Here is a 137535-nt window from a genome sequence, read left to right as displayed (position 1 = left end):
GGCCACACTGGAACTTGAAGGCTTGTCTTGGGCCACACATTAAATACACAAACACTAACAAAAACTGATGAGCACAAAAAAGGTTTTAAATAAATTTTCGATTTTGTGTTGTGCCGCATGCATAGAGAAATCTAACTGCTTTCAGTACCTCCTTGTGATAGAGAATACTGATGCTGGTAAATACGTTGATGTTGAAGAATAAAGTGGGTTTTTTTTTGTGCTGTGAGTCGTTTCCCTGCCGTGCTGAAGCTTCTCTTCTCGTTCTGTCCTCTTGGTTCACACACACTCCAGAGAACTCAATCTCTCTCCAGTATCTTCTTTTTAGTCACAAGTATTGACATGTACACCGAATTGTTCCCAGTGAATATAGTTTCCTCTGCACTGTCAGCGACCTCGTTCCTCCATGTTCAAGTCCCTCTGCCAGTTCTGCTCTCTTTGTTTGCAAACACTTTCGGAAAACCTTTTCCCCAGCATCTCTGTTTAGTCACAAAGATTGATGTTGATAAATGAAGTGTTGCTGATAAACAAACTGTCCTTTTGCATTGTACATTATCCCCTCCACACATACAGTCACTCTGCTAGTTCTGGTGGTTTAAAAGATTTTATTTATTTGTTTTTAGACAAAGGGGAAGGGAGGGAGAAAGAGAGGGAGAGAAACATCAATGTGTGGTTGCCTCTCGTGCACGCCCCACTGGAGACCCAGCCCACAACCCAGGCATGTGCCCTGACTGGGATTCCAACCGGTGACCCTTTGGTTTGCAGGCCGGTGCTCCACTGAGCCACACCAGCCAGGGCTGATTGTTTTGTTTTTTTTTAAAACAAACAGTTTAGAGGGAGTATGAGAGTGCTCACCCAGATGGAGCAGAACAAGCATGGATTCCATAGAAACAAATGGATGGTCGTAGGTTATTTTTGGATTATTGGGGGGAGAGAAACCGGGGTCAAGAGGCTCTCTCCCCTGCCTCAACTCTTGTCTCACTTGCAAGATGGGAATTCAAGTGAGAGACAAACGTGTATAGTGGAAAGCGATAGCAAGTCTATCTATCTATAAAACATAGATGAGAACAAAGCTGCAAGCAGGCACCCAGCTAGTCTGAGTGCCCCACGTACAGAGGGAAGAAAGTTGTTCACAAGTTTGTTCTATACACTTGAGCCGAGGCTACAAGTGCGCACTCAGCTAATCTAAGTAGGCCGGCTGTTGGGGTTCGGGTGTTATATACCTCAGCTGGCTTCTAGGTTCCCCTCCTTCTCCCCTTGGGCATAATGCACAGCTACAAAGCCTTTCTTCCTCAGCTAGTAAAGGCTCTTTGTCTTAGTGAAATTGTTACAGAAGCCCCTTTCCCAGCACAGAGTCTCAAGGACCCCCACCCCCTTCCTGTAAGATTCCTACTTGTGAAGTTCAGGACACCCCACAGTCTTAGTGAGATTGTTACGGAAGTCCCCTTCCCTCAGCACAGTCTCGAGGCCTCCCCTCCTCCTGTGCTATTTTGCTTGTGAGGCTCGGGACACCTGGCCACCTTATCAAGCCGGGCTCAGGACTGCTGAGTGAATTGGGGAGACCTGTCTTATTTTCAAGATCCATCCATGTTGTTGCAAGCGGCAGTCAGGAGTTCATCTTTTTTCTTCTCGGCTTGTAGGATTCCTTCGCATACAGGTGCCACCATTTCTCCACCCCGCCATCTCTCGGAGGACACTGAGGTTGTCTCCACGGCTTGGCCACTGTGACTAATGCTGCAGTGAACATAGGTGCACAGACATCTTTCTGAACAAATGTTTTCAAATTTTTGGAGTACATACCCAAAAAAGGGGGTTGCTAAGACACGTGGTAAATCAATTTTTTATTCTTTAGGACCCTCCCTGCTGTTTTCCATAGTGGCTGTACCAGTTTGCATTCCCACCAGCAGTTGAATGAGGGTTCCCTTTATTCCGCAACCTCTGCAACGCTTGTTACTTCCCCTCTTACTGATCGTGGCCACTGCGACAGGCATGGGGTGGTATCACGTTGTGGTTTTGACTTGAATTTCCCCAATAGCTAGTGAAGTTGAGCATCTGTTTTCATTTGGTTGTTTGTTTTTCACTGACAGACATCACCTGTCTGGTTCACTACTAGTCCACAACACTTTGAATAAGTCCTTGAACATAGTAGGTGTTCAGTACATGTTTGCTGCAAAAACAATGGGAAGAACATGGGCTGTAATATGTACATAGAAGTAGGGTTTTCAACTATGGGACATTTACACAATGGAATACTACTCAGCTGAAAAAAAAAGAAGAAAAATTTCCCCTTTGCAACAGTATGGATGGACCTGGAGAACATCATGCTAAGTGAAATAAGCCAGGCAGAGAAAGACAAATGCCATATGCTTTCACTCATATGTGGAAGCTAATGAACAAACTGAACTAACATGCAAAATAGAGACAGACTCAGAGATGGAGAGGAGGCTGACTGCTAAGCAGAGGGAGGTGAGGGGGTGGAGGGATCGAGCAAAAAGGGTAATCGACTCATGGACACGGACAACAGTGTGGTGACTATGGGGGGTGGGGGGGTGCAAAAGGACTAAATGGTAATGCGAAAAATACAATAAAAATAAAAAGACATATTTTTTTTAATTTTTAAAGAGAAATAGGGTTTTTCTTTCTTTCTCCTGCCCCTTTTAGAAGGAAATTGATACTGTTGGACTATTTTTCTATTTGCTTTTGCTTTTTTTTCCACTCAAGAATTCTCCTTGAGCTTTTTCTGCATCAATTTATAGACACCAACTCGTTTAGTTGCCATCAACCCACAGTGTCCAGGAATGTTTATGAGGAGCAGACAGGGTGAGTTCAGAGACCAGGGAAGGACGGCTGTGGCCCTCCGGTCCTGCGTGACTGGAACTGAACCACTTCACTCGCCACTTTCTCACCCCACCACCCGCCTGCTCCATAAAAGCTCCTCAGACCAAGAGACCATAGAGCAGGGCTGACAATTCCATCATTGCATCAAGAGCTTATTAAGGAGTTAGCACACCTAGGGATAAAAGCATCTGATTTTTTTTTTTCAAAAACAGGCTTTCTGAAGGGAACTTACAATTGAGGAAAGATAACGGCAAGATGGCATGGATACCCTCCACCTGCGTGGCAGGCGCAAAGGCATTACACGGAAGAGGCAGGGTGGATAGGGGGCTGGGGTGAAACCTGCCCCAGACTAGTGGGCAATGCTTCATACTTGCCCAGGGCAGGGAGAAGGCCTGTTGCAGGAAACCAGCACAAAATAGCATAGGAGGGGCCCGCCAGACCGTCTCTGAGGGTACAGGGAAGCAATCTCTGTCCGGACCGGGCCTCGCTGGACCTAGCTTAAGGGTCCAGCAGACAACATGTCATGGGACAGCCTCTCCCCAACACCATCTTTTGCGTGTTTGTTTGTTTTTAATCCCCTCCAATCTCTGCCCTGTCAACTCCCTGCCAGCCCTGAAACAAGGTGGGATGCATGATCAAATTACAAGTGAATTGGCATTCTTCTCCCTCCTGAGAAGTCATGGTGCTTATTCATAGGTGATGTGCTCTTTGTTTGGGGAGCGAAAGGACAGGAAACAAAGCGTATTCAGGCTGCTACCTTAATGAAGTCACTGCATGTGGTCCTCCTCAGCATGTGTGAGGTACTCACTACCATCCTCATGTCGGAGTGATGGAAATGAGCCACAGCACAAGAGATTCGGGGCAATTTGGGGGAGTAGCTGATGTGGAGCCAGTGTGACTTGTGCAGGCTCTCCCAAACCATGTCAAGAGTGGTATCCAGGGACTCGAGCCCAAGCCCCCCACCCCCGGGGCACTAGGTCTGCTTCGCTGAATGAAGAGTTCCACTGAAAATACAAGGGGGGGACCCAAAAACTCAGGATTTACTTATTTAAAAATGTGTATTTATCCTTACATGTTTAAATTTCAATCACCTTCAAAGTGCTCTCCATTTGATGCAACACACCTGTTGAGACATCGTTTCCCACAGCTCAAAACAGTTTTGAAGTCGTTGATTTTGAACCCTCCCAGGGCTTCGGCCTTTTCTTGTCCTTTTACCTCTTCCACATCAGCAAAATGTTGTCCTTTGAGGGCTTTTTTCATCGGGGAAACAAAAATAAAGTCACTCTGGGCAAGACTCAGTGAGTAGGGAGGGTGGGGCACTGGGGTCACGCCATTTTGGGTCAAAAACTGCTGAACACAGGGCAGTGTGGTTGGGTGTGCTCGTAAATCGCCCATCATGAAAGGGGCAAACGCGGTGAAAGAGTCTTCAAAACAATTCACTGAAGCCAAATCCAGCCTCTCACAGCAACGCCAGCTGGTGCACTGACACAGAAGGGTTCCTAGAACACTCACCTCTCGGGGGAGGCCTGTACTACAAAGGGACCTGCCGTCCCGAAGATAATTCCATTTTTGGGTCCCCCCTTGTATGCCCTGATTGTATGATTTTTTCCCCATGTTCCTCTCTGACCTTCACAGCTAGGTACAGTGGAACACAAAATCAAAAACCAGAACCAAATCATCAGCTCTACATAAATTTAAAACTTATTAACAGCAAAGGCACCATAAATAAAATTAAAAGGTGAAAGCCAAACGGGGTAAAAATGTTTTAAATTTATCTACCTACTTTATCTCCCTTACAATATTAAAAAGGCCTTCCACATGTATAAGAATTAAATGCCAGGGAAGAAAAATTAACAAAGACACATGAAGTCAGTTCATAAATGAAGTCATACAAATAGCCAATGATCACGAGCAAAGATTATTATCCTCAATAATCGACAGTAATGACCAATTTAAACTACATATCTTTAAATACATATACTCTCACTATATGTTATACATAACACATCAGAATAAATTATTTTTAACCTATCGGGTTGCCAAAATGTACCAGCTCTGTTTTGAGTGAAGAGGCTGGAGAGCCAGAGCAGTGTAGGCTCCGCCTCCAGGTCAGCCCCAGGAGCCCCCATTTCCACCCGGGCGGGTGGTTCCACTCACATGCTCTCCCTACTTCCCCCCTCCGCAGTGGTTCTTTTTACCCATCGGGGGCTCCTGCGACCCTCCCAAGTTTCGCCGACAGCCCCACAAGACCCCAACTTGGTCCCCTGGAACTGGGTTTTCTCTGGGATCCCTTCCACCCCCAGCGCCATCCTCAACACTGCTGTCTGTCCTCTGGCCAGGTGTGGGGTACCGGCCCTGCAACCCGGAAGTGCAACTTCAGTCCACTTATGGTTTGTACGTCTCCCTCCTGGAGCCTCCCCTGTGGAGACAGGACATTCCCAAAGCCTTCTTGGGGTGCTTAGCCCCAGAATTTCAGCCTTTCAACCCCATCACCCCCTATTTAGTGAACCGCACCCAAGCCACTGACCCTCAGCACCTATGGCCCCTGTGGACATCTTTTCCTCCACCCCAAAGGTCTCCCCCAACTGGGGACCCCCTCTCCGTGGGGGTAGGCCCCTCCCTCTGAGCCTCACAGTGGAGGGAAGTGAGCTAAGAAACAGACGGCAATGCTGCATGGGCTCCATTTGCTAACACTGTGTTTATTAGGGTCTTACAAGTGTTACTGAGATATAATGGCCATAGAAAATTACATTAGTTTCAATGGTACCACACCATGATTTGGTATTTGTATATACTGGAAATGATCCTTATCACAGGTCTACTTAACATCCAACGCCACAAATAGTTATAAATTTTTTCCTTGTGTTGATAAATATTAAGATCTCCTCTCAGCTGCTTCCAAACACGTATTACACTGGCATCAACTATAGTGACCACCTGTACTGGGTAGATGGCCGTGGTCTTCCCCGGGACATCTGGAAGAAGCCTGCAGGGGAGGAGATGGGCCTCCTCTCACTTGCTGGCCACGTGGGTGCGAGATTTCTGGAATGGTCGATTAGTAAGTGCTGTAATGTCCAGTCACTGGGGTGTACTCCTGAAAGCAATGTAATAATGTATATCAACTGTAACTGAAAAATAAAAAATAATTTAATTTAATAAATGTTAAGCCCATCCAGAAACTGCCTTTACAGAAACATCTACAATAATATTTGCCTAAATGTCTGGGCACCGTGGCCCAGCAAAATTGAGACATATAATTAACTGTCACATCCCACCCTCACCCCTGCCCAATGAGCTCCCTGGAGCTCTCCTTCTCATTCTCCTGCCACTTCCCCACCAGGCTGGGCTGACCCTGAGTCTCTCCCCTGGCCTGATCTACCCGAAGAGGCCCCCAAAACTTGAACTTTTCCTTCCTGGACTTTTCTGGTTTTAGACGGGTCTATCCCATCACATTGGCAGCTCGCAGAAATATATTTTCCTCCAGAGCCCCTCCACATGGCATCAAGGGCTGGTGGCCGAGCCCATGGGACAGAAGTGGCCCTCCCTGCCCCTCCTCCTGCTCCTCCTTCCCCTGCACAATAGCCAGCCTGCACCAGGCAGGAAGCAAGCCTTAGAGAGGAACCCATTACCTTGCTTTATTTTCTTCTAGAGATCTGCACCAAGTGAAGTTACAGTATTGTTCTGCCTGTTCATTGTTTCTCTGTCTCCTACCAAAATCTAAGCTCCAGGAGGGCAGGGACTGTACCTCCGTGGCCCAGCCCAACACCTAGCACAGAGCGGGTTTCAGGATATTGGTTGATAGAACAAAAAACAATTATTTAATTTCTCCTTTGTTCGGCCCATGTTGTGCCAAGCTGTGCACACAAGCTAGTTCAGCCGTTTACAGTTTCTGAGTATGTCGGCACTCATGCCCAGCACATTTGTTTCTCTCTCCTTGGCAGCTAGGCCCTCCCTTCCCTGAGGAAGACAATCACCTGCCTTCCTCTCTCCTGGCGTCTTCCCACAGATGACATGAGACTGTATGTACAGACCCCTGAAGATTCCACCAAGAAACTACTAGAATGCATTAAAAATTCAGTCAAGTAGCAGGACACTAAAGTAATATCCAGAAATGAGTTGCATTTTTATATTCCAACAATGAACTATCAGAAAAGGAAAGTAGGAAACATTTCCACTCACAATTGTTTAAAAAGAATAAAATACCTACGAATAAATCTAACCAAGTATCTAACGGATTTTTAATCTAAGAAAACAGCACTGGCCAAGTGACTTAGAGGAATGGGATGGCTGAGGATGCAAAGAAAACTTTACTTAATAATAGCAATTTAGTGTCAACATCAACAATTTGGACTAAAGCCCTGGCTGATGTGGCTCAGTGGATTGAGCACCAGCCTGCCAACCAAAGGGTCGCTAGTTCCATTCCCAGCCAGGGCACATGCCTGGGTTACAGGCCAGGTCCCCAAGGAGGGGGTGCACAAGAGACAACCACACATTGATGTTTCTCTCCTTCTCTTTCTCCCTCCCTTTCCTTCTCTAAAAATAAATAAATAAAACCTTTAAAATTTTTTGGACTAAAGAGGAGATATTAGACAAAGACAGATTTTTCTAAAATGTTTGTAAACAAAGAGGATAAAACAAGAAGAGGGACTTGGCCTGGTGAGGGAATGATTGGCAGTGCAAAAGACACCTCATCGTCAACACTTTATTTGTCAACATTCTGGCAAGAAAGATTTGCTTAGGACCTAGGGCCTCACCTCTCAAGTCCAAAACATAGATCCAAATATTGATCAATTTCTCTCTTCCCTCCTAGTCTCACTCTTATCCTTCTGGAGCCCGCCCACCACTGCCCAACTCACTGTAGAGTCAGTACCGCCCAGTGCTGCCGAAGGGAAGGATGTGCTTCTCCTTGTCCACGGTCTGCCTGAGAATCTCTCAGACTATGCCTGGTAGAAGGGAAAGTGTGCATGACAACCATTCTATCTTATCACGTGTGATAGACACTCAAGAAATTACACGCAGGACTGCATACAGTGGTCAAGAGACAATGTACCCCAGTATATGGGGTACATTGATCCCTACTATTGCAGAAGGTCACCATGAAGGACACAGGACACTATACTCTACAAGCCATAAAGAAAAATTTTCAGCTCTGGCTAGTGTGGCTCAGTGGATTGAGTGCCAACATGTCGCGGGCTGCGGATCAGGTCCCCCTAGGCCAGGTCCCCAGTAGGGGTGCATAAGAGGCATCCACACATTGATTTCTCTCCTTCTGTTTCTCCCTTCCTTCCCCTCTGCCTAAACATAAATAAATTAATCAATTAAAATATATAATTGGAATATATATTTGGAATATAATTGGAATATAAATTTTCTTTAAAAAAAAGAAAAAGAAAAATTTTCAGAGTGAAGAAGGAACTAGACACCCCCATGTATACCATGAGTAATTCCTCCCTGACCTGTGGGTGTCAGGTGGGGTTAATTCTCCAGTTCTCCTTCACACACAGGACCGACAGCCCTGGATCAATCTCCATCCCTCTCTGCATCATGTCCCAGGTTGGGTTTGGGCATTTAGTGCAGGACACACACAGTGGAGACAAACTTCCTAAGATCAGAGTTCTCCTCCCGGATTCCAGCCCTGCAGACATTCACCACAGAGACAAGGACCAGTCTGATGGGAATAACTCAGCAGAGAGAGACCGTCTCAGTCCAGCCCCAACACACCACGAGCAGCAGCTGATCCACGTCCCTGGAGGTCTGTCTGCAGTCACAGCCCCATCCCTTCTCCACCCCAGGGGCCTTACTAGGTATCTATGGATCCCTAGACCAACCACCGGTTCAGATCTTTTCTTCTTAGGCATCCTCAGCCCAGAGGGAGAGATTCTGGTCTGGAAATGAAAGCAAATGGAGAATTAATCTGTTTTTACTCCAGAACCAAAGAACCTGCAGTAACAATCAGAGTCCGTGCTGGGAACGCCCAGGCCTCCCCCTCAGGGGGCCGGTCCAACCTCCCTGCCCTGGCCTTGAAATCCCTTCTTTGCTTCCTCATGTGCTGGTGTCACTCCCACTGGTCATGAAGGGAAGGACTGTGCCTTCTCACCCCTCACCCCACATCTGCAACCAGCTCAGGGACAAGCAGCCGATGGCTCTTCCCTGTAAGAGAGAGGAGTGAGTGGTGAATGAAGGAATGGAGGAATGATCTGAAATCTCTTTACAGACAGGAAACTAAGTGCAGAGTCCTCAGAATTCTGGCCACACGAGACACTGTCTGTGTCCCTCCAGGAGCTGAGACCCAAGTCTCAGATGCTCTGCTGCTCTCTAGAGAAATATCCCTTCCTGCAGTCAAAGGAGAGCTCGCTTCAAGCTAAGATGACTTTCCCAGAGAAAAGGAAAAGTAGAGAAGACTCATTAATGCCTTTAATGGGGCAGCAGAACCTTCATGTCAGCACCAGACCAGGAGGGAATGAGGGAGTAAAAGTGCAGGCCCGTCTCACCAACAGAGATGAAAAATCCCTAAAGGAAACACTACCAAGATCCATCAGGATTTACCAAGTTGGCTTTGGTCTCCAGAAATGCAAAATGGGCTTATGAGTCATGAGTCAACTAGACTCTTTTACCACGTTTACAGCTCAAGTAGAAAATAATGTACAGTGATGACAAGAGAGGCTAAGTGGCCTTTGGTGGCACTCCACACCCACTAGGACAAGGACAAGGCAGGCACCGATGGCGAACGAGGAGAGGGGAGCCCCTGGGCCTCAGAGAGGCACCCACAACACTGCAGCTCTCAGAGACCCTGGAGAGTCCCTGATGCATCACACTGGTCAGGAGGGAGAATGGCTGTCTGTGCTCACCCCCTGGACTCCAAGCCTCTGGGCCTCCACCTCCTACAAGGCTAACCCAAGGGGACAACTCAAGGGCAGGGGCAGAACCACACTCAGGCTGGGGACAGAAGCCCTGCTTGGGATCAGAGCATCCAGAGGAGACCTGGGCCTCAGGCAGGGCAGCTCCTGGGGCGGGAGGACCAGGCTCGCGGCTCAGGCCTCAGACCAAACACGAGAGGAGCTGGTGCTTGGGTCTTTCCTGAAAGTGACAGTGAGGGGACCTCAGGCCTGTAACACACAGCAGGTTTCCTGAAGGCACCAGAGACAGAAGGAGCCACCATGGGCCACTGTTCTTGTACCTGATTGGGGCAAACAAGGAAACTCTGAGCTTCCTATGTCCTGGCTGGACCCAACCCAGAGCTGGGGCTTATCCAGGGACAAATCAGGGAGGGGTGGACGGTCTCCTCCCTAGAGGGGGAACAGCCAGGTCTCTGAGGAAGGGAGCAGCTATCTATTCTACTGTGGGGAAGGCAGGGACAGGTAAGGGGGTGACCCAATCCTTTATGGCCATGGCCTCACGGTCACTTCCCCCAGTGCCCACATACAGGGCGGGGACATCAGGGCCCTGAGTCTCCTGCCTACACTGCTTCCCCTTTGCTTAATGACTCGGATCCAGAGTTGGTTTTGGATTCCAGTCTTTGCTGCCAAATCTCCAATGCGAGGTTCTTCTTGGGGACACTGGTGTCTGTCCCAGGAGCTCTACCCTGAGAAAATCTAAAGAGCATTGGAGAGCTGGGGCTGGGGCAGTAACACATTTGCGTTTATTTGTCTCAGGTGATGACAAAGGACCGCAGGGTTTCAAGGAAGAGCACGAGCGCCCCCTAGTGGATGTGGATGATTCCTGCTAGAAGAGTAAAATGGGAGGGACTGTTGAGGGGTTAGGGCTGACCTTGGACAAAGGGCACATTCAGGGTCAGAAGGACTGGAATTGAAGATACAATAGGATAGGGACTGGAGGAGGGCAAGGTTGGGAGAGATGAGAACCACAGGGCCAGGGAGGCCTCCTGGGAACGCTGGGGGCAGGACACACAGCAGGGCTCTCATTTCCTCAACAGGGACCTTTGGGGCTGGCCATTCTGGTTGGGAGCTGTCCTGTGTGCTGTGGGGTGATTAGCACCATCCCAAGGCCTCTGCCCACTAGAGGCCAGTGGAACTCTCCACCCCCCCCCACCCCGAGTGTGAAGAGCATTTCCTCTGACATTGCTGTGTGTCCTGGGGAAAGGGGAGAAAAAGTGGGACCATCACCCCTGGTCGGGAACCACTGATCTGCACTCATCTCCAGCATCAACTGAGCAAACGATGCCCTGCACCTCTCTGGGAGTGAAGAAGGAAAGAGATAAACATCATCACTGTGTAAGAACAATGAACTCTAATCAACCAGAAGTTCATCTGTCAGTTGCAGGCATATTTAGAGGAGATTAACTGACGTCTGCCTGGAGCTCAGCAGCTGCAGGACTGGGGTGGTCAAAGGTGTCGCCTCAGGTCAGAGCAACAGCACTGGGCTGTGCTGCAGGCAGATGAGGGAGGTTCTGCAGACACTGGGAAGAGGAGACACAGAGCAGATCCGCACGCAGTGTCGTTACACCGTCTACTCTGATGTCCTTACCGTCTTAACCAGAGTGAATGCAATGGATGCAGGGTCCCCACTGTCATTTGGAAGAAACTTGTTATTAAGAAGATATTATATCATAAAAGCTTCTCTGTATTTTCAGAATCATACACTGTGGCATCATTCCTTACACATGAACACGCCAGTGTAAACTTTGTTGGTGACTAGACAGTGTTGGGTTTTACTCCCACGCCAGTGGCTGACAGCAGCCCAACTCCATCCCTGGCCCCTCTCTGAACCACAGCACCTTTGATGCCCCCTCATTTAGAGGCCCGGAGGTGTCTTTGTAGCGTCTTCACCAGTCATCCGTCCATTCTCAGACTCTGGAAGATTCTGTTGTCCATTCTTGAATGTGATATTTAAATTACTGATCTCTAATTCGTCCTTCCATCCATCCCACCATGTGACAGGCCCAGGAGGTGTCTTCTGCATGTGATTTTGAGGGAAAAGTTCTCAAAAACAGTTGCGTTCGCCCACCTTGCACAGACCTGCACCTTGAGTGCCGTCGTCATTACCAGAAGTGTTTGGACACCTTCCTTTTCTCACGGCGTTCAGTCCTTCCCAGCTCCGGGGAAGTGTGACTCTGCATACAGGGATGAGTGACAGAAACGCACAGAGAGAAATCGCATTAGTGTTGAAAACAACCAGAAGTGACATAAAACCGAACTGTATGGAAGTCCGACAACCAAGGAGTTAAAGAAGACACATTCATCCAGACCGGTAGAAGGGGTGGAAATAGGCAGCTGGACAGAGAGGACTTGTGGCAAGGCAGTATCTAGAGGACCAGAGAGTCCCACATTTGCATGCAGATAAACTGGGAGGAATAACTGGGGATCGAGACAGACCACACAACCCAGGGTTCCAGTGTGGGGAAATAAAGCCTCAAATTCCCTGACTGGAAACACCTGTGGGAGTTGAGGTGCGAGCAGGAGAAACTCCCAGCCTCACAGGAGAGTTCACTGGAGAGACCCACAGGGTCCTAGAACGTACACAGACCCACCCACCCGGGAATCAGCACCAGAAGGACCCAATTTGATTGTAGGGAGCAGCAGAAGTGATTGAAAGCCGAGAGCTGAGCAAGTGGCACTATTCCCTCTCCGACCACTCCCCCACTGACATCACCACAACACAGCTCCCTGGGCTGCCCTGGTGAACACCTAAGGCTCTGCTCCTTACTATGTAACAGGTGCTCTGAGCCAAAGAAAAGAAACAAATGGTCCAAATGAAAGAACAGATCAAAGCTCCAGTAAAAATACAACTAAGCAATGAAGAGATAACCAACCTATCACATGCAGAGTTCAAAACACTGGTAATCGGGATGCTCACAGAAATGGTTGAGTATGGTCAAAAAATAGAGTAAAAAAATGAAGGCTATGAAAAGTGAAATAAAGGAAAATGTACAGGGAACCAACAGTGAAGGGAAAGGAACTGGGACTCAAATCAGTGGTTTGGAGCAGAAGGAAGAAAGAAACATTCAACCAGAACAGAATGAAGAAACAAGAATTCAAAAAAATGAGGAGAGGCTTAGGAACCTCCAGGACATCTTGAAATCTTCCAACATCTGAATTATAGGGGTGCCAGAAGGACAAGAGGAAGAACAAAAAATTGAAAACTTATTTGAACAAATAATGAAGGAGAACTTCCCCAGTCTGGCAAAGGAAATAGACTTCCAGGAAGTCCAGGAAGCTCAGAGAGTCCCAAAGAAGCTGGACCCAAGGAGGAACACACCAAGGCACATCATAATTACATTACCCAAGATTACACAGAAGGAGAGAATCTTAGAAGCAGCAAGAGAAAAGGACACAGTTACCTACAAAGGAGTTCCCATAAGACTGTCAGCTGATTTCTCAAAAGAAACCTTATAGGCAAGAAGGGGCTGGAAAGCAGTATTCCAAGTCATGAAAGGCAAGGACCTACATCCAAGATTATTCTATCCAGCAAAGCTATCATTTAGAATGGAAGGGCAGACAAAGTGCTTCTCAGATAAGGTCAAGTTAAAGGAGTTCATCATCACCAAGCCCTTATTATATGAAATATTGAAGGGACTTATCTAAGAAAAAGAAGAAGATAAAAGATATGAACAGTAAAATGACATCAAACTCACAACTATCAATAACTAACCTAAAAAATAAATAAAAAACAAAAACAAACTAAGCAAACAACTAGAAAAGGAACAGATTCACAGAAATGGAGATCACATGGTAGCTTACCAAAGGGGAAGGGAAGCGGGGAGAATGGGGGAAAAGGTACAGGGAATAAGAATTATAAAATGGTAGGTACAAAATAGACAGGGGGAGGGTAAGAATAGTATGGGAAATGGAGAAGTCAAAGAACTTGTATGTACGACCCATGGACATGAACTAAGATGGGGGAATGCAGGTGGGAGGGGTGGTACAGGGTGGAGTGACATAAAGGAGAGAGAAAAGTGGAACAATTGTAATAGCATAATGAATAAAATACATTAAAAAAGAAATTCCTACATATCAATAAGAAAAAATAAACAAAGTTATAGAAAAAAGAGACTCAAAAATCCCTAAAATAGGCATCTTACAAAAGAAGTACAGCCAATAACATATGTAGAAAAAAGAAGTTCAACCTACTTAGTAATCAGGAGATTAAAAGTCAGACCACAGTGAGGTGCCATCTTACATCCACCAGATAGGCAAAAACTAAAAAGTCGGAAGAACTAGAGGGCATGTGGATCAGCAGGAATTCCTCACTCTCTCACCAGTAATGTGCGATTGCCACAACCCCTTTGGAAAACACTTTGGCATTGTCTCACAGAGCTGAACAAATCTTACGGCCCAGCTATTCCACTCCTGGGCGCGCACCCAGGAGGGACTCTCACACACAACCACAGGGGCGCGTGTAAAAGAATATTCGTAGCAGCAATGGCCTTGAGAACCCTAAACACCGGCGGAAGGGGGAATGTGAGCATGAGAATCGCATTGTGATTCCACGCAATGGGCGGTAAACGGATCAGTGAGAATGGAAGAGCAAAACCATACACTGGAACATAGATGAATATTAGAAACATGATAATGAGTTTTTAAAAAGCAAGTCCCAGAAACGACATATAACATTTTTACATAAGTCAAAAGCAAACAAATGGAAACCACATTTATTGTTCAAACATATTACACAGATGTGATTGAAGTATATAAAAATCCAAGCAAGTAAAATGGTGGTTACCTCCTGGAAGAAGGCAAAGAGATGGGATGGGAACAAACATATAGGTAAAATGCAGGTAAAAAGTAATATCCTATTTCTTTTTAATGTTAAGTTGTATGAATTCCTTATATATTTTGAATATTAACCCCTTATCAGATATATCATTTTTTTCTTTTCCTCCCAGCTTTATTAATTGACAGTGAGAATTATGTGTCTTTAAGGTGTACAACTTGATTATGTGATATACATTGATAAATAATCATCTCTCTCAACATAATCAACATATGCATCACCTCACATGGCTACCTTTTTCTTGTGTGTGTTTCTTTGTTTATTTTTTTCCTTTTCCCACTCAGTAGGTTGTCACATTCGCTATGCCGTGCTTCACATCCCTGTGCCTATTCTGTAACTACCAATTTGTAGTTGTTAATCCCTCCACATTTTTTACCCAGCCCCTAACCCCTCTCTCATATAGCAACCATCAGTTTGTTCTCTGCATCTGTGGCTCTGTATTTGTTTTGTTTGTTCATTACGTTCCACATATAATTCATTAGATTGTTCATTGTTCATTAGATTCCACACCTATGATTCCACACATGAGTGAAGTCATATGGTAATTGTCTCTATTTGACTTACTTCACTCAGCATAATAACTTCTACATCCATTCATGTTTTTTGCAAATGGTAAGGTTTCATTTTTTTATGGCCAAGTAACATTCTATTACACACGCACACACACACACACATATATACCACCTCTTCTTTATCCAATCATCTATGTTGGACACTTAGGTTAGTTCAATGTATTGGCTATTATGAATAATGTTGCAATAAATATAGGAATGCACATACCTTTTCAAATTAGTGTTTTGGATTTCTTAGGACAAATACCCAGTAGTGGGATTGCTGGGTCATATGGTAGCTCAACTCACAATTTTTTGAGGAACCTCCGTACACTTTTCCATAGGGGCTGCACCAATTTGCAATTCCCCCAACAGTGCATAAGGGTCTCTTTTTCCCCACATCCTCACCAACACCTGTTTTTTGTTGATTTATTAATGATAACCATTCTGATGAGTTTGAGGTGACATCTCCTTGTGGTTTTAATTGGCATTTCTCTGATGGTTAGTGACATTGAACATTTTTTCATATGTCTATTGGCCATTTGGATGTACCCTTTGTAAAATAAGCTTGAAGGCCTTCCTTTCTCTTGAACTCTTTGGAATAGTTTGAGAAAAGGTGTTAATTCTCTTCTGAATGTTTGCTAAAATTCACCTGTGAATCAAACTGGTCCAGGACTTTTGTTTGTTGGGAGGGTTTTTTTTAATTATTACTGATTCAATTTCATTAGTAGCAATCAATCTGTTCAGATGTCTTATTTCTTTTTAATTCATTCTTGGAAGATTGTATGTTTCTAGACATTTATCCATTTCTTCCACATTGTCCAATTTGTTATCATGTAAGTGTTCATAGTATTTTCTTATCATCTCTTGCATTTCTGTGGTGTCAGGTGTCACTTCTCCTCTTTCATTTTTTTTCAGCTTTAACATTTATTTATTTTTAATATATTTTATTGATTATGCTATTACAGTTGTCCCATTTTCCCCCTTTTATTACCCTCCGCCCTGCACCCGCCTCCCCCCCACACACACACCCTTAGCTCATGTCCATGGGTCGTATATATGAGTCCTGTGTCTTCTCCATTTCCTATACTATTCTTATTCTCCCCGTCTGTTTTGTACCTACCATTTATGCTACTTATTCTCTGTACCTTTTCCCCCTCTATCCCCCTGCCCCCTCCCTGCTGATAAGCCTCCATGTGATCTCCACTTCTGTGGTTCTGTTCCTGTTCTAGTTGTTTGCTTAGTTCGTTTTTGGTTTTGGTTTTGTTTTTTTAGGTTTGGTTGTTGATAGTGGTAAGTTTGTTGTCATTTTACTGTTTGTATTTTTGATCTTCTTTTACTTAGATAAGTCCCTTTAACATTTCATATAATAAGGGCTTGGTGATGATGAACTCCTTTAACTTGACCTTATCTGAGAAGCACTTTGTCTGCCCTTCCATTCTAAATGATAGCTTTGCTGGAGAGAATAATCTTGGATGTAGGTCCTTGCCTTTCATGACTTGGAATACTGCTTTCCAGCCCCTTCTTGCCTATAAGGTTTCTTTTGAGAAATCAGCTGACAGTCTTATGGGAACTCCTTTGTAGGTAACTGTGTCCTTTTCTCTTGCTGCTTCTAAGATTCTCTCCTTCTGTGTAATCTTGGGTAATGTAATTATGATGTGCCTTGGTGTGTGCTTCCTTGGGTCCAACTTCTTTGGGACTCTCTGAGCTTCCTAGACTTCCTGGAAGTCTATTTCCTTTGCCAGATTGGGGAAGTCCTCCTTCATTATTTTTTCAAATAAGTTTTCAATTTCTTCCTCTTCCTCTTCCCCTTCTGGTACCCCTATAATTCAGATGTTGGAACGTTTAAAGATGTCCCAGAGGTTCCTAAGCCTCTCCTCATTTTCTTTTTTTTACTTCCTCTGTCTTCATTCTGTTGTAGTTGAATCCTTATTTCTTCCTTTTGGTGCAAACAGTTGATTTGAGTCCCAGTTTCCTTCCCTTCACTGTTGGTTCCCTGTGCATTTTCCTTTATTTCACTATTCATAGCCTCCACATCTTCCTCTATTTTGCAACCATACTCAATCAATTCTGTGAGCATCCTGATTACTGGTGTTTTGAACTCTGTATCTGATAGGTTGGCTACCTCTTCATCGCTTAGTTCTATTTCTGGAGCTTTGATCTGTTCTTTCATTTGGGCCATATTTTTTTGTCTTGGCATGTCTGTTATGTAGTAAGGGTCAGAGCCTTAGGTATTCTCCAGGGTGGGGCAACCCATGTTGCCGTGTTGTGGCGCTTGGGGGGGGGGGGTGGCGAGAGGGAACAATGCCTCTTCCTCTGGTCTTGGTGGGCTTTCAGTCACTTCCTCCGCTACCCACAAGCAAATTGGGCCCTTCTGGTGCCAATTCCCAGGTGTGTGGGTTTGTGTATGTTCTAGGACCCTGTCAATCTCTCCAGTGAACTCTCCTGTGAGTCTGGGAGTTTCTCCCACTGCTGCCTCAACCCCCACAGGTGTTTTCAGTGAGAGGCTTTGAGGCTTTATTTCCCTGTACTGGAACACTGGGTTGCGTCTCTCTCCCCAGTTGTTCCTCCTGGTTTATGTGCACACAAATGTGGGACCTCCAGCTCTTCCAGCCACTGCCTCACCCAGTTGGCCAGCCACTCTTTCGCCTGCCCCAGGCCTCCAGCCACAGCCTTGCTGCTTGTCCTCTCCACCCCGGCTGCCCATCTCCACCCCTCCTACCCATCTGGATGAAAGTTTCTTCTTTAACTCCTTGGTTGTCAGACTTCCATACAGTTTGATTTCCTGGCAGTTTAAAGGCACAGGGCACCCCAAGGGCTGCCACCACCTGGCCCATAAGGCTCAGCTGCTAAAAAAGGCTCAGGCAGGTTGTTTTTTATTTTTAAGTTTGTTGTTGTCCTTTTGGTTGTGGGAGGAGACAAAGTGTATCTAGCTGTGCCTCCAGCTTGGCAGGACTAGCTCCTTCATTTTTTATTTATTTGGATTCTCTCTGTTTTTTTTTCTTTTGTTTTTTAATTAGCAATAAATCTTTTTTGAGATTTTTTTAAAATAATTTTTAAAAGTAAAAGCCCCCACATGTAAACTAGAAAGTAAATAAAGTTAGTTGGCATTACTATGTACATCCAAGAATCAAAAGCGTTCTGGGTAATTCTATAATCTGGTAAAATCTTTTGACCAATTAATGCAGGGCAACAGTATTTAATACTACTGTATAATGGAACCATATCTTTGAATATTATAAAATGGATTATAAACTATATTGTTTAGCTTTTCATTCTTTCCCCCAATCCACATGACACATGTATGCCAGTTCTGAAATGTATTCATATCGTCAATATTAATCCAAAATACCCATCATCCCAAATTAATCAGGTTACATCTACACAATCTCCTCCAGGATTTTTATGGTGGAATGTGCTAGAATCCATATATTACACCACCATTTTTCAAACCTAACCTAATTCTAAATTCTATCTCTATAATCTGCTACTTCATTTCTTCTCACTTTCAGTATATCCATTAAATTCCAAAGCAATGTTACCTTTAAAAATACTGCTATGATGTTAACACACATTTAGGCAATAATTTCTTACAAAGTTTTAGTTTATTTACCAAGAAAAAAGTACTAATGTTTATTTTAGAATTTAGCTAGAGTACTGCCAAAGCACTGTTACTTATTTGAAAATGATGGCTTCAATTTAGAGGGTTCAATGTACCTGTTAATAAAGTTCAAAATTAAGCAGAGATTAAATAATAATTCACATTGAAAAAATCTCCTTACACCTTTGAAAGAAAGACCAAAATATATCACTCTATTACTACAAAATATTATTAATTCAGAATCTGTTTTTGTTAATACATTCAATTCACTTTTATAAGCTTTACAAAGACAGCCTGAAAAATTTTTATAAGAGGCCCAATTTTAGTTTAAAATGTAATCCTTCTCTGTCAGTTACAATAACTTAAAGATGTGCACAATATGTTTGTGTTGTTTAAGGCAGGTGCCAAGCACATTTCCAAAGGTAATAAACTTATCAACTAGAATGTCCTCCCAAAGGGAAAACGAAAGCTCATGAACAGTTTTTGTTGAAGACTGATGTTTAAATAGCACTCTTCTTTCAGATCATTTAAAGATAATTTGGCAGCTAACTCACCTGTGGTCATAACATATTGCTTACAGAGGACAGGCAACAGATACATAATTAATGATACACTTTTAATATTTGTACAGGAATCTTTAAGTTGATGCCTAGTGGCATTTAACAAGATTTTTGTATTCAGTGTAAAAAGATTTAGAACATAGACTACACTAAGTAATGAATATAATTTCTCTATGCCAGCAGAAAAGTTGTCAACTTTTTACACATCATCACTCCTAAACAGTTCTAATTAAAACCCAAAGAGTTCCCATTTTGCACCGTTATCGTTCTTTGGCAAAGGAGTCAAACAGCCATGGGTTAGGAAACAACTGTTCACTCATGGTCTTCACTTCTGCAAAATAAATATGTTTTGTAAAAGGAAAATGGCAATATGCTTGGTTTGTAATTATAACTAAATAGTTATAAATATGCAAAATATTACAGCTTTTTTGACTAATCTACTCCTAAAGCTTTGAGTTGTCGTTCAATCTCTTCATCGGAGATTGTAGCCTTTGAAGTAGAGGCAGATGGTAAGCTTCGGGCAGCGGATGGAGCTTTGGCCATCTTTCCAGAGATTTCAATGCTGATTTCTTCAAGCACTTGACTCACAATATCTTGGCTTTCTTCTTCATCATCAGAGCCATCAAAGATGTTGTTGAGCATGTCATTAATCATTTCTTCAGTCATGTCTACCTTCATGTTTTCCTTCTGGAAATTCTGCATTGTTTGTAATGTCTTTTGTGGATCCATCTTCTTGTTAACTGCCTGCATTGTCTTTGCTGTAGTAGACACTGCACCTGCCATCTTCATCTGGGAGTCCATCACTTTTGTTTGTGTGGACACAGAAGTGACTTTAGAACTTACAGCAAAAGTTCTTGTTTTTTGTTTCCGTAGTTGTATGAGCTGTTTGGCTAAAACTCTGCGAGCTTCTTTATTCCAATTTTGGCCATCTTCTTAATTTTTAATTCCAGCTGTTTTTCTTGTTTCTCTCAAGCTGCTCAATCTCTGCTTATAGCCCTCTGTGTACCTCATAACTCCTGATTCTGTTCCTTTATTACATCATCCACAGTTTTCTTCTTAAAGAGGGATGCCATGGTCCAGAACTGCGCCCAGGCGGCCCAGCTCGGCCCAGTCCGGTGCACAAATGGGAAAGGACAGAAAGGAAAGGACTAGCCCTTGGAGGGTTTGGGGCAGTGAAGCCAAAGAACAAGAAAAAGAGGGCAAGGTCTCCATGTAGGACCTGCAGAACTCGGTGTCCCTAAAGCCTATGGCAGCTGAACCTCCTGGAGCTCCTCTCTCTCTTTTTTTCTTGATGAGTCTGATTAAAGGCTTAACAATCTTGTTTAATTTTTCAAAGAGCCAGCTCTTGTTTTCATTGACCTTTGGGGTTTTCTTAGGTTCTATTTTCCTTATTTCCACTCCGATCTTTAGTATTTCCTTCCTTCTACTCACTTTGGACTTTGTTGTCCTTTTCCTAGTTTCTTTAGGCACAAAGTTAGATTGTTTATTTGAGATTTTTCTTCTTTATTGATGTAGGCCTATATGGCTGTGAATTTCCCTCTTAGGACTGCTTTTGCTCTGTCCAGTAGATTTGGGGTTGTTGTGTTTTCATTTTCATATGTCTCAAGGTATCTTTTAATTTCTTCTTTGATCTCATTGTTAACGTCTTCGTTGTTATTTAGCCTCAATGTGTTTGCGTGTTTTTGAGTTTTCATCTTGTAATTGGTTTCTAGTTCATACCCTTGTGGTTGTGGAAGATGTTCGATATGATTTCAATCTTCTTCAATTTACTGAGACTTTTTCTGTGCCCTATCCTGGAAAATGTTCCATGTGCACTTGAAAAGAATGTTATGTTCTGCTGCTTTGGGGTGAAATGCTCTAAAAATATCAATTTTATTCATCTGGTCTAGAGTATCATATAAGGCTACTGTTTTCTTGTTGAATTTCTGTCTGGAAGATCTACCCATTGATGTCAAGGGGGTGTCAAAGTCCTCTACTATGACTGTATTACTGCTGATCTCCCCCTGTATGTCCATCAAAATTTACTTTATACATTTAGTTGCTCCTATGTTAGAGGCATAAATGTTAAAGGGTTACATTCTCTTTTTGGATTGATTCCTTTATCCTTATGAAATGTCCTTTGTCTCTTATTATAGCCTTTGTTTTAAAGTCTATTTGTCTGATATGATTATTGCTATGCCAGCTTTTTTTCTATTTGTATAAAATAACATTTTCCATTCTTTTTTTAAATTTTTATGTTTTTTAGTATTAATGTTTGAATACAGTTGTTTTCCATTTTCCCATCACCACTTTCCCCTGCCCTACCCACCCCGACCTCCCACCCTCTAAACTACCCCCCCCTTGGCTTTGTCCATGGGTCCTTTATACATGTTCATTTAAGACCCTTCCCCTTCTTTCCCACATTATTTCCCTCCCCCCTCCCATCTGCTTACTGTCAGTTTATTCTTAATTTCAATATCTCTGGTTACATTTTGCTTGCTTGTTTGTTTTGTTAATTAGGTTCCACTTATAAGTGAGATCATATGGTATCTGTCTTTCACCACCTGGCTTATTTCACTTAGCATAATGCTCTCCACTTCCATCCATGCTGTCGCAAAGGGTAGGAGCTCCTTCTTTCTGCTGCATAGTACTCCATTGTGTAAATGTACCACAGTTTTTTGACCCACTCATTCGCTGATGGGCACCTAGGCTGATTCCAGCACTGGGTTATTGTAAATTGTGCTGCTATGAACATTGGGGCACATAGGTTCTTTTGAATTGGTGTTTCAGGATTCTTAGGGTATAATCCCAGCAGTGGAATTGCCAGGTCAAAAGGCAGTTTCATTTTTAGTTTTGTGAGGAAATTCCATACTGTATTCCACAGTGGCTGCATCATTCTGCATCCCCACCAACAGTGTACTAGGGTTCCCTTTTCTCCACATCCTCTCCAACACTTGTTTGTTGATTTATTTGTGATGGCCATTCTGACCATTGTGAAGTGGTATCTCATTGTTGTTTTAATTTGCATCTCTCTGATGGCTAGTGATGCTGAGCATCCTTTCATATGTCTCTGGGCCCTCTGAATGTCTTCCTTGGAGAAGTGTCTGTTCAGGTCCTTTGCCCATTTTTTAATTGGGTTGTTTAAAAATATGGAAGGCGCCTGGCTGGTGTAGCTCAGTGGATTGAGCGCGGGCTTGCAAACCAAAGGGTTGCTGGTTCGATTCCCAGTCAGGGCACATGCCTGGGTTGCAGGCCAGGTCCCCAGTTGGGGACACATGAGGGGCAACCACACATTGGTGTTTCTCTCCCTCTCTTTCTCCTTCCCTTCCCCTCTCTCTAAATAAATAAATAAAATATTTTTTAAAAAATATGGAAGGCTTCAGGAATTTGCATGTCATCCTTAGGCAGGGGCCATGCTAATCTCTCTGTATTGTTCCAATTTTAGTATATGTGCTGCCAAATCAAGCACCATTTTCCATTCTTTTACTTTCAATCTGTGTATGCCTTTCAGTCTGAAATTCATCTCTTGTATACAGCACATGTATGGGTCTTGTTTTTTTTTAATCCATCAGCTACCTTATCTTTTGATTGGGCCACTTAATCCATTTACATTTAAAATGATTATTGATAGATACATAGTTATTGCTATTTTATTATTCATATTTTTTAAGGATTTATTTATTTATTTTTAGAGAGCAAGTGGTCTGCACCAGGTTAATTCAGATTTAGATATGGCACCAGTGCTGAACCTGGGGTCACTCTGCAAAAGTCACAGTGTACACCAAGGTCAGCTGCCACCCACCTGGGGCCTGTGGGTCTCTGATACTTTTTTTTAATCCTCACCTGAGGATATTTTTCTTAACTGATTTTAGATAGAGAGAAAAGGAGAGAGAGCGTGAGAGAGAGAGAAAAACAGAGAAAGGAACATCGACATGAGAGAGAAATATTGATCGGTTGCCTCCCATAAGCACTGTGCCCTGACCGAGGATCAAACCCACGACCTAGGTATGTGCCCTGACTGGGAATATAACCTGAACCTTTTGATGTAGAGGATGAAACTCCAACTAACTGAGCCACCGGCCAGGGTTCTTTGAGACTTTTTAAAGAAAGGCTGCAGCATGGGCCAAGGCCAGATGCCTGTTGCCAAAGGAGCCTCTGGCAGCGTGCAACTTGGGGCAAGATCTCAGGGAATCACCAGAGTAAAGCAAGCGGAGCTCTCAGATTCAGATTTGGCCGCAGGAAAGATGGCACCCACTTGCCTGCTGTGTGGTGAAAGGGCTCAACACAAGGGTCAATGGTGGCTGTCCCTCCAGCCCTCGCCCTGAAGCCACAGAACTCAGTTTCCCTCTATCTGTCTCTGGCGCCTCCCACCCCCAAGCCACTGCCCCTTCACACATGACCGAGTCTGTGCACAGGCCCTTTGAGAGGACTCCTGGGTTTCCAGCAGTCCTCCATCTCACCCAGACAGACGGAATCCCTGCTGATTTTCACAGCCATATGCTGTGGGGGCTCCTCTCTGCAGCACTGTTGCTCCAGGCTGGGAAGCCCAGTGTGGAGCTCAGACCCCTCACTCTTCAGGGGAGACCTCTGCAGCTGAGATGCCCCTCCCAATTCTTGACTGCCACACGTGAGTATGGAGCCAGCATATTTTGTGTCTCCCCCCACCTCCTACCAATCTCAACATGGCTTCTCTATGTCCTTAGTTATAGGACTTCTGTTCGACTAGGCTTCGGGTGGTCCTCCAGGTTGATTGTTCTATAATGTAGTTGTGGTTTTGATGTGGACTTGGAAGGAGGCAAGCACAGTGTTGACCTACTCTGCCATCTTGATCAGAACCCCTTCATGTCTGATATCCTATTTCTTAGGTGAAGTGATAAGTTTGTAGGGTTCATTAAGTCACACTCCATATCCAATATTTTTGTTCCATATATCTTTTGTTCATAGTAAATTTGTCCCATCTCTGGTGTTATGATTGGTGCTACCCATTTGGAACACCTAAGGATACTGCTGCCTTTGACTTTCCAATTCCTTTTGAAGGTTATTAATGTCCTCAGCACCTTGCCTAGTAGGATTCAATGAAATATGCCATGGCCCACCGAAGCCTCAGCTTAGCCCTTTAAAATTATCTACTAGCACTTCTACTTGTAATGAGTACAGGATGAGTAAAGCTCACTGATAAAACTTGCCCAAAAAGCTGTCCTTCTGTGACCTAACAACCTCTTGCCACAGGCTTCTGGTCTCCACTCGGACCTAGTCCACTTCCCGTGACCTTCGTTAGCTTCCTAACCAGCTTTCCAAAGCCTGTCCACAGTAATTGAAGTCTTCATGCCAGTCCCTCTTCTGAGGTCAACTGCAGGCACCTATGCTTCAGATAGCAGTTGCCCAAGCTGTTAACAAAGGTGGCCTCTGGGGCCTCAGGTAGTTGAGCCTGTTTCTTCATTTGTAAAGTGGAAATACGGAAGTGACCATATCTGTTTAGTAAGATTGTGGTAAGAAGAATGAGGTAATGCACAGAAAATATTTAACCTGTAGTAAAAGAATCCTTAGTGTCTCCTTCCCTACTTCATAATACAGTGGAGGAAATTAAACTGAGTTCAAACATGTAAATGGCCTAGTGCACAGACTCTCCCTTTCATATTCCCCGTGACACACACCTCTACTTTGAAGGCATTAAATTGCAAGATGAGTGCATCTTCTGCCCCCTTATGGCCAGAGGGAGGAGTTACACTGTCCTCCTCTCTCAGGAGCTTAGAACCTGAAGTTTGGGTTTTGGTAGAAAGGAACTAAGATCAGCAGTGGTACTTCCTCTTTCCTCTGAATTTGCCAACTTACACAAAGAAACAACTACTGGACAGAGGGAAGCAGCTCATGACTCCAAATTTCTCAAAATTTCCTCAGCAGGGAAAGAGATCTGCAGGGGAGGCAAGAGGGATTCTACTCTGGGCAAATAATTTAACCCGCAAGAACAAGTTTCTTCCTGGCAACATAGGGATAAAAGCTATATCTCACTGAGATCTGGAGAGGATATAATATTTTTATGCTTTTTTTTCTATTTTTTTATTGTTGTTCCAGTACAGTTGTCTCCATTTTCCCCTTACTGCTCCTCCCTGCCCCACCCATCCCCACCTCCCACCCTCGATCTTGAGAGGATCTAAATGAGATCCTAATACTAGCACAGTAACTGACACATCCAGAGTAGACACCCAATAAGTAATCATATTTTTAAATCACCCTGACGAGACGCAGCCCTAATTCATAAGGTGCTCTATTTTACAGGGGAGGAAACTGAGGGCCAAAAAAGGGGAGAGATCTGGCCAGGATTTCTAAGTCAGTGGCTGAACCCAGGCTAGTGCTCAGGTTCCCAGAGGAAGTGGGAGGGGAAAAGGAGTACTTGGGTTCCTCCTCATTGCTGAGCATCGCACTGTCACTTTGCCAGTGATACTCCTCCTCCCCCAACCCCTGCTTTTGCTCACTTCACACAAACACTGCCCACTGCCTGCCTCTCCCCTCCACCTCCCTGGCCATGTGCTTGGTCCTCCTCACACCTTCCATGCCTCCATAACTCTCATGGACCACAGTACAAAGCAGAAAGGCAACTCTGACTTTATCTGATCATGTGAAACGTTCTGGATGTTTGTCCAGTCCACTACATCGTCAGCCCCTAAAGGCAAGCAGGAGGCCTGCCAGGATGCCCCAAGCAGGACCCGGACTGGAGGGCTCTGCACCAGCAAGCTGGGCCTTCTCTAAGGTGTTGAGAGCCTCAGTCACCCTGATGGTCCCAATACGGTGAAAATCTGCTAAAATCTTGTGTTGTTCACGAGCACAGCCCATGAGGAGGAAGGTGGTATTGAGAAACCCTGTAAGGAAGAGAGGGAGGAGTCAGGGACACTTTCAAGACTCAATTGTCCCATCCCTCCTTCCAGACACCCCTCACAAACCAGGACATCTGCTCTCCCACCAAAAACTTGGGCACCAGGCACCCTCCACCTTGGAACTCGTGTGCCTGGTGCCTGCAACCCTAATCCCCTCTCCAGATCCCACCAGCCTCCCTCAGCAATGGGAAGGTACCAGACAGCACCTGGCATAGAGTAGGCATTTGATAAAGTGTCTCTCCTCTCACCTGCCTGAAATTTTAAGGTGGAACTGTAACACTTAGATGCGGTGTCAGGGCAAGAATCGGTGGTGACAAAATTTGGGAGACAGTCCTTAGAGTGCTCACCCACACAGGTTGGGCAACTAAGGGACGAAAATGCTCTAGGCTTGGGAGTGTTCTTGAGTTTCATAAAAGGATCCAAGCTGGTGAGATTGTTGCAGAGATAGGTCCGGCAGACACGGCTATAGGATGCAATGGACAATCCAGGCGGTGAAACAAGGTAGGAGATGCGCGGGGGGTAAGATGGGGCTGGGCTGCAGCCTTTAAAACCCACAACTCCTCTTCTGGTCCCTGAGGAGCAGAGATTAGAGAGCTCTGAGCAGTGCCGTTGGCCACACCCAGAATCCACCCTCCCACCCTCCACCCTACTCTTGCCGCTTGCTCTGCCCCATCGCCAACTTTGCCTCTCCCCCACTGTGCACTCCCGGCAGCTGCACAGGGCTCAGATGTCAGGGCCTCCACCTGTTTTGCCTCACTCCTCTCCCCTTGGCTCCTCTCTCCTTGTGTCCCAGCTTTTCTTCACTCCCAGATTGCCTCACTTCCCCTAGGATCTACCCACCTCTTGTCCAACCCACACCACAACCAGCTGGATCCTGCCCCTCTCCTGCCAGTGTCTTGACATTATTTCCCAAAATATAATAGGATAAATATCTAGAATTCAAGTCCAGAGTCCCTGGGTGCTGGGGATGGAGGTAGGGGTCAGAAGAACAAGCAAAAAATAAAAAAGTATCAAAGTCACTTCCCTTCACTTGTCTCGATGAGCACCAGCGTCTCCTCGCAGCCCTCGCTCAGCTTACACACCATGCTCCTCAAAAGAAGCCATTTCCAGTTGTGGAAAGAAACAGCTCTGAAGAGTGAGGACGTCGCTTCATAGCACAAAAGAGCCCCAGCCCCTAAACAGAGAATTATATTCCAGTTATTTGTCCCTCACTATACCCAGACCACCCCTGAAATGCCAACCAAGTGCTCAGCCCCCAAAATCCTGTCCCTTGAGCAACACAGATATCCAGCCCCCTCCCTTGGGGGTCCCAAAGCATCCAGCACCACAGGACATACAAGGCAGAATGGAAATGGCCCCCAGGAGGCACAGCAGCTGCACAGGTCTCAAATGCTGACGTCCCATGGTCCTGTGTCAGGGTTCTAGGTGCTAGAGGTCAGTCCGGAACCAATTTCAGCCTAGATCTCAAGCTTGCTTCTTGTCAGTCCCTGGATTCTCCGTCCACCTGCCTCTGGGTTACTGTTTCTAAAGCAGAAAGTTGATTATCGTTTTCTGTGACACAGGCTCCCAGAGACTTTGAGCGATACAGGGCTTCTCATCTCCATAGTCTCCCCTCCAACGTAATCTGGACCTCCCCACATTAGATTCTCAAATCACAACTCTCATTCTCCTGTTTGGATGCTGACATAGGATCCTGGCTTATTCAAAGGATCACTATTCTCTAGAGACAATGAGATAGGAACAACAAATGTGTGTTGAAGTTAATTGATGTTAATATGTCAGTTAATAAATAATAATCCTTGGTTCAAAAAGGAAATTTAAAACTGTTTCAGACTGGCCCTGGCTGGGTGGCTCAGTTGGTTGGAGCATCATCCTGTATACCAAAAGGTTGTAGGTTTGATTCCCAGTCAGGGTGTGTATGGGAGGCAACCAATCAATGTTTCTCTCTCACATGGATGTTTCTCTCACCCTCTCCCTTGCTCTCTCTAAAGTCAACAAACATATCCTAGTGAGGATTTTTTTAGAGTAGTTAGAACTGGATAACATTGAACATACTACACGTCACACAAACACATACACAAGTACATGTAAAACCTGGTGAATACTGAATTAAGGTCTGTAGCCTAGTTAAGTGTATTGTACCAATGTCAATGTCCTGCTTATATACTACAGTCATATAAGATGTCCCTATGGGGAAGACGGAGGAAGGGTTTAAGGGACTCTATCTACAATTTTTGCAACTTCCTGTGAGCTAGCAATAATCCCCAAATCAAAAGTTTTTGAACTAATCAAAATTTTGGACAACTCTAAAACAGTATTTAGAAGTAATTTATACTTTAGATATATTTACCAAGAAACAACAAGCATCAAATATATATTTATGAATTAACTCAAGAAGTTACATAACAAGCAACAAAGCATCACTGTCTCCCCCCCAAAAAAAAATAGAAATAAAGATGATGGTAAAAAAATAAAATAGAAAATAACAACAAATCATTGCAGAAAATTAATATTTGTTCAAATATTTGACAAATTAATAAGGTAATTCACCAGCAACTCCAATCAGAAAAAAAGAGGAGATGCAAAAAATGCAGAATGAAAAATAGGAATAGACATCAAGTGTTTTAAAAATAATAGAAGTATCATTAACAACTTTACATTTATAAATTTGAAAACCCAGATGAAGTACATAAATTTCTAAAATAATACGAAATGCCAGAATTGGCATAGAAGAATATATGCAATGTCTTTTTTTTTTTTTAATATATTTATTGATTATGCTATTACAGTTGTCCCATTTCCCCCCCCACTCCACTCCATCCTGCCCACCCCCCTCCCTCCCACATTCCCCTCCCCCATAGTTCATGTCCATGGGTCATACTTATAAGTTCTTTGGCTTCTACATTTCCTACACTATTTTTACCCTCCCCCTGTCTATTTTCCACCTATCATCTATGCTACTTATTCTCTGTACCTTTACCCCCCTCTCCCCCTCCCACTCCCTTATTGACAACCCTCATGTTCTAGTTGTTTGCCTAGTTTGCTCTCGTTTTTGTTTTAGGTGTGGTCGTTAATAACTGTGAGTTTGCTGTCATTTTTACTGTTCCTATTTTTTATCTTCTTTTTCTTAGGTAACTCCCTTTAACATTTCATATAATAAGGGCTTGGTGATGATGAGCTTCTTTAACTTGACCTTATCTGAGAAGCACTTTATCTTCCCTTCCATTCTAAATGATAGCTTTGCTGGATACAGTAATCTTGGATGTAGGTCCTTGCGTTTAATCTTCGGTAATGGAATTATGATGTGCCTTGGCGTGTTCCTCCTTGGGTCCAGCTTCTTTGGGACTCTCTGAGCTTCCTGGACTTCCCGGAAGTCTATTCCCTTTGCCAGATCGGGGAAGTTCTCCATTATTTGTTCAAATAAGTTTTCAATTTTTTGTTCTTCTTCTGCTCCTTCTGGCACCCCTATAATTCGGACGTTGGAACGTTTCAAGGTGTCCTGGAGGTTCATAAGCCTCTCCTCATTTTTCCAAGTTCTTGTTTCTTCATTCTTTTCTGGTTGGATGTTTGTTTCTTCCTTCTGGTCCATACCATTGATTTGAGTCCCAGTTTCCTTCTCATCACTATTGGTTCCCTGTACATTTTCCTTTGTTTCTCTTAGCATAGGCTTCATTTTTTCATCTGTTTTTCGAATAGATTCAACCAAGTCTGTGAGCATATTGATAACCAGTGCTTTGAACTGTGCATCCGATAGGTTGGCTATCTCTTCGTCGCTTAGTTGTATTTTTTCTGGAGCTTTGAAGTGTTCTGTCATTTGGGCCTTTTTTTTTTTTTTTTTTGTCTTGGAGTGTCTGTTACTTTAAGGGGCGGAGCCTTAGGTGTTCACCGGGGCGGGGTAATGCTGGTCGCTGCGCTGTGACGCTGTATGTGGGGGAGGGGCCGAGTGGGAGCAATGGCGCCCGCCTCACTCTCCTCCGGATTTCAATCTTCCACTCTGATACCCACAATCAAACTGGGCCACTCTGGTGCTGGTTCCCGAGTAAGTGGGCCTGTGCACACTCTAGGCCCCTGTGGGTCTCTCCAACGACCTCTCCTGTGAGGCTGGGAATCTCTCCTGCTGCCCCAACCCCCAGGGGCACTTTCAATCAGAGGTTTGAGGCTTTATTTCCCCGAGCTGGAGCCCTAGGTTGCGCAGCGGTCTGCTTCTCTGCCCGCCGTTCGTCCGGTTTATCTGTGGGCTGGGCGAATGTGGTGCCGCAAGGTGCTACCTGCCACTCTGCCTGCCCCACTCTCCGCCACTCTGAGTCCGGCCCTCTGGGTTTATCTGTGCAAATGTGGGGCCGCAGGGTCTGCTAGTGCTCGGACTGCCTGCGCCATTCGTCCCACACTCCGCCAGTCTCAGTCCCGCCACAGCCACGAGAGTCTTCTCCACCCCGGTGCCCGTCTCCGCCCCTCCTACCAGTCTGGATGAATGATTATTTTCTGTTTCCTTGGTGTCAGTCCCCCTTGCTGTTTGATTCTCTGTCAGTTCTGGTTGTGCGAGGAGGCGCAGTGTGTCTACCTACGCCGCCATCTTGGTTCCCCTATATGCAATGTCTTAAACCAATGAGAATGAGCAAGGAACTCTGCACCAGGCCAAGCAGATGAGGAAGCAATTCTCAAAAGAGCAAATCAAAAGGCTAACAAACGTGGAGACACTGGGAGTCAACGATAATGAGAGAAATGAAATCTATCAAACTGTGCATCCATCAGACTGGCAAAGGATCAGAAAGCTAGAAATGGAGGAGTGCTGGCAGAAATGGGGGGATACAGAGCCCCTGGCATGTGGCTGCTCTTGGGTGGTTGGGGTAGGGGTGGAAGAGGGCCCCCTTCTGGATCCTGAGGAGAAAAGGAGAGTTCTGATCAGTGTCTCAGGACTCTGGCAATAATTAGTTAAATGAGGTTTACAAATACCCATTTCTGGTATATCTTAGGTACACATAACAGATTTCTACCTTCACCTACAACGGAACACATACGAGTATACAGCATTATTGTGGTGACAGTAAGTTGAAGGCAATGTGGGCATCCTTCCCTAAGACCCAGTGAACACTCAGGCAACAGGGCATGCGCACCATGGAGTATCACTCAGCAGTTAGAAGAAACGAATTAGATGCACACATAACATGTACATGGATGGATGCTAAAAGCACAGTACTAATTATCTTAAGTAGTAAAGAACACAGGATCACTTGCATGAATCAAAACCTCATGCACACAAAATGCACCACATCTGGCACGAACATGCACAAACCACAAGATCTGTGTCAGCCACCTGAAATGAGTGTATATGGGAGGGCTAGGGAATGAGTGGGGAATGGGGATTACTGGAAATAACTAACCCAATGTAGGTGGTACAAAGTTCACAGACTTTGGACTCAAAGGTAGACCAAGGTGGAAACCTTCACCTCCACTTACTAGCTGTGCAACCGAGAACACATTTATAAAGTAGGTTAATAATGCATCTCATAGGGCCATTGTTGAAAAAAATAGATTAACATAAATAGCAGGCAAGGGATGAGCTCTCCATAAATGGTTTCTTTTCCTTCCCCTTTTTCTTTTTCTTTCTCTTTCCCTTTCTCTTTCCCTTCTTTCTTCCCTCCCTCCCCCCCCCTAAAGAATCAAGGTCTCCCTGGCCAGTGTGGCTCAGTTGGTTGGAGTGTCCCGCACACCAAAAGGTCGCCTGTTAGATCCCGGGTCAGGACACATGCCTAGGCTGCAGGTTTGATCCCCAGTCATGAGGGAGGCGACAGATCTTTCTTTCTCTTTCTCTCTCTTTCTCTCTCTCTCTCTCATGAGAATAAAATAAATCTTTAAAAAATAAATCAATAAATAAATGTTTTAGAAAAGAACCAGGGTCAGCCTCTTCAGCTGACATTGAAGCCTCCCGCCCAACCGGCCCCAGAGTTGCCCCAAGCAACCTTTCCAACGGTGCCTAGCGCTGCTCCCCTGCACAGCAGTCCAGGTAGGGTCGCCCACAGCTACCGTTTTCTGTCCAGAATGCCTAACACGCAAGGCCTGTACCCCCGAAATCTGTGACCGATGCAGGGGCCAAGGCGAACAGAGCAGGGAAGGAAATGAAGGCGGGCACGAAGGGATTGGGCCAATCAGAGAAGACAGCACCCACCAGCCTGGAATGCACAGCGACAGGAGCCAACAGCCCGCACACAGGCGAGACACGACCACCAAAACTGGAATGAAATCCTCAAGGGAAAGCAGCCGAGTGGGGTTGGAGGAGACGCTACCCCTGGGGAAGAGAAACCGTGCGGAGGCGGCGCAGGCGGAGGGTTGGAAGCTGGCAGGGGTTCAGAGGAAGACCAGTAGGGGGCACAAGCAGAGCTGCAGGAAAATGAAGCGCGGGGCACAAAGACGGGGTCTGGGGCGGGGGAGACCCTCTTTGAGGGCGAGAGGGAGAAAAGGAGACAGGGCAGAACACAAAGGGGCCAACAGAGGACTGGGCAGGAAAACGTGAGGTGGGTCAAATACGCGGAGAAGGCAGCCAGGTACAGAGTGCCGAGAGGTGGGTGAAATCTGGGAGGGAGAGGCACACAAGGGGTGGAAAGGGCTGAAGAGACAAAACACTACAGACACGGTGAGGTAAGTGGGGAAGGGGGCAGGCCGTGCAGGAAGCAGGCACGGGGAGAGAGGTAGTCCAGGAGTCCGCGCGATGGACGGGCAGACGGACCACGAGAGAATGGGAAAACCGGGTTAGGAAAATCGGCTCAGACGCGCACAAGAGGAGACGAAGGAAACTGAGGAGTCACAGGTGGGGAACTGGAGCATCAGAAGAGAAGTAAGAGGAAACACGAGGATCCGTGCAGCGAAGAGCAGCCACGCAGAGCTGAGGCCAAGAGCACCGGAAGCGCGGCCACCCAGTACAGGCCGGAGGGCGAGGCCGCGCCTGCGCAGCCGGGTGCAGGTCAGCGCCCCCAGCGTGCAGCCGCCTTGGCTGTGCCTGGGGGGCAGGGCCAGCCTCGTCCTGGACGCTACCTTCGACGCCCCATTGGCCACCTGCCCCAAAAGGGGAAGGACAATCTGGAATGGCAACCCACAGGGAGATGGCGATGCGGCACAAGACTCAACTCGAGGCGCTATTGGCTGGCCTGCCAGCTCCCTGCATGGGGAAGCGGCCTGGAGGTAAGGGGTGAGCCGTCAGTGAAGGATCTTGAAGCTCATTGGTTGCTCGCCTGGGGGCAAGAGACGGCGCTCGAAGCTCATTGGTCCTTCTGGGAAGGGGCAGGAAAACCAGCGCGAGCACAGCCGTTCCTTAGGTCACTTCCTCACCGCGTCCTGTCGCCTCCTCCTGACTGAGTCAGACTCAGCTCGAGGCTGTGGTAACCGCGGGCCTAGGACTCGAACACGACCCCGCCCCTCCCTGTTCCACCTCCTTCTTTCTTGCGCAGGACCACCCTCTCCCCTCCCCCCGCATCCCCTCGCCTCCCCCCCCCCCCCCCCGACTTCCCCCCTGAGCTCCGCGCGCCCCTCGCCTCCCCTCCCCCACACTGTGGTCTCCGAGCTCGCTCCCGTGCAGGCCTCCTTCCTGGGACCCTGGAATGGGCCACAGTCTAGCTTTTGAAGGGAGAGCGGTGGCAACGGGGTGCATCTAGTAGCAGCTGCGTGAGGGGGTGCACCGCGGGAGCCGGGAGGGACCTGACGTCGATTGTGGGGCGTGGGCAATGGCACAGGCCCCATGGGGTGCCACGATGCACGGGTTTGCATCAGAGTTCGGGGACCGTGCGGGGTGCGAGAGCGAGATTCCTCCAGGGAAGAGAGAGCTAGATGAGGGCCTGGCACATGGCAGGGGCTCCAAATGCATTTGTTGAGCGAATGAAAATAATTATTGGAAGAGGGGCAAGGAATCCGTGAGAACAATGGAATTCCTGTGGGTGCAAGAGAGCGATCTACTCAAAGTGGGTGCAAAGGGGAAATCGAATTGCAGGGCATACGTGAGGCTATGAGGTGGAAGGGGAGCATGGAATGTCCGTGGGAATTGGATAAATGCAGGAAGGAAGGATGAGCATTGTTGAGGAGGAAGCCAGAAAAAACTGTTGGACCAGGGCGATTGTGGAAAGGGGGGTAGGATTCCTTGCGGGGGGGCATGAGAGTGCAGGAGTATGCCTAAAACTGGTATAGAGGAGCAGAAGAGAATAATGCTTGGACTGAAAGAATAGGTAAGAAAGGAAGGAGGAGAAGCGTTCTTGGGAAGAAGGTTCACTGGGAAGGAGGGCGCCTGAGGAAGGTAGTGGGGTGACGAAGGGAGAAGCAAGGGTGACAGCGGAGCCCAGAGTGGGTGGGACGGAGGACCACCTCAGGTGTGGCCTCCCAGGGCAGCAGAGCTGGTCAGGAGGGGCCCGCGTGGCCACCTGACCTCCACTCCCGCCCCCAGATCCATGGAACGTGAGGAAATGCTTGCTGCCCACCGCTGCCCCTCAGACTCTGCCACGGGGGCGGAGGCCGGCGTCTCCCAGGGCACGGAGCTTATCCCCAAGAGAGCCGGTGGTCGCTCTCCAACCTGTGCCCGCTGCCGCAACCACGGTGTCACTGCCCACCTCAAGGGCCACAAGCGCCTCTGCCTCTTTCAGGCTTGCAAGTGTCACAAATGCATCCTCATCTTGTGCGTATGCGATGCAGGAAGGGAGGATAATGGCTTGCGTCTCAAGGGTGGCTGACTTTTGACTCACGACCGCCCTTTTAGGGAGCGCCGAAGGGTCATGGCTGCCCAGGTGGCCTTGCGCAGGCAGCAGGAGTCACAGCTAAAGAGGCACCTGGCTCACAGACTGATGAGAGACGCGGCTTCTCCCAAAGCTCACAGCCACATCAAGAAGGGAGCCAGGCGACCAGGGGTCCCCCGTGAGTGTCCCTGCCTAGAGATGGGTCAGGGATTTGGATGGAGAAAGCACGAGTAGGGAAGAGTCCAAGACCTGCCACCGAACTGGTGTGTGTCCTTGGGCAAGGTGTTTTTATTCTCTGGGCCTCAGTCTCCCCACCTTTAAAATGTGATCAAGTGTTGGGAGGGTGCATTGAGATCTGTGGGTGGAAAGGGGCCCATAGGAAGGTGAGAACTCAGTTTTCAGTTGGAGTGGGATGCGGGTCAGGAGAAAGGACTCACCAAAGCTCTCCCTGGCCCCTCACAGCTGGAAAGGAGAACTTAGCGCCCCAGCCTCAGACCCTCCGTGGGGCACTCCCACTGGCCCTGACACCCCCCGGGAAGGTAAGGAGAGCCTGGGTCCTGAGGGAGTCACTCCTCTCCTAGCCCTGCCGAGGCCCCTTCCTCTCTGACCTTGAGATGTGCGTTCTAGGTCCAACCCTGACTTGCTGCATCATCTTGGGCAAATCTCTTCTCTCCATGGGCAAAATGAGGAGGTGGGATTTTACAAGTCTGGGGGTCCTACCCGCATCCTAGAATATACCCATTCCTTCCCCAGCCTTGTATCCAAATCCAGCCTGTGTCCTCTGCTCTTGCAGGAGAATTCCCAGGGGCCTCTGCTGCTCAGCCATCCCCCAGAAGCTTTGCCTTTGCCCTGCACTCCAGTGCCTCCAGGTGCTTGGACCCCCGGACACTGGCTGCCTCCAGGCCTTCCCATGCCACCCCCAGTGGTGTGCTGCTTGCTGTGCCAAAAACCTGCTGTCCCTCTGCATCCCTTTCCTGGTAAGATGAATTCAACAGGTATTTGAATGCCTGTGTCCCACTGTTTCAGAAAAAGAAGAAGAAGAGAATACAGGGTAGGAAGAGGAAGGACAGAAGCTATGACCTCTGACCCTTACACACTCTGCATTCTCTTCCCCTCCTTAGGCTTTGACCCTGTCACCTCCCTCTGGCTGCCCACTTATGGGCCCCTCCCAACCTGCCCAGGATCTCACCCAATACTGACGGCTCCCCTTTCTGGAGAATATGAGGGGCCCTCTGCCCTGCCCCGAACGTGAGTAGGGAGAGAAGATAATGTGTTTACCACGTGCCTAACCCTGTGCTTGATATCGCAGTAGATGATAAGGAAGAAGAAAAGGTCTCAGACTAGTGCATGAAGCAGAGATCTCCTAGCTCTGCCTTTGCCTGGCTGTGAACGTTTGTACAAATATTTTTATTTTTACCTCTCTGAGCCTATTTTTCTACCAGTAAACCAGAGACACTATTACTTCTCGGGTTGTCATGAGATTTAGCAATAACAATACCTAATACACCTAGCACAGGCCCTGGCCTTGAACAAATAGTAGCTATTAAAATCTCTTAAACAGATAAGATGAGGTCGAATTGCCTGCTGAAACAGGGCGTGTGGGGGCAGGGTGGGGAGGGACGTGAAGATAGTGTCAGAGCCCATTGGAGAAAGCTTCCTACAGGTGGGGCAAGCTGCTCCTCCAATTCCTTGAGGATTAGGGAACTAGGGGGAGGGAAGCGAGACTCTGGTAAGGTAGGGACAGTCATCCCGTTTCCTCTAGATGGTTTGTCAGTTTTTAAAAAATTGATACCAGTGATTCCCATAATCCTCACGGTAACCCTGGGAGAAAGAAGCTGGCAGGCATTGTCATTTTACAGAAAATAAAGCAGGCTAACCAAGGGACAGGGACTTACCCAAGGCCACAAAGTCTAATGACCCAGCAGTCACTCAGATTCCCAGGTTAGAATACAGTCACGAGCCACTTAATGACAGGGATACACGCTCTGCGCAATTTCGTCGTTGTGCGAACGTCGTAGCGTGCCTGTACGCAACCTGGATGGGACAGCCTACTACATGCTGAGGCTGCATGGTACAGGCAATTGCTACTAGGCTACAAACCTGTACGTCGTGTTACTGTACTGAATACGGTAGGCAGCTGTAACACAGCAGTGAATATTTGTAGGTCTAAACATAGAAAAGGCACAGTAAAAAATATGGTACAAGAGCTTTAAAAAAACAGCACACCTGTGTAGGGCAACTTACCATGAATGGAGCTTGTGGACCAGAGGTCGCTCTGGGTGAGTCAGTCAGTGAGCAGTGAGTGAATGTGAAGGCCCAGGACATTACTGTGCACTACTGTAGACTTCATAAAGACTGCACACTTAGGTTGCACTAAATTTATTGAACAAAATTAGATTAAATCAAGCCCAAGAGAAAATGATGCTATCAGGAGTCACAGTAAACACCAGATGTGCGAGGCTGCTGCTGGCCTAACACAAGCATACAGTTTTACAGCCAGCTTTGTTTCATGAGTAGAAAAGGACACTCTAAAAAGTATAGTATAGTAAATACATAAAACAGTAACATAGTGGTTTATTATCATTATCAAGTATTATGTACTGTACCTAACTGTATACTTTCACGTGACTGTAAGCACAGCAGGTTTGTTTATACTGGCATCACCACATAATGCATCGCACTATGGGCTTACGATGGCTACAACATCAGAGGCAATAGGAATTTTTCTGCCCCATTATGATCTTATGGGCCCAAGGTTGTATATGTGGTTCATCGTTCACCTAAACATTGTCATGCAGTACATGGCGGTGTAACAAAATCCTTCCCTCTTTCCATGTGGACATGTCTGCCCGTGTGTTTAATATTCCTGGCATCTTCTCTGCTTGTTTTTAGATGCTCAACTTTGATACTTCAGCCCTGTGGCACCCCAGACCCTCTTCTACTACCGCCACAGGTCCTGGGAGAAAAGTGGGATCCAGGACCCTGGGAGGAAGTTGACCTCGGGAAGGGAAGAGTAGGAGATAGTTAGTAACTGGGGGCTGAGGGAGCACTTGGAGGGTGGGTAGAAGGAGGGGTTCCCAGTCTGCTTCTCTCCTTTTCCTTTGCAGGCCTCCAGAGCCTCTCTCCTGGCCTGGACCTCTGCCCCCTCAGAGCAGCAGCTGCAGCAGGAAGCAGCTGAGGCTCTTGTGGGGCTGAAAGATTCATCCCAGGCTCCCCGCCTGACCCCTTCAGTCCCTCCCAGCTCTGCTTGGATCTCACTGCTCCATGCCTGTGGCCCACCAGGTAAACTGTTTCCTGAAAAGAGAGGATGGGGTAGGGATGGTTGGGAAATGGAGGTACTGAAGTACACAGGGACTAGCCAAGGTTATCAGGAGGTCAGCAGTGTGAATGTGCTCAGGACCAGGCCCCAAGCTTCTCAATTTAGCTTCTGGGATTGCAGGTGAGAGTTATTCAGTGGACCAGTTTTATCAGTTTTGTGCTCAAGCAAATGTCCAGTGCCCTGATGGCAAGGAAAGTGAGGTCCTGGGAGAGGCAAGGACTTGCTTAAGGACTCAAAGCAAGACAGCGGCAGAGCCTGGTCTCCTGGCTCTAGGCCAAGGCTTTCTCTGGACACGAGCTGCCTGCTGAAGTCTGGAGAGGAGCTGAAGAGGAAACAAGGGTTTGGCTTGGAAGGAGATCTGATAACTGCCTTTGAGAAGCTTCCATTCTACTTGGAGAAGCTGGATGCCTTCACAAAGCTCAGTGACAACTCCAGAGAGAACTACAGGAATCTTGAGGAATGGAAAACACCTATGGGGACAGAAAGGGAAGGCTGAGAATTATCCTGTCCAAAATGGTGGGTTGGGCATGGTGTGTGGGTTAGGAAACCGTCCTGGAGGAACGGATAGAACAGGAGGAGATGAGCTAGAAAGGCTTTTCTGATCATGGAGGTCTGCATGCCAGTCTTAGGAGTGTAGACCAGAAACTGTGTGTGAAGGGGAGCCAGAGAATGTTTCTGAGCTAGGCAGAGGCATAGTCAGAGGACCTAAGCTTTAGAAAGACAGGTGTGGTTAATGTAATGGAGGGATTCGAGGAGGCAAGACTGGAGTGAGGAAAATCAGTGGAAAGGAAGGGCTTGCTGTAATCCAGGAGAGCAAGGACCAGGCCTGGATTGGACGGGGTAAATAGAGGGGGTTGCTGGGTTAAGAAATGGATGTAACCTGGTCCTGCCTCCTTTCTTCCTGCCTATAGGTCTTACTGGAGGAAGAGGATTCCAGCCTGTTGGCCCCTCTCTCCGACCCAGCCCAGCCCCCTCCGTGGCTCTGCATATTGGGCATCTGGGTTCCATCTCCCTCCTAAGCTAGAAGCCCAGAGGTGGGGGCCTCACTGGGGCAGGGTGCAACAACCTGCAGGCACTGAATATTTGGTATTTTGTTTATGAATTTATGCATGGAATTTAACGTACTACAAGCTGAAGGGTTTTTTTAAGCCTTCAGGTGCTTTGTTAGCTTTTGGTTCTTTTTGTAGCGTACACATTTTCTTGGCCCACGGTGGATATTCTCTAAGCCCCTTGGTTCTTTGGACCTTTTTAATATCCCAACAAAGAATGAGTTGTGCAATTTAAACTTCTAAGTAGATTTTTGCATGAATTCATATTTCAGGTTATTTATTTGACATGTAATTCTATACATACCTGTGCACTTATGTCTGTCTCCATGTATGCAAAAATGGGAGATTATTTTCATTTTGTGTCTAAGTTTGTATGAATAAGGAAGAAATAAAGCTTTGTTGTGTTAAGCCACTGAGATTTGGGGATTGCTGGTTACCACAGCCTAACCTAGTCTGTCCTGACGGACAAAAAGGACTTGTTCATTTCACTTCTCAAAGTGAAAATCGGTTGTTCAGTAACTACCACAGATAAATACAAACATGGGCTTCTTTTTTTTTTTAAGATTTTATTTATTTTTAGAGAGGGGGAAAGGAAGGAGAGAGGGAGAAAAATATCAATATGTGGTTGCCTCTTGCACGCCCCCTACTGGGGACCTGGCCCACAACCCAGACAGGTGCCCTGACAGGAAATTGAACCGGCAACCATTTGGTTCTCAGCCCTGCACTCAACCCACTGAGCTACACCAGCCAGAGCCACACACGGATTTCTTATGGTCAGACAAGAAAGAGTGGTAGAGGGGGGACAGTGGGAGATTCACTGATTCAATAATTAAGTGCCTGCTCTGTGTCTGGCATAGACAGTTTCCAGCTGTCCAGAGGGCTACAAACTCAAGTGCCTACAGGGCCAACCAGATCCCATAAGCTAGGAAAGAGGGCCATGGGAGCCCTAGAAAACTGAGAAAACACGCATTACCTAACCGGACAGCCTCCTTTTGACCCTAGCAGATTATTGCCAGGCAGGAATGCATGCTCAGTATTGCCACATCTGATTTTTCAAGAGGATCTGGAAAACTAGATTTCTGTGTAAAACATCTTAATTTTCAAATGTTGACTCAGTTTTCTTCCTTAAATTTTACATGAGCCAAACAATGTATGTCTTCAGGTCAGCTTTAGCCAATGGAATGCCAATTTAATGCTATTCCAACATTCTTCAAATGGGGAAACTGAGGCCAAGAAGGACAGGAAGAATCAACTTAGTCATTATTAAGGGTTTTCCTGAACTAGGGAGGTTCATGTGTCTAAGTTCTGAAGGACCTATAAAAGGTTAGGGACAATTATTACCCTTTACTGATTACACACTGTATGTGATTCACATATATCCTCACAGCAACTCTGTAAACTATGCACGATTACTCCCACTTCACAAATGAAGGAACAAGCTTAGAGAGGTAAAGTGACTTGCCCAAGTATTTTAGGGAAAATGTCTAGGCAGATATTGGGGGAAGCTTCCTTCTCCTTGCCAGGCCTGAAATCAATTAGTAGGTAATTTTTAAAAAACATAAAGTGAAAGATTCAGGTCTCCAGGAGTCCCAAAGCTCTTTCAAAAAGTCTTATTTTTCTACTCAGTATATCATTAAGTGATATTAAGATCTTACCTACATTTGTTTCTTGGTCAGCTGCTATCAAGTCCTTCCCCTTGAACCATTCCGAATATATGAAGACTCGTTGAGCTATTCCAAAGATTTTTAGACCTGGAGACCCTCATCCCCATGCCCACCCTTAGAAAGGGCAAACAGAAAGCTCAAGGGATATGCCTGATCACTGATTCTTTTTCCTGGTGTTACCTACACCTCTCTTTTTATTCAAGATGATTGATGGTGATTGCACCCAATTATAAGTTGTTCTTCCTTGTTTGGGGAGTTGGAAAGGTGCACTACTCCCTAACAAATTACAGAGTAACAAATCCCCAACACTTAGCGCACGATACTCAAAGTGGGAAACTTCGTCTCACAGCTTCCTTCACTCCCCTTGTTATACTTTAGATATATGACTGCCCCTTAATAGATCTGCCTAAGCTTTGCTGTGCCGTGCTCTCCAGTGACCAAGCCCACGCAATCACAGAGGAGGGAAGAATTGCAACTTGCAACCTGGCTAAGGCCCTGCTACTTGGACCTGACCAAAGGTCCCCGGTACACCAAGCTCCCACAGCTGGGAGGAGTAAAAGAGAAAGTATAATTTGGGGCTGAAGGATGACATTAGAACCCTGGCTGGTGTGGCTCAGTAGGTTGAGTGCTGGCCTGTGAACCAAAGGGTCACTGGTTCAATTCCCAGTCAGGGCACATGCCTGGGTTGCAGGCCAGGTTCCCATAGGGGGCACGTGAGAGGCAACCACACATTGATGTTTCTCTCCCTCTCCCTCCCTTCCCCTCCCTCTAAAGATAAATAAATAAATAAATAAAAAGATGGCATTAGAAAGGAGCAAAAAGAGAAAGTGATGGAGACAGGGAGGAGGAGCTAGGGGCAGGCCCTTTCCTGTAGCCCACCTCCCCTTACTGCCAGACCTGGCCAGTCTTTTCATGCCCCTACCTAGGCATGTTGGGGACCACTCTGTGTGGTTTTGGAGTCTGTAGCCCCATGCGAGCAGGCCTTGAAAGAGGCCAGTAAGTCTCGACTGGAAAGCCTGGAAAGCCAGAAAGGCAGGTGGCAGGCACAAGCAGACACTAACACCTAGGGTTCCTGTGGGAAATCAGTTCTGATAAATACATTGTATCCTTTGAAGCTTGCTTTGCTTTGTATAGCCCTGTTGATATAAGCCAGACATTTAAGTTCAAAGCATAAGGAGTGAACTCCTTGCTTCATGAAATATGCCTTTACAACCATCTGGCATCAGCAAGTCTCACAGACCCTGACCTGAGACCATCTCTGTGTTTCTTCAATTGTCATCATCTAAGATAATGTCAGTTTTTTATGACTCTAGCCTTTTAGACATTGATTGATAAGCTATGCATGTATGCTGTATTCCCCTGCACATTCCGATCCTAATAAAAGTGGTTTCAGAGGAGGGCTCAGGGCATTCTCCACTAGAGGGAATAGCCACCCCCTTTCCTGCCGGAACAACAGATTGTATCCAGGACGATTTATTCTCATCCACAGAAGCCGGGAGAGCTCCGCAGGACTCAGCATCCCACACGGGCCTATGTGTCTATCAAATTGTTAGCGCTTCCCCATTGGTGCCTGAGAGAGGGGGCGTAGGCCAGCTTGGGAGAAAAGGTCAGATGTAAGAATTGCTCATGCTGTTATGTACTTGCCCTTTTGGGTACAGCAGGCTTCACCTGCAGGCCAATGGGCTCCTGTCCTCTGACCAGCCCTTAGAGATTACAGTCAAGGGACTGTGAGCACTGTTTCATATTTTCCACCTCTTTTCCATTTCCCATCACAGGGCAAAGAAAGGTGGTTTGGTTCCTCCAATAGGGCATATCTCTTCTAAGCTTCCTCCATGCACCACCCTAACGTTCTGCAAAAATAACCAATGAGATTCCAAAGTTGGAGTACCATCCCTGCCCCTGTCTCTCCAAATAAGACTTCTCCCTTTACTTCTCGCTGGTAAAGCCACCCAGGTTTTACCTCAGGAACTCATTTCACATTTTGTCCTTTGGGAATCCACACTCCTTTCACTTCAGCCCTTTGTGAAGCTGGTCTAGTCCTGACCGCTCTCCCTGTCCAGTGCAGAACTGACATCACAACGGCCATCTCCATCCAGGTTCTACTCAGATGCCAATTGCCTAGTCCATATAGTCCTTATTCTGCACCCCTGTCCTATTGCGTAGCTGGGTTTGCAGCCCCCCAGCATGTTTGCATAGACCTGCCCTGCATAGACCCGCGTGAGACCCTGAGCTCTTCCCAAAAGCAAGATTCCTCCTTTTCACCTAACTTAATATCTCTGACAAGCCCCTCAGGCAGAGTTCTCTACAACTCCTTAGGAGCCCTTGCCCATTTTCCCACAGGCCTGGTCATCTTGAGCTGTGCCTATCTCTGTCCCACTCTATCTCCCTATCCAAGAATAAGTGCTTGCACACAGCAGGACCTGCATTCCTTTCCTCTCTGGGCTCAGAATAAGTGACTTAACAACACACAGCCTGTCTGATTCCTTAGGAATAGGGTTTTTCCTACGTGGTTAGTACACTCCAAAGCCACCTCTCTCCCTCATCACAACATCAACAGCTTCTTGCCCTCAAGCTATTTTCTAAATAGTTTATTCTTTAGAGCAGTTTTCGTTTCACAGTAAAAGTGAGAGGACAGTACAGCAATTTCCCATATCCCCTGCCCCACACATGCACAGCCTCCCCAGTTAACCACAGTCTACACCAGAGGGGTACATTTGTTCCAACTGAGAAATCTACATGGACATCATTATCACCTAAAGTGTACGGTTTATGTTAGGGTTCATTCTCGGTGCTGTACATTCTATGGGTTTGGACAAATGTACATGTATAATGAGATGTACCCGTCATTATAGTATCACGCAGATGATACTATACTATACTATATGTATACTATACTAGATGATACTATACTATAGTTCCACTGCCCTAAAATTTTCTGTGCTCCACCTATTTATTCCTCCCTCCCCCACCTCCACTCTTAGTAACCACTGATCTTTTTTCTGTTTTCATAGTTTAGCTTTCTTTCAGAATGTCATATAGCTGGAATGATACAGTATGTTTTTAAGATTGGCTTTTATCACTCTAGTTGAATAGCTCAGTTGGTTAGAGTGTCATCCTGGTATACCAAGGTTGTGGGTTCAATCCTCAGTCAGGGCACATACAAGAATCAACCAATGAATGTATAAGTAAGTAGAACAACAAACCAATCTCTCTCTCTCCTCTCTCTCTCTCTCTCTCTCTCTCATCAATTTTTTTTAAATTGACTTCTGTCACTCAATAATATGTATCTAAGCTCCCTTCATGTCTTTTCATGGTCTGGTATCTCCTTTCTTTTTAGAACTGAATAGTATCCCATTGTCAGGATGTACCACAGCCTCAAACCATTTTTAAAGTCTCTGTTGATAGAGTTACTGAAGGAGATAGAGCAGTCATCAGTTGTAGATTCAAATCCCAGATCAGGCTTTAACCTTGCCCTTGGTTAAGGGTAAGAGAGTTGAGGCTTTAAATCTCTAAGCCTCAGTTGCCTGGTCTGTAACAACCTCACAGAGTTGTTGAGGTTATGAACCTGTAAAAAACTAACACCTACACAAATTAACACCAAGGACACAGTGCTGAGAAATCATGTTATCTAAAATCATAGACTGTCAGAAAGTTTTGCTTTTTGAAATCACAAATTGTGAGAATGGGACATCTCGCTTTTGCCTGGAGGGTCTAAGTCACTTTGACACACAGATGCAGTCATGACTTAAAACCCAGGTGCAGAGTTTCAAAGGGGGATTTCAAGAGATAACATTGCACATTTATCTTAACCTTGTAATTTCCAAGGAAACAGGACCCTGTGTCTTCTTCTCAACCTAGGCATAATGTTGACTCAATTGCATAAATTCTGCTTTGCCTTGTGTCTACCAGAAAACTGCTTAATAAAATTTTACCTAAGCTTCACCTTTCCCCAAATCCTATATTAACCCTGTCTCTTCCTTTGATGAGGTACTACACAGTTCTTCTGGAGAGCTCTTCTTTTTTTTTTCTTTTTAAAGAAATGTTTAGTGAATTGACTCAAGGGAATTAAGTTTAAATGATTCAGCATTGATATTAGAAATGTACAGCAGAAATGTATAAAAATTGAATATAAATACCCAAGTATAAGCAAATAAAAACCAAAAAACTCTAGTATATGGACATTTATAGTTACACATGGGTACCAGTACAAACTCAACATACATGTTGATTCTGGGGGAGAAATCTGAGATACTAAATCTATCCTCAAGCTTTATAAACAATGCAAAATAGGTTTCAACAACATTCTACAATGTAAAGGCCCTAATTTAAATACATGATATTATCATGCTAGAAGCATGGTTGGTGTTACAAACTGAATGTTCATGTTGTTCCCCCCCCACCCCCGCCAATTAGTATGTTGAAACCTAATCCCCAATTTAACAGTACTTGGAGGTGGTGCCTTTGGGAGGTGATTAGGGTGATTAGGGAGGAGGACTCATCCTCACGAGGGTGGAGTTCTAGTAGTGCCCTCATAAAGGAGGCCTCAGAGAGCTTACTTCCCCTATTTTGCCATGACCACACACAAAAAAAGATGGTTGTCTATGAACAAGGAAGCGGGCCCTCACTAGACACCGTATCTGCTGGCACCTTGATTTCAGACTTCTGAGCCTCCAGAACTGTGAAACATAAATTCCTGTTGTTTACAAGCCACCCAGGCTGGGATATTTTTTTACAGCTGCCTAAACCAACCAAAACAGTTGGTTTTAATTATAACAGATATGGGTATAACATATTGGCTTAATAATTAAGGCATTGTGCATACACAGTATCTCACTGTGGAAAAAAATTACTGTTCGCTCTGATGGTTTAAAATCTCAGTCTTTTAAACATAAGAAAATAGCTATGGGAACACATTTAAATGTTTCCACTTCTGCAGCAAGCTAACGGTTTCATCAGACCATTGGTGTGTCTTTCCTGTAAGGATTAAACGCGAGTGCGCAGGTAATAATACTACATAATGTTTACCTGTGCCTGGCACACAGTAGGCATACACAAAAAAAAATTGTTGCTATAATTCGTACGTGATGCACCGTGTACAGAAGCGGTCACTTAAAAGAGACAAACGATTGGGATCTCGGTGTTTGCATTTAAATTCTTTCACTTTTTTTAATGGAGAGACTTAAGACTTGACAGGGGAAATGGACAGCCTAAAGCTGCACAGGTCAGTAAGATAGATAAACATAAATAAGCAAGTAAGAGTAAGGACTAAGCGAACAGATTCAGGCACTAGGAGGCAGAACTGAACTAGTTCCTCTCGTTGTCCCGCCTCCGCCCCTTAGTCCCTGCCCTTATCTCCTCCCAGCCTCCAGCCTGGGCAGTAGTGAAGCAATTTCCGCCCTAAGAAGGGTGCGGCTTCCGTCGGCTGATCTCGCGAGTACTAGTGGTTGAAGCCGGAAAGGTGGTTGACATACTTGTTACTTGCGCTTCCTTTAGGTTCCCCATCAGAGTTCCGCCCTCACTATCCCCACTTCCGGCCAGTAAAGCCACTTCCACTCAGAAGAGGGGTGGGTCGTCGCCCCTTTAGACAACGGAAGTAACTATGTCTTTTTTATTCCTGTCCACCGAACTTCTCCATAACTTCCGCCATCACAGTGTCCTCCGCTGCTATTTTGATCAACGCAAGCGAAACTAGATCTCCCCCGCTGGAGACAAGAACGCTCTCTCCTCTCTATTACGCTCCAAGAGGAGGGACGAAGAAACAGGTCTTCAGGCCCGTCCCCCTAGCTTTTTCCTTTGCCTTCCCACTCCCTCACTACACACCCTCCCACCTCGGCGGAAACGAAGCCCATTCGCCCTGAGATAGGCGGAGCCGCCTTTTCTAACCCTGTTCTCGCGAGCTCTCGGGCTTCTCGCGAGACCCGACGCCCGACTTGTGCGCCCGGGAAACCCCGTCGCTCCCTTTCCCCTGGCTGGCAGCGCGGAGGCCGCACGGTAAGGAAGGCGCTCTGGGCTGGGCTGTGTACGAATGGCTTTGACCCGACACCCCAACCCGAAACTCCTGCCTAGGAGCTCCGGGGTGTCCGCGCGGCGTCGCCCCGCCCCCTGAAGCTGCAGCCACGTGCGAGTGGCAGGCCCGGACTTGCCGGTTCGGCGCGGTACGGGAGTCGAGATTGGGCCTGGTGGGCAGCCGAGAGTGCGGGGAGCCCTAGAATCAGAGACTGGAGTCACACAGCGTCTCTGCAAACGCGGGCGGAAGTCAAGGGAGCGCAGCGGTTTAGGTCGCGTTGGGCCCCTGTCCGTCTTCTCCACCGGTTCAGTTCCCGTGTTCACGTGCTTGGTCCTTCTCGCAGATGCCCGGAGTTACTGTAAAAGACGTGAACCAGCAGGAGTTCGTCAGAGCTCTGGCAGCCTTCCTCAAAAAGTGAGTTTGGGGCAGGGGTTCCAAGTGAATGGAGGCTGTGGTCTTTGCCTGATTCTTGTGTCCGCAGTCCCCCCTTCTGGTAGGGGAAACTTGTTGGAGGTCTCAGTTGGAGCCCACCCTTTCTTCATGAGGCCCGGGTTGTGTTTGAGTTTCAGCCTCTTTATTTATATTCTGGGACACCTCCGGCTCCTGTTAATCTGCAGTCCTGTTGAGAGAAGGGGTTCGTGGAGACTCCTGAATTGTGCTTTTTTTGCTGTCTTGGTCCCAGGTCCGGGAAGCTGAAAGTCCCTGAATGGGTGGACACTGTCAAGCTGGCCAAGCATAAAGAGCTTGCTCCCTACGATGAGAACTGGTTCTACACGCGAGCTGGTGAGGAACTCGGGCCTTTGGTTGGGTGACTGTGTCACAGGCCATACTTCTGTCCCCTCTCTGAGCTCTTACTTGCCCCCCACCCCCAGAATGCAAGAGAGCAGAAACCTTTGACTGTCGCTGCGTACTCAGTGTGATGTTTGATACCTTTGTGCTCTGAATCTTTCTTCATCTGTAAGAGGTTTGTGTGAGGACCTGTGGCTTTCCTCTGATCAAGGGAAACCCAGGAACAAATGGATGTCCGTATTTTGCTTAGTGGTGGTTTGTTCTAGAGACAGGAATTACTCATTTTCTGTTCTTGGTTCCCAACTTCGTGAGTTCAGATCCATCTCTACACTTAATTTGTGGCCTCCATCGGCCTGTACCTCGTTTCCCCATCTCTGAAATGGGGCTCGTGATGTGTCAATGCAGGTTATTGTTGGGTCAAATGAATTTAATGCAGATAAACTGCTTTAAAGTATGCTTGCCTCTTGCATGGTAATCACTGGAGAAAAGTCAGCTGTCTTACTTTGGTTGCTCAGAGCATCCCACGAGCTGACTCCCAGTCTCTAGCGAGTTATTCTCAAGTGGTTGGGGATCTGGCAAGTCCCAAATGCTCAGAAGGAAACTCAGACAGTCGGCCTGTGACCGTCTGCCAGCGCGCTCTCTCATTAATCTTCCAGTAATAACAACTTGAAAGGATTACAGTGTAGCTCCTCTGTGAAGTGTGGGGGCTCCGTCCTGGCCAGAGCTTGTCTTCAAATGAGAAACTGGTGGAAAGCAGGGTCTTGGAATTGACAAAACTTCAGAATGGCCGAGAAGAGTTGCGTTGGGTGCAGGCTGCCCGGAGCTTTAGAACGTGTGCTTTGCAGATTGGCGGTGCGCTCATGCTTTATTGGGTGTCCATGGGGTCTGCTCTGTTTTACGCCCTAGACTGGGCACAGGTGCCAGTATGACTGAGCCACACACAGCCTCTGGCCCCTGAAGACTAAAAGGTCAACTTTGTGAGGTGGGAAAGGTAGGTGGCGTATCTGCCCACCCACTGCTGTGCTTTTAGAAAGAAAATGGAGGCGGCGAGGGGAAGCTGACTTCCCTGGGCTCGCAGCAGTGGGACCTGGACAAACCGCCCTCCCATTACCCATCTCGCAAAGCAGGGCTCCCTGGTCCTGAGCGTTCTTTGGCAGTGCCGCAAGAGTCCGTAGGTCAGGGCAGCTTTGGGTCTCAGATTTGGAGAAAGAATCTGATAGGTTTTCCCATTTGGTCAGGTGAATATACGAGCCTATTTTAATCTGTACCTATCAAAAACCTCCCAAGCAGGATTGGTGCTTTCTTTTTTTTTTATAGTTGGTGTCAGAGTTTAAGTAACATGTTCAGGGTCTGTCTGCCAGCTAGAGATTGCCACAGTTCTCCCCATCCTGTTGTCACTGGAGGGGAGTGGGGGCTCCAGCTCTTTCCTGGCAACATTTCATACTTGTATTTTTTAGTGGGGCGAGATTAGCGGGAAATTGGGTCGATGCCCTTTGTGATTCTCATTGGCTATGACCCCTTTCTGCCCACCACGCACCTTCCCCAGCATCTCACACTGGAATGCATCCTCTGCCTACCGTCCTGGTCTCCCTTCCTTGGGGTTTCTGAAGCTGCCGTTTTGACCTCACTTTCCTAGCTGCTCTGTCGGCATGAATGATGGTCCTACACCATGGTCTGTTGTGAACGTTTTTGTTGGGGTACAGCCATGTCCATCTGTTTGCACCCAGGCAGAGGCCAAGTTACAGTTTCAGCAGACTATGTGGCCTATGAAGCCTAAGGTACTTACTGTCTGACCCTTTACAGGAGAAGTTTGCCAATCTTGGTTTCACAGTATAGAGTGCTCCCACCTCGTTCGGTGGTCGGCCTATACTCTGGACAAGTTGGAGTCACAGGAGATTCTTGTTTACCAACAAGAAAACCTCGTGCAGGCAGGTGAAGTGGCCCTGGGAGGGCAGAGCAGGATCTGTGTTGTTTGCCTTTTCTCTTTTTCTGGATCACAGGGGTTTGTCTCTTTCACCCCCTCAGTTTTAGGGTGGTGGCAGTGAGGAGGGGTGTAAACTCTGGGGTGTGCGGGGCCCTTCTGAGGGTGGGCCAGACGAGAGGCAGGGCTGTAGGAGTACGGAGTCCCCAGGGAATGGTGTGCAGGGTGGAGTGAGATGTGGCCAGAAAGAACCTGCATCAGGAGAGTGGGGACCTGCTGGAACAGCAGGAGAGTGGCGGGGGGCGGGGGGTGGCCATGGGCAAGCCTCAGGATCTCGACTCTCAAAAGGGCCCACTTGAGCACGGGGTGAGAAATCAGTGTGTGTCTTATTGGGCAGCTGGCAGTGGGCAGCTGCTTAGCTGGGACATCTGAGTGTGCTGTATTATAGGGTGTAGGTTGGGTGGTCCGCTCTCTGCATGGGACTGGTGGCCTAACTCCTGTTTGTTAGTGGAAAGAACGAGGCCTGGGAGACCTTACAGGAGCAAGTCAAGGGCTGAGTCATTGTCAGGAAAGTGATTTTTCCCCTTAGAAATTTAGCAGAGGAGGGTCAAAGGCAAAATGCATCCAGAAGGCTTCCTTCCCTCACTCGGCCTAAGTAGATCAGGCTGGGGCCCCTGATCTGAACTTAAAACCAGCAATTGAGATGCTGAGCTGCGAAGACACCTGGCAGAGCATTGCTTGGTCAGCCGTGTGCTCCGTGCCCTGGGTCCCACCTAGTGGCCTAGCAGGACGTGCAGCCACTCTTCCTTGACTGGACTGAAGAGTGAGCAGGGGCCCCACATGCTCCCTCCTTCACAAGTGCAGGGCAGGTTGCCGCCCCAAGGAGCAGCTATTAGTGACAGCACCTTGCTCACTCGCACTTGTAACACCAGCGGGGCGGCCTGGATCTGTGTGGTCACAAGGCCACTTCAAAGGTGGGGCTAGGGCCTGGGTCTCAAGGGCTAAAGACAGGAGAGTGAAAAAGAGGTCAGTCTTTCGTAGAACTCCATATTTCCACTGTTAAAGCTTCCATTAATAACCTTCCTCTGCCTCCTAATAGGCCAGGAAGATAATTATCACAAACTGGGGTGACTGGGGAGGGCCTTGCAACCTCTGACAGCACGCCAGGTCATTTAAGAAAGTCCAAATCCAACCTACCCCCTTGAAGGAAATAACAGGCTTTCCCGGAGGGTGTTCTCTGCCAGTCGCTACTCAAGTAAGCGCAAACCTAAGAAAGGTAGGCAGGCTGGTGCAGCTGATGAGCGGGGTTGAAATTCAAACTGTCTACTGGTCAGGGTGCTGGTCCCAGCTTGGTGAGACCAAGTTTCGGCGTGTCATTTCTGGTAGGCAGCCTCTTCTGGGCACCTTAGGGGTGTTCACCTTACCCCCTTCCTGGAGCTGTCCTCTGCCCATCTCAAGTGGGGAAGCTGATCTCCACCCAGGGCCAGGACATGACCAGGGATGGCGGTAGGTGTTTGGGTACCTGTGCTGGCCTTAAGGGGTAGAGTCTTCTGGTGATGTCACTCCTGGTAAAAAGAGTCTGGGTGGTAGCTTATACCAAGTGAGTTTCTTCATCCCCCAGGGGGTGGGCAGCTTGATCCTGCAGGGCAGGAGAGTAGAGGGTAGGGTGAGGGGAAGTTTGGGATAGGAAGGACCAAGGAGAGTGTTATTTAAGTGATTGGAGGCAGTGAGTCCCCAGAGAGGCTGCACTGTTGACCCCCAAAAGCCCATGGTTGTGTTGTGGCAATCAGGAGGCAGGGGGGACGGGGACAGGGACGGGGGTGTGAGAGAGGGTGCTCTTGGAGCAGCGGCCGGAGGGAAGGCGGCCCGTGCCCAGTCTCACCACTCAGTCTCAGCCCGTGCCCAGCTCACAGCACTGGAGGGTTACCTGGCTCTCAGCAGTAAGTAGCTATAGCACTAGCCTCTGGGGTAGCCTGGGGTCCCTGCCCTTTGTGTCCCGGCCAGGCAGGGCCCTGTGATGACTGAAGTCTGGGCACTTTGTGCACCTTGGCCCCAATTCCTTCAAACTTCAAACCTCAGTGGCCCCCTGAGGTAGAAAACCGGAACATTCTGGAGGAACTGTCCTTCCAGAGTTGTGTGACAAGGGGCCAGTGAGCGCCCTCTAGTGCCTGTTGTTGTTTTCTGTAAAAGACAACAGCACTTGACACATTCACGTGGAATCCTCACGATTACCCTAGTCTGCAAGACAGTTACCCCTGGTTCTTGGATGGGGGTAGGTGCCTTGCCAGAGCCAAGTGAGAGCATTTCCAAGGAGGCTGGCCAGGTGGACCAGGGACTTAACCCAAGCCAGTGTTGGGACAGCAGCCTCCAGGTCCACGGGGGCGGGGGGGTGGGGACAGTGATGCACAGTGCGGGTTGGGAACGTCCACTGCATGGGATCTCGGCCCTGCCCCCCTATTCCACTCCCAGCACAGTCTCTCCAGGGGTTGAGGGCTCAGAATTGCACTCAAGTGGCAGTAGGCCCCTTCTCCATTCCCCTGCCCCTCTGGCATGCAGAGACGGACAGTTGCGGCCTAAACATTTGCTAGGCTTTACCCACAGACCCTCGGGTTCAGCCTCGGCAGGGCGTTTCTGGCACTCCCTGCACTGTCTGGGTGTCCTGTGTCCTGGGCTGGGCCTGGGGTGCAGCGCGGCTTGGCCATGGTAAGAGTGGGGGTCAGGTGCTGGGTCTTAGTGTGTGTGCTCAGCTTCCCTAGCTGTGAAACAGAAAACTGGCTACCACACACCGAACTGTTTGTGTGTCTGGGCCCTGCCCTCAAGTCTGCCTTGCACCCCACCCAGCTTCCACAGCACGGCACCTATATCTCCGGGGCGGCGCTGGGGTTGGCTCCATGACCAAGATCTACGGAGGGCGACAGAGAAATGGTGTCATGCCCAGCCACTTTAGCAGAGGTTCCAAGAGCGTGGCCCGCCGGGTCCTCCAAGCCCTGGAGGGGCTGAAAATGGTGGAAAAGGACCAGGATGGGTAAGCTGGGAAAGGGGGTGATGGAGGAACCTTGGGGCCAAGTCACTGATAATGAAGTTAGTGAGGGCCATCCTGCTCCGCCCACGCAGAGGTGCCAGGTCTGTCTTTGCACGGTCTGGACCTGCCCCTCGGGTGGACAGGATTCTGCAGGAAAGCGAGCAGCCCAGGGCTTCGCCCCGACCTCTCTAGCTGACTGCCCTGGGCTCCAGGAAGGTAATTTAGCGACTGTCTGCTTTCATTAGTCTGCTCGTTAACTTTGCCCAATTGATTTTTCGGGGCTTTTGATCTAATGCTTGCACAAACGACACCCTGTCTGTCAGCTCCCAAGGGGCCCCCTCTCTGCCCCAAGCTCCTTAGAATGCAGCCCACTGGGGCCATCAGTGGGACTTGGCTGGCAGCACGTGGGTGGTCCCATGGCCAGGTGCCTTTTTGGGGAAGCCCAGCTCACATCCAGCAAGGCAGGGAGGGTGGTTGAAAGCCTGCCCTCAGCAGGGACTGTATAACCAACCCTTCTCCCCCCGCCCCTTCCCCTTCCCAGGGGCCGCAAACTGACACCTCAGGGACAGAGAGATCTGGACAGAATCGCCGGACAGGTGAGCCCTGGGTGCGGGCTGAGGCCGAGTCCCTCGGTCACTACTTGGGCATTTCCCCTAGCTTGGGCTTTGTCAGATAAGAGTTTCCTCCCCTGGCTGGCATGTCTCAGTGGATTGAGTGCTGTGAACCAAAGGGTCGCAGGTTCAATTCCCAGTCAGAGCACATGCCTGGGTTGTGGGCCAGGTCCCCAGTAGGGGGCATGTGAGAGGCAACCCTCTCTTTCTCCCTTTTCCTCTTTCTAAAAATAAATAAAATCTTCTTTAAAGAATATCTTCACCTGGAGGGCACAGGGGTCAGAGGGGGGCTTCCCTGGGAGCAGGCAGGAGAGTGCATTTCTGACTCACTTTTTGCTGGAACTGGAGTGAAGGGAACCCAAGGATTCAGGTGGGCTGCTTTCTGTGCAGGGCATCAGCCTTGCCCAGATTCTGTCTTGAGTGTTTCCTCCTCACTCTTTCTGCTTACTGGGCATCAGGTGGGATGGCTTAGAATTCAAGTCTCCATCCTGATGGCTGGCTGGACACCCTGGGGCAGCGTTGGTTCAGCTGGAGCCAATCTCCCTGTTCATAGAGGGATCTACTCTTGCTTACTTCAGGGTGGTTAGGGTTAGGATTCAATGAGCTGCAAACAGCAGGAACCCCATCCCCCAGCACAAATCTGCGACCTTGCTGGTTTCTGGAGAAGGGGGGGAGAGGCCAACTGGGGATCAGGCCTGTGCCCTGACGGGGAATCAAATCTGCGACCTTCCAGTTCACGGGCCTCCACTCAGGCTTCCCAAGAGCCTTGAAGTGTTTAGTCACAGTCACTTTAGCCAAATGTCAGGAATACAGGGTGTTGCCCTGAGAGCCGGGTGGCCTGGAAGGAGGGCAGCTCTTCCAGAGCAGGGCCTGGCACAGGCATCAGTGTGAGTGATGGGGCATTCGGCAGTGTTGGAATCCCACTCCCGTGATCTCCTTGAGTCCCAGTTGAAGATTCTGTAAAAAGGTGAAAAGGCCCTGGGTTGTGAGGACTCTGGCAACATGAGTACATGTGAGGCTGCACACATCAGGAGGCCTGGCGTCCTCTGGGCAGTGGGCGGCTGTCACAGGATACAGACCCCACGAGCATCCTCAATGGACTTCTTCCATCTTTCCCACAGGTGGCAGCTGCCAACAAGAAGCATTAGAACAAATGATGCTGGGTTAATAAATTGCCTCATTCGTAATCCTGGTCTGAGTCTCTTGATTGGCTGCTCCTGGGGCCATAAGGAAGGAGGAGCCTGGGTTCCCTGGGGGGGGGTTGGGCTGCGGCTGCCAAGGCCTGAGGCTCTCAGGCTTCCCATTTCAAACAACTCTACCCTGAGTGGGCAAGATGCCTGCCTGGGGTGGGCCAGGACCCAGAAGCCCTGGCACCTCCCTCATATACTTCCTTTGCAATTCTCAGGAAATGAGAAAGGAAAGAGAGACTATTCAAGCAGTGGCCCCAACTGAGGCCTGGGCTGCTGGAGTGACCCTGGTCTCTGCTGGAACAAAACAGGAGAGGTCCTGGGTCTCCAGTGTTTTCTTTGGAAGGAGGTGGACGGGGACAGCGCAGACTCAAGCTCAGGTTGAACTGTGCCTGCTGTGCACCTTTACCTTGTTGATGTGGGCAGGGCGGTCCTGCCTCAGCCCTCACTTTTCCCATTATCTGTGGCCTTGGGCCCTGCTGTGAAATGGAGCTAGGTGTACCTGCCACAGAATTACAAGGGGACAGTTTAGAGGCAGCACAGAGCAGACTGGAACCTTTCACGCCCTGGGTGGGAGAGGTGGGGAAGCTGACTTCCTGTTCCCTTTACGTGGTGCCCCTTCTACAATCCTGCGTGGCAGTTGGCTCTCAGTGGCAATGGGGCAGATGCTCTGCCTGTGATTGGGCCCCCGGTGTGGGCCACAGAACCAACAGGTGCCTGGTGGACAAGTGCCGAGCCACAGGGACAGTCCTGGAAAGGGCCCCTTCTGCCCCCATGTGACCGGGCCCATCTCCGATTGGAGAGAACTATGATGCTGAGCCCAAGCTGCTTGGCCAAGGCCCCCAGTCCAAGTTACCCCTCAGGTTGGACCTGTTCCCTTCAGGGCCAAGCCTGGCCTCTGAATCCCAAACAACTGGGCTTCAAATACCAACTCTGCCTCTAATTATGCAACCCAGAGTAACTTACTGCCCCTCTGAGCCTTCCAATCCTTGTCTGTAGTGCCACTTACTCCTGAGGCATCCCAGAGACCCAGCGTTGAGAGGGTGCCGTGGCTCGGAGCAAGCACACCTGGCAGGCAGTCAATTGGTGTCACCCAATTTAAGACCATGGTGTTCAAAGTAGAAGGAATATCAAACCAGAATCCACCTGGTGAGGAATGAAGCTGTCATCTCTCCCAGCTCAGACGACATCAGTAGTGAAAAAACACTTAGAGCCTGCCACATACAAGGCGCTTTATAAATAGTATGTATCATATATACTCTGCAACCTTGTGAAGTAAGAGACAAAAGGCACCTGCAATTTGGAGATGGGGAAAGTAAGTCACAGGCTGGATAACTTTTGTGATGTCCCATGCACTGCCCCTCAGAAGTGAGGGAAGTGGTTAAATGAGACCCGAAGTCACTCCTCGTTCTGGCCTGTTTCCTCTTTTGCTGAGATTGAAGACATCTCCAAGGGTTCCCATGAGAACACAATGCCAATCATCTGGTTCCCAGGCACAACGCCAGACCCCAGAGGCAGGGCGTGAGTGGGAGGTGGAGGCGCCCAGACTGGCCAGCCAGCCCTGAGAGGGTCCGCAATCCTGCAGCCGCGCCTCTCCACCGCTGGGCGGCAGTTGAGGGCTTTGAAACCCGCGAAGGAGGCGAATTTCTAGGGCTGCAGCCTCTGATTCTAGGCTTCTTCAGAAGAAAACCGTAAGAACTGAAGCACAGAGGGGGTGATGACCTCATATACATCGAGGGTCCCCACAGAACACTGGGGTCCCTGGAGGAAAAGGGAGAGAGCCACTGGGCCGAAGAGGAGGAACTTCTAGGAACTGTGCTAAGCACACAGCCTCACAAGGTGGGGTGTTGTGCCCAAATTACAGGAGAAACTGAGGCCCAGATGCCTGACCAGTCAGTTGGCAGAGTTGAGATTCAAACCCAGGGATGGTGATTTGAAGGCCATGCTCTTTTGTGAGGGTTGCTTTTCTAAAAATATGAAATACTTCAAGCAAGCAAAACAGTGTACGTGGTAGTGTAACAAAGACTCATGAGCCCACCACACAACTTAAGAAATAAAACGAGGCATAAAATGGAGATGAAGGTCCAAGCCCTTCCCAGTCACAACCTCCTGGCTCCCCAAGAGGTGACGCCTCTCAGGAACCGCTGTCACTCCCCCGTGTGGGTCTACACCTTCACTACAGATGCACATGCCCCTAACAGCACAGTGTTGTTTTGCATTTTGAAAACAAATCAACTGTATCATGCTACCGTGCCTTCTCATTTTCATGGGTTTTTTTTCCTCCGTGCAGCCCTGTGGACATGGGAGGCTCTGCCTTTCCTCCTGCTGCGCACTTCTCTGTCAGAGGAGGATGCCCATCCATTCTCCTATACGTGGGCTTTCGCTTGCTTCCTGGTTTTGCTACCAAAAATCACCCGGCAGTACATTTTTTTCCTTTGTCTCCTTATATACACAGGTGCTTCACTGCTTGGAAACATCTCAACAACCTTGTATCGTTCCCTACCCCCACCCCTCAGACCTCATTTCACTCCCATGTGACCTAAAACGATGCTCAGAGGAACCTGGGCACACACAGCGACTTTGAATCCCTGCTCCACCACCAGCCTGTGTAACACACCAGGCATGTGTCAGTGACAGAGTCCCCTCTGTGGGCCTCAGCTTCTCTGTAAAATGAGGTGAGGTGGGGCTTGTCCACTTGTGAGGGGGCTGGCTGAAGAATGCCCACCACGACTATTCACTCTTTGGGTACAGGGAACATCATCTCATGCCAACACTAGGGAGATACTCTTACCCTAATCCCTCAGATTAAAAATGCCAAGGCTCAGGACTTCCACTCAAGATGGCGGCACACACAGACACGGCTCACCTCTTTGCACAATCACATCAAAATTACAACAAAAATATAGAACTACCATCACTCAGAACCATCAGAAATCAAGTTGAATGGAAGTCTGACAACTACAGAATTAAAGAAACCATATCCACCCAGACTGGTAGGAGGGGCTTGGACGTGGAACAGGCTGGTCCCACACCCACGTGTGATGGATAAAAATTTGGGAGGGCTATCTCGGGAGCAAGGAGCCCCAGCCCCACACCAGACCCCCAGCCCAGGGTTCCAGTGGCAGGAAAATAAGTCCCAACAACTTCCAGCTGCAAAAACCAGCAGGGATTGAGTCAGGTGGAAGAAATTTCTAGAGCCCCAAGCAGTTCCTCTTAAAGAACCCTCACATGAACTCACCTACTCAGACTCACTCCCTCTGCGCTCCAGCACCAGAATGGCAACTTGAAAGGCACCAGTGGCACAGAGGGAGAAACTGAAGTGTCTGGCATCAAGGCAAACAGGGGCCATTGTCCCTTTTCTAAACCTGCCCCACAGAGGACAGAGCTGCCAAGCTGGTGCCATACCTGCAACTCCATCAGTCTGGCTAACACCATTTGACCCGCCTTGGAGATCCCCACAGACTGCCCCACCCAACTTACGGGCCCACCCAAGCTGCTTTTCCATGTGAACGTCTGGTCTTGTCTCCTGCTTCACAACTTCCTAAATCCTCTCAAACAAGCAACAGCTGGCTTCAATGAGCCCCATGCCCATCACTAGCAGCAGCCAGCCTAGATTCACAGCTTGGCTTCACCTGGGAATCTCCAAGCCCAGCACAAGCAGCAGCCATCTCAGATTGCTCTATAGCTCAGGCAGGGTGGCCCTGGGCAAAACACAGGTTGGAGCTGATCTTGGCCTACACCACCCAGGAAACCCCAGGGCCAGCGCACCCAGTGGACAGCGACAGACCATGTTGGAACACCACCACACTGCCCCTGCACAGTTGATCCTCCATGGAGGGTGGACATTGGTGGTCAGTGATCACAGCCAATCCTTGCAGCTGACTGGCCTGGGTAAATCCCTCCCATTGATCTGCCAACAGCAACCAAGGCTCAGCTACAAGAGGAGGATGTACTCAGCCCACATGGAAGTTGCACCTCCAGTACCCAGCTTGAGTGATAGGAGAGGCTGTGCCACTGGACCCCACAGGACACCTACTACATTAGGTCATGCTACCAAGACAGGGAGTTAAAGCAGCTCTACCTAATACATAGAAACAAACACAGGGAGGCTGCCAAAATGCAGAGATAAAGAAACATGGCCCACATGAAAGAACAGATCAAAACTCCAGAAAAAGAAATGGAGATAAGCAATCTATCAGATGCAGAGTTCAAAACACTGATTATAAGGAGGCTCAAAGAACTTAGTGAGGACCTCAACAGCATAAAAATGGTCCACTCAGGAACAAAGGATACACCTTGATTGAAATAAAGAACAATTTTCAGGGAAACAACAGTAGAGTGGATGAAGCCGAGAATTAAATCAATGATTTGGAACAAAAGGAAGCAAAAAACAACCAATCAGAACAACAAGAAAAAAAAAGAATCCAAAAAAATAAGGATAGTGTAAGCAGCCTCTGGGACAACTTCAAACAGTCCAACATTCTCCTCATAGGTGTGCCAGAAGGGGAAGAGATGGAGCAAGAAATTGGAAATCTATTTGAAAAAAAATCATGAAGGAAAACTTCTTTAATTTGATGAAGGAAATAGACATGCAAGTCCAGGAGACACAGAGAGTCCCAAACAAGATGAATGCAAAGAACCCACTCCAAGACACATTATCATTAAAATGCCAAAGTTTAAAGCTAAGGAGAGAATCTTAAAAGTAGGAAGAGAAAAGAAGTTAGTTACCTACATGGGAGTTCCCATAAGGCTGTCAGCTGATTTCTCAAAAGAAACTTTGTAGGCTAGAAGGAATTAACAAGAAATATTCCAGGTCAAGAAAAGCAGGGACATACAGCCAAGATTGCTCTACCCAGCAAGGCTACCATTCAGAATTGAAGGGCAGATAAAGAGCTTTCCAGACAAGAAAAATCTAAAGGAGTTCTTCATCACAAAACCATGTATTTTTTTAAGATTTTACTTATTTATTTTTAAAGAGAGGAAGGGAGAGAGAAAGAGAGGGAAAGGAACATCAATGTGTGGTTGCCTTTCGCATGCTCCCAACCAGAGTCCCAGCCTGCAACCAGGCATGTGACTGGGAATTGAACTGGTGACTTTTGTGTTCGCAGGCTAGCACTCAGTCCACTGAGCCACACCAACCAGGGCACCAAACCATTATTATATGAAATGTTAAAGGGACTTACTTAAGAAAAAGAAGATCAAAACTGAATGATAAAATTGCAAAAAATAAAAAGACATCTATCAACAATTGTATCTAAAACACAAACTAAACAAACAAGAACAGAGACAGAATCATGGATATAGAGAGGGTTTTGATGGTTGCCAGAAGGGAGGGGAGTGTAGGGGAATGGGTGAAGAGGTGAGGGGATTAAGAAGTACAGATAGGGCCCTGGCTGATGTGGCTCAGTGGATTGAGTGCCGGCCTGTGAATGGAAAAGTCACCAGTTCAATTCCCAGTCATGTGCCTGGGTTGCAGGCTGGGTCCCCATTTGGGGGCGTGTGAGAGGCAACCAATCGATCGATGTTTCTCTCCATTTCTCCCTCCCTTTCCCTCTCTCTAAAAATAAATAAAATCTTTTTTTAAAAAAAACGGAAGTACAAATAGGTAGGTACAGACTAGCCATGGGGATGTAAAGTACAGAATAGGAAATGGAGCAGCCAAAGAACTTACACGCATGACCCACAGACGTGAATAATGGTGGGGGGATTGCCTGAGGGATTGGGGGTGCTGGATGGAGGGAGGCAATGGTGGGGGGAAATCAAGACAACTACAGTTTATTATTATAGCATAACCAGTCAAATATAATTGAATTTTTTTTAATGCCAAGACTCTTGGCATTTTGGGAAAGAGAAACCACTGCTTAGTCATAAATAGGCCTGTCTCATTTATTCCTCGTGAGCATTAATAATAACCAACACTTACTGAGCAGCTACTATGTGGCAGGTGGTGTGTTCCAGGCTGTGCATGCGCAATGCCTTTAAACCCTCACTTCCAACCCCACGAAATGAGGACACAGAGTCTCAGACAGGGTACACATTTTCTCCAAGGTCAGTAGGGGCAAAGACTCACAAAGCTCAGAGTCGCTGCCCTGACCACCTGCACACAGCAGGCACCCAGTGAGGAGCCAGGCCGTGGACTAGCCTTTTTCCCCCACCCAAGCAAGCTCCTCTCAAGGGTATTGTGGCCACCACAGGTGCAGGGAGCAGTTCCTCTCTGCTCACAGCCTGAAGCGCACTGGCAGGAGCTGCCCCGAAAGGCCCGGCAGTGGGGCCAGTGGAGCCCATCTCCGGCAGGGCTGGGCAGGAAGTAGGGTGGAGTTTGGGGCCCACCGAGGTGGGATCTGGTACCCCAGGACTGCTGCACACCCAGACGGACCAACCCACTGGTAGAAGATGCCTGGGGGTCCCGGAGTCCTGCAACCCCCGCCTGGGACGATCTTCCTCCTCTTGATCTGCGCTGCTGGCCTGGGTAGGTGGCTAACAGAAGTGGGGGGGGGGGGGCGTGATTGGGGAGGCTGGAGAGAGAGCATAGGCAGAAGGAAGGGCTTCAGGGAGTGGGGCAGAGAGAAGCCAGCAGGAGGGGAGCGGGGAGAGGCGTCTGTTGAAACTCCATCTGTCTGTCCCAAACAGGCCTAGGGGAGGCTGGAGGGGATTCAGCCATATTGAAGGGGCATCCACCACCCCATGTAGTGCCTTCCCAACCCTGTCCCACAGGTCAAAATGAGGAATTAAAATGGCCCTTGACTGAGCTTCAGAGCTGGGGACAGGAGGGGCCCTGGGGGAGCACTCAGCTTCAGAGGGAAGAAAAAGCCTTTCACTGGCTCGAATCCCAGTCCCCCACCTCCTCCCCATGTAGGAGCCCCTTCTAGTGCTGGGGGAGGGGTGCCTCATGGCACCGCCCTCCACAGCCTCTCTCAGCAAAGCCAGCTGGCGGGGCTGTGACCACCTGTTTGACCAAGGAGTTCAGAGAGGAAGCTGGTCACACAAGGTTACACTGGGAGCCAGGATTAGAACCCATGACCTTGAGGTTGCTGCCTCTTTCTCCACTTCTTCCTCATTGTTTCTTCCTCACCTCCCCGCTTCCCTCTCGGTTAAGAGGCAGCACAGGCCTGTGGATCAGCCTGGGGTACTGAAAGCTGGGGTTTCCCAGAGCACCCAGTCTGGGCCACCCGCTCTGCTGAGACGCTCCCCGAATCCCCAGCCCAAGGACTAAACTCACCCCTGACCCCCAGGTCGACACATGCAAGTTACAGAGAAAGAGGGGCGAGCTCAGAGACACAGGACGAGGCAGTCCCACAACAAACTGGTGGGGGCAGGGCGGGGGGCAGGGTTTGAACTCCCAGCCACTCCTGCTGCCCTGGGCCTCCGCTGTCCCACTTGCAAAAATGGCATAATGAGAGAACATTCTTCTAAGGGTTTTGTGAAGATTACGTAAGATAAAAAGTGTCGGGGGCAGGGCTGGGCTGGGAAAGGTAGGCGAGGAAGGCCTTTTGGAGGAGGTGATGCCCAAACTAGCTGTGGAGGTCGCTGCCTGGGCAGAGGCACTCTGGCACCGGGGAGACAAGTATCCAAACGCAAGAGGTGGCACTGGAGAGGGGAGTAGGGACCCTCGGGGGGGGGGGGGGATGTTACCACCCCAGGTATCTCACTCTCCTCCCCGAAAATGTCCTCAACCCCCCAAGGTATGTTTTCTCCCTCTTCCCAGGGGTCTCTCTCTCTTCCCCTAGGTAGCCCCTCACTCCCTGCCCCAACAATGCATGCCCTCTGTACCCCCCACCTCCCTGTCCTTCCCCAGATGTGCCCTCATACTCTCGTCCCCCGCCCCATACGCCTAGGAGTGGGGCAGGTGACAGGGCCAAGGCTGCAGTCAGTGTGCCCATCCATGGTCCCCGACTCATCCACCTCTCTGCAGGCCCAGGGGGCCAGACCCTGTGGGTGAGCTCAGGCCCGCCATCGGTGACGGTGAATGTGGGGGAGGAGGCCCGCCTCCAGTGCCTGTACAACAGCAGCCACAGGGACTGTACGGTCAAGTGGTGGCGAGTCCTCCAAGGCAACTACACGTGGCCCCCTCAGTACCAAGGCCTTGGCAAGGGCCCCTCCAGTGAGCTGACCTTCCCATCAGCAATGAAGAATGACTCAGGCCTATACCTGTGCGAAGTCACAGAAAACACCACCGCCACCACGGTGAAGGTCCGGCGCTCCTGTGGCACCTATCTCCGCGTGCGTGGTGAGTGCAGGTCCTGGCTCCAGGGTCCCACCACTCCGCACCCTCGCTCCCTGCTAGCACACACTGACCCCTTTCTCCTGTGTGCAGTGGGGACTTCCATGGGGCCTTGCTTGGGGGCCGGGCTGGGGCCGGGTGGGCACAGGGCTCTGAACAGCACACCCTCCTCACAGAGCCGACCCCCAGGCCCTTCCTGGACATGGGGGAGGGCACTAAGAACAACATCATCACAGCCGAGGGGATCATCCTGCTGTTCTGCGCTGTGGTGCCTGGGACACTGCTGCTGTTCAGGGTGAGCCAACCTGGGACCAGGCCCCCACCCAAAACTTGGGAGAATGACAGCACCCACCCCACAGGGGCTATGGAGGGCAAACAAATGAACACAGTATCAGGATGGTGCTGGCAGGGGTGCCCTTGCTCAGCCTCCCCTCAGGCTGTCGTCACTGCCATTCTCCAGGGGTGCTCTCACTCTACAACCCCCACCCCCGCTGGCACCCCCGGAGTGGGGGGGTTCTTTACTGTCCGTGGACCCAGAAGTGCTGCAGCCCTCCAGAGGTAGCCAAGGCCAGAGAAGATGGGGGATAGGGGCCTCCCAGACTCTCCGACCTGCAGAGCCACGGGGCAACTGTAGCTACTTACCAGTGATGTTGCTATTAGTGGAGAACTATTAGGCAGTGGAGACAGCCAGAAAGACCCTGGCTCCGGCCCAGAGACACTCGCCACTTACCCGATATGTGGCTTTGAACAACGTCCCCTACTTGCTCTGATAAAGCACCTCCTGGCATCTAGAAGGGCCTGAAAACATATCCTCCTCCACGGTCCCCCCACCCCCCACTGAGGCTCCCAATCCCCCACAGAAACGATGGCAGAATATGAAGTTCGGAGTGGATGCCCAGGATGACTATGAAGATGAAAATCTTTATGAGGTGAGTGGAGGGTTGGGACAGGTTAGGAGGGGGTGCTCTGAGGGTCTCAGGGGGGTCCTCATGGGGTAGGCCGCAGGCAGGGGCCCGGGCATGGGGACACTAAGGCCCACCGCCGTGTTTGTACCCCAGGGCCTGAACCTTGATGACTGCTCCATGTACGAGGATATCTCCCGGGGCCTCCAGGGCACCTACCAGGACGTGGGCAGCCTCCACATCGGAGACGTACAGCTGGAGAAGCCGTGACTGTGGCCAGCCACTCTGGCTGGTCATGCCTGCTATGGCCCCAGCTCCGGTGTCTCCCCCTTCCCTGGAACTTGCTCTTTTCGCAGTCATTCCTGGAAGTACCCTGCATCACCTTCCCCCTTGGGAGGTCTGCTCTTCCCAATCTCCCTCTAGATTGTCCTCCCCTCTAATGCCTTTTCCAGGCTCCCACCCACTCACCCACCCAGTTGGTAATGAGCCCTTGATTGCTGCTTCTAGGGGACTGATTGTAGCAGCCTCATGTCACCTCCCCACTCCCAGCTCTGGCACGGCCACTTAGTGATAATAAATGCTTCCCAACTGCAGATCTTGGCAGGAGTCATGGGTCTCATGGGAACCGCCCACCCGCTTGCCCCGGGACCCAGACGTCCAGGCCTCCAGTCCCCTCCTCCCTGAGACCCAAGATTCTGGGCCTCCAGCTGCTGCCCACTCCCACTGCCTGGGACCTCGTAGCCAGTACACACGAGTGAATGGAAGTGACCACATTTATTTATGCAAATTTAAGTCCCAGAATCACAGGGGACTGTGACGGGGCTGGTACTGAACTCTTCTGAGGCTACAGCTGTCCTCTGAGTGTGGACTTGTGGCAAGGCATTTGGAGAGTCTGTGGCCCTAACTGGAGGGGCAATGACAGGCACAGAGATGCAGAGTTCCTGAGACTGAGGGAGAAAGGCAGACACGCGGAGGGACAGTGACGGAGGCAGAGTTGGTGAAGGGACAATGAAGGACAGGGAATCAGCAGAGACACAGCAGAAGGCGATAGAAAGGAAAGACGAGTTCATAGAAAAACAGACACGGAGAGGAAAGCAACAGGTGGGGGAGTGCCGAGATGACCGCGCAGAGACCAGGGACGGGAAGAGACGGGCTCCGAGGGTGCAAGTGACAGGAGCGCGGACTGGCGGGGAGACCCCAACGGAGAAACGGCGAGAGGGAGAGACGCTCCCACACAGACAGGGAGGGCGGGCCCCGGACCGAAACCCAGAGAGGCAGCCAGAGAGAGGAAGACCGAGCGACACCCAGAGACTGACCGCGGGAGGCTGCCTCTCTGCGGCGACGCGCTCGCCCCCGCCCCGCCGGGAGTGACTGCGGACCCGGGCAGAGCGGAGCCCGCGCCCGGCACGCCCACGGGCCGACCCGGCGGGGAGAGGTCGGGCCGGGCGGGGCCGCTGCCCGCGGGGGCCGGGCGGGAGGGCGGCGAGAAGGGGAAGGAAGCCGAGGTGCCGGGCGGGCGCGGGGCGCGGGCAGGAAGCGGGGAGGGGCGGCGGGGCGGGGGCCTCCGGAAAAACGCCCCGACTTCCTGCCCCGCCGGAGCCAGGAAGCGGGAGCCGGGACGCAGGGCCGGGATCGCCGAGCCCGACCTCGGGCGCCCCGCCGGCCACCTCCCCGCGCGGACACCAGGTACACGGTCCGCGGCCCCGCCCGGCTCCTCCCCTCGGCCGCTCGGGGAAGTGGGAGGAGAAGGAGGCTCTGGGGCGCGGCCGGCAGCGGAGGGACCTCCTCGGGCAGCCCCCCACCCCGCCCCGAGCCTGCGGCCGCCCTCCCCGGGCCTCAGTTTTCCCATCTGTCAAAGGGGCGCGGCGAGGAGAACGAATACCTGCCGAGAGCCAGTCCCGGGGGGTGGGGCGGGGGCTTGGCCTCCAACTGTGCAGCGGAGGACCGATGACCACTCCCTCTGTACGGGTGGGGAAACTGAGGCCCGGGGGCAGAACCGACTCGTGCCAGGGCGCACACGTCGTGAAACCGAGTGGAGCCGGGATTTGAACTCGCAGGTGCCTTCTGCTAAGCGCCGTCCTCCGGCCCCGATTGCTGTACTTCGGCCACCCGAACAGAAAAACGACAGTTAACGTGGTGGGCCCCTGTGAAGCTGAAAGGCGCAGAGCGCTTTTGAAAGCGTTTTGGAAATCTCTTTTTCTGGGCCATTAATTATACCCCGAGAGCTGGGTTGAGGGGGACAGAGCTGGCGATCTGCCCCATTGTATAGATGGGAAGACTGAGGCTTGGGAAAAAGTAATTGCTTAGTCCAGGTTACGCCGCATGTCGGAGGGAAAGGTACGCTCGAACCCAGGAGTTTTGCTTTCCAGTCCAGCAGAAAGTGTGCCGGGGTGGGGGTGGGGATACGGAGAGAACTAATGTACGAGCGTTGGAAAATCGACTGGTCCCCGAGTTAGGGAGGCAGGATGGGGCGGGCAGCCCAGCCCTGGAACTAAGAGGCCCGGGTTACTGGAGAATTCGAATTGAGCCCTGGCGCTGGGGCTGAAACTCTCCGCACCTCGGCCGGCGTGGGGGCGGGGCCCAGGGGAGTGACGGGAGCAGTCGAGATACGGAAACGGCAGCCCTCCGAGGCAGCCAGAGCGGCCCCGTCTGGCCAGCGTGGCGCAGTGGAGAGCTAGAGCAGCCGACAGGAGGAGTAGAGTCGCAGGGCAAGGGCCAGGCTAGAGCGGCAGGCGGGAGGAGTGGAGTTACAATCAAAGGAGGTCTTTGGGGCGGCTAGAGCGACTTGGAAGCCGGGGTGGGGGTCATCCCGGAGCCGGCGCGCTGAGGCTTCGGTTCTGGCAGCTGCGGTGGCTTCTCCGACCCGGAGCAGGTGAGGTACGCGGCCCCTGGCGGGAGTGAGACCCTGACTCCGCACGTCCGCCCCAGCATCCCTGGCAGTGCACGCAGCCACGTTTTCTTTACAATTTGGGGCCCCTGTAGACCCGCCACGTCCCATGTAGGTTTGGAGGCTGGTGTACACCCGCCACGTTCTATGTAGATTACAAGGTCCTACAGACTCCCCGGGTTTCTGCTAGTGGCTTATAGAGACCCGGCTCCTTACCGAGACGTGGGGACCCCATGAATCAGTGGCATCGCCTAGGATTCGGGGCCCTGTAGATCCTGGGTCTAGGCACCACCACAGGCCCCTATAGAAATCTGGTCCCCTTTTAAGTCTCCAGACACCCCATAGACTGCCTACTTTTCCTGTGGTTTCACGACCCTGTGTGACCTTCAGATCCCTGTAGACCCGCCGTGTGTCAAATGGAATCCCGGCCCCTTACAGGCTCACACTGACTACTCTGTATTTTAGGTTCTTTAAGGCTTCCAGAGGTTCTTGGAGACAAGGATCATCCATTCAGTATCTCTTATAGACCCTGAGCCCTGCGTAGAACCCAGGTGCTCACATTGTCTCCCACAAGTGCCCGCCTTGCCCTGGGATCCCCACCCCTAAACCTCTCTGACCCTGCCAGCCCCATGCACAGAGCACCTCAGGCCTCCTCGGGTGCCTACAGGTCCATCTGACAGCTTCAACCTTTGTGGCAGCCCCTCACCCTCATCTCCTAAGCAGCCAACCCCCTACCCCCATCGTTCCTCAGCCCTAATCCTCTGTGGAGCAGCACTCCTGCCCAGGCCACAGGGCCCACATATCCCTGACTTTTCCAGGCCCCATAGGGAAACCAATGTGTCTCAGCTCTGGTTCAGACTTTAGTTTCCTAAGGCTGGGTTCCCCAAGCTCTGGTAGTTAAATGCACAAACTGTGAAGTCAGACGGCCTGGGTCTGAATCCTGGTTCTGTCCCCTGTGGGCTGTGTCTGTTTCCCCTTCTGTGAAGTGGGGATGATAGTAACAATGACCTCTTTGGGTTGCTGAGAGGATTAAATTGGTTACTACCTATAAAGAAGTATTGCCGGGCCTGACACCTACTTAGTGGCACTTAGCGCTCGTTAAGTATTGGTTATCATTTCACGTCGCTGTGATGAGGAATAAAGGAGACGATACGCATCAAGTGCGTGATTTCGGGGCCTGCCTCACATTCGCTCAGATAACCTGTGTCCTCTCCTGTGCTCTCTTGGGATCTTCCTGCTTCTGTTGAACCTGTCCACTCCTAAGTGGAGTGAGCATGGACTCTCCACGTTCATGGTCATGTTTTCCAGCCCTGAAATTGCAGCTGACAGCCTGGTGAAGGTTTCCATCTCTGATGGGAATAACGGTAGCACGGGGTGCTTGTGCTTGCGAGGGCTAAGTGGGCTACTGTGTGAGAAGCACTCAGAGCGATGCCTGGCACCCTGTAAGTGCTGTGTAAGTTTAGCTCTCATAATAAATAACTGCTACTATTTTCTGCCTTGGTTTGCAACTTTATTTATGTGAACATTTAACAATGCTCCAATCTTAAATTACCCAGCTTGGATGTTGGACAGATACCCTTTATGGAAAAGCATAAAAACGGTGCTTGCTTGGGTGAACCCATGGGGTGGCATTTGGACACCCCAGAACGCATCACCATTTAATGATTGTCATCAAAAGCATAGCTGCCATTTATTGAGCAGTAGGGAGGTAGCCTGTGGGCCAGGGAGAAGGGTGCATCTCAGGCGACTAGGGTTATAAGTAGTCCTAGGCTGTTCAGGGGGGAAGAGCGCCCCCTACGGGTCCACCCCATCCCTGCTTCTACAGTTCTTCCCACCTCACATGGGCTCCTGTTACATTAGTCAGACTAATTAAGGTCACAGAAGACATCAGTGGGAAGACACACGGAGAAGTGGAGACTCTAAGGGAGATGGCAGGGGAGGGAGAGAGATGAGGCAGCAGCTCAGAGGGGTGCAGGGACCGTGGCTGCAGAAACCAACGTGGGGAGACAGGCCAAGACAGAGGGAAAGGCAGGGAGCCGCAGTAGCAGGGATGGGGCGGAGAGGGCCACGGGGGAGAGGAGGAGGGCAGGGCGGCAGAGACGGTGGGAAAAATGAGACAGGTCTGAAGGAAGGATGAGAGAAAATGAGGAAACAGGGAGAAGAGAGACAAAGATGAGGTAGATTCAAGGGAAAGACAGCCAGGGAGTGCTGGTTGGGGAAAGGAGAGCCAGCGAGACAGACAGGTGAGGGGGACAGACGTACCTTGGGGATGAGCTGTCTGAGGACTGTTCCTTATTTTTCTGGGACTGGAAGCCAAAAAGATATCAGATCCCTGAGGGAAAGAATTTGGGGGTCCAGGGACTCTTGGTCCCTGAGGGAGGAGGGTTCAGTTTTGTTTTCTTATGTGGAGAGAGGTGGGGGTTGGAGGATGTGCCATTGTGATTTCCTGTCACAGGAAGTGGGGCTGGTGGGTTCAGAAGCAGCATCCTGCCCCAAGCCTGTCACAGATCAGGGGAGAGCCCCCACACACCCCAGTTTTATCCCTCCTACCTCCCCTGTAACCTTCTCAACTCTGCTGGCCTGCAGGTCCTGCCTCCCCAGGGCCCAGCCCCCAGCCCCTCCTCCCTCAGTCCTAGGAGTCCAGGCCCCCAGCCCCTCCTCCCTTGGATCCCAGAGCCTGAACCCCAGACCCCTCCTAAATTAAGGACCCAAAAGGGCCAGGCTCACATGGACCCAGGCCCCTGGGACTCTAGCTTCTCCCCCAAGACTCCCTGCCCTTGGGCTCCCCGCCCTGGCTGGCCTCTGAAGGGCTCTTTGTCGCCACACAGAGGCCCCATTGAGCTGTGGAGGCCCAGATCGGGGAAGGCTGTTTACTCACCTTCACACCTGGGCCAGGAATCTGTGAGTAACCGCCTGTCCCATCCCCTAACCTCGGCCCCTCCTCTTCCCCCAGCCCTGCAGAGCCCATGGAGGCAGACAACGTCGTGGCCCGAGGGGCGGTGAGTGGAGAGAGCCAAGGGGTGAGAGGACTGGGGGACCGTGAGGTGGGGAGCGCTGTGGGCTGAAGCCAGTCCTCTTCTTCCGCAGGCCCCAGGGCTCCCCCGGCATGGCCTGGTGCCTGTCAGCATCATTGGGGCTGAAGATGAGGATTTTGAGAACGAACTGGAGACGGTGAGGGGGAGATGGAGTGGAAGAGCTTCTGTTCCCTGCTACCTGGGGCCCCAGCCCCTCAAGTCCCGTCCCCAGCGTCCCCTCCCACCTTAGATCCAGTCCTCTGACCTCGGATGCTGTCCCGCTGCATCCTCTCACTGTCCTTTTCTCTCTCCTCTTCGTGGTCCCTCCTTCCTCGTCCCCCCACTCCGTTCTTGTTCCCACCGTTTTTACTCCAGCCCCAGTTTTTACCACCAGCACCCAGTTGCAGACAGACCCCCATCCCATCTCTGCTAACTTCTGTCCCCATCGCCTCTCTTGATGCCATGTCTTCTCCATTCTCCCTGACACCTGTCTCGATGCCGCCGTTACAGCACAGATACAGTCATCGCCCCTCCCCCAGCTTGGCTCCATTGGACTTGCAAGGGAAGGGGAAGGGCAAGCCCAAGGCCCCTTTTCTGCTCTCCACACAGTCTCACCCCCATCCCCACCCCACAGAACGCAGAGGAGCAGAACAGCCAGTTCCAGAGCCTGGAGCAGGTGAAACGGCGCCCGGCCCACCTGATGGCCCTCCTGCAGCACGTGGCCCTGCAGTTCGAGCCCGGACCCCTGGTGAGGGCGGGGCTGGGCCAGGCCACAGTGGGCAATGCTTGAGGCCAGTGCAGATGAGCTGGGAGGGTCTAGGAAACAGATCCAAAAGCAGATCTAGAACTGGAGAGCCAGAGGGACCACTGTGTGATCCAGACAAAGACTGCAGGTGCCCCCCGTGAGTCTCAGCACACAGCGCGTGCGGGCCTATAGAGAGCACACCCAGCAGGGCTGTACAGAGAGCGACGGTCCAGAAGCCTGGCAGAAACCCCACCTCCACCCCGCCTCCGTGCCTGTGGCAGCATCACCCATCCGCAACAGCACCCTTTCCCAGGGACTCTAGAAACCGCGTCCCTCACTCCATGGCCTTGGCAGGTGCCACCAGTAGTCATTAAGGGCTGGTGCCTAGGAGGATCCATTAGCCACCTCAGATCTAGGTGGCACAGCAGGCCCTCATTCAGGAAAAGCCACCGCCACAAGGAACCCACAAGGCAGAGAGAACGAACGTAATCAATGATCCAGAAACCTCCTTTATCAGGCAGAAAACACCCAGGAGCTGCCAGTGCAGAGCCACGCTATGCAAAATACCTGGGGATCTAGAGAACCCGGGAGGTGACGTAGAAAGGAAGAAGCTCTGTGAACAAGGGTCCCCTCCCCAGAAGCCCCATGCAGCCCAGCACTGGCTGAGAGCAGGGTTAGCCAGGCGCTGGGCCACATGGCTGGGGGTGCAGAAGGCAGGGCATGTAGACTGACGCTGAAGCTTCAGCAACCCGCAGGAAATTGCCTTCTCTCCAGAGAAGTGGCGGACCCTGCCCTGGCGCATGGAGACTCTGGCTCTCTGGGGAAGAGGGTCCCCCTCCTGAGCCTGGGGGGCTTCTAGAACTTGAGCTCTGGGACTCAGCCCAGGGGTGGTACTGACTGCTGTGTCCTGGCACAGTCGCAGAACCTGAGGCTTGGCTGAGGTGACCCAGATGGCTTCGTGAGAGTTTTCCTCATGCTGCTCCCTCACCTCCTCGGCTGGGGGACAGTGGTGGTCCCCTGGGCTGCTTCCCAATGGCCTTTCATGCTTTTTTGCTTTGGGGTAGGGGTGACACACATTTGTTGAAAGTGTTTACAAGGGCAGAAACAGTGTCTCATCCCCACTGGGCTGAGTTCTTAGCACACTGAGACCGAGACCATGTCCCTTACCTGACAAGAGCCCCCCGCCCCCAGGAGTCAGGACAGATTGGAGTCCCCACAGTATTGCTAGCATCACCCAGCACAGGGCTGACACGTAGGCAGTCCCAGGGAATGCTTGATGAATGAATACGTGAGCCCCCCTTGTTCACCTGTCCTCTTACCCAGCCCCCACGGTACTCTGGCCCTCCTGCAGCTCTGTGTGAGACACAGGTGAATCAGAGCCTACCTCCCCACCCCCACAGCACTAACCCTCAAGTTCCTCACGGGATTTCTAGGCAGTGGGGTGTGGTAGAGATGGGCTGGCTGGATTCCACACCCAACTTTGCCTTTTCCTAGCTTTGTGACCTTGAGTGAGTTTCCTGAGCTCGGTTTTCTCATCTGTGAAGTAGGATAGCGGCGCCCCTCTGAGCTACCGGGTTCACGTGCACAAAGGGTCTAGAAGGAGTCTGGTATATCCCTGTGCGGCTGGTGGTGGTGGCAGCAAGGAGGAGACAGAGCTCCAGAGAACCATTCCACAGGATGAAAAATTACCAGATGTTCGTGGTGTCCCTGGGGAGGCCTTGAGAGAGGCAGGGCCTGGGTGCGGGGGTGGTGGTCAGGGAGCTCACTTCCTACAGGATTTGAGCCCAAGGCTTTGCAAGGGGAAGTGCGGTCTGGGTGGTCGGGAGAGAGAATAGGCCATGCTCTGTCCCCCCAGCTCTGCTGCCTGCACGCGGACATGCTGGGCTCCCTGGGCCCCAAGGAGGCCAAGAAGGCCTTCCTCGACTTCTACCACAGCTTCCTGGAGAAGACCGCGGTGAGAGACACCTTTAAGGAGCCCCAGTACCCCCCCCCCCCACCCGCCACCACCTTTGGCCCTGGAAAGCCACCTGTGCCTCCTAAGCCCCACCCTGCTGAGGGCAGCATGAAGGGCAGCCCGGCCTGGGGAATCCCTGGGCCAGCCTGGCCCCCTCCCGCCACTCCTCCCCTCAGACCAGCATCCCAGGGCACTTAGGCTGCCATCACATCACTGCCGGGTCCTCCCCTTCACTCTGTTCTCTCTCCTGAGCAGGTTCTGCGGGTGCCTGTCCCTCCCACAGTTGCCTTTGAACTTGGTAAGGGGAAGAGAGGGGACTTTGGGGTGTGGGAGAGGTCTCTAGCAGGGCCAGGCCTCCCAGGAGGCCCAGGGAGGGAGGCCACGTGCTGGTGGTGCTCCTCGGTCTGTGGAGACACCCTCCTTCCTCCTGACCGCAGCAGAGCAGCCCAGGGAAGCGTGACTGTTGGAGTCCAAGGGTGGGTGGGGAACCAAGGCCCAGGAAACTGGCCCCAGCCTGCACCCTGTCCCTACAGACCGCACTCGACCTGACCTCATCTCCGAGGACATCCAGCGGCAGTTCGTGCAGGAGGTGGTGCAGAGCCAGCAGGCTGCCGTCAACCGGCAGCTGGAGGACTTCCGCTCCAAGCGGCTCATGGGCATGACACCCTGGGAGCAGGAGCTGGCCCAGCTGGAGACCTGGGTGGGGCGGGACCGAGCCACCTTTGAGGCCCGGGAACGGCATGTGGCAGAGCGGCTGCTAACCCACTTGGAGGAGATGCAGTGAGTAGGGCCAGCCCCTCCTCAGCTGCCCCACCTGTCTCAGGGCCCCCCTGCAGCCTCATGGCTCACTCCTTAGCATCTTCCCCGGACTTCCGGGCCCCACAGCCCTGGCATTTTAGTGCATTTTTCACCTTTCCTTCCCAGCTTTGGGGTCTCTCCCAGTTTCCAGGCCTGTCCGAGGCTGGTATTTGGGCCTGGTGCTTGGGTCCTGTCTTTGCCACTTCTGTCCGCCGCACCAGGATGAGATCATCTTCCTCCCACAATCCTCCTTCCCATTGCCTCGGCAGCACCCTCTCTGCCCCTCCTCTGTCCTGTCCCAGCCTCAAAGGGACAGCAGCCTGCACATTTGTGCAGGTGGATGAAGGACCCCAGGCTTAGCAACTTGTCTTCTTCTTACAGGCCTACCATCTCTACTGATGAAGAAAAGAGGTGATGGAAGCAGAGAGGACAGCCGGACAGGCGCTTTAGTCTCCGGGCCCCGGGGAGGAGGCACTGGGGGTGTGGGGTCCTGGGTGAAGCAGTGTCTCTGGTCCTGTCCCCGGAGCCCTTTCCCCTTTCCTCAGACACGCAGCAGGAAGTAGATGTGGGGTCAGGGTGGGAAGGGAATGTGGAGGGAAGGCTGTGGGGGAGCGGTGCACACGTCCACGTATGGTGTCCCTACCGTGTCCTCCCCACAGTGCTGCCGTGGTCAACGCCATCAGCCTGTACATGCGCCACCTCGGGGTGCGGACCAAGAGCGGGGACAAGAAGTCAGGGAGGAATTTCTTCCGAAAAAAGGTGCTTCCCTGAGTGCGCAAACCTGGGCCTTTTTCCCCCAGTGACCCCACGGGGGGCCTTGTGACTGAGCCCTGGGTCCAGTTCCTCCATGTTGGTGGCTCAGAAAGAGCAGCCCCCTCTGGCCTCCCCCACCTCTCACAGGTGATGGGAAACCGACGGTCAGATGAGCCCACGACCAAGACCAAGAAAGGACTGAGCAGCTTCCTGGATGCTGCCCGCTGGAACCGGGGAGAGCCCCAGGGTGAGGTGCCCAGCCTCGGCCTGCCCTGACTTCCCCCCACCTGCCGCCCCCACCTCACGGTCCCATTGGTCCTATGTCTCGTTTCAGCCCCAGATTTTCGGCACCTCAAAGTGGAGGCTGATGGTATGGCCCCAGAGCCAGAGCATGCATCCTGGCCACCTCAGAGGAAGGGGTCTCTTGGGTCTGAGGGAGGAGGGGCTGGGGGCTGGCCTCCTGGGACTGGGGGAGGAGGAGGGTCTCCGGGATGACGGACAGAACAGAGCTGGAGTGCAGCACCTCAGACCCCAGACCGCCATGGATCAGAGTCACTGGACTCTCACTTCCGCCCTTCTCCCTCCACGTTTCTCCAGCTGAGAAGCCAGGTCTCACAGAACGGAAGGGGGGCCTGGGGGTGCCCTCCCGGGACCGTAACGTTGGAGCCCCTGGGCAGGACGCCCCTGGAATTTCTCTGCAACCTCTGTCCGGAGATAGTCCCGACCGCGAGCCAGGTGAGTTTCCTGGTCCCCATGGTGAGACCACCCCCTAGTTCTCCCCAAATGTTCCTCCCTGCTCCTGGTCACCAGAGTTATTAATAAAACCACCCCTTCCCTCAGTTTACCCTTTCCACAACTTTCCTCCCAGACTCTGACCTCTGTGCTGGCGATGTGTTTCCCTGCCTCCTTGGACTACATTTCCCATCATCCCCATGGCTTCACTTCCCAGAAACCTCTCTGAATGCATTGCCAATCAGCCCCCTTTCATTGGTCCCCTACCTTTTTGGCTCCAGAGACCAGTTCACAGACCCAGGGAAGGGGGCAGTGGGGAGTGGGTCCCCCCACCCCCACTTAGCTAGCTAGCTATGCTGCTCACCTCCTGCTGTGCGGCCCAGTTCCTAACACGCCACTGACCAGGACTGGTCCACGGCCAGGATTTGGGGACCTCTGCCTTAGATGGTGAGCCCACCAACCCCATTGACTTCATTTCTCACCATCCGTGCGTGGCCCTCAGCCCCTGGGACCTCAGACAGCTAGGAAGGGCCCAGGTTCAAATCCCAGCCCTTCGGTTTACTTGAGTTGTGTCTTGGCAGTCACTCCCCCTTTGAACCTGTCTCCTCTTGTCTAAATGAAGTATACCCTCTTCCTGAAAGCCCTGGTTGAAGGTGGGGAGAGCAGGTGCATCTCCATAGGAGAACAGATGTGGAGGCATCGAGCAGAGCATCCAGCCTCTCCACCAGTCTGTGGGCCCAGCTGTCCACGGCCATGTTCTCAGAGGTCTTTCCATCTGTCCGTCCCCCGTGGAAGTACAGAGCAGCCACGTGGTGTTTGCCAGGCACTGGGTGTCTGGTCCCTCGGCCCTCACTCCATGGCGGAGGAAACTGAGACACCATTGTGGGGCCTTGGTGCTGAAGGGCCTCCCAGCCAGCCCTGCTCTCCCTGCTGCTCCCACAGGTGTGGATGCCTCACCAGAGCTGGGGGACCCGCCCCCACAGGGTCCGGCCAGCCTGGAGCCCCCCACGCCCCTGGAGAGCACTGAGGAGGGTCCTGATACAGAGAGGTGCCCAGGCAGGGGCCGGGGGGGTGGGTGTGCAGAGTGCAGGCTTCGGGGCTGGGAGGGTGCGAGTTAGGGGTTTGCTGCCATCTGCTCCTGCTCTCTCCAAGCCCTCTCCACTCTGCCTGCCCTCCTTCTGTCTTCTCCCTCTTCTCCCATCTTCCCCTGTTTCTTTTGTCATCTCCTCTCTCATTCCTTTTTCCTCCCTCTTTTCCCCTTTCTCCTTCATTTCACAATTATTTCTCCTCCTCTCCCTTCTCTCCCCTTTCATCCGCCTCCTTCCTCTCCCTCTCCTCCTCCCCTTCCTTCCTCAACCCTTTTGCCTCACCCTCCACCCCTCCCCTTTTCTTGCATCCCTCTTCTCTTTTAAGCCTCAGCCCAGCTGCCTTGCGCCTGCCTCCTGGTGCCCCTTCCCTCAGCCCCTGAGTCCTCTGTGCTCCGTGCCTGGGGGCCCTGTTCCCCTCAGAGTTGGGGGGCAGGCTCTGCCCCCTGCCAGTCCTCGTGCTGCTGCTTTGGGGGCCCTTTGGTGGGTGGGGGAGGTGAGTTGGGTTCTATCTGGGTCCACCTCTGACCCTGTGCCCTCTCTCCCCAGAAGGTGGAAGAGGTGGGTGCCTGGGCCCTGGGTAGGGGGAGGGCCAGCCCCTCCCCCATTTCTCCCAGCCCCTCCCCTCTCCCCATGGGCCACCCACTCCCCTTCACCCCTGAGAGGGGTGGGTGGGGACATCACCCTCCCAGCCAAAGAGCTAAGTATTAAAATCCCCTTTCTCCCACCCCCAACTCCTGGCTCTGCCTCAGGGAAGGGAGGGGTCAGCCCCCTGTGCTCCACACTGGGTTCCCTCCCCTCCCCCACCAAATGCCAGCGTCCCTCCTGACCACCCCTTACTGCCCCACACCCCTAGATCCCACTGCTCTTCTGACTCTCTCCTCTCTTCTGTTGCATGTTTGATCCCTATCCTGGTCTGTCCCTGTCCCTGTCCTGGTCTGTCCCTGTCCTGGTTTCTCCTCATCTCTTCTTCGTGTCCTGGTCTCTCCCCATCTGTCCCTGTTGTGGTCTGTACCTGTTCTCATCTCTCCCCATCTCTTCCTGTCCTGGTCTTTCCTTGTCTCTGTCCTTGTCCTGGTCTCTGCCTGACTCTGTCCTTGGCCTCGGGTCCAGGCTTTCGGGGCGTCTGGGGCGCTCGGAGAGCCTGCGGGTGAGTGACCGCCGCCGGCCTTCCCGGGGCAGCCTCGGGGCTAAGGGCCGGGGTGGGGGCCGCTCCCGGAGCGACGTGGACATGAACCCCAGCTCCGCCACGGCCGTGCTTGGCCCTGCCCGACGAGCCACGTACGTCACTCCAACACCCCACCCCCCCAATCCACTGAGTCAGCCTGGAGAGGCAGGGAAGATAGGGGAGGGGCTGTTGCCAGAGTCACAGGGAACTGGGTATTGGATGCTGAGGTCACTGAAGGCCTACAGTGGTCACAGGAGAGGGGTAGGACAGTTCTTTAAAAATCTGGGGGCTGGTCTGACCATGGGCCACCCTGGGGGCATGGAATGCTGAAGGCATGGGGAGTGGGGTATTGGGCACTAGGAGTCAAACTCTCCTCTCTGGGACACCCTAAGCCAGGGCCTTAACAAGGACTTTGCCCCACAGCCCCGAGCCTGGAGAGGAAGGGGAGCCGGGCCAGTCAGGAGCAGAGCTGGAACCAGAGGAGCCACCCGGCTGGCGGGAGCTCATCCCCCCAGACACCCTGCACAGCCTGCCCAAGAGCCAGGTTAAGCGGCAGGAGGTCATTAGCGGTAAGTACCACCCCCTCCAGCCGACTGTGACCAAGGACAGGCTCCAGCTCTGGCAAAGACAGAGACAGATGCAGGGAGATACCGTCTGGGTGTCACACACGTAACAGGCAGAACCTGAAGACAGAGAGCTGTGTGTTGCGTGCATTGTCGAATAGCCACTCCATGGACTGGGAGTGCTGCAGGCAAAGCGACACCCCCAGAGAATTTCCCATGGGCCCGCCCCGCTGAGGCTGGGAGTGCTGCATTTCCAGCAGAGGCCCACCTTTCCCTGCCTGTGAAGCGTGGGCAGTCGGAGTTCCTGTCTGCCAAGGCTGTCGTGACGTCGAGATGATGAGATGACTCACAGGAAGCGCTTGGCACAGTGTTGGGCACAGGGCGACAGCGACTTCTGTCACTGCTGTGACCCTAACGGCCGGGGGCGGGGGGCGCCCTGGGGGTGAGTCTGGGGGGGCATCACTACGTTAGTAGTGCCTGCTTCTGGCGCAGAGAGGATGGGAGCATCGTTTTCGTCTTTTGATTCTTTTCTGTGATTTCGAATTGTCTGTGTGTGAAGGGAATTTGGCAGAAGTAGATGCTTTTGGAACTCTTTTGGAAGTTTACTTAAAGGAGGTACTCATTCAGCATTTTTAGGGCAGTAGGTGAAGGCTTTTTAGGTCCCAGATTCTTCTAAGCATGTAATCAAAACAAGCAGTGCTCTCAGAACTTTCTGGAATGATGGAAATGTGGATGTTTGCACTGTCCAACACAATTACCAGCAGCCACATAAAGGCGGGTGGGCCCTCGAGCTGCAGCGAGTGCAACTGAGAACTGGATTTTGTGTTTCCTTCCATTTTAATTAATATTTGAAGAGCTGGTGTGTGGCTGGTGGCTGCCACCCTGGACAGCAGAGAAACACACGTAACATACAAAGCCATGGGTTTGGTCCCCGGGGACTGCTAGGGCCCTTGGAGCCAGGGCCAGCGTGCTGTGGGGCCCCTGGACCTGGGGCTGTCCCCTGTGAGCAGAGCGAGCCGCTGTCCCAGGACCCAAGGCTGATTCACGTGCTGGGCAGTCAGACCCAGCTGAGCGCAGCTGCAGGCCTGCTGGCCGTGGGGCGGCCGAGTCGCCCTGGTTTGCCCAGGACGTTCCCCTGTTTGGCACTGAAAACCCTACGTCCCGGGAAGCGTATCAGTGCCGGGCAGGCTGGGACATGTCGGTCACCCTGGCTGGCTGCCACCGCTAAAGAGGAGAGGTGGACGAGTCCTCAGTGGCTGTCTTCAACCCAGAGAGAGTTATCCCTGTCCTGTCCCTTTCTTACCCACCCCCCTGCTCCCCGAGTCCGCCTCTGAGACTGCCCCCATAAGGGGCACGCCAACCATGCCTCTTTCCTGGGGGCCCCGCAGAGCTGCTGGTGACGGAGGCGGCCCACGTGCGCATGCTGCGGGTGCTGCATGACCTCTTCTACCAGCCCATGGCCAAAGGGGGCTTCTTCCCCCTGGAGGAGCTGCAGAACATCTTCCCCAGCCTGGACGAGCTCATCGAGGTTCACTGTGAGTGCAGGGCCACAGCCCCACGTGCCCCGACTGCCTGCTCCCTCCTTCAAGACCTCAGCAACTAGACTTGTGGTCTGTTGTGTTCTCCTTGAGCACACACGCTGGACCCCCAGAGCTCACATTCCTGGGGGCACAGCCCCAGTCCTTCAGCCCCAAGTGTCAGACACACCTGCAGCCCCACCCCCGCCAGCTCCTCCTCCCTCTTGCGGTCCCAATTGCACCTCCTATTCTCGCCTCTCCCCACAGCCCTGTTTCTTGATCGCCTGATGAAGCGGAGGCAGGAGAGCGGCTACGTCATTGAGGAGATCGGAGATGTGCTGCTGGCCCGGGTGAGGACTCACAGTCCAGCCCCCACCCCTCCTCCCAACCAGGGACCTGGAAGCCAGGGATCTGGGCCCCCAGCCCTGTCCTTTGTCTGGGCTTCCATGTCCCCCCTGAGACACCCCCTGGCCTGAATCTCACTGTAGTTTGATGGTGCCGAGGGCAACTGGTTCCAGAAAATCTCCTCCCGCTTCTGCAGCCGCCAGTCATTTGCCTTAGAGCAGCTCAAAGCCAAGCAGCGCAGGGAGCCTCGTTTCTGCTCCTTCGTGCAGGTCAGCTGGGTGGGGCTGGGGGGCTAGGCCAGGGTCCCAGGGAGGAGGGGCTGGTGTCCGTGTCCCAGAGGTGAGTTCCAAGTGCGGGGCACCTCAACACTGCTGTCCCCCCAGGAGGCTGAGAGCCGCCCGCGGTGCCGTCGCCTGCAGCTGAAGGACATGATCCCCACAGAGATGCAGCGGCTGACCAAGTACCCCCTGCTCCTGCAGAGCATCGGGCAGAACACAGGTACGGCCTGGCCGCCCTGCTGGCCCCCAGCTCCCCATCCCGGCTGGGCACCAGCGGTGTCCAGGTTTGGGGCTCACCAGGGCTGGTCCCTCCCTCGCCCACAGAAGAGCCTGCGGAGCGGGAGAAAGTGGAGCAGGCGGCTGAGTGCTGCCGGGAGATTCTGCACCACGTCAACCAGGCCGTGCGGGACATGGAGGATCTGCTGGTGAGCATGGCTTTGCCGTCTCAGGCCACTTCTGCTCTGAGGTTAGGCCTGCTCTTTGGCTTGACCCTGAGGAGTCACTACTTGTCCATGGGTTACCTGGACCCTTAGCTCCTCCCTCTCAGGGTCACTGGAGGTTGGGCCTTACCCTGGGCTTAACCCCTGGGTGTCCCTGTGGGACGGCCCCAGCTCTTGGCATGCACCTGTGACACTCTGCTCCCTGCTCCAGCGGCTGAAGGATTATCAGAGACGCCTCGATTTGTCCCACCTGAAGCAGAGCAGTGACCCCATGCTGAGCGAGTTCAAGGTGACCCCGCTTGCCCTCGCCCCCTCTCCCTCGGCCCAGAGATTCTCTGATAACACACCCAAGGAGCCAGAGAGACCCCTCAGCTTTGACCCCTTCCCATTGCCACCCAGCGGCCATCCTGACCCCTGACTGCAATACCCAGCCCCATGGCCACCTTCACCCTCCCCTTCCCTGCGCCGACCGTCACTCCTTCCCGCCTGCAGAACCTGGACATCACCAAGAGGAAACTGGTCCACGAGGGCCCACTGACGTGGCGGGTGACGAAGGACAAGGCCGTAGGTGAGCCCCAGGGCATCGAGCAAGGGACTTGGGGGTTGGGGGCAGGAGCTCTGGCACGGGGTGCTGAGCATGGCCTCGCCTCTCGACCCTGCAGAGGTCCACGTGCTGCTGCTGGACGACCTGCTGCTGCTGCTCCAGCGCCAGGACGACCGGCTGCTGCTCAAGTCGCACAGCCGGACGCTGACGCCCACGCCAGACGGCAAGACCATGCTGCGGCCAGTGCTGCGGCTCACCTCTGCCATGACCCGGGAGGTGGCCACCGGTGAGGCCTGGCCCCATGACTCAAGGCATGGCTGCCTAGGGAGTGGGTAGGGAACCCTGCAGAGAGCCGGGAGCTCGAGTTCTGGGGAAGGGGAGGCCACGGCAGAGGTTGAGACATGGGAGGCTTGGTCCCAAGGCTGCGGCTGTGGGAGGGAGGCCTGAGAGCTGGATGGGGCCAGGCCTAGGCTGGGTTGTGGGTTTCATTAAGTGAGGTGGGGAACTGCCCCAGGTTTCTGCACAAAGGAGCAGCCAGCTCTGCCTACTATTTTGAAGACACCTGGCTGCCGCTTGGGGATTTAGGGGCACAGATGGGAGCTGGTAGCCCAGCGAGAAGGAATTTGCAAACAAGTTGCCAAGGAGCTGCCCCAGGGCCGTGGTGGTGGTGGTGGTGGGGGGGGAGATGCATTAGCTGGTTGGCGGCGTGAGGAGGGCCCCTGGGGGCGGGGGGTGTTACACAGGAGGGGGGATTGAATCAGGGGAGCCCTGAGGGCTCTGCTGTCATGGGGCCACCCTGGCTCTGAGCCCTGCCTCTCCCTTCCCTTGCAGATCACAAAGCCTTCTATGTCATTTTTACATGGGACCAGGAGGCCCAGATATATGAGCTGGTGGCACAGACCGTGTCGGAGCGGAAGAAGTAAGGGGGTCGGGGTTCCGTGAACAGGTGGCAGACAAGGGCCAGGCCCCTGGGAAGAGGGGGAGGGGGGAGGCCCTGGCAGAACGTCTGGGGCTCTGAGTGCCCAGGGGCTGGCCTGTCTTGACAGCTGGTGCAACCTCATCACTGAGACTGCTGGATCCCTGAAGGTCCCCGCCCCGGCCTCCCGCCCCAAACCCCGGCCCAGCCCCAGCAGGTGAGGGGGCCAGGGTGGGAACCAGAGAGCTGGGGTCTGGGCCCGGCTTTCTGGCGTGTCCCTCCCTGTCTCTGTGTGCATGTCTCCGTGTGCAGGTGTGTCTGTGTGGGCCGCCCCACCATGGCCCGCCTCTGCCCTACTCAGGCCTGTCCTACTGGCCAGGCTTCTCTGTCTCCCTGTCTCCCAGCCTGGACCTCTTTCCCTGTCTCTGGACATCTCCAGCTCTGTGTCTCCCTGCCCCTGCTCCCCCACCCAGGGGCCAGGGGTGTGGCAGTCACCCTGCACTTCCGTACCCCCAGCACCCGCGAACCCCTGCTCAGCAGCTCTGAGAATGGCAACGGTGGCAGCCGAGAGATGTCCCCAGCTGACGGTGAGCCTGGCTGGGCCTCCAGTGTGGGCAGGGGTGTCCACAGGGAGCTGGGCAGGATCTGACCACCTATTCTGCTCCCCACCCAGGCCGGACCGAGAGAACCCTCAGCACCCTCCTGCCCTTCTGCAGGCCTGGCCCTGAGGGCCAGCTCGCTGCCAAAGCCCTTCAGAAAGGTAGCTGCCCCACCCCTGGCGGGGCTGCAGAAGCCCACACTGGTGCTTTTCAAGTTGCCTCATGTTCAGCCACCAGGCAATGCCCCAGCTAACCACACACACGGCCCCCAGCCTCCCAGCTTCTGCTTTGGTCCCTTCCTTGACCTTCAGTTCGGTCTCCCTGGACCCAGCCCCACTCTACACTTCCCTTCACACCCTGGCCCCATCTGCAGGCCTGGCTAACCCCAAGCTCAGCCTGGCCTGGTGCCCATCCTCACTTCTACCCACAGGTCCCTCACCTGTCCCCATCTGAATCCCACATCCCAGCCCCAGCCCCCCCTCTGACTCTGTCCCCTTGTCCCTGGCCAGTGTTGTCCCTGAAGCAGCTCCTGCTCCCCTCAGAAGAAGACAACGGGGCAGGGCCTCCCTCTGAAGGGGATGGAGTCCCCGGGGGTGGCCCCCGGAGCTCCACACAGACCCAGGAGATCCGAGAGGAGCTACTCAGCCTGGAGGAGATCATTAAACAGCTGGAGGTGGTGGCCGGGGTGGGAGTAGGGGAGGAGGAAGGGGCTGACTGGGCGGAGGACCCCTCTCACGGGTGACCCCCCCACACACCAGGAGGTGGAGGAAGAGTTTTGTCGTCTGCGACTAGTCCTGTCTCAGCTTGGGGAGAACACTGTCCCACAGCCGGGCTGTACCTGAGGCTCCCTGCCCCAGGCAGGTAGGTGGGGAGCTGGGGGCCCAAGTGCTGCCCAGAGAGGGGGGACCAGAGTCACAGCCCCATCCGTCTCTCCCCTCTTTCTTCATCTTCCTGCATCTCCCCAGTCACCTCCCTTCTCTCCATCCCTGTCTCTGTCCGGTTCTGTTTCTCTGGGCATTTTTTTTAATGTCTTTCTCCCCACCCTCATTTTTCCCCCTCCCATTTTCCCATTTTCCCCTCCCCTCCTCCATCTTTCTCCCTGTATCCCTTCTTCTCCTGCATCTCCCCAGGCCTCTGCAAGATGGAGAGATGTGAGGACCACCCGCCCGCAACTGCACAGCTGCCACAGCGTCTGCCACCCCACGGGCCCAAGGAGAGGGAGCCAGGCTTCAGGGCCACGTCTGGGGGCCACTTGGGACCACCGCCTCCGTCCAGCCTACCGCTGGCCTTTTGCTTGGGGGGCTTAGGACTTCGTTCCCGGGGCACCACAGCGACCCCCATTCCTGGGCCATCTTGGTATTGCCTGGGGGGCCACCTTGCCACTCCCACCCCCAAGTGCCTTCGCTCTGTTTTTATACCCTGAATTGGAGGTTTATTTTTAATATATATTCTCTAAGGAGAGGCCTGCGTCATGAGGGCAGGGTGCTGTGGTCCTCGGGCCGCCGGCCACGGGGCCTCTGTGCCTCCCGCCTTTCTCCACTTGTTCTTCCTCCATGTTTTGATGCCTCTTCCCAGGGTACCCCGTTACCCCTCTCCCAGCTCCCGCCCCAGGCCCCATGGTCACCCACAGTCCTTTCTGTTCTTTTATTTTTGTAGTAAACTCTGGAGGTGGCTGTTGGGGGTTGGGGGAAGTGAGCCCTCCTGGGCGGGGGCTGGGGGCGGGATTATTGCTCTGAGCGCCCTGTCCCCAGGGGGCCTGTGTAGAGGGTGTCAGGACTGGGGCCAGCACAGGGACACACGGCCACACAAACACACAGGTCACAGCACGGGGGTGGGGGTGAAAGGGTGGGAGGCTGGGCGCCGTATTGCACTTTGGGAGTGGGGCCAAGAGGGGACCCCCTCAAACTGGAGCCTGGGGAGGAGGCTGGAGGCCATCATGTTCCCTCCCCTCTCTGAGGGAGAGGTGAGACCCCCCCCTCCAATCTGGGGTTGGGGAAGAAGACTGGGGCAGCCATGTGTCTGGCCCTGGACGAGGCCACGGGCTGGTCCCTGGCCTCTGGTGGGACATCAAGGGCAGACGAGACAGCAGAAGTGGCTGTACGGGCAGTGGCCCTGGTCCCCACCCCTGCAGAATCCATCACCCCACGCTGGCTCAGCTGCCGAGCCCGCCTTTGCCGGCCTTGGCCTTGGGGGGCGCAGGGAGGCCCTCTTCACCCTCGCTGTCAGAGCTGCAGCCGCTGACATCTGTGATCTCCAGCTCCGAGTCGCTGTCCTCCTTCCCTCCCAGCGCAGCCTCTGGGCCCCCAGCCCCCGGCAGTGCCAGGCGAGGGGTTGCTGCCAAGCCCGAAGGGCGCTCAGGACCCAAACCCTCCCCTGTGGCAGCCAGTAGGGGCGTGGCTGTGGGCCCTCCCCCTGCACCCGTGGAGGGTAGGTGGCCCAGGGAGCTGGCCAGAGGGTTGGGGTAGAAGTGTGGCGGGTAGAGAGAGGGGGGCAGCTTGGGGAAGGGGCCAGCAAGGTATGGGTTAAAGTTCCAGGGGTACTCTGGGAAGGCTCGGCTGTAAGGACCCAGCAGACCAGGGGGCTTGGAGTAGCCAGTGGCACCTAGGGGGCAGAGGGGTGCCGTGTGTTAGGCAGGGCCACTGCTGCACAGTCACAGCTGCCTGCCTGGGCCTTAGTGAAGGGTGCCACCAACCTACTGCGCCCGCCCGCATGGCTCTCCCCACTGTCCCCATTCTCTTAGTGCCCCTGAAAGCCCTTCTCCCAGCTCACCCCCTTTTCCAGGTTTCCTCTGTTTCCCTGTGGGTCCTTCTCTAACTTTTAAACACACACACACACAGCAGGCTTGCCTGGCCTCCTGCCTATATGCTGTCTCCTCCCCATCTGTGCCCCTCCCCTTCCCTCAAACATGTGCAGCACCCCTTCCACCGGCTCCCCAGAACCTGGGGCCCTTACCACCTGAGCCCAGGAATGGGAAAGGGCTGTCCAGACGCAGTTTGTCCGTCTCAGGGGTGAACAGAGGTGCCCGGGCCCCCGGCTCTCCCAGGCGTGGGGCAGAGAACAGGGTCTGCAGGGCCTGGATAGGGAGGCAGGGGGGCCTCACTGCTCAAACTGGCCACCCCCTCCCCTGGAGCTCCAATGCTCCCTCCTGGGACCTCAGCATCCTGACTCACCTCGGGGGTAAGGGGAGGAGCATCTGGCCCGGGGGCCCCCCCAAAGGGTCCGGGGGTCAGCAAGAGCGGGGAGCCTGTGGTGGCTGCTGCCACATCCAACAATGGGTAATTGACAAGCACGACTTTGCTGAAGTTGAACTTGTAGGTGAACCTCTTCCCTTTGGTCTTGTGGAGGATCCGCTTGTTGTAGTAGTAGCTGTGGGGAAAGGGAGAAGGGGGATGGTGGGGGATCCCTGGGCCCATGCTGAATGCCAGCCACAGAGCACAACTGGGGAGACAGGCTCACAGAAGTCCCTGACCAAGGTCCCAGGGCAAGGGAGAGATGGGGCAGGGGCTGGGGGCTGGCCTGTGTGGCTCCCACGCCCAGAGCATGGGTCCTTTCTCCCTGCCCGCCTTCCACTCCCTGCCCGTAGAGACCCCTGGGTGTGATCTAATGGGATTCTGCCCCAGATGTCCAGGAAAAGCTCCCAGGGGCGGGGGCCCAGAGGAACAACGAGGGGAGAAGGGATGAGGCCCCGGCCCTCCTCACCGCAGGGCCCGGCTCAGCTTGTCATAGTTCATGTGGGGCTTGCACTTGCGGATGCCCCAGAGCCGGGCCACCTCGTCAGGGTCCTTGATGACGAACTCCCCGTAGTCCCCCTGCCAGGCGATGACACCCTGGTACTCCTCCTTCTGCAGCAGCTCCAGGATGAAGTGCCACAGCTGGATCTGCCTCGAGCCAGGGGACGACTCGGGCTTGTAGGCCCAATCTGGGAAGGCAAACCCTGGGGACAGGAGGCAGGGGAGTGGCCCCTGCTTGGAACCTGGGAAGCAGCCAACCCTCCCTGGCTCCTGGCCTCTGATGGGCAGCTGCCCAGCCTCAGCATCTTGAGGAACCTGATTCCCAGTCTCCATGCCCTGCTTGCCGTCTAGTCCCCAGATTGTGCCCATAATGGAAGAGAACTCAGCATCAGGTCCGTAACTTGGCACAACTCTCCCAGGTTCAGTGTCCTGGGGTGGAAGGTAGGAGGTGCCAGCTTACGGCATCCTTGACTCGGGAGAAGCTGGGAAGGGCCAGCTTGCAGGGAAGGGCACCCCCTCCACAGCATTAGCCCTTCTCTGCCACGCACCCACCCCTCTGGCCCCAGAGGTCTCTGGTCTCTTCTGCATTCTGAGCAGCCCGGATTCTTGCCATGCCTGCCCCCCGCCCCGTGCCACCTCCCTGCTCCATCTCTCCCCAAAGCTCCACGCCCGCAGCCCCACCCTGGCACATCCAGGCTGGGCCTGTGTGCACACATGTCCACATCTGTCATGTATGCATGCCTTTCATGCCCCGTGCCCCGCCCTGCATCCACGCTGTCAGTCTCACGGCGGTGTGTCTGCAGGCACACAGCACACAGCATGCCACACACACGCCCGCTCACCCTCCATGACACCAGCTACACCCTGGGACACACATGCCCCAGACTGGCACATGGCTGCTGGGACACAACCCAACACCATGTGCCACGGAGGCAGACATTCCAGACACCCAACATCGCACACCCATCCCCCACACACAGTTATACAGCTCCTCAGGCCCCTCAGAACTGGGGCTCACAACGAGAAATGCACAGGACCCCAGAGCCCCAAATAAGATAGTGTGCTGGAGACAGTGAGTCAGCATCAAGACACACGTGTCAACCTGGCTGACAGACACAGGGTGACACCATGACAGAACAGCCTCCCGACCTACCCACACGCTGCAGCTCCCACAGCTCACTCGGCATCACACACGTCACACCCTGACGGCACCCTGCACTCCGTGGTCCGAATATGCCCGGGCGTCAGGGGAATTGGAATGTGCTCGTGCACCCCGAAGTCTCACCATCCAGCAGGCCCCAGGACCTGGGTCCCACCTCTGTGCTCACTCCTGGGCCACGCCCTCTGTGCCCTTCCCGTTCCTCAGAGACCCCAGGCCCTGGCACCGAATAGAAAGGCAGAACTGGCCTACGAATAGCGAGAGCTGTGCAAGAACGGGAAGTCAAGCGAAGGAGGCAATGCTGCGCCGGGGGGCCAGCCTACACCCACTCGCTCTGTGACCCCCCCCCCCCCGCCCCGCCCAGCGGTTCCTTGCCCTCTCTGGCTTATGATGATTTCCAGGGAGGGAGGCAAGGACGAGCAAGGTCCAGCCCAGGCTGCTTGGTGTATAAGTGTGGGCACTAATGCCCCCAGCCTGAGGCTGCAGAAGGTCAGGCGGTTCTCCCCCAGAAGGGAGAGTTTTCTCTCAGCTCCATTTCGGTCTCTCCCACCTCAGACCCCAGGGCTCAGTGAGCATGCGAGCTCTGGCCCGTTTCACACCTAGAGCACATCCTATCACAGACACACCCACACGACCCCAAAGACAACAACGCAACCAGCCACACAATGCAGACACACAACCCCACCTGGAAACGCCTCCTGTCCTCAGACACGTTGTGCCTGCTGAGACAACTAGAGAGGACCCACAACCTCAGCACAAAGGTGCACATTGTGACAGGCAGCCTCCAGGACTCAGTCATATTCAGTGACACAGAGATGCAGGAACCCCCCCACACACACACCTCAACACAGACACAGCCCCCAGTGCACAGGCTCGGGGGTCACCCACCCTCCCAGCGCCAAGACACCCATCGGGAAAGCCGCACACCATGCAACAGACCTGCACGGGTCAGGCGCAGGGGCTCCACGCCGTTGCGGCAGGTGCACATTCTGCGAGCTGGGGACACCCCCCGATCCTCAAAGGCAGACACACTGGACACCCCAAAGAGACACGGCACGCCCAGCCGAGACACACTCGGTAGCTTCAGCTGCGCACGTACAAGTGCGCACACCAGCTTGCACACACAGACATGCTCGCCCGGTGTGACCCCTTCTTTCAGAAACACTCGAGGGTGACACAGGGACACACACGGTGGCCCTAAATAACCAGGCACAGAGTCCAGTCTCCACACACACACACACACAAGTGCACACACACACAGCCCGTCTGTGGGGCGTGTGACTTGGATTCAAATGCACATCCAAGCCAGTCTTACTGTCTACACCCCCAGCTCTGAGCACCCGCTTCTGAGCAAGCCGGCGTCTCTCCTGGGCTCTGGCTGGCGGGGCCGTGTCTCCAAGTCCCCCTGCCTGGATAGTCCCATCTGTCCATTTGTCCACCAGCACCCGGCCTGTGCCCCCTCTGGTCCCTGTCCCTGCTCCATCAGTGCCTGCCGGTCTCCAGACCCCCTGCTCTTCTCTGCCTGCAGGGCCAGTGACAGCGGGCTGAGGTGTGCAGGGCAGGCACCCAGGACCTCAGGTGCCTAAATCCTTGTTCCTCTCGGACCTCAGTTTCTCGCCCACCCTCTGAGAGACCCCCACATCCCAGCAGGCAGGTGGCAGGGACATCAGGCTGGGAAGTTTGTAGCCAAGTTTTTCATTAAGGAATTGGATTCAGGGGACCCTGACAGAGACCCGAAAGGTGGAGGGAGGAGAGTCAGAGATCAGAAAAGGAAGGGCTGCTGGGAAGGCCCAAGGGCTGGGGGTGAAAGGGTCCAGGCCAGTTACCGGGGGTCCAGAGAGCCGGCAGGGCAGGCGGGGCGAAGAGAAGGTCGGAGACGCAGCTACAGTCCATGGTGGAGCCGGCCCTGCAGAGAGGCCGGGACAGACGTGCAGGGACAGGACGGGAACAGGCGGGAGAGACAGACAAGGGTCAGCACCAAGACCCTGCCCAGCCTGACGCTGGCCCCCCTCCCCCCTCCCCTGCCCCTACATTCCGCCTTGGCGCCCTTGTGCTGGTCTCTCTCCCAGCCCTGTGCCAATGATGCTTCCCCCCAGCTGCGCCTCCCCTTACTCTGTGCCTCGATCACTAAGCACCAGGGTGCTCCCAGCCTCCATCCTCGCTCCTCTCCCCTCTCGCTCACTCACTCACTGGCTCTCCAACCGCCCGCCCCGCACCATCTCTGCCGCTGTCTGCTGTCTCTCCGTCCCCGTCTGGTGCCCGACCTCTCCCTCTGTGCGTCTCTGGGTCTCCCTCTGTCTCTGGCTGTGGCTGCCTCAGACTTCTCTCACTCTGAACCTCGCCCCCTCTCAGGGTCCCCGGCTGACCCCCAGATGTTTCGTCCAGCCCCGCAAAGGAGCTCCGCACTCTCATCTGCCTGCCCCGAGCTGGCCGAACCGGGTGCCCGCCCAATGGGCTGGGAGGGGACAGGCCTAGCCCTGCCCTCCGCCCACCTATCAGCAGAGCGGCCCCCAGCGCCCGCATGTGCACTCCCAAAGACACCCGTCCCTCCACCTGCGGCCACCCGCACACCCGGCCACTCGACCTGCTTCCCTTCCCCAAACACCTCTTTCCCTTCAGACCCGCCCCCGCCCCAGACACTCCTGCCCCTCTACGTGCCTCCTCGCAGACCCAGACTCCCTCAGGCACTTCTCCCTCTAAGACACCCCACCCCTCCTTGCCCCCCTCTCTGAACCTTTCCCCTTTCTGACAGCCCTCCCCCTCAGGTACCCCACCACCCCAGGGCCCCTCCCCTCAGACACTTCAGCCCGCATACTCTTCAATACACATTCCTCTCAGACTCCCTGCTGCTCCCCAAAGAGCCCCCACACCCTTCAGAATCCCACAGACACTCTGCTCCCCCATAAACCCCACCCACCTCGCCCCCTGGACACCCAGCCTTGTCAGATAGCCCATTCCCCCACGCCCTGCAGACGTCTCCCATCTCCCACAGCCCCCCTCACCCCAACCCCCACAGCGGTCTACTGACACCCCCCACACCTCCAGTCGCCTCCAGCTCAAGCCCCTCTGGGGGCCCTGCCCGCCCCACCTTGTCCACCCCCACAGGGTCTGCCTCTGTTTCCAGCCCCATCTGCCCAACTTTCTCCGCTGGTCTCCCTCCCCGTCTCCCCCTCCTCATCTCTCTCCTTACTCAGTGTTTTTTTCCCCCTTCTCTGTCTCCTCCCATCATCTCTCCCATTTTTCTGTATCTCTTCTCTCTTTCCTTGTCTCCCCCCAACGTGGGGTGTCTCTGTCCCCATCACTGGGACCTTCTGCCCCTTGGCATCTGCCTCGGTCTCTCTCTCTCCACCACTCAATCCCTTTTCCTATTTCTCTGTCCTCCACTTCCGCCCCATCTCTCTTCTCCACGTCTGTCCCCCTGTCCCTGTGTCTCTCACTCCCTGTCTCCCCAGTTCTTCCATCTCAGTCTCTCTCGCTCCCTCTCACTCCACCATCTGTCTCTTTTCCTCCTTCTCTCTGCGTCTCTCTAACTCTCCCATCTCTGTGTCTCTGCCCCCACCCAGTCCTTGTCTCTCTATCTCCCTCCCCTCTGTCTCCCCATCTCTTTCCTTCACCCCGACTCCGCACCTCTCCCTGTCCACCTCTCCTACCTCCCCGGCTCTCTCTGCCTCTCTGGGTCCCCTCCCTCCTTCCCCCCCCCTCCATCCCCCCCCATTGGCCCCTCTCATTTCCGTGTTGGTTTTGATTTCTCTTCCCGACGCTTTCAACTCCCCGCCGCCTCCTCCGGACACGTTATAACGAGGAGCCGTGGGATCGGCGCTCCAGGCCCTGCTCCCACGCTCCCCCGCCGTCTCTCTCGCACGCGTCTCTGCCATCTCGCGGTCTCTGCCTGCCACTTCTCCCATCTCTGTTTCCCGCCTCGGTCCTGTAAGGCCCACCCCACCAGGACTGGGTCCCTGCCTCCCCATCTCGTTTTGTCCCCTTCCCTGCGTTTTTGCCCTGACTGTCCTGGTTCGAAGCCCCCTGTCCCCTTTCCCGTGTCTCTGGGTCCCCATGTATCTGTCTCTGGGTCATGCTCCCCCCAGCCTCTGTGTCCCCACATAGCTCTGCTTCTGTGTCTCTGGTCTGCCTGTCTCTCTGTCCCCGTCTCCGGCTCTCTCCGTGTCTCTCTTTCCATCCCAGTGCCCATCTCTTGGGGCCCCTTTGATCTTGCCCTGCCCCTGGCGCCCCCCTGGCCCCATTGATCACTGATCGACCGGAGGAGGCAGTAGGGCCTGCGGGGGCCAGGGCTGCAGGGCAGTCAGGGGTCTGGTAGGACAGCAGCACGGACAGACAGACAGACAGACAGCCCCAGCCAGGGTGACTATGGAGGGGAAGCTGCTGCACCCCCTGCGGCTCCCCACCGGCCTGCGCTGTGCGGATGGGGACTCCGGGCGAGCTTTAATTTTTAATTTTATTTTGCTTCCTCCACCCCCCTTTGCCCCCCATCTCCACCGCCTGCAGCCATGGCACTGAATGTGTGTGTGCGTGTGCGTGTGCACGCAGCAGTGTGGAGAGGGGCTGTGCAGGCCGAGGCTGCCTCCCTGCTCTCCCTGCCAAACAGACACACAGACCCACACAGCAACGCAGGTGCACACACCACACCGTCACACACAGCACACCTCGCAGACCCTGTCAGCAAACACACACCACACCGTCACACACAGCACACCTCACAGACCCTGTCAGCAAACACACACCACACCGTCACACACAGCACACCTCACAGACCCTGTCAGCAAACACACACCACACCGTCACACAGCACACCTCACAGACCCTGTCAGCAAACACACACCACACCGTCACACACAGCACACCTCGCAGACCCTGTCAGCAAACACACACCACACCGTCACACACAGCACACCTCGCAGACCCTGTCAGCAAACACACACCACACCGTCACACAGCACACCTCGCAGACCCTGTCAGCAAACACACACCACACTGTCACACACAGCACACCTCGCAGACCCTGTCAGCAAACTGACACAGCACACCTCGCAGACCCTGTCAGCAAACTGACACACCACACCGTCACACAGCACACCTCACAGACCCTGTCAGCAAACTGACACACACACCGTCACACAGCACACCTCACAGACCCTGTCAGCAAACACACACCACACCGTCACACACAGCACACCTCACATCCCTGTCAGCAAACACACACCACACCGTCACACACAGCACACCTCGCAGACCCTGTCAGCAAACACACACCACACCGTCACACACAGCACACCTCGCAGACCCTGTCAGCAAACACACACCACACCGTCACACACAGCACACCTCGCAGACCCTGTCAGCAAACACACACCACAGTCACACACAGCACACCTCGCAGACCCTGTCAGCAAACACACACCACACCGTCACACAGCACACCTCGCAGACCCTGTCAGCAAACACACACCACACCGTCACACACAGCACACCTCGCAGACACTGTCAGCAAACACACACCACACCGTCACACACAGCACACCTCGCAGACCCTGTCAGCAAACTGACACACCACACCGTCACACAGCACACCTCGCAGACCCTGTCAGCAAACACACACCACACCGTCACACACAGCACACCTCGCAGACCCTGTCAGCAAACACACACCACACCGTCACACACAGCACACCTCGCAGACCCTGTCAGCAAACACACACCACACCGTCACACAGCACACCTCGCAGACCCTGTCAGCAAACACACACCACACCGTCACACACAGCACACCTCGCAGACACTGTCAGCAAACACACACCACACCGTCACACACAGCACACCTCGCAGACCCTGTCAGCAAACACACACCACACCGTCACACAGCACACCTCGCAGACCCTGTCAGCAAACACACACCACACCGTCACACACAGCACACCTCGCAGACACTGTCAGCAAACACACACCACACCGTCACACAGCACACCTCGCAGACCCTGTCAGCAAACACACACCACACCGTCACACACAGCACACCTCGCAGACACTGTCAGCAAACACACACCACACCGTCACACACAGCACACCTCGCAGACACTGTCAGCAAACACACACCACACCGTCACACACAGCACACCTCACAGACACTGTCAGCAAACACACACCACACCGTCACACAGCACACAGATGTGAGATGCATGTGTCAACAAAATCTTATGCACAAAGAATGTTACAAAACACATCACACAGACCCACACAGCAACTCCAGCACACAACACTGCCATGTCAAAATAGTCATACACATCATGACTGTCACACACACATCATGATCATTCGCACAGAAATAAAAACATACGATTGTACACAGATACACATACAAGACATATGTTAATTCAGCCTCACATATAAACAAAGGCCCACAAACACAAATCACAGGCACACACCAAGGTTCACAGTCAATGCAGATCCACCAACCACAACGCCACACAGAAGCAGAGAGGCACTCGGGCAGCGAGGCACGTGCACCCGCACAGCAAAGCCAGTCACACACACGAGACACAAAAGCACTAGAGACCCTGCGTGCACACATGTTGTGTCACAAATGGGGACAGAGATGCACACTCACACGTGCACGTGGCTCAGTCTGATCAGTGGCACACTCAGATCCACAGGCCACCTGGGTGAGGGGCTGTGTGGGGACAGGGGTGGGCACTCAGAGGGAAGCCCGCCTGAGGCCCCACCAATCCTGCTGCCACCTGCCGGCTGTCCGCCTGTCTGTCCACCCACCGCCCTTCTCAAGTGTGCATCTGCCTGTGTGTACATGTGTGTAAGGTGTGCCATCGTTTCAGGTGCACTTCTGGTGCTGTCTCTTTAGAGACAGGTCTGGCCTCTCAGGCCCCACTGGGAGTCAGTGTCTCTGTCTCTCTCACTGAGGGTCTTGTGGCTCCATCTCTCTGTCTGCCTCTCTCTCCAGATATCTCTGTTTCCGGGTGTCTCTGTTTCTTGTCTCTGTCTCTCGGCATCTCTGTCTCTCTCTGTCCCTGTCTGTCTCCCCTCATCTCTCTTCACCTCCCATCACTGGGGCCCCCTGGGCTGGGGTTTAACCAGTTGTTTTGATTTCTCTAAGCTGCTCCGGCCGCCTCGGGAGCCGCCTCGGGCCTCACACCCCCCCACCCAGCCCCTTCATCCCTCACCCAGCCCCCCCCAGCTCCCCTTAACACAATCTGCACAAGTGGAATGAAAATTGATTTTTTTTTTAAATTTCATATCTTCTCCGGGGCTCTGTCTAAAGAGGAGAGAGATGCGGCCCAAGACCCTTCTCCCTCTGCCGCCCCCACACGCACACACCAACAGGCACACACACACACACACCCCCTGACAGGCTGCCTGCACCCGCCCAGGGAACACACCCCTCCCTAGGACACACACCACGCAGGGCACATCCGTGCGCACACACGATGCAGACACGCAGTAGACCCCGCACATTCCCTCTTGGGACACCCACCACTGGGCCCACTTCCCACACCACACACAGCCTGGCTGCCTGCTGTCACACACAATATGTGTGTGTGCTCACACACACACCTGTCCTCTAGATTACGTCCATGTCCACGTGCACACAAACCCTGGCACAGGGACTGTCCCGTCATAGGCACTAAGGGGACCCAGGAGGACAGGGTCAGGAGGGTGACAGGGACCCTCCTGCCAGGATTTGCCCCACCCCCGAGGTCACCCCCACTCCTTCCTCTGCCCACACCAACCAAATGCTCTGTCCTGACCCTGGGTCAGGGTGCGCCTGCGCCTGGGGTGCACGCACACACATGTGCACACACACACCTCGCTATGCCTCTGAAGGCTGCACACTGTCCTCCCCACCCAGGCACACGTCACACAGGCACACACAGGCACCAGGCACACACCCACATTCACATGTTGTCACAGAGACACAGCCCCCCACATCATAGGGCACAGCTCACACAAGGAGCGTACACACGTCACACACACACGCAGCCACACACAGGCCCGGCAGGCTTAGGGCTGGTCACACAGTATCGCTCACTCAGGTCTTATGAACTGGCACGCCTCATCCAGCCTGCGACATCCTGCTCCCCCAAATGACGTCACACGTGCATAGGCACATGCACGCACAGCAAGCATTGTTCCCGCCTGACCCCAGACTCGGGCACATGCCCACAGGCTCAGAAACACAACAGACCTCGTAGCACAGACACACTGCCACACAAGCTCACACAGCCAGGCTCTGAGGCAGATTTGAGGGGATTTTTGTGACCTTTTCCCACAGCGGTTCTCCCCTCAACAGCCAGGCCCTTGGGGTCCTACTGGGCCCCACTCAGCCCTGGGTCTCACTCGGTCCTTCCGCCCCGTCTCCCTTGGACCAAGTGCTCTCGTCTCCTGGCCCTCAGAGCTGGGCTGTCCTGTGCTGGCTCTCGGACACGCCACACAGTACCCAACCTGAGAAGTCCAGACACGGCACAACTTCGGAGCTTGGACAGTCACATGGACGCTCACACTGGCTTCTGCGTGGAAGTCACACACGTGCTCTCGAACACACATCTTTCTTTACCCAGGCACCTGGACTGAGTCACCTGCGCCGAGGAATGCACACATCTCCACAAATCACACTCCAACCTGCTGCGACACAAGTCACACAGTCACAGGAAACGACAGCTAAAACGTCCCCATACACAGACGTAGTGTCACACATAGTCACCAAAGCTTACACACACATGCACGCGTGCACACGCACATGGCAACCTCCGCCGAAGCTGCATTATGCATGACAGACGGAGGGACAGTTTGCAGACAGACAACAGGACACAGGCTCCCAGCCCAGAGAAGGCATCGGAGGTGCTGGTTTAGGGTGGTTAGGAGGCACCGAGCCAGGGCAGGGATGGAGACTTCACAGCACCCTCTCCCAGTCTCTCCCTCTAGCTGGCATCTCTGTCTGGGTCTCTGTCTCTCTTCCTGAGTCCCAGTCTCTGCACGAATGTCCCTGGGGCTGCAGCCAGCATGCAGAATGGTGTCAGTGGGGGGGTGGCAAGAGAGTGTCCCCAGGGAGGTGGGAGCCGCAGTGCCACGCACCCCGACTACCAAACAGCACCGGGAGAGGGAGGTGCAGGCAAAACCGCTATGCGGACCCAGAGCTCAGGTTGCTCCCCTAACCCCTGCAGGGGGAGCCCTGCCCTTCCCTTCAGAGACCCGGAGAGATGGAGGCAGTGCTGGAGTGGGAGGCGAGACAGAGGGGAGAGACACCCAGAGAGGGGCAGAGACAGAGAGAGGGAGAGAGACAGAGACAGAGGTCAGGGGATCCAAGTCAGAGAAACCCGGAAAAGGTGAGTGAGTCAGGCTTGACAAAGTGAATTAAAGAGCTGGAGGTTACGGGGAGAGAGGTGCTGGAGGAAAGACCCTGGGTCAGGGAGGAAAGAGAGGAGGGGGCAGAGATGCGGAAAATTGAGGGATTAGGGCAGAGGTGCAGGAGTGGATGACGGAAAGCCTGCAGGGCAGAGGTGGGAGGGACAGGGAAGGCCCGAGAGCCTGGGGCGCAAGCTGATGGCCCTGTGAGCTCTGGGCCATGGAGATGCCCACCTAGGCCCTTCAGCAGTGCTGGGGGGTCAGCTCAGGGCTACCACCCCAAATCCAAAACCCTCCCTTCCCCCTCCTCACCTCCACCTGGCCCTATATCCCCACACCCTAGCCTGCCTCACTCTGAACCCCAACCTCCTCCCAATGCAAGTTATCCCTCAATTCCATCTCTCACCCCTCTTGTCATCCCTAAACCCCAGGCCCACCAGGCTGCCTTGGCTGGGCCTTCTGGCCCCCAAGCCTTCCACCAGAGAGACAGTGACAGACGGGAGCTGGCCAGAATGGCCAAGGGGCAGGGCACTATGTGTCCTGTTCACGGGGCCTGGCGCCAAGTATGTGCTCAGGAAAACATGTCTAAATGGAATTCAGATGAAGCAGAGCAAGGCAGGGGAACACAGACAGAGAGATGGTGAGTCAAAGGGACAGGAAACCAGAGAACAAGGGACAGAAATGGAGGTGCAGCAGCACAACCTGGGGCAAGGGTGCAGAGGGACAGGGATGGGGAGAGAAGCAGAGGGACGGCATGGCAGAGGCACAGGTCGATGGGGGACTGACACACAGAAACAGAGAGGAACAGGGAATTAAATGATGAGGAAATGGGCTCAAAAATGGTGGGGAAGTGGGTGACCGAGGGTCAGAGAAAATGAGGAACAGACACACTGGGTCAAAGGCCCAGGAAGGCAAACATGAGGGGCAATGTGGGACAGTGAGGGAGACGGAGACACGGGGACAGGGAAACAGTAGACAGAGAGCAGGCCAGAGCACCCTGGCAGGGCCCGGTGTGGAGTCGGGCCGGCTGGAGCTGGGTGCCAGGGCTGCGGAGAATCCCACAGGGCCGGAGAAGGGCTGGGGTCCCGCAGGCTCGGGGAGGCTTGGGGCTCCAGGGGCATCGTGCGGTGCTAATTCAGCGCCATCGATCAGACGGGATGAGAGCAATAAATTATTGTGACAAGATGCAATCCTGGCCCGCGCACTGCCGCCGAGCGGATCGATCCCTGTCCCCAGCCCCACACTGGTCCCATGCCCAGGCCTCGGCCGGGATGCCTCTGCCCACCTCTCTCTCCATTGCCCCCACCACACACACGCTCACCGACAGCCTGGTGGGGCTGCGGCCCTTGGGAAGGTCGGGAACAGAGAGGGACCCTGGGACAGATCGGACACTATCTGTCCTGGGTCCTCTCACTGCCCTCAGCACCCATCGTCACCACAACCTGGGCGGTGGCAACTGTCATGACGCCCATTTCTCAGGTGTGGAAACTGAGGTCAAAGTTTCACAGGGGTGAATGCTGATGCCTGGATTTAAATGGGGGTCAGTATGCCTTCAAGACCCCCAACATTTGCACTGTCAGAGAAGAGAGCAAAGGACAGCGAAGAGGAGGGAGGACACAGACAGACAGAGGGTGAGACAGACAGCAGGAAGGACACAGAAACAGAGTCAGAGAGCGACAAAGAGCCATGAAGAGATACAGACACTGAGAGAGAGTCAGAAGCAGGGAGACAGAGAGCACGGGAGGGAGGAAGGCGACACAGAAAAGACTCAGATTCAGAGACAGGCAGAGGAGGAGACGGCACAGGGAGACAGAGGAAGGGAACAAAGGCAGCACGGGCACACAGGAAGCAAGAGCAGGTTCAGAGGTGCCTGTGGAGACGATAGTTCCACAAAGCAAGGTGTGTCTGGGAGACAGGTGTGGGGTGGCAGGCAGCTGTGCTGGCTCCTGGAGCCCGGGGAGCGGGGTCCGCTGGGCATGAGGATTCGGCTGACAAACTTGGCTGGGAGTCAGTGTCAGAGAGTGACAGGTGTTAAGGCAGGGAGGTGGGCGTGTCCAAGGGCAGGAGGGGAGGGAGAACGTGAGGTTGGGGTGTTGGAGAGCTGGCAGGTGATGGAGAAGCAAGTGTGGCCCCAGTGACCACGTGGACAGAGAGTCTTCGAAGGAAGCAGGAGGCAAGGACACAGGAATGACTTCAGTAAGGTGGCTTCAGTTTGCCTCAAATGTCCACTATCCAGCAGTTTCTGAGACCTTAAAGAAATGACTCCATTTCTCTGGGCTCAGTTTCCTCCTCTATAAAATGGGGTAAGAGGAAGCACCCAGCCTCATAAGGGCCTCCTGAGGATGAAATGAGACAATGGACATGAAGAACCCAGAACAGTGCCTGTCGCGGACACAGGTGCAGTAAGTGGGCACTGGGAGCGTGCTAAGAGGAGGTGCTACTCCAGGAGGGGCCGTGGGCCAGCAGCAGCAGCATCCCCTGGAGCCTGTCAGAAACGCAGGGCCTCAGGCTGCCCGCAGACCTGCTGCATCAGAACCCCTCGGGCGAGGCCCCGACCTCTGTGTTCCGACGAGCCCCCACCCCAGACATTTCTGGCGCACGCTGCAGTCTGAGAACCTCGGACCTGAGGGATTCTGCAGGATGCAGCAGGCAGGTGTGTGGACGGCTGGGAACAGATGTGACGTGTGTAACAAGAGCTTCAGGTGTTCCTTATGCTCACCAAAAAGGTGTCTGCCTCATCTATCCTTGAGGAGACATACGCCAGGGGGCACGTTCCATGAAAAGAGACAGGTGTTTCCAGAGGGGAGCAGGCTGGAGACAGGTGTGAGGGATCTGAAGGTCTATCGAGGTGTGGAGGTGACAGGTCGCACGCATAGGTAGTGAAGACGAGCAGAGCTGAGACCAGGTGGTCACGGGTACAATGGGTACAATGTTTGAAAAAGCAACGAAGAGACAAGGGTTACATGGATATCGAGGAGGAGGATAGAGGGGGACCCAGTACTGGGAGTCAGGTGTGCGTCCGTGGGGCAGGAGTGTGGCCAGGAGTAGCTGACCCGTTCGGGGCCAGGATGCGGGCGGGGGGGAGGGGGCGGCGGGGGGGGGGGGCGGATGACAGAGACCCAGCTGAAGAAAAGTGAAACAGAGAGAACGATTAAGGAAGGCCGTGTGGAGTCTCAGGCCTTATTTGCTGAAGAAATGAATGAACGCGATACCAGAGCAGCCGATGATGTCTGAGGCAGACAGGTGAGGAACAGGCGGGTGCGTGGAGATACTGGTGTGACCTCGTGCAGCAAGAAAAAGGAAGTAAAAAATATGGGATATTAGGTACGCAGGAACAGAAGGGACGTGGACAGAGAGTACATGAGGGGTAGGTGTAGGGAAGCAGGCGTACAGATGAGGCAGACACCTGTGGCCCAGCAGATTCCCCGAGCTGTGCAAACACGTGTACGTGTGAAGTGGTGCTGTGTGTTGTGAAAGACGGACAGGTGGAGACAGAGAAACAGTGAGGAGCCAGATATTCGGTGAGCAGCAAGTATGCACATGGGACAGGTGTGGCTTTCGGAGGACAAGGGCTTGTAAGGGACATCATGGCAGGAGAGAGACATGAGGAAGAAGGACATACACGGTACCCAAGGACCAAGGCATGTGTGAGCGCTCAGCTGGTGTTGGCTGAGGAGACAGGTGGCACTGGCGCACGTGTTGTCTGGGATGAGTCGCCTGAAATGACAAGTGGGGAAGACAGGTATGGCGGAATGAGTTGCAAGTAGGTGTATTTATGTAAAACGATGGCAGATGAAGTCCGAGGGAGCTAGGTAGGGGCAGAGAGAGTGGTACGAGGCAGGTGTGTTCTTAGGTGACACATGTGTGCGAAGTGCTTCTGGAAGGACAGGTGAGAGGGTGGACAAGATTAAGACTGCAAGGGAGAAGTGTGGCTGAGAGCCAGGACCGTGGGAGAGGACAGGTGTATCTGAGGCCAGACCAGGAGGACGCACATGCAGTGCGAGAGTGCCTCTGTGCAAGGAAGGGGCGTGTGTGTGTGTGTGTGTGCATATATGGTAAACAGGTACTGCTTGAGAGGACGCACGTGTGAAGAAACATGAATGTGTGAAAAACAAGTGTATTCACAGTTTTAGGGGACAGGTGGGATGGTGCAGGTACCGGTAGGAAGGGGACAGAGTGCTATGAAAGCAGGTGGATGCAGGGATTCAGGTGGAAAGGGCAAATTTCGGAGAGCAGGTATGACCTGGAGAGGCAGGTAGGAGGAGATGCTCAGGTATGAGAGATCATGGGTATCTTTGGGGAAGGCTTCAAGGGGACAGATGTTACCTGGAGGCAGCAGGTAAGAGGAACAGGTGAGAACTATGGGGGCTGATGAAGAAAACAGATGCAGAGGACAGATGTTACCTGCAAGGGGCAGGTACAAGAAGACAAATGTTACCTGGAGGTCCAGATGTGTGAAACTAAAAGAGGAACATGATGTGGCAGATGTGTTGATAGACAAGTGTGGATAAAAGGTGTTACCTGAGGCCACAGGTGCGTGCAGCATGACTCTTCCGGGTGGTTTGCTGCCTGGGTTTCACTCGCTCCCCTCCCTTGCCCTCCCCAGAGGTCAGTTCTGGCTCTCCGATCCCTCCCGTGGTTCCAGTCCTCAGCGGGGCACACAGTTAGTTCTGGGCTTGGTGAGGCTAGGCCTGCCGGGCAGCCGGTGCTCCTGAGGCTGCTTGGCGATGCGGAGCGCGTCTGGGCCTCGGCGGGCCGGCAGGGCGGGGGAAACGGGAGGGGGGGCCGTTTAGCCGTGATAGATCCGCGCGCCGCTTGTCTCTTAATCTCCGGAGCGACCGATCGATTCGCTATTTCCCTTTGTTGCCAGAAAATTCGATCCTGGGCCTGGAATTAGGTCCCCGGCTTAATCTGAGCGGAAACCAGCGAGGGGGAGACAGAGACAGAGATGCTGGGAGAGACAGAGACAGAGAGATAGTGAGAGACAGAGAGGCAGAAACAGAGAGACAGAGAGATGCTGAGAAAGATGCAGAGGGAGAGACGCAAGGAGATTCTGAGAGTCTAAGAGTTGGACCCAAAGAAATAGAGATGCTGCAAGAGACGAAGAGAAACAGACGCTGGGAGTTAGAGTGGACGCAGAGATGCTGGAAGAGACAGAGACACAGTAGGAAAGAGGCAGCCAGGGGAGGGAGGGCACAGGTGGCTCAGCATGGCCCTGTGCCAGGTGTGGAATGACTGGGACAGAAAAGGTGTGTGGCACAGTAAGCCACATGACCCCAGAAGAGCAGGCCAGCGCCCCCACCCCGAATTGTGCAGACCCCAAAATGGGCCCAACTGTCTTTCCCAGAGCCCCTTTGACCCCATCACACCAAATATCCAGATCCAAATGTGCAGACCCTCAGCCTTGAGCTCGAGCTCCGAATAGAGACCTCCCAGCCCCCCAAATCCAACCTCACGCTGACCCAGCCCCAAATATCCACCCACCCATTCCTGACCCCCAGCCCCAAACAGTCAGCTCTCAACTCCAAATACCCAGTCTCCTGGCTCTGTACCCCAGGTCCCAAATTTCAAGCCCTCAGCCCTGGCCTCTAAACCCCACCAGGACTCTTGCCAAATGTCCAGACTCATCCTCAGGTCGGCCCGCCAGCCCCATTCCCAAATATTCAGACCCCAGTCTCTCCCGGCCCCGCTCTCCCACGCTCTCACAGATTTCCTGGCCCCCTAGCCTGATCCCTATCCCGGCCCCCTGCCCGGAGGGCCCACCCCCAGCTCTCGCCCCCATTCCCACCTCCCCAGGGATGGGAGAAGCCCCACCCGTCCCCACTGCCCGGGCGGCGACCCCACCGCCTCCCCGCCTCGGGCTCCGGCAGCCCCGCTCGGAAGGTCTCCCGGGAGCACTCAGGCGCCCCGGCCCCCGCCCCGGGCAGGAATCCCCGCCCCCCATCCCCGCCCCTGCGCGTCCCGCCGCTCACTCACTTGCTGGGTTTGCGCATCCGCCCCGGTCCGGAGAGAAGTGTTTAAAGTTCGGGTCCCGCAGCCATGGCACCGCGGCGTCCTGGGGAGGGGGAACCGGGGCGAGGACGGGGCGGGGGAGGTGCCCGGAGCCCCGGGGGTGGGGGCGCAGCAAGAGGGGCGCGGACAGAGAGCGAGAGTCACTGAGAGACCGGGACAGAGGGAGACCCAACACAGAAAGACAGCCAGAGACGGGCGGAGCAGAGACTGGGAGACGCGGAGAGACACCAAACAGAGACGCGCAGAGAACGCCGCAGACGCGGGAAGCTGGGGACGGAGCTCTGGGCGGGCTGCGGCGCCGCGAGCCGGGCGCCGGGCCGGACCGAGGGCGCTGGGGTCGGCCTCCTGCCCCTCCTCCTCCTGTTCTTCCTCCTCCTCCTCCTCCTCCTCCTCCTCCTCCTCCTCCTCCTCCTCCGCTCCTCCACGCGCCTCGCGCCTCCCGCCCTCGCGGCCGCCCGGCCCGGCTCGGCGCGCAGATATATGGAGGCGGCGGCGGGCGGTGCGGGGGGAGGGGGCGGGAGCACGATCGATGGAATATAATTTTCCTCAAACTCGGAAAATAAAGTTCAGAGCTGATCAAATTTGAAAACAGATGTCGAATCGCGACTCTAAATAAGGTTCGATCCCGGGACTGAGAGAGTGGGGGTGGGGGCGGGGGTGGGTGCAGGGGCGGAGGGACCCCCTCCCCTCCCTGCCCTGCCCCTCCCCTCCCGAGGAGGACGCCCTTGGACCCACAGGCCAGGCGTGAGGTGGAGGTCAGAACCCCTGCTGGACACGCCAAATTGGATCCGGACACACACACACAGCACGGATAGCAGACACACGGACATAAGGACACATGGATACAGCAACACGGACCATGCACTCTCACACAGGACTGCCTAGTGGGCACATGGACACTCCACCCCACTCAGGAACACACACGCAGAGAAGTATGTACACAAAGAGATGGACACACAGCCTGTACACACTGGCCCACCCTGACCCACACTGACCCACAAACTGGGCACATGCACGCACAAGACCCATGGGGACTTACAGCTACACCCCCACCCCTGACACACAAAGCCTTCACTGACACACGAGGCCGGGGCGTGTAGACAGACACACAGACAGGCACACACAGAACTCAGGCAGGCAGGCACACTGACAGCCCCTTTCCAACGCCCACACAGTCCCAGGAGCACACGCCTACACCTGCAGTGACAAGGGCCCACTGATCTGCTCCCACCAAAATAAGTAAATACCCCCTGGTCTCCAGCCCTGAGAGCAGCAGCCCCTGGCTCCCTGGCCCTCACTAATCCCTACCCTTACTATCGACCCTTCCCATCCCCTCCCTGGTGCCTTCCCTTTACCCCTTCTCCCTCTCCCTCTCCTCACTTCCCTCCCCTCCTCACTCTCTCATTCCCAGGTCAGGCTGCCCTGCCCTCCAAGCCCGGAAGCCACATTCTCAGCCCCTACAGTCATCTGTCTCAGAAGGGGGAGGGGTCTGGGGAAGGACAACAGTCCCTGAGTGGACACGGTGGCTATGTCATGGCCAGGACAGCTCTGCCGGGCACTGCGGGGATGGAGGAGGCTTCAGCAGGCTCCAGCTCCACCACCGCTCACCGCTCAGCCACTAGGCATCCCCAGACTCAGTTTCTGCATCTGTAAAATGGGGCAATAATGAAGACTCCGTCCTAGAAGTGTCGGGAGGGTTAAGCAGCAGGGCAAGGGCGTAGTTGGCACGGTCCAAGCACCAAGCGTGCACATGCTTGCTCGGAGCATCACCACGTCGATGTGGTCCAATTCAAAGTACGGGCCGTTCTGCTAGAAAATGAGAATTCCCTCACTGCCTCTGCCTGAGCAACACTCTTTCAGGGAGTCAGCAAGAAGTCCCTGCACTGGGTGTCTCTACCCCAGCAGGAGGTGGTATCAGGGAACCCTCGGGAGGACCACGGCCCTCTGGTATCCACAGCAAACCTGACTGCACGCTGCATCCTTGAAGACAGCTCGCCGGCTAGACACGCATGCCCCTCGCGTGTCTGTGACACCCACCAGGCTGTGGAGAACACTCTCCCAGCACCTTCGCGGTGCATGGCTCTGAATGCCAAGGAGGGTGTTCTGGGGCAGCCTCTGTGGAGTGGGACTCATCACCTCCACGTGACGCCCTTTGGGAGAGAGAAAACACCAGCCACCCGAAGGTGGCTATGACACCCTTCGAGAGAGCTAGAACACCAACGGGAATGGATTGGATGACCAAGAAATGTGCAAAAGGACACCTGTGGAGAGAGGAAGAACACCTGAGGGGAAAGAGCCTGATGGACCACACAGGTAGCAGCCTCCAATAAGACAGAACACTCTCTGGGAAGAAACCGCTTATTACAGTGCACACAACACCCTTCCAGCAAACAGAACCTCCTCGGAAAGTTAGTGACACCCGTTAGACAGCCAAGAGCACCAGCAAAGAGGGCTCCCACACTCTTTACCTCTAAGCCCCACCTTTGGGAGAGAGGAAACCATCCCAGAGTGTCAGCAACGCTTATTAGACTGCGGACGACACTTGTGAGGGTCTCACAATGCCCAGTGGGGGTGGGGTATGGAAGCCCCCACCCAGGGAAGGCTCTGATGCCTTTGGTGGCCAGGACCTGCTAGGCTAGACAACACGCCAACAGACATGTGAAAAACACCCACGTGACTGCTCAGAACAACCCCCCCCCCCCCCGCCCCCAAGACACCTTCCTGATTTCTGTGACATCTTTTGAGCTGTGCGTTCTGGGGCCTTCTACGTTCCCTCTCTGAGCCCCAGGTGGTTGGGAGGGTTCATGAGAAAGAGGACATCAGTGTGCCAAGCCCTGTGCACACCGAGAAGGCGCTCCGTAAAAGTGAGAGTTCCTGCTACACAGCATTTCCTGAGGAGGGTGTGCCCCCCACCGAGGCTGTATACCCACTCATTAGCGGTATCGCCAACACCTGCTCGACTGAAGAAAGCCTCTCGCAGGAGGGGGGCCATTAAGCAGTAGTTAATATCCCCGGGAGGCTGCAGTAGCAGACGACTGTAGTTAAGACCCCCGGGGAGAGAACACCCTCAGGATGTTTAATGCCCCCTGGAAGGGAGGGAGAGAGAGAGAGAGAGAGAGAGAGAGGGAAGGCAAGCACACCCTCACCAGCCTTTAACACCCAAGGGAGAAATTTATTACCCACAAAGGAGACAGGACACCCCTGGGGTCTGTCACCGCCATTAGACTCGTTATAAACCCCCAGGCAGTGAGAGGCCCCCTCTGTGAGGACCAGCACCTCCCTTTAGAGTGCATTGAACACAGGGAGTGAAACCAGGACAGGTGTGAGCTGACCCCTTTACCCAGAAATGCATCCCTACAACCCACTCCCCACGCGACCCGCCCTGAACCACGAGATCACAAGAGCTGGGGCGGGGGGCAGGGGGGACCGGACAGTTTCTGGGCACGATCAGAATAAACACGACAACGAACATTTCCACGGTATTTGCACTGGACCAGGAACCGTCCCAAACTCTACACTCAGACGAACTCTTTTCATTCTCAGGACAACACCCCTGCGAGGCAGGTGCCATTAGGGTTATCCCCATTTTACTGATGAAGAAACTGAGGCCTAGAAAGAAGTCACTTGTCCACTGTTACACAGCTAGATAGTGTTGAAAGTGGGATCTGAGGCAAGGCAGCTGGGCCCTAGGGGCAGGGCTGCATTCCTAACTATTGGGCAGTACTGCCCTGCTGGGTACACCCCACCCCACCCCACCCTCATATCAGACTCCGGTGGCCACCTCCCACCGAACGCCAGCAACCAGCAGAGTCCACCCTACCCCCCACCCCAGGCTCTCAGCACCTCTTCTGGCACAGTCTGACACCCCCACCCCATAGCGAGGGGGTGGGGGCGGTCCCTGGCTCAAGGCTCCCTGAGGGCAGGGCCCTGGTCTGACCTGGGCGCTCCGGGGCCTGCGGAGGCACAGGGAGGGAGGGAGGGGAAGGACGGTAAGGAGAGCAGGGAGGGTGGACGGAAGAAGCTGTAGGGAGGGGTTCAGGGAGGGGGGAAGCAGCTTCCTAGGGAGGTGGCTGGAAGGCAGGGACGGGGGGCTGGAGCTGGGCCGGGCTACACCCCGGGTACTGGGGAGCGCTGAGGGATTGCAGAGCCAGGGGGAGTCCCGTCCGCGGCGGGGGGAGGGGCGGGGGGATAGCAGACGGCATTCCCACCCCTCCCCCACCCAGCCCTCCCAGCACCCCCCTCGAACGCGGTGGAAGGTAAAGAAGCAGGACGGCTTGGCCTGTGACGGGGAGGACAAACGGCCACACAGACAGCCACAGAGCAGGGGAAGGCAGCTAGCCAGGGAATATGTGGGTGGGGGGTGGGGTGGCTGTGAATCAGACAGACGGACAAGGGCGGCGGGGTGCTGAGGAGACTGGTGGACTGACGTGGAGGGGGTCCCATGAAAAAGACCAACAGGCTTAGGGCTTGGGGTTGGGGCGGAGAAGACTGACTGCGGGGGAGGGTGGCCACGTGGGGGAGGAGAACAGACAGAGGACGTTCAGGGAACCGGCGGACAGATGGACGCCGGAGGGACGGCGGTGCAGGCGAGGCCCGCGAGGCCGGGGCCAGGCCGAGGGCGCGCGCGGCGGCGGCCAGAGCGGGAGGCGGAGGCCGGGCGAGCGCGGTGTTTGTGGAGCTGTCGGCTGCGGTGGAATTATGAAAAATAGCAGGCATCGGAGCCGGCCTTCAGCTTCGATTAGGGGAGATGGGACATGACAGGTGCGATCAATACGCAGCCGTTCTATAAAGTGTCAAGTAATGAATCAATTTCGACTAAATTTTCCATTTTTCAGAGGCCGTTCTCCGAGAGAAGAATATCCTCTTTTGTAAAGATATTATTATCGATTTCGGCGGCAATTTGACATCAGGGGTAGTTAATTCCACTCAGAATAAAATTGAAAACACTTGAGAGAGAAAAGAGAGGCGAAGAGTGAGACAGAGAGGGAGAGAGGGGGAGGCAGGGAGGGGCCGGGAGGAGAGAGAGATGGATGGACAGAGAGACAGAGACGGAGAGAGGGACAAACGGCGAGACAGAGGCCCGGAGAGATGGGGGCAGCAGGAGACAGAGATGCGCAGAGACAGGGAGACACACAGAGAGAAACTTGGACTCGCTAAAGCCTAGAGTTATCGAGAGAGGGGGAGACGGAAACAGAGACGTTTGGAGAGACACTCAGAGACAGAGAGACAGGATGAGGGCGCTGAGCGAGACCAGCGGAGCGTGTCTCACAGAGAAACCCAGATGTCAGAGACTTGCCAGAGGGTGCAAAAAATGGACAATTCAGGGGGGGAGAAAGATAAAGGAAGAGACACTGAAAGTGGGAGACAGAGAAGGAGGAACTTGGGGAGCTGGGGAGAGAGACACTGCGGGGATCTGCACAACAGAGAGGAGAGGATTGGAAAGGAGAGAAGAGGGGGGGCAGGGGGAGGGGGAGGGGTGCGCAAGGGCTCCCGGGACAGGGGCACAGCCGGAGGGGTCCTGGGCTGAGGGCACACGTAGAGATGGAGGTCTGGGGAGAGCCTCCTGCCCTGCCTGTGCTGTCCCCCAAAGTCCCTCTGAATGGGGGGAGTGTGTGTGTCCAGGTGCAAACTGCAGGGCTGGTGGTAGCAGAGTGTGAGTGTGCGTTGTGTGTCTTTGAGCTTCTCCGAGGGGTATGGGGTCTCCAGTGTGATGGGCAGTGTTTAGGGTGGGGGCATGTGTGTGGTTACTGCTGTCTGTGTGTGTCCTTGCACATTATGGCCCCGGGAGTCCATCTGTGTGTGCCCCAGCTCCTGACTGCAGCCCCATGGGTCTCAGCAGCAGGGAGTGGTGACAACATTTCTGGTTAGTGCCTGTCACATCCCCAGCTGAAATCTCTATTTATCCCAGAGCAGGTCACAGGCTGCCTGGAAGAGAGGAAAGAGGGAGCTGGAGGATAGGACCCCTGGATTCTAAGCAAGAAGGTGGCTGGGGACCAGGACTCCTGGTCTGAGGGAGGAGGGGGCTGGTTGGGACAGACACGCATGAACGGGATGGTCCGCAGACATGTAATAGGGCTGGCTGGGAAGCTCCTCAGCCATCTAGTGCACTGACCCACCTGAAAAACCTGTACCTGCTGCCCCCTAGTGGACATGGAGATCGGGCCAGTTGACAAGTCAAGGAACCCAGGGAAGGGAAGGCAGAGGGACAGACCCCATTGGCAGCAGAGACAGAGACACACAGAGATATATGGACAGAGTGACAGGTGGACACATACAGGGACAAAGATGAATAGGGAACACAGAAATAGGCAGGCAGAAGATTGAGACACTGAAGAGAGAGTGGAAGAGAGGGAAAGGACATGGAGACAGGGATCAAATCAGAGAGGGATAGGAAAGATGGCGGACAGAGGGGGGTCCCGCAGACAGTGGGCAGAGAGTAAGGGGGACAGGGGCACTGTTGTTGGACAGAGAGAGTCTGGGTTGGTGAGTAGATTCAGGTAGAGAAAGTAGGAGTGACGGACAGGAACCCTGGACAGAAGGACGGTGTGACGGAGGGATGGCAGGTAGATCTAAAGAAGGGAGAAGAGGGAGATGTAAAGAAGGGGAGGAAACCTGGGGAGCAGGCAGAGAAGACAGATGGACAGAGAGATGCAGGAGGTACAGGCAGACACAGCAAGAAAGGCAGAGAGACAGACACACAGAGATAAAGAAACAGGTAACACACCCAAAAAGACAAGAAGAAGGCGGACATACAGCGAGACAGGCAGGCCGAGCGAGGCAGGTGGACAGAGCAGTACAGAGAAGCCAGGGCCCCAAAAGGCAAGTGGATTCCCTGAGATGGAGCAGAAAGTGGTACGTGGGATGAGGCTGGACCCAGGACTGGGGGAGACTGGCCTGGCCGGGGATTCCCCGCTGAGGGTTTTCCAGAGGCACAGCTCAGGAGTGGAGCTGGGGACGGGGGCTCCCTTGGCTGGGGTCTCTACCCGCCACCCCACCCCCTTCTATCCCCCCCACCAGGCGGGCTGCCCGGCGGAGGCGACAGATTGAGCGATGAGACGCATTACGCACTTAATCCGCCTGATTGAATGTTTTGCTTTCGCCCAAATTGAAACATTAAACAACACGGGACGAGAAGAGGCGGCCGCAAATCACTCATGAAAGATTCATCTTCTCCCCGGCAGCCGCCACCGCCCGCCTCCACTACCACCCACCCCAGCCTGGAAGCCATAGGGTGGGGGTGGGGTGGGGCAGCGCCCCAGCCCCCTCTGTGGGGCCGCAGCCCTCATGGTCCAAGGAAGTTCTTCCTGCTGTCTGGCTTCCATCCCACCTGTGGAGGTGTTCTCAGAAACTAGCACCCCAGATCCCTGGACCAGCCTGGGCAGCGTGACCCTTGGCCCTGTCTCTGCCCCTCTGTGGTGGGGGTCCCTTTTTGCCCCCTCTGGGGCCCACCTCTCTAGCTCCCTTCTTTGGGGCTCAAGACCTTGGGGCATGGAGGGGTGCTTCTCAGTGGGTTTGGGGTGGGGAAAAATGAGGTCCGAGAGCATCTGTCCTGTGCAGGGGGTCTTCCTGGTGTCTGGAACCAGCAGTGGGGGTGCCATCTGGGCTGTGAGTCAGAGGGAGGTGCCCCTTATGTCAGTATGAGTGGAAATGGGGGGACAGAGCTGTGTGTGTGTTCTCTGCCACTCCAGAGCTCAATGTGTCTGTCTGTCTTGCATGGATGGCTGTACTTTCTGTCTCTGTCTCACTCTGCCTGTGCTGTAACTTGCTTTGTGACTGTGCCTGCTCTCTGCGTGTCACTAACCCCCTGCCTATGTGATTGATCTGTGTGGCTGTAGCTCCATGGGCCTGTGGAGGTCTGTCTGTCTGCTCCTGTGTTGAATGTAACTTTCTCTTTGTACATTCTGTGTGTAGTATTTGTGCGACTTTCAGGGTGTGACTATGAGTGGCTTCCAGTGTGCTCATCTGTGGGCGCCTGTGTGCTGTGTCTGTCTGTCTGTCTGTCTGGGTTTGCATCCCTGTGTTGCTCGCTGAGTCTGACGCTGCTCTGCTTTAACTGTTTCACGTCTGGGTCTGTTTCGCGCAGCTGCGCGTCTCTGCGGCTCTGTCTCTGGGTGTTTACTCCTCTCTCTGACTGAGAGGGCACCTGCTGGGGCCAGAGACAAGTCACCAGAAAAAGTGGGGTCAGGATAGGGAGAAGCAGGGGAGAGAGGAGGCAAGAAAGAAAGACAGGACGGTGGTGACGCCTGAGAGCAGGGGAGCAGGGAGTGTGAGCGGGAGCTGGGGGGGGCAGTAGTGGGCGCCACGGCCGGAGCCAGAGCGAGTGATCAATATTCGATTTAGGTTTTAATTCCGGGGCTTTCGGAGCCTGTCAGCCCTGATGTATGAGCTCACACCGGGGCCGCCCAGCCAGCCACCCCACAGATGCCCATGGCCTGGTGGCCTGTCCTGGCCTCAGCTCCCATGTCCCACCAGCTGCCTGCTGATTCTGAAGAGGGGGAGGGGGAGGAGCTGGGTGGGGCTCGGGAGGAGGAGGTCTTATGGGGCAGAGGCAGGGTCTGCACACGCACCTGTTCTCAAGTTCGCCTGAGTTCACACTTGGTCACTCACCTGGTATAGCTGCAGCCTGCTCCTGCCTGCCTGCCTGTACCAGAGGGAGACAGGAAGGAGACCCAGGCCCTGTCCACAGGGACCCTCAGAGGTTCTCCCAGTCTCAGGGACACACTGCTAGAGTCCTATGGCCTGTCTGTTGACACTGGTCACACACTTCCAGGCACACACGTGCCCACACACATATCCCTGGGCTTCCATATACCTGTGCGCACACAAACCCTGATGCATGTGTCCACACACATCCCTGGACTCAAACACATATGTGCAGACACAAACTGACACACACGAGTCCACACGCATGATCCCAGGGCACACAGACACAGGGATAAAGGCCCCACGTTAAGGGAAAGTGTTAGCAACCTGGGGGGACAGTGTTCCTTCAAGAGACAGTTAAGAGGCAGAGACAGACGTAGAAACTCAGAGACAGAGACCAACCTAGATACACAGGCAGGTAAAGAGAGCAACAGAAAAAAAACTCGGAGGAGAGACAGAGACGCAGAGAGCCGGGGAGCTGCAGGGGTGCCAGGCTCTGCAGTGGATAGGGGTCAGCGTGGGAGGGGGGTGGGGAGCTCTCCCTTCTTATCCAGATGCCCCCCAAACCCTGTCTCTCTCTCAGGAAGATGGATCCACCGCCCTGCCTGATGACAATGCTGTCTGCGCAAACTTTAATTAACACTTTGAGTTAATTAGTTCGAGATCATTTAGGAGTAAAATGTTTTTATTAGGGAGGCTGCGAGCCTGTTGATGGATGGGGCGCGATTCGCTCTTCCGCCCGCGGGGACAGCCGTAAACAGAAATCAATCAGGGGGCTCCCAACCCAGCCCCCCCAATGCCAGGCTCCCAACCCCCACCGCCTCCTAGGACCAAGGAGTCCAGGCCCCCAACTTTTTCCTCTCTCAGAACCGAGAGTTCGGGTCCCGAGTCCGCTTCTCTCTCGGACCCCGGTTTCTGGACCCCCTGCAGGCCCTGGAAGGCCTTGCTTGGCTCCTGCGGCGGCCGGAGCCCCCGCTCCCACTCCCTTCCCGGGCTCTCGGGCCCAGGGAGCCGTTGGGGGCTCCGGGGCCGGTGGTCGCACCCGTCCCTCAACTCCCTCCCAGGTGTCTGACTCCGCGTCCCGGAACTTTCTCGGGGTCGGCGCAGCGTCTGTGTCCGGCCGTGTCTCGGTCTCGGCCGTCTCGGGTCGCGCTCCCGCCGCACCCCCCCCCACCCCGCCCCGCTGACGGCTTCATCAGGTGTCCGGGCGGCGGGGACGGGGAGGCCGGGCGCGCAAGGGGGAGGCCAAGGGGCCGAGGGGGGGCGGGAGTTCCGGGGCCGATAAATCTTCATCAGGAGGCGGCGGGGGGGCCATTAGGCGCTAATGGGAAGATGGAGGGGCCTGTCGGCCGCGCGGGCCGGGCCTCATTTGTCCTGCTTCCCGCTCCATTGGCCGCCGCCCCCGCCCCGCCCCGCCCCTCCCCCGCCGCCGCTGCCGCAGCGCCCCATTTCCGCTTCAAACATTTGAAAGGGGTAGGGGTGGGGGTGGGGGTGGGGGTGGGGGTGGGGGTGGGGGTGGCCCCGGAGGTGGGATTGCAGCAGGGAGTTGGGGTGCGGGGGCCGAGGCGGGTTGGGAGGGCGGCCTGGGGCGCGGAGGGGACGGGGTTGGGCGGCGGAGGAGAGTTTGGCCCTAGGGCGGCGCGGGAGAAAGCGGGCGGAGGGGCGGGCCCGGGGGAAAGTGAGTCCAACTCCCGGGAGGGAGAGGCCCTCGGGCTGCGGCTTAGACGGCGCGCGCAGGGGCCGGGAGTGCGGGCGGCGGGGGTGTGGGCTGGAACGCGGCGGGGCGCGGACTGGAATTAGGGCAGGGGGTCGGATCAGCGGCCCCGCCGCCCGGGCGCGGGCCGGGGAGGCGCGGGCGGCGTCCCTCGAGGCCCAGGCGCGGCCCCCGCCCGTCGCCGCTGCCGCCCGCTCCCGGACTCGCGCCCCCGGCGCGTCCACTCTGATTTCTCGGCCCATTTTTCTTCCTCTCCTGTCACTCCGGCGCTCGCCCTCCCGCCGCCGGCGGCCCCGCCGCGCTCGGCTTCCCGCGGGAACCCCCGCCACAGCCGGCCCCGGGGGTGAGCCAGGCTCAGCGCCAGAGCGCCCCCGCTCGCACCCCGCCCTGGCCCCCTCAGCCCCACCAGAACCACGTGTTCCAGGAGTGCGACCCCCCGAAACCCGTCTCTCCGGAAATGCACGATCAGGCAGCGCAGGGGCCCGAGGCTGGGAGCAGCACTGGGGTCTGGTTTAGCACTTCTTGGCCCCCTTCTCGGATTCCGCTAAAGAAGACGTGTAGATGCCCACAAGCCAAGCAAGTGAACCCCCACCCTTCCTCAGAAACTCCCAAGTAGACCAGAGATCCCTAGGATGTGACCTTTACCTTGAGCAGGGTCACCCCAGTCCCAGACACCCCAAGATGAAGATTCTGGGCCCCAGCACCATTGACCTCAAACCTCCAGCCCTAGACACTGACAGAATAAGGGAGATGGGCCTTAACTCAGTCATCCCAAAATAAGTGCCATTAATTCCACAAGTCACTCCCCAAATACGCACCCCAGATTTAGTCGTCCAAGATTAGGCACCTAAACTAGACCTCCCTCCCTGAACCCTATACTGCAGGACCCCAAGATAAATCACCCATGCTCTAATCAAATGAGCCTTCAGCTGCTGTAACCTCAGCATGTGACCCCATTCTCAATACAAACTAGGAAATGGAGCTGAAACTTGGTAACCCCCCAAATCAGACTCAATCTAAACTTAAGACACCCCCAAACTAGACATCCAGCTCCCCAGACTCAGATTCTCCTTTTTTCAAAAAGATTTTATTTATTTATTTTTAGAGAGAGGGGAAGGGAGGGAGAAAGAGAGGGAGAGAAATATCAATGTGTGGTTGCCTCTCACATGCCCCGCACTGGGGGCCTGGCCGGAAACCCAGGCTTGTGCCCTGACTGGGAATCGAACCAGTGTCCCTTTGCTTCCCAGCCTGCACTCAATCCACTGAGCTACACCAGCCAGGGCTTTTTTTTTTTTTTTTTAAGATTTTATTTATTTTAGAGAGAGGGGAAAGGAGGGAGAAAGAGGGAGAGAAATGTGATGTGTCAGAAACAGTGATCAGTTTGGGGACCTGACCCCCAATCCAGGCATGTGCCGGACTGGGAATAGAACCAGCAGCCTCTTGGTCCGCAGGCCGGTGCTCAATCCACTGAGCCACACCAGCCAGGGCTCTTTTTCTTTTTTAATTTAATTTTTTTCCAGACCCAGTTTCCACTAAACCAAGATCAAGAGCCCCCAGCAGGTCACCCTTACATGAGTCTTCTAGGTCTCTCCCATCACCCCCAAATCTTCCATCTGGAACCTCAGCATCAACTGCCCTTAAAATACACATTGGAGCTTCCCCACTCAGTCACCACCCCCCCCCATAAGAGTCACAAAACCCTCAATAAATGACACTGAAGCTTTATGATGTCCCAACTATGCCTCTGGCCCCCAAGCTTCAGTTACCCACACACTAACCATTAGGACCTCATAGGCTGTTACTGCCCCCCTAAAGTGGGCAAATCAAGTGAAGAAGCCCCTAAATCAGGCTTCAGGAGCTGACCCTCAAGATTGGTCATCCTAAGCCAAATTCTAGGAACCCCACAATCAGACTCAAATTCAGAATTTAGGGTGCCTGCCTTAAACACCCCAGTAGTGTATTGATGGTAACCCTCAAAAGTCCATGTTCTAACCCCAGACTTCATTGGACAGGATCTTGGCAGATGTAATGAAGTAAGGATCACAAGATGAGATCACCCTGGATGACGCGGGTGGACCCTAAATCCCATGACGAGTGTGGTTATAAGAGACAGAACAGGAGACACAGAGAAGGCCACCAGAAAGACAGAGGCAGGGACGCTGCAGCCTTCAGAAGCTGGAAGAGCCAAGGAAGGAGCCTCCCCAGAGCCCTAAGAGGAAATGTGGCCCTGCTGTCACCTTGGTTTTGGACTTCTGGCCTCCAGAACTCTGAGAGAATATATTTCTGCTCTTCTAAGCAACCCAGTTTGTTACCAGCCGCAGGAAACCGATACAGCCTCCCAAACCAAGCCTCTGTGTCCCTAGACTCAGGGACTTCCAGAACTTGGGATGTGGACCCCATAGTCAGGCGTCCCAAATTAGCCTCTAATCCTAGACCAAGCTTCTGGATCTTAGTCTAGTTCCCCACCGTCGTAGCGCCAGGGACCCACAGTCACCCCTAAATTTGTTAACTGGGTGTCTGGGCTCAGCCAGCCCCGAAGCATGTTCATGGAGTCACATCACTGTTAAGTGAGCCTAGGGATCTCCCATAGGCTGTAACCTCTAACTTCTTCATGGCCACAGCCTCAGCCGACAGCTAACACTGAGACACCTCACAACGAGGCAGCTAGCTGCCTGGTCTCAGCACCCCTAAAATAAAATAAACACCAGAACCCTGCTAGTTGTTAAATGCTAAACTCAGCATCTTGGCCCCGAGGTGAGTCTACCCCAAACTAGGTATCAGACCCCCAAATTAAACCCTGCCTAATCCAGTCATGTAGGCTCTCCAAGGTCTGAGCCTCCACATCCGTCAGTCACCCCTAACTAGGTATCTGGGTGATTAGCCTCAGACACCTCCATACTAGGCAACAAAACCCCAAACTCTATCACTCCAAACCAGGTACAAGGAACCCCAGCGACAGACACCTCCAACCTTGGCAGCGGGGCTCTGAGGCTTAGTGAGCTGCAAATTGTGTATAGGTATTAGGAACTCTTCATCAGTAACCTCCAAACCAGGCAGTGAGTTCCCCCTCTTTTTATTTTATTTTTTTTAAGGGAGGGAGAAAGAGGGAGAGAAACATCAATGTGTGGTTGCCTCTTGTGCACCCCCTACTGGGGACCTGGCCAGCTACCCAGGCATATGCCCTGACTGGGAATCGAACCAGTGACCATTTCATTCGCAGGCTGGTACTCAATCCACTGAGCCACACCAGCTAGGGCTCCCCCCTTTTAAATGCCCCCCAAACTAGGCTTCTGATAGATACACAAGAATGACACCTCCCCTCCAGTAGACATCTGATGACACAGTCAACCATAGGTGACCTAGGGGGTCACTGCCACCCCAAACTGGCATTTGGACTCCCAGTTGGTCATCCCAACCTTGAGGAGCCCATAGGAGGCACCCCTACACTAGACTTCTGAGTGGCTTGCTTCAGTTTCTGCAAACTAGGGCTCTAGGCCCCCAGCCTCAGAACCTCTGTCTAAACACCAGGTAAGTTGCCTCTAATTTGGCGCTTAGGGCCCCAGCCTTGGCCTGCAAATGAGAATGCAGGCTGCAGTCTCGTTCACCCCTAAGTTAACCTTTGGGTCCCTACCGTCAGTAAAGCCATAGTGAGTCGCTCTCAAAATGGGCATCTGAACTCACAGCCAGTCACCCACAGGCTCGGCATCAGCCTCCCAGTCTCAGGTACCCCCAAACCAGGGTGGGGGACACCCAGGCTCAGTGCCCCCCAAACTAGTAATCATCAGGACTCCAAAACAAACATATGGGCTGCCAAACGTGGTCACCACTGAACCCCAAACAGTCATGCTCAACCAGATAGCTGAGTCCCCAGGCTCACACCCCCCAGCTTGACAGGTCCCTTCCACTCTCGGCATGAATAGCCTTCCAGCCCCCACATGAGTCCACATGGCTGCAGAGCTGAGGCCTAGCTTCGGACTCCCCAAATCAGGAACGTGGGCTCGCAAACACCCAGAATTTGGCAGGAGGGGCTTGAGTCACTCCAAATTCATTATCTGAAATCCAGCCCATCTCCCCAGAGTAGGTGTGTGGGTCCCCAGTTTTTGGTATCTGAAACAGTGCACCTCTGCCAATTTGACCATTTGCCCCGGAACTAGATTTTGAGTCTTGGGATCCCGTTGGGTCTGATAAAGGCAGCTGAGCCCCGCAGTGCGGGCCCAGAAAGACCCCCCAGCTCAGTGGTTGTACCCCAACTTCAGAGAGCCCCCAGCTTGGCATTCAGTCCCTGGCCTGAATCCTCCCCACACTGGGCATCCCCACCCCAGTGTCCCTCACCCACACTCACATGTGGAGACGCCCAGCCTCAAAAGTCATGGGGCTTCGGGTCATAGGCAACCCCTCACTCCTCAGGTTCCAAATGCCCAGCCTTCCAGCTTCGGTAACCCCCAACAGGGCTCCCCACCCCAGGCCACACTTGCTCAGCAGTCCACATTCATCCAGGGACAGCATAGCTGGGTGCAGAGACCCTCTGACTCAGTCACCCCAGGAACCCTCAGGGGTCAGCTCCCTCAGGCACAGCTGCATTTGGAAGGCACCGGCTTCCGGGCTCTGTATGCAAACTAGGGAACTGCAATGACAGTTCCCACCAGCTCAAACTGGAGAGGTGATCCTTGGTCTCACAGCCACCAGGTGCACAGCCACACCCTGCAGTCCTGTGACCTGCAGGGGTCACACCCCAGCTAGACCGCTGGCCACCATGCTGCCAGAAACTACGAAGTCAGATTCTTGGCCTCATGCCCCAGACTAGACCCTGGGCCCTAAGCTCAGCCCTGTGAAGCCAGGCCCCTGCACCCCCAGTCACACCACCCTGACAGAGAACCGGACCCTTGGGATGAAAACCTACGCGGTCTCCACAACATCATGTGCCGTCTCACACTGAGCATTGGACCCCCAGTTGCGCCTCCCCAAACTAAACAACCAAGCCAGACTGTTACCCCAAAGCAGACTACCAGGACCCCAGTCTCTGAGACCCTCAACGATGTACCCTTAGTCTCTGTCACCCCAGGAGACAGGCCAGTCCCCCATCTCAATTCCTTCAAATCCACCAGAATCCCCAATCTTTGTTACCCTCACTCCCAAATAGATCATGAGAACCCCAACTCTATCATCCCAAGCTAGAGGACTTGCCCCACAGTTTCTGAATCCAAACCAAATGATTGTTCGAACAAATTGGCCCTGGACTCGGAGACAAGCAGTCAGTGGCACCTGGAACTGGGAGACTGTATCCCCACTTCTGTCACCCCAAGCAGGGCCTTGGACATCTAGTCTCAGCACCTGAGTCTCGTGTCTGTCTTGTCAAATGGGACCAAAGGGTCCCAGTCATTGTCACTCAAATAGAAAACCTCACACCATCTGGACAACCAGACCTGCAGCCTGTCACTCCGAACACAACGAAGGCTGGGGAGACTCTGCCAGGTCACACTTGGCAACCAGAGCTCAAACTCTGACACGTAGGCATGCTGAGCACCCAAGCACCCCCCACTCCTGGCTGCACAGCCTGAGCTTCAGTCCCAACCTGTCTGTCACCCCCAGGATGTTCTGGGGTGCCAGCCTCTGTCCCACCAAACTAGACAACCGGGCCTTTATCTCCTTGCCACCCCCAACACACTCTGAGATCTCAGTCATTTTCCTGGAAAACTAGACGACCAGACCCACATTCTCTGACACCCCAAATAAATCTTGGGGTCTTGGCCTCTCTCCCCTCATAGTAGGCAACAAGACCTCCAGAGTCCATCGGCCCGAATGGTTCCTGGGGCCCCAGATTCTTCCCCATAAGAAGATACAACCAAACTCTCAGTCCCTGTCACCCCAAATATGCCCAGCACCCAGCTGCTGTCCCGTAATACTAGACATCACACCCCCAGACTGTGCTTTCCCAAACAAGACAAGGGTACCTCTAGGCTCTGTCACTTCACATCGAGCAACTTATGCATAATGTGTCACCTCAAACTCGAGACCTGGACCCACTGTGTCTCCCAGTCCCACTCCTTCCAAACCAGGCAAGTAAACAACTCCCATTCGAAGTCCCCTGAAACCAGTCCCGGGAACCCCGGTCACTTCATCCCAAACTGGACAACTGGTCCCTAATCTTTGTTATCGCAAATTAGACAACTAAGGTCCTGGTCTCTGTCACCCCAGACTCAACTTCCTAGTCTCTGTCATCCCAAGCCATGTCCTAGGACCCCAGAACCCCTCATCTATGCCACCCCAATCTAGACAAATACCCCCCACACATGATGTCAAAAATCAGACATCTGGACACCCAGATCCTGGCACTCCACACTAGACAAAGACACCCCTCAGTCTTCTGCTTCCAGGCCAAACAACAGGACCCAGTCAGTGTGTCACCCCAACCGGGAAACAGACCTGTGATGTCTGTTGCCTCAGCCTGGCCCAGGGGCCACCCAGTGACTTTCATCCCAAACCAGAGCCCTGAACCCCAGTGTCACTCATCAGCTTGAATGAGATAACCAGTCCCTTGGTCTCTATAGCCCCAAGCAAGACAACTGGCCTCCTGTCTCCAGCACCCAAAATGAGATAACCAGGCCGCTACTCCATAGACTCGGCCAGACACCCGATTTCTCCCTCCCTCTCCCTCCCTCCCTCCCTCCCTCCCTCCCTCCCTCCTTCCTTCCTTCCTTCCTTCCTTCCTTCCTTCCTTCCTTCCTTCCTTCCTTCCATTCTTTCTTTCTTCTCTCTCTCACTGATTTAGAGCACAGGTGTTCAGCCCACAGCCCACAGGCCACATGCACCCCGGGGTGGATGTGAATGCAGCCCAACACACAATCGTGAATTTACTTAAGACATTATGAGATTTTTCTGTGATTAGGTGTCACAATGTATTTAATGTGCGGCCCAAGACAACTGTTCTTCCAGTGTCTGTCCCACAAAACTAGACAACCAGATGCCAAAGAGACACAGAGATGCCAAAAGTTTGGGCAGCCCCGACTGGAGGGTACAGCAGGGTATGCACAGGTTATATGCACACACTCAGCTATTTTTTAAAAGATTTTATTTATTTGTTTAGAGAGCGAAAGGGAGGGAGACAGAGAGGAAGAGAAACATCAGTGTGTGGTTGTCTCTCAGGTGTCCCCCACTGGGGACCTGGCCCACAACCCAGGCCTGTGCCCTGGCTGGGAATGGAACTAGCGACCTGTTGGTTCACAGGCTCGATCCACTGGGCCGCAGCAGCCGGGGCCAAGCCCCAGTTTCTGTTACACTACTTCAAACTAGTAATTGAATGCTCAGCCTGGCATCTCAAACCATAAAATTTTGGTGTCTCACCCAGCAACCAGACTACCATTCTGTCACCCCAAAAGAGACTAGACTCCAATTCTGATACCCCTAGAGAAGTTCCAGAAATACCAGTCTTGGTCACCCAAAACTAGACAATCAACCCCCCACTCTGTCACCCCAACTTAGACCTTACAATCCCAGCCCCCATCACCCCAACCTTGACAAAGAGTCCCTAATCTGCCACTTAAGCTTTGAGAACTAGACCCACTGTGTTTTTAGACCAAACTAGACACACAGATATTCCCCAGACTCGACAACACGATCCCCCTGTCACTGTCACTTCACTCTAGGCAGTGATACCCCCCAGTCTCCGTTGTCCCAAGTTATACAACAGGACCCCAGGCTCTGTCCCCACTAACAGCGTTAGTGTCTCAGGAAACAACCAGACCCCAATCAGGTTGCCAAGGGGACGCCTTTCCATACCATTCCAGACTAGGGCCCCCGACTCCACACGTGCCACCTAGATGCTCAGGCCTCAAGAATCCCCCTTCTCTGTCACCTCAAGCTAGATAAATGACCTCTGGTTTGTCATCTCAAAGATGCTACTAGGTTCCCAATTTCTTTATTTAAAAAAAATATATTTTATTTATTTTTAGAGAGAGGGGAAGGGAGGGAGAAAGAGAGGGAGAGAAACATCAAAAAATTAAAAAAAAAAAAAAAAAAAAAAAAAAAAAAAAAAAAAAGCCCTGGCTGGCGTGGCTCAGTGGATTGAGTGCTGGCCTGTGGACCAGGGGGTCACTGGTTCGATTCCCAGTTGGGGCGCATGCCTGGGTTGTGAGCTAGGTCCCCAGTGGGGGGCGTGTGAGGGGCAACCACACACTGGTATTTCCTTCCCTCTCTTTCTCCTTCCCTTCCTCTCTAAAAATAAATAAATTAAAAAGAAAAGAAACATTAATGTTTGGTTGACTCTTGTGCGCCCCTACTGAGGACCTGGCTTGCAACCCAGACATGTGCCCTGATTGGGAATCGAATTGGCGAGCCTTTGGTTCGCAGGCCAGCACTCCATCCACCGAGCCACACCAGCCAGGGAGATTCCCAATTTCTATTACCCTGAACCAGAAACTGGATACTTAGCCCAAACAAGACAACCAGATGCCCAGTCTGACACCCAAAATGAGGCACAGGCACTCCCTGGTTCTGCCACTCCACACCGGACAACTGGACCCCTTGTCCCTGTCACCCCAAACCTGGCCCACAGGCTCTTTAATCATGAAGCTGATAACCAGATCCCTAATCTGTCACTCCCAGTCAGACAACTGGAGTCCCCAGCCTCAGTCACCAAAATTGAGAACAAGACTTTTGGTTTCTGTCTCTTTGATGAGACACCAAGCCCCCGGTTTCTGTTACCCTCAACATCTTGCAGGCAGGGACAGGCGGGAACATGGACCCTGAGTCCTGACAATCCTGTATGGAATCTTCTGGTCTCGGCATCTCAATAGCTCAACATCAGAGTTAGGGACCTGCACTCAGCCACCCCAACAAGGCACTAGATCACATTCACTGCAGGCCCAGCAGCCTAAACTGGATGCGGTGACAACCCGCCCTGTGGGTGTGAAGACTCAGTCTCCCCAGAGAAGCACTGCACTGGTACCTGGACCAACAAAATGCTCTCTGCTGCCCCCAAATTGGGCTTGGGACACTGCTCTCCAAGTAACCCAGGTCCCTGACTTGGTCCTCAGGCATCCCAGGTCTCATCTCCCAGGACAAACTGCCTCCCTCCTCAGAGGTGTGGAGGAAGCACGTTCTCTCCCTCTGGTGGCTGCTACTGGAAGCGCATACCTGGCCACTGTCCAGGACCAGTGCGTGCCAGGGCGCCTGGTGTTTGCATGTTGCCATCTTGCTGGAAGCCTGAAACCTGGGGGTCATCCTTGCCTGCTCCCTCCCACTCAAGTCAGTCACCAAGTCCCAAGCCTCTTCCTCCTGAGTCCACCTTCTGTGTCTGTCCCCTCCTTTCCATATCCCTGCCTCATCTTCCCTAGTGTGGCTCATCCTCCCTGGTCTCACTCCCTCTAGCCCATCCTCACACCACCCCAAAGGGATATTTTTATCGTTCATACTTGACCCTGTCCCTCCCCTGCCCAAAACCCTCCCATTGTCCCATGTGACCTTAAGCTAAAATTCAAAGACCTTACTGTGGCTTGCTGGGCTTGTGACCTGGCCCCCAACAGCCTCCCACCATCATCTCCTAAGGCTGCTCCCTCGCTTCTAAACACACCCGTCATTGAGCAGGTCCAACCTCAGCGCCTTTGCACTCACTGGTCTTTCTGTCTGGAATACTCTTCCTCCAGACCTCCAGGGGGCAGTCTCCTCCTCACTGCCCCGCAAGGCCCTGCCTCACTGCTCTAAGTGAGCCCTGCCTTTCCTCAGCTACTCTCTAGCCTCGCCCAAACTCATTTTACTGGCTTCAGAGCATTTATGACTGTCTTGAGAGTTTCCTGTTGCTGGTTGTTCAGCTCGTGGGTTGAGGCTTTCCCACTGAACGTGAGGTCTGCGCCCACCCTGATGTTTCCTCAGCATCTTAGCCAGTGTGTCCAGTAGGAACACAGTACGAGCCACAAATGTAACTTTACATTCGATACTTAGTCAATTGTAAGAAGTAAATTACAAAAGAGAAAGCAATTTAAACCATTTTACCTAACATATTTTCCTTCCATTGCATAACCAATATCAAAAGGGGGAAAAGGTACAGGGAATAAGTAGTATAAATGGAAGGTAGAAAATAGACAAGGGGAGGTTAAGAATAGTGTAAGAATGGAGAAGCCAAAGAACTTATATGTATGACTCAGGACATGAAGTAAGGTGGGAAATGCGGGTGGGAGGCAGGTGCAGAGTGGAGGGGAATAAAGGGAAGGAAATGGGGCAACTGTAATAGCATAATCAATAAAATATATTAAAAATTATCGAGACATTTTTAAAAGGGAAGGGAGGGAAACATCAACATGTGGTTGCCTCTCGTGCGCCCCCTACTGGGGACCTGGCCTACAACCCAGGCCTGTGCTCTGAATGGGAATCAAACCAGGGACCCTTTGGTTCACAGGCTGGTGCTCAATCCACTGAGCCACATCAGCCAGGGTTATTAAGACATTTTACACCCTTGTCCTACTACATCTTTGAAATTTGTGTTTTATTCTCACAACATGCCTCAGTTTGGACCAGCCAAGTGCTCAGTACCACATGTGGCTGCTGGCCACCACATGTGACAGGATTCCAAAATGACACTAGGTATTCAGCGTACACTTGATAAACATTTGCTGAATGATGAACTGTGAGGGTTTTTTTTTTAATGTTTTCATTTTAGAGAGAGAGGGAAACATCAATGTGAGAGAGAAACATTGACCAACCACCTTCCATACACCCCGACTGGCGGTCAAACCTGCAACCTGTATGTGCTCTGACCAGGAATCAAACCCCCAACCTTTTGGTGTACGGACATTTTATTTGAGCCACCTGGCCAGGTTGGAGGCCATGCCTCTGCTTAGGACACTCCCCCTGCAGCTCTTCCTGTGGCTCAGAGCTCACAGAAATGTCACCTCCTCAGAGAGCCCTCCCAGATTGGCCCCATCTGAAGCAGCCTTCAGGCTGTCCATCACCTCACTGTTTCTCTTTTGTCAGCGTTTCTGCATGGCAGTCTTCACATTCCTGTGAAAAGCAATTCGTGTCTCTTTCGCTCAGAGTAAAACCAAAGCTCACACTGAAGCCTGCAAGTCTCCCACCTTCCCCGGCTGGTCAGCTCTGGCCACAGCGGCCTTGTTGCCACTCCTCAGACTTCCCGGCACACTCTCACCTCTGGGCCTTTGCACCCACTCGCTGCTCCCTCTGCCCGGAACATTCTTCCTCCCAAGGATCTGAAGCTGTTTCCTCACTCAGTTTAGGTTTTCACTCACCGTCACCTCAGGGAGGCCTTTTTAAAACCCTAACTCATCTCCAGAAATTTCTCTACGCAGTTAACACGGGACTGCTGCCCCGAGAGAGGCCTGCTGGCATAGCCGGCCCGTGGCTGGCATCGGGAACTTAGACTCTAGGACAGTTTCCCCCCGTTCCCTGACAAGAGTGGCTCTTGTGGCTGAACTGTTTGTGCAAATGGCATTGTTTATGTGGGACACCTGCTTTCCTCCTGGGCGTCTGGAATTTGGTCCACGTCAGACAGAGGGTGCTACTGTGGCCAGTACTCAATCCACTAAGCCACACCAGCCGGGGCGCTTTGTCTCCTTCCACGATAAATCGCGGCTGTGAGTCCAGCTGTATACCGAGGCCTCCCAGCAAACCATCAAACACAGGGGTGGTCTGGGGTCCCTGGCATGGTCTCCCTTCCCAACTCTCTTCTCCTTGGCACGTACTAGCATTGGCCATGCTGTCACAGTTCAGTTAGTTCTCTTGCTCACTGTCTTCCCCCCACCGCAAGCCCCCTTCTGTCTCTACCTCTGCAGTATCTCTGCACCCTGCCACGCAGACCCACAGAAGATCCTGGGAGAGTAAGTGCTGAATGACGACTACAACGGCTTTATTTCCAAAGCTGGTTCCCAGGGCTTGTGATGGGAAGGGGGCCTTTGGCTGGAGCAGCAGAGCTGTGCAGAACAGGGGTGAAGAGGGATGGGGCAGCTGGCGAGGGAGGCTGGCAGATGCCTCACACTGGCTCCATCTGCAGCTCTTCACCGTCCACAGCCTCAATCTGGTGGAAGGCAGCGTGGGAGCCAATGACCACGAGGGTGGCTCCTGCAGGAAAATGGACAGTTCGGGGCCTTGCTCCCTCACCTGGCCCCCCAAACCACCCCCTGCCCCCGCTACCCAGACCCTGTACTCACCCAGGACCCAGAAGACAGCTGAGCCTGCACCAGCCAGCCAGAAGAAGGGAAAGGAGATGCCCCCAGCCAGAGCATACTGATGGGCGGGGCTCATCTCTCGGCCTGGGGAGGGGGGGGGGGTGGTTGATGGCATTGGGGAAGCTGTTCAGACACACGTGCCCTCTCCCAAGTAACCCCGATGCCCCTTGACAGTCTGGGGTCACAAACCTCGGGAGCCTCAGAATCACCCAAACTCCTTATGCCAAAGCCCTCCAAGTCCAGGCCCCACCATTTCTACAATGTCTCCGCTGTCAGCCAGAATACAGCACACCCTGCTTTCAACCCCACTTCCTCCAGGAAGCTCCCAGCCCCTCTCTCCACAAGATTAGGGCTCTCCTGCCATAACCTGCTCTCAAGTAGACCCAGGAGTCCCAAACTGGGGGCCTCGGAGGCAAGTCTGACCTGCAATTGTGTTTTTTGAGTCTGTACAACATTCCCCAAGAATTTGACTCGGGGCTGACAGAGAAATTGAATGATTTCACGTAACAATACAGATTTCTGGTTTCTCATGGCAGACAGGAAGAACAGGTGTGCAGGCCCCGGGGCGGCAGTGGCTGAAACCAGGTGGTGGCTGCGCTCCAGGTGCTCCCTCCAAGCCCTGCACTTGCCCGCCACAGCTCACCACCAGCCCACCTCTGTCATGTACACAACCTGCAGGCCTCAGGGCTTCCTGCTTATCTGACCCCAACTCCTCCCTGTCCCCACTCCAAACCTTGGACACTCCCTGGGTGGGGACTCAGGTCTCTCTTTCTTCCCAATAGTGCTTGGTGCTAGCCTGGGCATACAGGAGCCACAGGCCTCAGTTTCCCTCTCTGAGAAGTCCCGAGATCCTTCTGACCCTGCCCCAGGGAGCGGGACAGGGATGGGGACAGATCTAAGACAGTGTGAGGTCGCCACCTGGTGTCCAGTATGGGTGTCTGCAGCTGATGCTTTCTGCTGAGGTTAGGGAGTGAGGAGTGGAGTGGGTTTAATGGACAGGAGCTAGGTGGAGAGTGGGTTCTGGGGTTATTTCATTCTCAGTTTGGAGAATAAAAATTTGGGCGGCTGAGACTGGGTGAGGAGCATCTGGTGCATCTGAGATTTTAAGAGATAGGGTTTGAGGGATCTGGTGTAGATCTAGGTTTGGTTACTCTTGGGCTTGGGGGTCTAAGGCTTTTGTTCCAAGAGACCAGGATTTGAGGGTGCAGGAATCCATCTGCGCAGGGGATTTCTCACCAAAGAGCACAAACTTGGACTGCAACGTGCGCAGATAGAGGATGTAACAGGCGCCAAAGAAGACAGCAATGGCCACCAGCAGCATGGGAGATGTCACCCTGGAGGAGGGCAGGGAGGCATGGTCAGGCAGCTGGGGGGCTAGCCCAACCAGGGGGACCCTGACCTTCTACATCGTTGGTTGGCAGGCCAGGCAAGTTGAAGTCACATTTGGTCACACTGGCCAGGCTGATGGGAAGGTAGGGACTAGACCTTTGGTGAAAGAGAGGCAAAGCTATCCCATGGGGATGGGACCTGGCCAGTGAGAGGCGGGCCAGCCGCTGAGGGCAGGTCAGGGCAGACCAGGACGACCTGGCGCGGGCGGGTGGAGGCACTCACACACAGTACAGGATGAGGCCCAGGAACACGAACACATAGTTGCTCTGGTAGTACTCCACGTTTCGTACGAGGCGCTGGCAAAGCTCGCCCACGTTGCGGGGCCGCGAGAAGCGCCGCTGGTCCACGAAGGTGCCCCAGGGACGGATGGTTGCGCGGCGCCGCTCCAGCCACTCACGGCCCGCGCCGGATGGGATCAGTTTCGGCAGCAGAGTCCTGGTGGGCGGCGGGTCCAGGTCAGAGTAGACAGGGATGGAGGTCGGACCCCCACTCAGAGGAGGCTGCGGGGGGCCAGACTCCGGGTTTCTTGGGCGGGGTGGGTAAGGGTGCTAGACTCCAGGTCCCAGGGGAGACGGGGCTAAGAGCCAGACTCCAGGGTCCTGGAAAAGGAGACAAGAGGCCGAGACTCTAGTGTTTGGGGGCTGGGGCGGGGGATGCTGGATTCCTGAGACCCGAGAGAGGAGGGACAGAGGGACAGGGCTCCTGGGTCTCGGTCAGGGGGGTTACAGCCAGCCTGCTCACGTGGCGCTCAGCCCTTCCGCCCCGGCATCCTCCTGCTGGTCCTTCTCGGCTGCCATGGCTGCGTCGTGAGGGGTAGAACCGCTGTTACGAGGCCTGGGTCCTGCAGACCCCGTCTACCCCTCCGGAGCGGGGCCCCACCCAGCCGAGCCTACGTGGCGCCGTTCGGAGGCTGCTGAGGACGGGAGTTCTGCCGCTGAGCATTGTGGGAGTTGTAGTTCTGACGATGTCGGGGAGGGTGGACTCCATGATGGTGGTCCTGTTCGCAAAACAGCTTGGGAAATGTCGTGTAAAGTGACGACGAGCGCCTCTGGGCATTGTGGGAGTTGTAGTTCCAGAAGCCAGGAGTGTGGCGTGGGGAAGGTTGATTGTCACGAGTCGCCGTTAAGGGAGCAGGTGTTGTGTACTGTCCAGCAGGTGGAGGGTACAGTAGGAACCGTGTAGACCTGTGTTCTGATTGTAGAGGGCAGGGGACACATACGGAGGTTTCATAAAACTGATTCAGCAGATCTGGGATGCGGCCCATTCATCTACGTGTTTAACAAGTTCTTAGGTGCTGCTGATGCTACTGGTGCATGGCCTACGTTTTGAATAACGAGACTGGAGAGAATTCACGGGAATCTATTCCTTCCATCCTCAAGAGGTGGAGACTAGTGAGACGGCCATGGTTGCTAGAAGAGGTATCTGAGGTGGGGAACAAAACCCCCCACAACCCTGGGCTCCCACTAATGAATGGGTTAGGAGTAGGACTAGGATCCTAGGGACACCTCACTCCCCACTCTGCTCCCTGTGGATAGGGAGAAGGGACATTGGGAAAGGGAAAGGGTTGAGGGTTGAGAATTTTTTATTTATTCTTAGACAGAGGGGAAGGGAGGGATAAAGAGAGAAAAACATCAATGTGTGGTCACCTCTTATGCGCCCCCTACTGGGGACCTGGCCCACAGCCCAGGCATGTGCCTTGACTGGGAATCAAGACTGCGACTGTTTGGTTTGAAGGCCAGCGCTCAATCCACTGAGCCACACCAGCATTGAGAATTTTTTAAAGAGGGCGTTGTAACCAAAAGGACTGGGATTTTGAAGTGAGAAGTGAAAATCCAGCCTGTGTTGACCTCGTCACCACACTGAACCTTAGCGCCTTCGTCTGGACAGTGGGGGACCTGATAGAACCACACTCAGGGGCTTATGGTGACTCAGTTACACAGTCCATGTAAAGTGCTTGAGTCTTGATACTTTATAACTGCCTAATAAATGGCCAACTATTGGATGTTATTGCTACTATAGTATTGAGATGGGATAGAAAGAAGCTAGGAAAATTCCTGGGCAAGTGGAATGGGGAAAGTGAGACAAGAAAATTAAACAAGGCCAAACAGTATGAACAATTTACAGCCAGCTGGTGAATTGCAAGGCTATCTCCCCTTACGAAGGACACTTGAGAGCCAATGGTTTATACCTCTTCTCCCTAACCAGAGAACACATAGCCTCCTTGACTATAAACCACAGGTGTGGGGGCGGAGAGAGAAGAAGGCTAAGGCAAACGGAGAGATAACGCCTGAACAAGGGGAGCCCCGTCCCCTTACTTCCAAAAGAAACAGCAGCCTGTGCTCACCCTAGGAATATCCCCCTCCCAAATTCCCATGTTTCCCCTATATAAACTTGCTTCTGAAAGCTCAGGGTGAGGTGGATGTTTGGATTTTTACCCACCACCTTCTCAGATGGCTGGCCTCTGATATTAAAAAAAGCACAATTATAATCCAATCCCTGTGGTTTCAGTATCATGAATGTTATGATTATTTCTAGAGTTCAGCCTACTCAGATTTAACAGTAGCGTATCAAGAAGGGCTGCTGGCCCCCTGGATGTCCCAAAGAGTGTCTGAGACCTGGGCCTTTCTTTTCTCAGTTCCGACAAGTGTATTTCTCTGTCTTTGCCCATACCCCGCCTCCCAGTGAGTTGTGGGAAAACCACACAGAACAGCTTCAAGAATGTGTACTGAAGTCACAGGAAGCCTGGCTTCCCTTCAATGAACTGAGGGCCTGACTTTTCAAGGCTGGGTGGGGCTGAAGGAGAATTCCCATGTGGGATATCCAGGTAGCTCTTAACCCCAACTGTTGTCTTCCGTGGTCCACGTCCCTTTCGTGCTTGAGCCAGTCAGCCAGGGAATATGATACAACTTTTCAACATGACTTATCTGTCATGGGTTCGGGATGATCTGGGGAGGCAGGAAGCGAGATTGTACCCAGAAGGGCCTCTGTCCCTGCTGTCACCCAGGGGGAGCTGGGAGGAGGCTGCCAGAGGGCCCTCCCAGGAAGTGGGGGATACAACTCTGCCAAAGGGGCTAGTGGAGCCATAGGCAGGGAGGCCCCCCGAGGGGGTTCCTAAACTGAAGCTGAATGAGCCACACTTTGAAGGTCAGTTGGCTCCTCACTGTTTATCAGTTCCAGGCTTTTAGTAGAATCTTGTTCAGGTTTCCTACTTGGCTTCAGGAAATCAAAGGAGGATGGTGAGCATCAGTGGGGGAATACCCCCGGAGTTCCAAGTGCTGGGAGCAGGGTCACCAGGGAAAGAGCCCCCAGGAGGAAGATAAATATTGGGGAGCAGAGAGTTGGGGGCAGAGGCCCAGCAGCTGCCTCCTCTCGTGGCCATCCTTGGGAAATTTGTTTGACTTCTATTGTGTGAGCTGTTGGGTTTCCTGACAGGAACTCACTCAATTGGAGCAATTTTACTCTACAGCCCACCAGTACTTGTTCTGAGCAGAGGACATAACGGGCAAAGGCCTGGAGGAACAGAACAGCATGGGCCATGGACAGCAGAGTCCACAGGCAAGGACACTGTTGGAGGGGCCCCCTGAGCAGGGGATGGGGGAAAACTTTGAATCTGGGGTTTAGGGAGATTTGTCCCAGGTATTGTGGGAGATGGGGCCCTAAGGCAGAGAGAGGTATTGTGACAGATGGGAGGATCCTCGAGACAAGGGGATAGTGGGAGATTGGGTCCTTGAGAGAGGGGGCCTATCCTATGGCAGGTGGGCCTTGAATTAGGGGGATGGTGGGAGATGAGGGGGCACCTGAGAAGACTGGGAGATGGGTCTTGGCCCCATGGTCCCTCTCGCCTGAGGTCTCTTTCCTGTCTCTTGGATCCCAGAGGAAGAAGAGCTGGGAGGGTAAGAAGACCTTAGCATAGACAATCAGGAACCTGGGTTATTCGAGTATTCCTGCTGTGTGACTTCAGGGAAGTCCCTGCCCTTTCTGGGCTTCTGATTGCCTACCTGTCTGTGGGAGCATTTCTTACCCTGCACCTGATGAATAAAGTAGTCTCTGCAGCCTCCCTGAGGAAGGTCCAGGCTCACACCACCCCTTCCCCTCAGATTCAGGCACTCCTTCAGCCATTGTTTCGTGCAATGGGCTTGTGCATACACTCAGTCACACTCGTGAGCTCCTTGCACCCTGGCCCCAGGCCCTCCTGAGTCACATCCCTGGGCTCTGTCAGGAAGGCTGCCTCGAGGGAAGTGGTATAGCTGCCCCAACAGAATGGTCAAAATTCAAAAGGCTGACAATATCAAATGTTGACAGGGATGTGGAGCAACTGGGACTTTCACGCACAGTGGGAATGCAGAACGACACAAGGGCTTTGGAAAAGGTCAGGCTGTTTCAATTAAAGCTAAACACAGTCCATCTCATGTCCCGCAGTCCCACCCTTAGGTGTATCATTACTAGAATGTTCCTATCCCTACCAGCACCAATTGTAACAGCCTCTGAAGAGGAATCAACCCTAATGTCCATCACCGGGAGAACAGACGGACAAATTATGTTATAGTCACACAGTGGAATACTATATGGCAATGAAAAGGAGTAGGCTTCCAACACATATGACAGCGTGGGTGGCTCTCCCAGACACAAAGTTGAGAACAAGAAGTCAGACACACGAGACAGCAAGCCACAAGGTTTGATTTACACAAAGTGCAAGAACAGGTACCACAGAAGTCAGGTCAGGGGCTTCCTCTGCAGAGGGGGCTGGCTGGAAAGGGCCACAAGGGAATTTTCTGGGTGGATGGAGATGTTCTATACCTTGATCTGGGTGGATACAATTTTTAAAATTGTTCAGCTGTGCCTTTAAGATTTGTACACTTCACTGTATGAAAGTTTCTCTCAATAAAAGATAGAGAAAATAGCACAGTGACTTAGAGCTTGGATAGCCTGAACAAATCCCAGATCTGTTACCTCTTAGCTCGGTGACCTTGAGCAAGTCGCTGCCCCTCTCTGCGCCTCACACTTGTGAGGATTAAGTGAGCGTACAGACATAAAGTGCTTAGGAGGGGGCAGAGCACGGAGCCGTGCTCCATGCTCACCACCGCCATCACCTGGGCTGACCCGTCATCGCCTCCCAGCCCGGGCCCTACTCCAACACTCCCTCTCCCCTGTTTTGACCCACAATCCCATCTCCTGAAGAATTCAAACCGCTTTCCCGCTAACTTTAGTTCGGTCTAAAACGCCACGACTCCTTGACCCTGCGACTCCGGGACTCCCAAACTGGTGCCAGCCTCTCCTCCTGGCACGGTGTGCACCCCAGCCAGTGCGCCAGCACCGGGCACCAGCCACCCACACCTCCGGCCCGGAAAGCAAGCACAACACACACCGCCTCTCTCTCCCCGCTGATATATTTGATAATTGTCCAGAACCAGAGATGGCATCAGCCAGGGCAGGGGGAACATTGAGGGGGAGTAAAAAAGAGCCCAGGGAGGGGGCTGGGAGGTAGGGGTGAGGAGAGGGAGAGGAACAGACACAGGAGGAAGAGGAGAGAGGCAGGGCGGGGGCGGGGAGAGAAGCCAGCCAGAGGCGGAAAGAGAGGGAGAAGGCCAGGGATACTTTGAGAGGATGGGACCGAGGTGGGGGCCATGGGGAGAGAAGGCCCCTCCCCCCAGAATACAAAATGGGGGGGACAGGAGGGGGCTGTCCTGGGCTTGTGGGGAGGGGCAGGGAAGAGATGGGCGAGGTGCTGGGTTGAGGTCAGTAGTAGGTTTCCTTCTCCACCCAACCTGGAGAGGCAAGAAACAGACACAGAGGGACAGGCATGGGGAGAAGCACAGCAAGAAAGAGGAAGAGAGAAAGACAGAAAGACAGCGAAAGGATGGGGACAGGCAGAAAGAAAGAGCAGAGGCCCAGACAGACAGGGAGAGAAGACACAGAAGGGACATGGGGAGACAGAGTGAGATTAACATCAGACAGGTCACGTGGGGCTTCCCTGCCCCGCCCCCAGCTGCGGCTGCCTGTCCCCCCAGCCAGCTCTCTGCCCCGTCCCTCTGCCCCACTGGCCCCTCACCCCCTGGGTTCCTGCGCAGGATGAGTTTGCGGATTTCATCATAGACGAAGATGAGGAAGCTGTAGGGGAAGGCACAGAACCACCAGCTGGGCCTGCAGAGACGGGACAGCAGGAGGGCGTCAGTGTGGGGCCTCAAGTGGGGACAGTAGGCAGAGTCCCAGGGGACAGGAGGGGCCATGCCGAGGGGGTTCTCCCTTGGTCCCTCCTGCCCACAAGCGAGGGGTGCCTTGGCTGTGGCTCACAGCCACAGTGAGAGGGGTGCCTTGGCTGTGGCTCACAGTGGGAGCACCCACTGTGAGGACATCCCACGGCGGCGGGGGCAGACTTGGTGACATCAGAACAGGGGCTGCAGTGGGGGACACAGAGGAGGGGCTTCCAAGAGACACCGGGAGAGGTGGGGCCTGTGAGGATGTCCCATGGTGAAGGCTCCTCCTAGGATCCTGAAGCTGGTGGGGGGCGTCCTGGGGGTGGCGAGGGGCACTCACTTGAGAGGGTACATGCGAAGGGCCACGTCCATGCCGGGGCAGTAGGACAGGAAGGCAGCGAGGGCTGTCTCCTCAAACAGCCCGAAGATCAGGATCTTGTTCCTGGGGGCACAGTCAGGGCTGGACCCTGGCAACCCTACCCCACCCACAGAGACAAGCGCACCCAAAGGCAGAGGGAGAGACAGGCGCAGAGACACAGTGCAGAGAGAGACAAAACGAGACAGATCCCAGGAGGTGGCGACAATGAAAGGTAAGGACGGAAAGGTAGAGACAAGGACAGACACAAGGGCAGGCAGGGATATGGACCCAATCTCTCTCTCTCTCTCTCTCTCTCTCTCTCTCACACACACACACACACACACACACACACACACACACGAGAGAGAGAGAGAGAGAGAGAGAGAGAGAGAGAGAAGGGGGGGTGGGGCAGGGGGGTGGGGGAGAACGCAAGACAGACAGGTCACTGGAGATGGAATCAACTCAGAAGCAAAAGCGGAAACAGCCCGAGGGGAGGGCAGACAGGCAGCCCCGTGCAGCCCTCACTTCATGCCCTGCTGGAAGACAGAGTTCCTGCGGGTCTTGCAGATGATCAGGTCGGCCCACTGGACAACCACGATGCTCACAAAGAAGGCTGTGTGGCACGTGAACTCCACCACTTTTCTCTGCTCGTATGTCTGCAAGAACCATGGCCAGGTGAAAGACAGCAGTCAGTGTGGGCCGCGGCCCCGGCGCCCGCTCCTGGTCTGCACCCCAGGCAAAGCAGGGCCTCTGTCCCAATGGGGTCCCGCAGGACCTCAGACACGTCTCCCCTCTTAGGCTTATAGCCCCATGGGAAGAGTCAGGGATGCACTGGGAAGCAGAGGTTAATGGGGACCTCAGTTGTCAGGGACCAGGGACCACCCCGGGCATGGAGGGAGATGGGACAGGCACCAGTGAACTTTGAAGGGACAGAAAGAGATGGGGAAGAGGGCAGTGAAGGTATCTTGCCCAGTGGGCCAGAGAGCGTGGCCAGTGGGCACCAGACCCATGACAGGCTGGGCCTCGAGCACCAGGAGGCCCCATGTGCCCAGCGAGGGTCTTGACATGGACCCTGGGGCAGAAGGCCATCGCAGGAAGCAGGACAGCTTGCCTGGGGGACGCTAACTGGGAGCTCCTGCCAGGCCGTGGGGCCCAGCCCCACTCACCCACTGCTGCCCATAACTGTCCTCGAGGTCGTTGACGGTGCGGTCATCCCAGTTCAGCCGGATGCCTACCAGGTTGCCAGGCAAGAAACCATTCTCTGCCAGGATCACAAAGTAGGAGAAGAAGCCACCAAGAGCCTGGATCATTCCTGTGGGGAGCAGAAAAGGGAGGTGAGGAGAGGCTCAAGTAGGGGTGGACAGCGGCCCACAGCACTTCTGGGGCCCCTGGAGACCCCTGCCAGGAGGAGGGTGGGCCACCTCAGTCCTCCTGCCTAAACATCATCCGGGGCAGGGCTCCCAGAGGGCAGCCTGGTGGCGAGCGCCTGAGATGGGTCATCTGGGACAGAAGTCTCAGGGAGAGGGCTCTCCGTAGACAGATAGCCTGGTGGCTCCCTCCTACCTGAGCCAGACCACCTGAACTTCAGGAAGTCCCCAAGGGCCCTCAGGCCTGAGTCTTACAGGTCCCCATATGCAGAAATGACCTCCCCAGGCTTCTGATCATCACCATGAAGCCTCTGCTTACAGGGACCCTCCCAGTGACCAGGAGCTCAGCACCTCTGAGGCTCTGCACACATCACCTCCAGCCGCAGGTCGAGGAAGAGGCATAGAGCATGGGAAAGGGGCTCAGTCTTGCCCTCAGAGAGCTCACAGGCTGGTCTCTTCCTTCCCCAGAGGGGGAGCACTGGGCTTGGGAGTGGCCGGCCTGGGGCCAGCCCTGACCTGCTGCCATGCAGTGTCCTGTGCACTCCCTGGGTGCACCCCCCCCCAGGCCTGGCCTCCACCTGTGCCGGCCCCACCATGGTGACCACCAGCCATCTTCAAGCCTCTCCTTCCAAACCTCCAGCACCAAGCCCTGCGCGTATGGCACTCATTCAGCACAAGGGTTCTGAACGCCCACAGTGGGCCGGGCACTGCTCCAGGTCCATCTGGCCATAGTCAAGGCGGGGTCCCCACATCCTCACCAATCTGCCCGTAGGCCATGCTGATGAGCCTCTCATTGACCAGCTTGTCCGTGCGTGGATTCCTGGGCTGTCTCTTCATGATGTCACTCTCGGCGGCCTCGTACGCCAATGAGATGGCAGGGACCTGGGCAGGAGAGGCCAGGTGAGCCAGGAGTGAGGGGCCCACCCTCCCGAGGCCCCGGGAGAGGCTGGAAGCTCACCATGTCGGTGCCCAGGTCGATGCAGAGGATGGTAATGGTGCCCAGAGGCAGCGGGATGTTGGCCATGATGAACAGCAGGAAGGGGGTGATCTCGGGGATGTTGCTGGTCAGGGTGTAGGCGATGGACTTCTTCAGGTTGTCAAAGATCAGGCGGCCTATGGCAGGGACAGGTTCAGACCTCGGGACCGAACTGTGACACCCTATTCTCTCTGCCCCTTCCCTGTGCAGGCCACACGTCCTTGCTAATCCATCCCCTCACCCGCCCCCTGTCCACACTCCTGCAACCACGCCCCGGAGATACCACGGATGGGGGCCTGACGAAGCCCTAACGGGGGGCTGGAGATGCGCTCTCAGTCGGGGTCTGGTGGTTGCACGGACGTGCACACGTGTGAAAGTCCTCGAGCAGCCCGCCTTACTGCACGTGTGTCCTGGCCCCCCTCAATGCAATCAGTACGGTGCGTATCAAGTACAAAGAAACCGAGGGTGACTCCAGCCAGCCTGTCCCTCCACCGTCTCGCGTGCGCTGAGAGACACGAGCAACAAGATATGTCGTGAAGACGGAGTGGAAAGGCCGGATGCGCGTCGGTGTCGATGGTTTGTCAGCTTTGTGCAAAGTGAGAGGCTCAGGTGTTCACACCCGCTATTGCTTTCCCTCTAACGCACACGCATGCGCTGCTCTCCACAGGCTGGTAGTTTCACATCTTAAAGAATTTACAGGTGAAACAACGACTTAAATGCTCTTGACCGTGACCCAGGGTGCGCAGTGGTGGGCGGGGGAGCTGGTGACTGCCAGAGCTGGGCAGTGGCGTCAGTGCGGCTCCTGCGCATGCGCCCAGCTCTGGGGCGTCCCTGGGCTTTCCCCTCCTGGAAGTTCAGCTTCGCTTTTGTCACTCCAGAGAGCCCGTCCTTGTGCACCCTCTCTAGGCGTGGCCCCCATTACTACCTGTCATAGCGCCCTGCTTGCTCTCTTAGCACTTGCCACAATTTGTCATTAGGTCTCTATCTGTCTGTGAACTTAAGGCTGTCTCCCCGGGTCCTTGAGGGCAGGGACCGTGTCTGCTCCCCTCACAGCTTATCTCCAGCACCCGCGTGGAGAGCAAGGCGGGAGCCCAGTACAGGTTGGGAAGGCGTGAACATGTGTACCATGTGTGCACCGCACACACACAGGTGGCCGGGGGCGTGACAAGGGTTAGCCATGGTGTCCTCTGGGAAGCAGGCGGCAAGGAGTAGGGCATTGAGTTTGCCACTCTCGGCTCAGCTTTCCTGTTCGAGTTCTCTCTTACGCATGATTTGTTACACTGGGGACGTTTCGAATGGGGAAGGGAGAAACTGGAAGGAAATGCACCACAGCATGAACAGTGATGATTTCTGGATGATGAGGTTATGGGTGATGCCAATTTTCTTCTTCATGCTTTTCTACATTCTATATAATTATCATGAATTACTTTGATGATCAGAATAAAATTAAGTGTGAACAAGCCCCCTCTGAAGCCGCATCAAGGCCCGTTAGGGGGCAGTGCCTGGGCTGTGTGGCTGGGCTCCCAGCGTCCCGCCTCACACATGGCCCCTTCACCCGCCTCGCCTTTGCACACTCAGCTTCCTCTGCCTGCACTCCCTTCCCTGGCACTCCCTCTCCTGGCACTGCCTACGTGACGACGCCAACCTGGTCCTTGGTACTGGCAGCGGTCCCTGTCCACTCTGGGAAGCTTCCTTGGCCCCGACCCCAGGTTGGGTGAGGGTCCTCCTGAGGGCTCTTACGGGACTCTCTGTTCCCGTGGTCGTCCTTAGAAGTGCTTTAAGAATGTTTCTGAGTCTGCCCACCAGACTGGCCCTGCGCCGGGCAACGCTGGGACCCAGAAGGGCATCAGCTCGGTCCTGCCCCAGCCCCTGGGGGAGGGAGACTGAAAAGGAGAAGCTCAGGCTCCACGGCCCGGTGGGATTCTGGGGTCTCCCCATTGTGCATTCTGTGGCAGCACTGACCTATTCCCCTTCCCCTTCTCTGGCCTCACGCAGGGACCCCGGTCTCCAGGGCCACCTGGCCACTCACCTTCCTCCACACCCGTGACGATGGAGGCAAAGTTGTCATCCAGCAGAATCATGTCCGCTGCCTGCTTGGACACGTCAGAGCCGGCAATGCCCATGGCCACCCCGATGTCGGCCTTCTTCAGAGCGGGGGAGTCATTCACGCCGTCCCCAGTCACGGCCACGATGGCTCCCTGCAGAGAGAGAAGGTAGGGAGGATTCCCAGAGGCCTGGCCCCAGCCCCCTCCCCCCAAGGACCAGCAGCCCGGCCCCGACCCCCTCCTGTCTGTGGCGGGCCCCACCCCAGCATACCTGTCGCTGACAGCCCTCCACAATGATGAGCTTCTGCTGGGGGGATGTGCGGGCGAAGACGATCTCAGTGTGGTTCTGCAGGATCTCGTCAATTTGCTCGGAGGTGAAATCCTTGAGGTCAGTGCCATGGATCACACAGGCCTTGGCGTCCCTGGGAGGAGCAGAGAGCGGTCAGCATGAGTGGGGAGTGGTGCAGTGACTGATGGACAGAGAGCCAGACTGGCCAGACCCACAGACAGGGGAGGCAGAGGGCCAGGCTCTGAAGCTG

General features: G+C 53.7%; 8 protein-coding genes, 1 non-coding gene and 1 pseudogene across 20 annotated transcripts in view; 4 read left to right on the top strand and 6 right to left on the bottom strand.

Moving 5' to 3' along the window:
* Nucleotides 1–19639: 19639 nt before the first annotated feature.
* LOC112320241 (charged multivesicular body protein 2b pseudogene) lies at nt 19640–20350 on the bottom strand (annotated as a pseudogene).
* Nucleotides 20351–22619: 2269 nt separating this feature from the next.
* On the bottom strand, nt 22620–22725 carry LOC112320271 (U6 spliceosomal RNA). Its single transcript, XR_002976404.1, has one exon. It is a non-coding gene; the product is annotated as a U6 spliceosomal RNA (small nuclear RNA).
* Nucleotides 22726–25910: 3185 nt separating this feature from the next.
* Nucleotides 25911–27532, bottom strand: LYPD4 (LY6/PLAUR domain containing 4). Its single transcript, XM_024577398.2, has 4 exons — nt 27466–27532; nt 27159–27302; nt 26377–26700; nt 25911–26113 (listed from the first exon to the last, which is right to left on the bottom strand). The coding sequence occupies exons 1-4, from the start codon at nt 27530–27532 to the stop codon at nt 25911–25913; spliced, it is 738 nt and encodes a 245-aa protein (XP_024433166.2).
* A 7025-nt stretch (nt 27533–34557) lies between these two features.
* Nucleotides 34558–39182, top strand: DMRTC2 (DMRT like family C2). The gene is made up of 8 exons (XM_024577741.2): nt 34558–34781; nt 34863–35017; nt 35302–35378; nt 35636–35816; nt 35961–36087; nt 37732–37792; nt 37947–38121; nt 39070–39182. The coding sequence occupies exons 1-8, from the start codon at nt 34558–34560 to the stop codon at nt 39180–39182; spliced, it is 1113 nt and encodes a 370-aa protein (XP_024433509.1).
* A 7330-nt stretch (nt 39183–46512) lies between these two features.
* On the top strand, nt 46513–54408 carry RPS19 (ribosomal protein S19). Of its 2 annotated transcripts, none has more exons than XM_024577696.3 (6): nt 46513–46862; nt 47222–47292; nt 47561–47661; nt 52430–52613; nt 53152–53206; nt 54343–54408. In XM_024577696.3, the coding sequence occupies exons 2-6, from the start codon at nt 47222–47224 to the stop codon at nt 54367–54369; spliced, it is 438 nt and encodes a 145-aa protein (XP_024433464.1). In that variant the 5' UTR covers nt 46513–46862; the 3' UTR covers nt 54370–54408. The 2 variants fall into 2 exon arrangements, with proteins under 2 accessions (XP_024433464.1, XP_045041505.1); XM_045185570.2 differs by lacking the exon at nt 46513–46862 and adding an exon at nt 47003–47026.
* Nucleotides 54409–60620: 6212 nt separating this feature from the next.
* CD79A (CD79a molecule) lies at nt 60621–64124 on the top strand. The gene is made up of 5 exons (XM_024577663.3): nt 60621–60877; nt 62321–62635; nt 62806–62924; nt 63490–63558; nt 63688–64124. Exons 1-5 carry the CDS (start codon nt 60802–60804, stop codon nt 63799–63801), a joined length of 693 nt encoding a protein of 230 aa, XP_024433431.2. The 5' UTR covers nt 60621–60801; the 3' UTR covers nt 63802–64124.
* Nucleotides 64125–65039: 915 nt separating this feature from the next.
* ARHGEF1 (Rho guanine nucleotide exchange factor 1) lies at nt 65040–83330 on the top strand. Of its 8 annotated transcripts, XM_045185447.3 has the most exons (32): nt 65326–66408; nt 67727–67860; nt 69372–69417; nt 69506–69589; nt 70067–70180; nt 72033–72131; nt 72387–72429; nt 72665–72911; nt 73311–73340; nt 73589–73688; nt 73830–73929; nt 74017–74052; nt 74280–74417; nt 75357–75462; nt 76049–76060; nt 76613–76780; nt 77091–77236; nt 78619–78765; nt 79015–79097; nt 79236–79361; nt 79476–79590; nt 79695–79795; nt 80022–80099; nt 80303–80378; nt 80473–80640; nt 81186–81273; nt 81401–81487; nt 81787–81857; nt 81944–82030; nt 82379–82542; nt 82628–82730; nt 83000–83330. In XM_045185447.3, exons 2-31 carry the CDS (start codon nt 67847–67849, stop codon nt 82709–82711), a joined length of 2958 nt encoding a protein of 985 aa, XP_045041382.1. In that variant the 5' UTR covers nt 65326–66408; nt 67727–67846; the 3' UTR covers nt 82712–82730; nt 83000–83330. The 8 variants fall into 8 exon arrangements, with proteins under 8 accessions (XP_053771337.1, XP_053771339.1, XP_045041382.1 ...); XM_053915362.1 differs by lacking the exons at nt 65326–66408; nt 76049–76060; nt 76613–76780 and adding an exon at nt 65040–65217; XM_053915363.2 differs by lacking the exons at nt 76049–76060; nt 76613–76780 and having other exon boundaries at nt 65329–66403.
* A 230-nt stretch (nt 83331–83560) lies between these two features.
* ERFL (ETS repressor factor like) lies at nt 83561–102483 on the bottom strand. Of its 3 annotated transcripts, none has more exons than XM_053915368.1 (6): nt 102102–102483; nt 88586–88665; nt 85569–85803; nt 85040–85235; nt 84822–84942; nt 83561–84470 (listed from the first exon to the last, which is right to left on the bottom strand). In XM_053915368.1, exons 1-6 carry the CDS (start codon nt 102116–102118, stop codon nt 84022–84024), a joined length of 1098 nt encoding a protein of 365 aa, XP_053771343.1. In that variant the 5' UTR covers nt 102119–102483; the 3' UTR covers nt 83561–84021. The 3 variants fall into 3 exon arrangements, with proteins under 3 accessions (XP_053771343.1, XP_053771344.1, XP_045041388.2); XM_053915369.1 differs by lacking the exon at nt 102102–102483 and adding an exon at nt 101914–102009; XM_045185453.2 differs by lacking the exon at nt 102102–102483 and adding an exon at nt 98845–98950.
* Nucleotides 102484–124324: 21841 nt separating this feature from the next.
* RABAC1 (Rab acceptor 1) lies at nt 124325–126967 on the bottom strand. Its single transcript, XM_024577498.3, has 5 exons — nt 126798–126967; nt 126279–126491; nt 125904–126001; nt 124650–124751; nt 124325–124560 (listed from the first exon to the last, which is right to left on the bottom strand). The coding sequence occupies exons 1-5, from the start codon at nt 126851–126853 to the stop codon at nt 124472–124474; spliced, it is 558 nt and encodes a 185-aa protein (XP_024433266.1). The 5' UTR covers nt 126854–126967; the 3' UTR covers nt 124325–124471.
* Nucleotides 126968–131425: 4458 nt separating this feature from the next.
* The window catches only part of ATP1A3 (ATPase Na+/K+ transporting subunit alpha 3), a 17930-nt gene continuing 11820 nt past the window's right edge, over nt 131426–137535 (bottom strand). For both annotated transcript variants that reach the window (XM_045185577.3, XM_024577645.4), the window contains exons 15-23: nt 137268–137418; nt 136981–137149; nt 134934–135088; nt 134734–134857; nt 133775–133920; nt 133134–133264; nt 132591–132692; nt 132106–132197; nt 131426–131821 (exon numbers count right to left, since the gene is read on the bottom strand). In XM_045185577.3, the coding sequence (XP_045041512.1) occupies nt 131793–131821; nt 132106–132197; nt 132591–132692; nt 133134–133264; nt 133775–133920; nt 134734–134857; nt 134934–135088; nt 136981–137149; nt 137268–137418 (1099 nt within the window). In that variant the 3' untranslated portion in view covers nt 131426–131792. The remainder of the gene's footprint in view (nt 131822–132105; nt 132198–132590; nt 132693–133133; nt 133265–133774; nt 133921–134733; nt 134858–134933; nt 135089–136980; nt 137150–137267; nt 137419–137535) is intronic.

This window comes from Desmodus rotundus, chromosome 12, assembly GCF_022682495.2.
Source record: "Desmodus rotundus isolate HL8 chromosome 12, HLdesRot8A.1, whole genome shotgun sequence".
NCBI lineage: Eukaryota > Metazoa > Chordata > Mammalia > Chiroptera > Phyllostomidae > Desmodus > Desmodus rotundus.
The sequence above is the reverse complement of the archived record's forward strand: the minus strand, read 5'-3'. Positions and strand labels throughout refer to the sequence as shown.

Excerpts from the sequence above, each read along its gene's own strand:
- LYPD4 (XM_024577398.2), bottom strand. The coding sequence starts at position 27,532 with ATGGGACGTCAGCATTTGAGACCTGTGCAGCTGCTGTGCCTCCTGGGG. Across the intron at positions 27,303-27,465 it reads GGCCATTTCCATTCTGCCTT|GGGCTGGGGCTCTTTTGTGC; the intron begins GTATGTCCTGTG and ends TTCTCTGTTTAG. Across the intron at positions 26,114-26,376 it reads CACCTTAAAATTTCAGGCAG|GGTTTCTCAATACCACCTTC; the intron begins GTGAGAGGAGAG and ends TCTTCCTTACAG.
- ARHGEF1 (XM_045185447.3), top strand. Across the intron at positions 73,689-73,829 it reads GGAATTTCTTCCGAAAAAAG|GTGATGGGAAACCGACGGTC; the intron begins GTGCTTCCCTGA and ends CACCTCTCACAG. Across the intron at positions 81,488-81,786 it reads CCCCGGCCCAGCCCCAGCAG|CACCCGCGAACCCCTGCTCA; the intron begins GTGAGGGGGCCA and ends CCGTACCCCCAG.
- RPS19 (XM_024577696.3), top strand. The coding sequence starts at position 47,222 with ATGCCCGGAGTTACTGTAAAAGACGTGAACCAGCAGGAGTTCGTCAGA. Across the intron at positions 47,293-47,560 it reads CTGGCAGCCTTCCTCAAAAA|GTCCGGGAAGCTGAAAGTCC; the intron begins GTGAGTTTGGGG and ends TCTTGGTCCCAG. Across the intron at positions 53,207-54,342 it reads TGGACAGAATCGCCGGACAG|GTGGCAGCTGCCAACAAGAA; the intron begins GTGAGCCCTGGG and ends TCTTTCCCACAG.
- ERFL (XM_045185453.2), bottom strand. The coding sequence starts at position 98,864 with ATGAGGCAGACACCTTTTTG. Across the intron at positions 88,666-98,844 it reads ATGAGGCAGACACCTTTTTG|GGCCGGCTCCACCATGGACT; the intron begins GTGAGCATAAGG and ends GCCTCTCTGCAG. Across the intron at positions 84,471-84,821 it reads CCCATTCCTGGGCTCAGGTG|GTGCCACTGGCTACTCCAAG; the intron begins GTAAGGGCCCCA and ends TCTGCCCCCTAG.
- CD79A (XM_024577663.3), top strand. The coding sequence starts at position 60,802 with ATGCCTGGGGGTCCCGGAGTCCTGCAACCCCCGCCTGGGACGATCTTC. Across the intron at positions 62,925-63,489 it reads GGACACTGCTGCTGTTCAGG|AAACGATGGCAGAATATGAA; the intron begins GTGAGCCAACCT and ends AATCCCCCACAG. Across the intron at positions 63,559-63,687 it reads AAGATGAAAATCTTTATGAG|GGCCTGAACCTTGATGACTG; the intron begins GTGAGTGGAGGG and ends TTTGTACCCCAG.
- DMRTC2 (XM_024577741.2), top strand. The coding sequence starts at position 34,558 with ATGGAACGTGAGGAAATGCTTGCTGCCCACCGCTGCCCCTCAGACTCT. Across the intron at positions 35,817-35,960 it reads CCCTCTGCATCCCTTTCCTG|GCTTTGACCCTGTCACCTCC; the intron begins GTAAGATGAATT and ends TCCCCTCCTTAG. Across the intron at positions 37,793-37,946 it reads CTCTTCTACTACCGCCACAG|GCCTCCAGAGCCTCTCTCCT; the intron begins GTCCTGGGAGAA and ends TTTCCTTTGCAG.
- RABAC1 (XM_024577498.3), bottom strand. The coding sequence starts at position 126,853 with ATGGCAGCCGAGAAGGACCAGCAGGAGGATGCCGGGGCGGAAGGGCTG. Across the intron at positions 126,002-126,278 it reads GGCCTCATCCTGTACTGTGT|GGTGACATCTCCCATGCTGC; the intron begins GTGAGTGCCTCC and ends GCCCTCCTCCAG. Across the intron at positions 124,752-125,903 it reads GTCCAAGTTTGTGCTCTTTG|GCCGAGAGATGAGCCCCGCC; the intron begins GTGAGAAATCCC and ends CCCCCTCCCCAG.